The sequence below is a fragment of the Neltuma alba genome, unplaced genomic scaffold (assembly GCF_004799145.2).
Source record: "Neltuma alba isolate B1F8T4 unplaced genomic scaffold, ASM479914v2 tig00011052_pilon, whole genome shotgun sequence".
Classification (NCBI taxonomy): Eukaryota; Viridiplantae; Streptophyta; class Magnoliopsida; order Fabales; family Fabaceae; genus Neltuma; species Neltuma alba.
In genome coordinates, this window is record NW_021635799.1 from 1 (window position 1) to 106,238 (window position 106,238).

At 32.8% G+C, this 106,238-nt stretch overlaps 9 protein-coding genes and 1 pseudogene across 19 annotated transcripts; 6 read left to right on the plus strand and 4 right to left on the minus strand.

Moving 5' to 3' along the window:
* Positions 1 to 632: 632 nt before the first annotated feature.
* Positions 633 to 7,694, minus strand: LOC114760927 (BURP domain-containing protein 3-like; annotated as a pseudogene).
* A 4,363-nt stretch (positions 7,695 to 12,057) lies between these two features.
* On the plus strand, positions 12,058 to 12,750 carry LOC114760931 (isoflavone-7-O-methyltransferase 6-like). The gene has a single exon (XM_028950243.1). It carries the CDS (start codon positions 12,058 to 12,060, stop codon positions 12,748 to 12,750), a length of 693 nt encoding a protein of 230 aa, XP_028806076.1.
* A 2,169-nt stretch (positions 12,751 to 14,919) lies between these two features.
* LOC114760929 (BURP domain-containing protein 3-like) lies at positions 14,920 to 38,979 on the minus strand. 4 transcript variants are annotated; one of them, XM_028950240.1, is made up of 6 exons: positions 38,828 to 38,979; positions 38,655 to 38,727; positions 30,852 to 30,881; positions 30,368 to 30,627; positions 28,804 to 29,088; positions 14,920 to 15,551 (listed from the first exon to the last, which is right to left on the minus strand). In XM_028950240.1, exons 1-6 carry the CDS (start codon positions 38,864 to 38,866, stop codon positions 15,306 to 15,308), a joined length of 933 nt encoding a protein of 310 aa, XP_028806073.1. In that variant the 5' UTR covers positions 38,867 to 38,979; the 3' UTR covers positions 14,920 to 15,305. The 4 variants fall into 4 exon arrangements, with proteins under 4 accessions (XP_028806073.1, XP_028806072.1, XP_028806075.1 ...); XM_028950239.1 differs by having other exon boundaries at positions 14,920 to 15,545; positions 28,798 to 29,088; XM_028950242.1 differs by lacking the exons at positions 14,920 to 15,551; positions 28,804 to 29,088; positions 30,368 to 30,627; positions 30,852 to 30,881 and adding exons at positions 35,687 to 36,281; positions 36,998 to 37,257 and having other exon boundaries at positions 38,625 to 38,727; positions 38,828 to 38,944.
* Positions 38,980 to 42,004: 3,025 nt separating this feature from the next.
* Positions 42,005 to 43,701, plus strand: LOC114760932 (flavonoid 4'-O-methyltransferase-like). The gene is made up of 3 exons (XM_028950244.1): positions 42,005 to 42,332; positions 42,561 to 42,778; positions 43,399 to 43,701. Exons 1-3 carry the CDS (start codon positions 42,005 to 42,007, stop codon positions 43,699 to 43,701), a joined length of 849 nt encoding a protein of 282 aa, XP_028806077.1.
* Positions 43,702 to 46,780: 3,079 nt separating this feature from the next.
* On the plus strand, positions 46,781 to 48,173 carry LOC114760939 (isoflavone 7-O-methyltransferase-like). The gene is made up of 2 exons (XM_028950252.1): positions 46,781 to 47,598; positions 47,769 to 48,173. Exons 1-2 carry the CDS (start codon positions 46,828 to 46,830, stop codon positions 48,069 to 48,071), a joined length of 1,074 nt encoding a protein of 357 aa, XP_028806085.1. The 5' UTR covers positions 46,781 to 46,827; the 3' UTR covers positions 48,072 to 48,173.
* A 2,383-nt stretch (positions 48,174 to 50,556) lies between these two features.
* LOC114760933 (isoflavone 7-O-methyltransferase-like) lies at positions 50,557 to 52,570 on the plus strand. The gene is made up of 2 exons (XM_028950246.1): positions 50,557 to 51,324; positions 52,268 to 52,570. The coding sequence occupies exons 1-2, from the start codon at positions 50,557 to 50,559 to the stop codon at positions 52,568 to 52,570; spliced, it is 1,071 nt and encodes a 356-aa protein (XP_028806079.1).
* LOC114760941 (pentatricopeptide repeat-containing protein At3g22150, chloroplastic-like) lies at positions 51,131 to 56,519 on the minus strand. Of its 4 annotated transcripts, XM_028950255.1 has the most exons (4): positions 53,902 to 56,519; positions 53,484 to 53,707; positions 52,260 to 52,332; positions 51,131 to 51,247 (listed from the first exon to the last, which is right to left on the minus strand). In XM_028950255.1, the coding sequence occupies exon 1, from the start codon at positions 56,501 to 56,503 to the stop codon at positions 54,026 to 54,028; it is 2,478 nt and encodes an 825-aa protein (XP_028806088.1). In that variant the 5' UTR covers positions 56,504 to 56,519; the 3' UTR covers positions 51,131 to 51,247; positions 52,260 to 52,332; positions 53,484 to 53,707; positions 53,902 to 54,025. The 4 variants fall into 4 exon arrangements, with proteins under 4 accessions (XP_028806088.1, XP_028806089.1, XP_028806086.1 ...); XM_028950256.1 differs by lacking the exon at positions 52,260 to 52,332 and having other exon boundaries at positions 54,025 to 56,519; XM_028950253.1 differs by lacking the exon at positions 52,260 to 52,332.
* A 30,439-nt stretch (positions 56,520 to 86,958) lies between these two features.
* LOC114760946 (uncharacterized) lies at positions 86,959 to 103,835 on the plus strand. Of its 3 annotated transcripts, XM_028950264.1 has the most exons (3): positions 86,959 to 86,972; positions 87,789 to 87,793; positions 103,279 to 103,835. In XM_028950264.1, the coding sequence occupies exon 3, from the start codon at positions 103,287 to 103,289 to the stop codon at positions 103,704 to 103,706; it is 420 nt and encodes a 139-aa protein (XP_028806097.1). In that variant the 5' UTR covers positions 86,959 to 86,972; positions 87,789 to 87,793; positions 103,279 to 103,286; the 3' UTR covers positions 103,707 to 103,835. The 3 variants fall into 3 exon arrangements, with proteins under 3 accessions (XP_028806097.1, XP_028806095.1, XP_028806096.1); XM_028950262.1 differs by lacking the exons at positions 86,959 to 86,972; positions 87,789 to 87,793 and adding an exon at positions 101,091 to 101,165 and having other exon boundaries at positions 103,236 to 103,830; XM_028950263.1 differs by lacking the exons at positions 86,959 to 86,972; positions 87,789 to 87,793 and adding an exon at positions 101,097 to 101,161 and having other exon boundaries at positions 103,232 to 103,830.
* Positions 88,767 to 92,089, plus strand: LOC114760944 (uncharacterized). Of its 3 annotated transcripts, none has more exons than XM_028950259.1 (5): positions 88,767 to 89,202; positions 89,830 to 89,954; positions 90,921 to 91,012; positions 91,585 to 91,671; positions 91,756 to 92,089. In XM_028950259.1, exons 1-5 carry the CDS (start codon positions 88,832 to 88,834, stop codon positions 91,861 to 91,863), a joined length of 783 nt encoding a protein of 260 aa, XP_028806092.1. In that variant the 5' UTR covers positions 88,767 to 88,831; the 3' UTR covers positions 91,864 to 92,089. The 3 variants fall into 3 exon arrangements, with proteins under 3 accessions (XP_028806092.1, XP_028806093.1, XP_028806094.1); XM_028950260.1 differs by having other exon boundaries at positions 91,538 to 91,671; positions 91,756 to 91,893; XM_028950261.1 differs by lacking the exons at positions 90,921 to 91,012; positions 91,585 to 91,671; positions 91,756 to 92,089 and adding an exon at positions 90,042 to 90,908.
* On the minus strand, positions 93,404 to 100,894 carry LOC114760942 (uncharacterized). Its single transcript, XM_028950257.1, has 18 exons — positions 100,681 to 100,894; positions 100,317 to 100,434; positions 100,043 to 100,230; positions 99,855 to 99,962; positions 98,711 to 98,775; positions 97,938 to 98,043; positions 97,345 to 97,428; positions 97,040 to 97,186; positions 96,830 to 96,958; positions 96,319 to 96,386; positions 95,882 to 95,915; positions 95,716 to 95,800; positions 95,087 to 95,154; positions 94,896 to 95,009; positions 94,404 to 94,439; positions 94,209 to 94,295; positions 93,857 to 93,948; positions 93,404 to 93,772 (listed from the first exon to the last, which is right to left on the minus strand). Exons 1-18 carry the CDS (start codon positions 100,804 to 100,806, stop codon positions 93,676 to 93,678), a joined length of 1,752 nt encoding a protein of 583 aa, XP_028806090.1. The 5' UTR covers positions 100,807 to 100,894; the 3' UTR covers positions 93,404 to 93,675.
* Positions 103,836 to 106,238: the final 2,403 nt, after the last annotated feature.

Below are 106,238 nucleotides of genomic sequence, written 5' to 3' on the forward strand. Positions count from 1 at the left end.
TTATCCAAACACACGCTAAATGTGTCGTTCAGTTCTTATAAATTCATCTTTTACAAACATATGTACACTTGTAATGAATTTACGTGTGAACTTGACATAATGGATATATATAACAATTTGACATCTCTTTAATTGTTATACATCCTCTAACATGAATAAGTTCTTATCACAGGATGACTTCTTGATGCAACCTACTCACTTCTTAACTCTTTCTGGTAGTAAAGTGCCATTATGATGAAAGATGTATGTAGCAGTAGAAAATAATGCTGATCAGTTCACTGTTGAAGAAGAGGAGTCTATCACTCACATAGAGCCTAGCCTAGCCTCGCACACAAGAGGGGGAGTTCAGATAGGTTTTGCCTCAAATTCGCATGGCCCATTGTGATTGAGAGATTTAGTGGATATTATAGGTATAAAATCTATATCTAGATCACATTTATAATTGAGATTTAGGAGAGATGTTATTATCAGCTATGTTCATTTTTTTTTTTTAGAACTCTTGTGTATATCAATTCAGTGTCTCAGTCTTCATAAAAATGAGACGATTATTCTAAGCTTTATTTCTCATAGTGAAAATTTTGCTTCTCCTTGTTGTCCGTGGTTCTTAACTCCCTTATATTCACTCAGTCTTCATAAAAAATAGTAAACTTGGAGTGTCCACATCTAATCTGAGCAGTTCAGATCGGTAATAATACTCTCTGAAGTTATCAAATGTCTTATTAAAAAAAAACCAAAAAAAAAAAAAAAACAAACAAAAACAAAACGAAGAGCACCTCCCGAGAGATTCCTTGGATACGTAGAAGCGAAAGGAGCATCAGTGAGATGGATGCTAATTAGGGGTTTGTTTTGGGACCCACAGAACAGTTTCTTGAGCAGGAAGAGTGACCACACAGGAAACACTCCCTGGCTTCACTTTGAGCACTTGGAAGGCCAAATGTTTTGGGTTCCATTCTGATGTGTCTGTGTGACATACAGCCACTGCCTTCACTCTGCTCCCATCTTCGCCGTGCAACGGCACCGTATAGGCTCTTGTACTCTCCATTTTGTGACAGTAAAAGACGGCATACACATAACTGAGCTTGTGGCAACCACTAGATTCGCTTCTCCTACCCTCTTCACTCCATGCATATTCTGTATTCTTGCTTCTTTGTTTCTTTCTTCTTCATCACTTCTGTAAATAAAGCTTCCACGTGTCTCCCAAGCTTGGAAGTGATAAAATCAACATGGATTCCAAACGACGTCGCACAGTACTTCTCCTCTCCTTTAAGCCCTGACTCTTCACACTCTTTAATTATATTCTTCATCATCTCAGCTTCTGTTGACCCAGCTTTCACAGAAAACTTTCCCAATATTCATCCATCTGCTTATCGAATCATAAACACATAAGTTACATGAGATACTTACACATATACGTACTCCCTTTGGTCCAAATGTAAGAACTAGTGTAAGATAGTTTGCTTTAAATCCTAAATGCAACACATCAATCTACTTTGAATCTTAAATTATACTCTTTATGGTTTTTATTATAAACTTCTTATGGCTTTATCATAAACTTCAAGAACTAATTTGTGTATAAAGAAATTCAGTTTAAAATTAGTTCAAGTTATAAATAGGTAAGAATATTTTGGTCCCAAATATGCCCTTTAAATAAATGAGAAAAATGATAAAAGAAAATGTAATGAGGGAGAGGGGCAAATGAGAGAAAAAAGATAATTAAGGATAAAATTGAAAAAAATGCATTAAATACCTGCAAAAACCCAAATTTTAACTTATAAAATGGACCACATCTCTTCCCATATTTGATGAACTAATAATGTAACATCCTGAATTTTCTCAGGATGAATAGAAAAGAAAAAATTTATTAAATTATTTAATGACTAAATAAAATTGGAAAAATTATCAAATATTGATTTTCAGGGTTAGAAATATTTTAGAAAATGTATTTTCCCCAAAGTGGCTTAAATAATTTTAATAGATAATTTAAGAGAAAAATAGTTATTTTCTCAGAAAATTGTGGAAATACTTAGAGACTTATATTTAATCTGAAAATTTTAGGATAATATTTGAGATAGTAAAGAAGGTATTGGAGGGCATAAAATCCTAAAAGAATTAAGGATTAATTTTGAAATTAAGAACTATTTTTTTTTTGGAAAATTCAGGAAAAATAACTATGAGATGATTATTTGACCGGAATTTTTATGAAAATTATTTTAGGGTCAAGGAAGCTATTGGTATTGGATAGAAAAATCCACATAAAATGTATGGATTAATTTCTGAGTTTATTTACATTCCAGAATTATAGGGAAGGATGAAAATTAATTAGAAGGAAGAAGAAGTGAAGTGAAGCGCCATAATGGTCATTTCGCTCTCCCCTACCCTTAAATTTCTGCCCACGCTCTCCCTTTTCATTTTCATCGTGCTGAGCTTTTGAAAAAGAGAGAGAGAGGCCGAGAGTAAGAGTAGAGAGAGAATCAGAGATCGATGAAATTAGAGGAGTGACCACAGGTAGGGAAGCTTACATGCAAACCGATTAATTGATCAAGGTGCGTCTCCTAAGCACACTTCATCGTTATTTTCTGCTCTGGGTGGCTGGATGTGAATTTGATGATGATTTGAGTTTGGATTTAGTGAGAGAAAGTGAGGAAACATATGAAATGAACAAGGAGGGTTGTAGATTGAAGCTTGTTTGTTTAAAATGTGGTGCCGCATGTTGATAAATTTGGTCGCATATGGATTTTTCTTCCTCTGTTTTCGAAGGCTGAGACAGGGATTAATGGCTCAAGGAAATGGCTCTAACTTAATGAGAAAATGAAGAGCATATATGTTGTATATGACCGAAAGCTGGGTGAGCAGTGTTGGGTTTCTAAATTAATATGTATATATGTGTGATGGTAATGGCATGAGGTGTTGTAATTCTGGGATTTACAATTTTCGGATTTCAATGGTTGTTGTTTTGCATGTCCTTAGCTTCGAGTTCTTGGTTTATGTGGTTATAGGAATCGGTCTCTATAAAGGTAGAAGAGAATGAGGTAGTAATGTGGAATATATGTGTATATAAGTGCCCGATTGGTTCAGTGGTTGTTAAAAAGAGAAAGTTTGCTGCAGTAAATATTGATTAATATGGGAGAAAGGTGAAGCTAAGAGTCTAATATATATTACACGTGGGGAACGTATTTCGGTTAGTCGGAGTTTGGGGGAAATTAAAGTGGTTATTTCTTAAGAGCTTGTAAAGATGGTAGAAAATGGTTTTAAAATCTGGAAATATTTTCCAAATTTTGAGAGGATGTGCATGAGTTCTCTGTCTCTGTTTTATGACTATCAAAACAGAGAGCTTGCCATCGGATTAAGCGTGTTGAATTTGGGACATCAGAGGAAGGTCAAGGCATACACGGATATAGATGAGGTTACCCTTGGAGATTGGAGTTCTAATGCTTTCCTTGTATTGTTGTTCTGTGTTGGCCGAAAGCTAAGGGAGTTTATATTGGTGTGTGTGAAGTTGAAGTAATCAAATGGAATAAATGAGATATAATATATATATATATATATATATATTCATGTGTGTGTGTATATATATATGTGTGTGAGTGTAGGATTCGGGTATTTGAGGGAATAAACACACACACACATATATAGTCGCAGATTTGTCTTAACAAATTTATTATATATGTATATATGTATGTGTGTAGATACCGTAGGATGCTCAAGAAATTGAAAGAAATTGGGTACTTGGAAGCTTGATGGATACAAGCATATGCAGGGCAATGTGTTATGGAGAGAACATTCTTTAATATTCTAGATGTTGAGTGATGATTTTAGATCATTCAATTAAATTTGACTGCCTTAAGTCAATGATGGTGTTAAATTGCTTGGAATTAATAAGGCATTACAAGGTCTAAATTTTGGTAGTTAAATGTGAGAATTATAAAGGTAGCTAAGAACATGGGGAATTGGACTTTGAATTAGAACATGTAGTTATAGTAAATCTAGAAAATTTCCAAACGTGAAATAAAGGGGAACAAAAATTTGAAGCAATAGGATAATGATTTAAAGAATGTTTAAATGTGGTGTTAATAGATGAATGGCCATTAGGATATATAATTATAATTTGTGAATTTTAATAGTTTAATTGTGGCCGTTCGAAGTGAGAATTTTGGGGCATTATATTAGTGAATATATATATGAATTTGATTGTTGGGTGTGTGCTGACCGTGGAAGTTGGGGTTGGAAAATATTGAATCTGAAATTGTTTTTCAGGAGGAGGCTAAGCGGTGGGGTCTAATAGAAGGAGTGATTAAAACATAATGAATATATTTATATATGTTTGTTACATGTGTGTTGATTGAGAATGTTATTATTAAGGCCATGAGAAGCAGGAGCTATGACTGGAAATTAAAGAAAAGATTAAGAATGAATTTGGAATGAGAACCCAAAATGGTAATTAAACCTGGAAAAAAAATTTAGATTATAAAAGGTAGCAGGAATTGACTGAATTCATTGTTGAGATTTGTTTGAGGTTTCCAAATAGTGGAAGAAATGAAATTGATTGGCTTAGAAATGAGATAAAATCAATTGGTTTCTATTGTGTGTGTGTGTTGTATTATTTTTTTGACCAAGATAACTTGTTACTAAATAAAGTAACGGTATAGGTTAAGATAAGGGAGAAAACTCTCTAAAGAGAATAGTTTGTGTAAGAAATATTGTCCAAGATGACCAACTATTAAATAAAAAGAATAGAATTCATTAATGGGTCAAGAGAAGTTATATTTTGATAATAAAAGTCTAATGGACTAAGCATTGACCCATTTATCTGTGAAACTATATTATAGGATTTGATATTTATCCGAACCCATCAAGAAAGCCAATAAAAAAGAAATCTGGACAAGGTAAACCAAAAGAAGAGACTCTAGGTAGTGACTCCTTCCCTCTCATGTACTTAATGTACTACTTCTGCATGTTGTTTGTGCCATAGTGCCTATATTCTTTAATGAATATATGGTGGATATGTTCCGTGACAACGATTGTGAGCTCATAGAGCTATACCCAAGTATGATTATGTGGAAGTTGCTTTGCATTGACCTCGTAAAGCTGTACTCAGGTATGAGTATGTGGAATTTGCTTTGCACTCAAACTTATAGAGCTATACTCAATTATTAGTATAGATGTTGATTTAATTGCCATGGCCATGTGCATTGCAAAGTGTGGGATGCATGAGTAGTATTGATTATATCCGTTTGCAAAGTATGGGATGCATGAGCATCGTTGATTATATCTATTTGCAAAGCGTGAGATGCATGACCATTGATACATCTATCTGCAAAGCTTATGATGGTTTGATTTATCACTGTTTATGCTTGGATGCAAGTGCTATTAATATGGCTTGTTTGCATGCCTTTATGAGCTTTATCTAATTGTATGATAGACTACTATTACTACTGGGATTCCTAGAATCTTACCCTATTCATCTATGGCATACAGCAAATGCTAGCAGCCCAAAGGGCAAAAGTGTGATGTTTGCTGAGAATTAAGAAGGTTGGGAAGTTAGAGAAGTTAATTTATTGGTCATCAAGTTTATCTAGGATGTTCTAGTTATATTTTGTTAGACATGTAAGGCTATACTTCTGTATATAATTATATGTAAGTAGGTAAGTACTTATGGTATATCAAAAAAAAAACAAAAAAGTAAAGTATTATGGGCTCATATACCTCTATAAAAAGGAAAGTAATGGCTATGTAGCCGCAAGCAAGTGCCATCATCTCTGATGGCTGCATGAGGGTGTATAAATATTTAGTTATTACCATGAAGTCAAATATCAACGGATTAGTAGAAGTAACTCAATAATAGTTGAGCCAAGAAATTAATTGGATGTTTGAACCACTGAAACGGTAGCTTTGTAAGTTATTTCAAAAAGTTTAAAGTTTTTCAAAAAAATTGCATTCCTGATACAGGATCAATTCCCATGTTTGGAAGGAGTTTTAACAAGGAGTTTAAAAAAAAAATATTCTTCTGCCAAGGATCAAACCTGGCCTAGTGGTTCAACAGCTAATTAATTAACCTTTATGGTATAGTTAAAGTAGGTGTTGCAATAAATAGGATTGGAGTGAGGTTTTCTTTAAAAAAAAAAAAAAAACTTTTTCTATTGATGGCATTTATTAAGGAGTTTTTTTTATTAAAGCAGTAGTATCCAAAGCATATAATTAAAAGATCGGCTACTTCTGGAAATCAATACAACCTTTTTTTTTTTTTTTAACAAATCACCATCTAAATTAATTTACCTAATCTTTGCAAATTGACTATTTAGCTTCTACATTTAGGAACGAAGATAGTATGATTTAGAGTAACCCAACATCTCCCCTCATACTTGTTTTTTTTTCTTTCTCTCTTAACTCTGTATTCTCTTCTTCATGTGCATTTGGGGTGTGATATAATTAATGATAGTCCAGTGCGTGATTCAGATTCGTGTGGACATTTCAATCAGTCACTAGAATTCAAAGTACACCTAAATTAAAACCTTACAATTACCTTGCTAGAAGAGAAGGGAATGGATTTCACGACTTCACGAGGCAGGACGCAGGCTTGGTTAGAAGTGTTGGTGAAGAACAAGTTCATTTTGTGAGCAGGCTTCAAGTCTTTTTCCAGAAAGATGAGAGACGCGTAGGGGTTATGTTGGAGTTGGGTCTCAGGCTCGTCATAAATAATGAATACACCTCCAGCATACTGTTGAAATGCAGCTGACATATAATGATCATACTTGGCGTGCATTGTAGTGTGCCCACCTATAATTAGCACATCAAAGACACTTAGATATATAATGTGAACTTTGAGTTTGCCACACAAGTGCAAGATAGTATATCTTAATTAGAGAGGCAGTAATATACTAGGGTTACCAGCAGGATTAAACGCATTTACAGGGAGTGCTCAAGCCACTAACTCTACAATGCCAGTGGCAAAATAGTATTTCTACAGCAAGACAATTGTACTACTCAATACAAGACGTAATTAACTTGAGTAAATTAAGAATATTAGTTAAATTAGTTAATATGATATGTTTCTTCTAAAATACCCTGAGTTTCTCCTTTAATTTTTTCTCTTTCTATCCTACTTGATTATTGTTTAAAAAAAAATCAATGGGGTTAATTTTGAAAAAAAAAGTGATAAATATGTGAAATAGGTCTTACATATAGGATCAATATCAACTCTCCAATTAGATTCTATATTAAGGACAGGAAGAGTACCGACTATTGGGATGATGGTGTAAAAAGTGTGGCAGATAGCATTTTCATAAATAAGGTGTGAGACTTTTTATAAAACCGGTGCGGAGAATCTTTTTCAACTGCAGTAAAAGAAAGAGCCATGAGGCAGAGCTACAATACTAACCAGCTGATGAGTGGAGGACATCTGAGATAGATTTGGGCATGGGAGTATTGGGAAGCATGGACTTCCAGTAGAGTTCAGGAGGCATGGCAGCATGGGCAACCTGAGATTTCATAGATAATATACAATACACATCCAGAATATAGTTTCATTAGTCCAAGAAAAAGAAAGAAAGAAGAGAAGGATGCACTAACAGAAACACATGAAGTTTTGGGATCCATATTGTGAAAGTAAGTCGAAGCTCACCGTGAGAAGTGCAAGGATGGGGAGGAGTGAAAGCTTCATGATAAGAGAAACTTGATACTAAAACTGCAAATAATGAGTCTATGATAGTAATGAGAAGCTAAGATGAATTTAGATGGAGATATGGAGAATGGCAAAAATACTGTTATGCCTGTGAGGTATGGGACCCAGACTCGGATCTCAATATCCATATGATTTGGAAAGCTCACATCATTTTTTGTTTTGTTTTATAGCTTAAATCAATTATGAGTGCTCACTTTGATTAAAACAAAATATTACGAGTGTTCCCATTTTCTTCAACATCAAAGAATGGGAAAAACAAGTCAAAATCCCCTACTTAAAAATTTTTGTTAATGAGAATGATCTGAACTTGAGTATTGATGCTCGTGTATGAAATTTTACAGGATATCAATACTTTCTATATATAAAAACATACCAAGTTCTTCTAACTAACAAAATTTTTAAGCAGAAACTTTTCACTTATTTTCCTTAAAAAATATTAGAATAATACATTTTTTAAATAAAAAATTAGCACTTTCCACTTATTTTTAAATTAATAAACTTTTTTGGAAAAGTGTATATAAACTTTTCAAACATTTGTTGAAGCGTGTGAATACAATTTTGGAACATATGATCTACTAAGAAGAAAAGGAAAAAAATTATGACCGTGGACAAATTTTGCATTTTTTTTAATTCTCAAACACCTAAAATAGAAGAAATTATTATGAAGGCTCTTCATCCTTCTTTGCAAAAGAAAATAATGTTTGGAAATTGAATTGCCCTGGCGTTAACTACAGCACCGAAACTGACAGTTATAAATATATAAATAATTGTAATCTTAGTGTTAAATAATAAAACTGTCACTTAGCTTGCTTATAACGATTTACCACTTCCAGTTCTAATATCTAATACGAGCTATGTAGTCTTCATACATTTTTTTTCTCTAAGTATAAGTATCTTTCTATTGGAGGCAATCCTATTTGAACCAATATCAAGCACTAATATGGGTACTTCTCCCAATCCCGAATCTTAGTTTGTCATATTATAAAGGACTAATATTTTCTGTTAAATCCAATCCCCCTATTGGCTACCTTATTTATTTTTTGCATAAAAGGACCATGAACCTCAGTGATAATTTCACGTATTCAGTTCCTTGCGTATAAAATATTTATACATTTGGTAATATAATTTTTTTGACAAATAATCAACTCTCCATACAGCTTTTATGCCGTGTTTGGTTCGACAAAGGAAAAGAGAGGAGAAGGATTTCAATGGAGGAAAGGAGAGCAGGGGAAGGGATGAGAGATATAGAGGGGAGGGGAGGAAGGAGAGGAGAGGGGAGAAATTTTAATAATCCTTTGTTTAGATTGATTGGAGGGAAGGAAGCTGAGACATTTTAATGATATCTTATTTGATATAAGAGGGGAAGGACAGGAGCTATTCAAAAATTAACTACTTCACTCGTATAAAATTTAAATAAAATTTTTTATTTTTTTATTTTATCAATATGCGTGAGGTAATTTATCAACTTAAAAAAAAAACACTAGGTTGTGCTTTTGCTAGAAGCACAACTCATTGAGAAAAACAAAAAAAAATTAAAATCAAATTTCTTTCCGCAATGTTATTTGTTGATTCTATTGGGTTCAAAAGGAAAATTACATTTTTTATCTTTTATTTCCTTATTTTTAAATTTTTAACTAATTAAAAGATTAAAAATTGCTTAGTATCTAGCTTAAGTTAATACTACATTTGGTCATAATTATAAGACCTCGTTTGTACTATATATTGACTTTTTCAAAAATATTATAATTCTTCATTGATTCTTTTTTTGTCCCAATGATTTTTATCATTTCATTTTTTTAACAAATTTTTTTAAATAGTTTAATTTTTCTAGTTGAATTGTTGAATATAAGGGGAGAATGAAGTTGAGTTGATTAGAGCTATTAAAATTGTAAGATTGAGAGAAAACTGTAGAATGAAATTAAAGGGCCAAAGAGAGGATGAAAGAAAAATTATATTATTTTACTAAGGCTGGTTATGAAATTAAATATTTTCTCTTTCATCTCTCTTCTGAAAAAACCCCACTTTTGAAAAGGATACCAAGAGAGAGAAAGGAGAGAATGGAAGCTCCTCCCCTCCTTAAAAATTGTTCCAACCAAACGAGGGGATAGGAGCAGCTCCTTTCCCTCTATTAAAAATGTTCTTGCCAAACGAGGAAAGAGGAGCCACTTTCCTCCCCTCCCCTCTTTTCTAAAAATCCCATACCAAACACAGTGTTAAGCTACTATCTCTTATCCTCAATATAAAATCCAGTTAACTAATTTTAAAAAATTAAGAAAATTATCAAATTATTTTAAACTGCTTATATTTATCATTTTTCTCCAAATAATTTACCTCATTTATAAATTAATATATAATATAATGATACACTTAATTATTTTAGAGAGATTATGTAATATATACTCTAATTAAGTAATTTATTAATTTTTTTTATTTTTTCAGATTAGTCAACTGAGTTATATATTAAGAACCAAAATAATATTATTTATTATCATACTGTATCTTTTGATACGAAAAAGCTATCATCTTTAGAGAAACATGACTTTTTAACATTTTTAAATACGGCTGATTACATTTCTGCTCTTAATTCTTTTATCCATTTTCTCTCAAAATGTCCAAGCAGATTCTGGTAACATCTTTTGTTGATGACTCTCCTTAAATTTAATTCCTAACAAAAATTATATATATTCAACGATTTAATTCGTATAATCTTAATGCATAAAAATTTGCGTGAAATATCCAATTGACTTGTTAAATATAATTTCCTGCAGAACACTCAAGTTTAATAAAAACTAAAAAGTTTTTTCCAACAAAAAATGTTATTTCATGAATATTACATATTCTAACCATAATATAATGAAATGAAAAAAAGAAAAACAAAGGCAATCAAATCAATCGCTCATCCATAACACAGTTCAACTGTCAGAGAGCGTACAAAGGCAAAAGAAGGCTCAATAATTCATCATCCACCTGGCCACAATTGTCCAATCCTTCCACAGAAGTATTGCCTCTCTATTCTCCCATTGGAGAACAGGGCTTTGGATCATGATCCATCTTTTTCCTATTATGTTTTGTAGGATGAGGAGATAAAATTGGGACAAAAAGAAAATGAGATGACAAAGAAAAGAGAAAGAAAAAGTGTAGAGAATATGTTTAAATGAATAAAAAACATAGAAAGTTGACTTATTTTACAATCACAATAATACTTGCATAATAAAGAATAAAGATGTAAAAATACTTATATAAAATTTGAACAAAGCAAACACTACAAAAAAAAACTTATTACTGATGAAAAATTATTTTATTGCTAATTTCTAATTAATTATTCAGTTAGCATCGCAAACTTTAGTGATTGAAATTTTTTTTGTCACTAATTTGTCTCCATTGGTAATTCATTGCTAAATAAAAATTTTGTTGCTAACCTCCGTCGGTAATCACATGTTTTCTTTGTAGTGAGAAGCCTCTAGTCAAAGGAAAGTACAAAGGATATGAGGTGGAAGAATCCTATGTCAAGGAGACCGATCCTCCTCTCATCGTGTTGCGATGATGATGAGGCAGGATCAATGAAGATGAGAAAGAAGCCGAGATGTTGTACGTTGTGCTTGATTCAGATATGCAAAGAAGAGGTTGGCGACTTTGTCTTCATCAAGGCGGCAAGATTGAGGGCATGGTAAAGAGGGAGTGATATAAAGCATTTTTTAAAGCAATTTTTTATTTTAAATATAAGTCATCAACTAACTCATTAATTACTACTTTTCAATTTTGTCTTATTAATTAAGGTTTAGTGTTAATAAAATCCTCGAACTTCGTGTTTCATTATCTACATCATTTAAGTTGCGAGTAAACTAAAAAAAAAAAAACATTTTAGGAAAAATTTAACACTTTATCTGCTATCCCTTGATATATGAAAATTTGTTGAGAATGGCTTATAATAAGGATAACATGGAGTAGCAACAGCTTGTTTTCTCTTTCAAAGATACTTTATCGATGTTTTCATTAAAAGGATCCACATTTAGTGAATGAACATTTTTTTTTCAACTTGTAAAGAGACTAGAGGCTAATGTCTCATTGCAAGAACAAAAGCTTAGATTCATCTTTTATAATTGGCAAAAGCATAATTCCAAACAATAAAGTGAATCAAAAGACAACTCAGCACTAATTCATATCTAACAATTAATTACATGAATACTTTCTTTAATTTATAAAAAGATAAGACGAAAATGTTTAATTCCAAGAAAAGTTTAGATGCGTTTCACAATTGGCAAAAGGATGATTCCCTACAAATAAAGAACTTAAATTTATATCTATAAATAGTTCAGCACATTGGATACGAAGGAAGACACAACAATTCATTAGGCAATTCCAACGTTCTCTCCATCCATATGGATGAAACTGAAAACGAAATCACTGAGATGTTTCATGGCCAAGCCCAACTGTATAAGGTCATGTATCTTTGGATACCCTCTTTATGTCTAAAATGTGCCATTGAGCTTGAAATACCAAACATAATCTACAAACATGGCCAACCCATCCCTCTTTCTCAGTTGGTATCAACCCTCAAACTTCCACCCTCTAAAGCTACCTTTGTGAAAGGGCTCATGCAGTTGCTAGCTCACAATGGCCTCTTCACTATCATCAAAAGAACCAACAATGAAGAAGAAGAAGAAAGTGAAGTGGCATATGATCTCACTTCTGCATTAAAACTTCTTGTGAGTGGCACAGATCATTGTTTATCTCCAATGGTTCAATTGGTAGTAAACCCTACTATGATTTATTTGCATAATCACTTGGGGAAATGGGTTCATCAGAAGGAAAATTCAGTCAGAGAGACAATATCTGGTATGAGCCCTTGTGACTTTCTTAAGCAAAACCCAGCAGAATTGGCAGCCTTCCAAGAAGCAATGGCTAATGATTCTAGATTCTTGAAAATGGCACTGATCAAAGGCTTGGATTCTGTTTTGGACGGATTGGGTTCTATTGTTGATGTTGGTGGTGGAAATGGGACCACAGCTAAGAGAATATGCGAAGCATTCCCCAAATTGAAATACGCAGTGCTTGATCTTCTGAGACTGTAGCAAAATTATCTGGGAACACCAATTTGAGTTTTGTTGGTGGAGATATGCTCAAATCCATCTCTCAAGCTGATGCAGCTCCGATTAAGGTATATGTATAATTTTTCGAAACCCAATACACTTTCCTACTTAAATTATACACAAGAAATACGTTATATATCAATTTTATATCACACACACACAAAATTTCCCAAGTTTTTCCCCTTTAGATCAAATCATTTAGTTATGAATTTCAATTCACACGCATATGTGTTTCTATTTTTAATTAAATATTTTGCGATTAATGCTTTTATCATATTTTTAATTTTGTGAGGGAGGAATGGAGGTACGGAACAAGAGGAACAAATTATTATATCGTTAATTCAACGGATCCAGTCTACTCTCTGCCTTTCTTTCCCCAACTTTACGTAAATTCATTTGAAGAGGATCATTTTTTTTTTTTAAAGAAGGGCCAAGTTAAATTCTTTATACTATGTCAGAACTAGCTATTTCAACTATGTCCAGATCATGAGAGCTGTAGCTTTTATTATAATGTCCAACGTTGTCAAGTTAGCTGAACATCATACTACGTTTCTTATTTGAAAAACGTTGAACAACTTTTTCACAGATCAAGAAAAAAAGTTAAAATTATTTACTCTTTTTAATAAATATGTCCGTATCTGAATTATTTTTTAAAATTACCCTTCATCAATAAAGTTTATCAAATTGGTGTAGCCCTGTCTCTCACTATAATTAAGGATATTTAAAAAAAAGTCATTGGTGTTTCTAAAAGAAGTTTAATTTAAAGTTTCTTATAAAAAGGACAATAACACTTCCATATTTTTTTTTGTCTAAAAAGGACCAGAGGGAGTAAATTGCATATTATTATCATTAGGAAATGAAGAACTATGAATGTTAAATTGTTGCCTATTTTATTCACACTATTTTCACCTTTACAGTGGGTGTTACTTGATTGGGGTGGGGTGATGATGACTGCATAAAGATACTTAAAAATGCGAAGGAAGCTATCTCAGGCAAAGGCAATGAAGGAAAAGTGATAATCATAGATATGGTCTTGAATGAAGAACATGACCAGAATGAAATCCTAGAAACAAAGCTCTTAACCAACATTGTCTTGAACGCTGAGCTTAATTCAAAAGCAAGATCTGAGCAAGAATGGAAGCAACTGTTCTTGAAGGCGGGCTTCAAGGATTACAAGATATTTCATATATCCGGTTTTAGGTCTCTTATATTGTGCTTCATCCTTAGATTTGCTCTGAATGTATTGGTTGAATCTCCATCAGGAGAGATACCCACATTTCAAACAAAGTTACTTTCAATAGGAGGACACCCGTGTCTAGGGAAAAATAATGAGTAGTCTTATAAGACTAGTTATGAATTTATGCTAAATAAATTTGCGGTGGAATAAGAGCAGATACGATATATACCCATTAGCACTATGAAGAAATTGGCCCCCCTCCCCCGGCGGCTTTTTTTTTTCCCCCCAATCAAACTAAAAAAGCTTTCTTGTCTACGTAAATATTATTTCGAGTTGAGTAAAAAAGTATCTAAATCCTAAATATATGAGCTAATTGAGGCGTCTACATTTCTAAATCCATCACCAACCAACCAACCAACCAAGTCCTGCCACATATCATTCCACCAACATGACTTCTAAATTAGTGAAATTTACATCTGGAGTCTGCACATATATATGGACGAGTAATTGGTACATCTATACATTCAATGGCTAAAATTATCAGTTTTAGGATACTTCAAGGAGGCCATGCTACTTTTTTTAATAGTTAGCATGGACACGTGGCAACTGGTGGAGGAGTCACATGGTATTTTGGAATTATTAAAAATGATAAATTAGCGACTTAATGAAACAACCCATGAAGCTCCAGACTGAAGGTTGTGGAAAGCTGGGATATATATATCTCTGGTGAGATTTCTACTCCAAAGGGAACGAACAACAAATTAAGCATTGAAACCGTGGAAGTGAAAATTCCATATGGTTTCGTCATGGCTTGTGAATTTAATGCTACTTACTATAAACAAAGAGCTTCATGTTTGAATTCCTTGGGCTAAAACGCAAAGTCAATTGCAACAAAATCTATCGGTCTTACAATCATACAAGATTATAGAAATAGTTCAAAGAGTATTTTGGGAACGAACCATAAGGAGTTTCTATTTTTACCAGTCAAATTGATCAATATTTAGTCCACACAGAAGTTCAATTAAATAAAAAGAGAGAGATCAATTTAGAAGAGAAAATTCGCAAAACAAATAGTTCAATTAAGTGGATCAATCACTAGAAGCATCAAAGGGATTATTGTGGTTTACCTTATGGGATAACTAGAACTCAACTTTTTGAATTCATTCTCTAAAATTATCGTGACCGTTATTCCTAACGATCTTATTCACAGTATAAAATGACTGAGATTACTGGAATTCACCAGACGATATGTGATTTCAACCACTCTATTTCCCTTTAGCTAGTTCTTGCAAATACTGGATTAAGCCTTAGTTTTATTTAGTAGTTTTGCTTGTGATGAAGCACATCAATGAGAATGATGCTAATTAGGGGTTTGTCTGGGGACCCAGAGAACAGTTCCTTGAGCAAGGAAATGGCACACAGGAACACTCCCTGGCTTCACTTTGAGCACTTGGAAGGCCAAATGTTTTGGGCTCCATCCTGATGTGTCTGTATGACATATAGCCATTGCATTCACTTTACTTCCATCTTCCCCCTGCAACGGCACCGTATAGGCTCTTGTGGTCTCCATTTTATGACAGTAAAACACAGCGTACACATAACTGAGTGACAAACTCAATTATTTTTATATATTTTGGTATCTTTTATATGGGTTTTGTCAACTTAATTGGTCCCTTTTTGCCTTAATTGATTGTTCTTTGATTTATTTTGTTTTATTTTGAATTATTATTTTATAGGGGCAAAATTGTCATGTTTTGATTTAATTATGATTAATTGATTTTTAAGGACAATTAATGCTACCTTATCCTTGAATTTTGCTTGCAGGTTCTTGGAAGATTCAAAAATAAAAAAAATAAGAAAAAAAGAAAAAAAAAGAAAAGAAAATTAAATTAAAAAATAATAATAATAATAAGTTGGGGGCAAAACGTTGCGTTTTGCCCCAACCTAATAATCATCATCAGCTGGAAACGGAGACCCGGGGACGGAGACACACGAAGCAGGAGCGTGCTGGCGGTCGAATAAAACAGAGGAGAGCTGGTTGGCGGAAGACACACAAGTTGAACACGGAACAGAGAGACGGGAGCTGGCGGCAGGGAGAATAGAACGAAACAGAGCAAGCTGAACACGGGAGGGAGCTGGCGGCTGGAGAAGGAGATACACCAGCTGATACACGCACAGGCACGGACGGAGAGAGAGCAACACACGAGCAAGCTTTGGGCGGCGAACAGAGCACACACGAAGAGGAGGCGCGCCGAACACGAGCTCGTGACGGGGAGAAGCAGGAGCTGGGAGACGAACCAGTGAGACCAGCGACGGCGATCATCTTTTCCCTCTCCGTGTTGCGACAGAATCAGAGGACCAAAGGAAGCTCGACGGCGTCATCTCCTCCATGGAAGCTTGCAATAGAGAATTGCTGGTGGCAGCGAATTTGATGGCAAACCGTGGCTAATTCATGATTCTCCAATTCAACAATAATGGCAGGAGCTTGGATCTTCAAGGGGGAGTTCTAGTTGCTTTAATTTCTTACTCAATAATTGTTTAACAATTCCTAGGTCTTAGGATAGTTTTTCTGATTGTTGGGATACTTGTATTGCTTAATCTGAATATATTTGGAGATTATTGTGACTGAATTATTGCTTAGTATTTGACATTGGGCTGTTTATAGTTTTGATTTCAATTATAATGTTGTGGTTATGACATTTGTATTGATTTTGGAATTAATATATTGTGATTTTCTAAGGTGGCTTAGAATTTTGGATCAAATAGTCTCTTGCTAGCTTTAATTCTGTTATTTTTTGATTTAAGAGTTCTAATTAAGCATTGGTTTTTAGCATCCTTAATCCCATTTTACTATTCTGGTTGCAGTTAGTAAGTTGGGATTTTAGGAAAATATTTTGTGGCAACTCGAGGTGGCTCGGTTGCCGGGGAGCCAAGAAATTGGTTCCCTAGTAATTAAGTGTCAAGTAGCCTTGATTGGGGTTCATTTGTTGAGCCTTTTTAGTTTTCATTTTTGTTAGTTTTTGCATTTTCTTTAGTAGTTTGCATTTGTTTCTATTGATTTTTCATAGCATTTTTTTTTCTTCTTTCTTTGCATAAAAAAAAAAATTTAAAAATACAACTAAATATCTTGATTTTTCATTCATTGCATTTTTCATTCTCATACGCATACACTTGCATTGCATTGCATTCATCTGTTTTCTTTTGTTTTATTGCTTCTGGTTGATTGATTGTTTATGCCAAGAAAGGGTAGGTCTAAAACCCTAGTTCCTTCCAATCTTGAGCTTCAAAGTTCTTTAAGAGAAGTTAGACAAGACTCAAGGGTAGAAAGGACTAGTGAGGTTGAATTAGACAATTTAACTGATCTAGATTTGGTGGTTGACTTAGGTGACATAATGGAAACAGTTAATAATCCTAATGGTAACAACAATGGTGGTAATGAGAGAGGGGGCAATGGACATAATGGGGAGCATGACAGAATAGAAGAGAATAATGGAGATAACCCTAGAAGAAGAACTATTAGGGAAGCCACTACTTCTGATGCAAATTATGATCCTTTTAATGTTGCATGCCCTAATGTTGATGTTAATTTTGAGATTAAAGGTCCACTGCTTAATAATTTGCCTAAATTTTATGGTTTGACAGGTGAGGACCCGTACAAACATCTGAAATCTCTCTCTATGGTATGTGCTAGCATGAAGCCGGTTGGGGCTGATCTGGATGAGGTTCTTTGGAAGGTATTCCACTTATCTCTGGAGGGCAAAGCACGAGAATGGTACATGAGCTTGCCTAGTTATATGGCAGATGCTTACCATAACTGGAACAACCTTAGAAAAGCATTCTTGGAGAAGTATTTCCCTGCTTCCCGGACTTCTACATTGAGAAAAGAGATCTACTCTGCAAAGCAAGATTATGATGAGTCACTTTATGACTACTGGAACCGTTTTCAGGACTTGCTTTCTAGATGTCCACACCATCAGATTCCAGATGAGCAGTTAGTCCAATACTTTTATGATGGACTTAAGACCCAAGATAAGGGGATGTTGGATGCTGCTTCTGGGGGTTCTCTTATTGATTTAACTGCTGAGGAGGCATGGGAACTTATCAAGAAAATGGCATTGAACCATCAACAGTATAGCATCAGGGAGTCTAAAAATGTCAATGCAATGCATACTAATCCTTCTTCAGTCCACATTCCTCAATTGGACACATTCACTTCTCAAATTGCTGCTTTGACTACACAGTTGAATAAGCTTGCATCTCACACTCCCCCTGTTGACACTCGGACTCCTAATTCTATGGAGATGACTGCACCTAGTTGTGAGCATTGTAATTCTGTTATGCACATCTCTGCTGCTTGCCCTCATAGATATGAGGAAGTTTCTGCCATGTATCAAGGAAGGGCCAATCAATCCAAGCAATGGAACCCATACTCAAACACATATAATGAAGGATGGAAAGCTCATCCAAATTTCCGATGGGGAGGAGGTGACAATAGGCAGGTTCAAGAAGGGTTTCAAGGGAATATGGTTCCTCAAGGGCAAACTTACTATGGAGGGTTACAAGGAGAATCTTCTAGAGCCATGTCTACCCCACAGCAATCACAGTCTAAGGATGATGAGCGGTTCTCTCGAATACTCAAGGGCATTGAGGCAATGACTGAGCACATATCTAAGTCTGAAGCTAAATCTGAAGCTAGATTTGCAGCCCTAGAGAATAGGATGGAGCAATGGGAAACTAGAACCTCTAATTTGACTTCTTATGTCACTAAGTTGTCAAATGGTGTGAGTGAACAGCAAGCTAAGGCTAGTGGTTCAATGCCTTCCAACACGGTGATAAATCCTAAATCTTTGAATGCAATTACATTGAGAAGCGGTAAGGAAATTGGTGCTAAGACAGTGCAATTCAAAGATGATGAAGAGGGTGAAGAACCGGTTGATGAAGAGATAGAAGTTGAGTCTCCTCCTTCTAAAACCACTCAAGACATTCCCAAGGCCACTCAAGAGACCTCCATTCAATCCAAAGAGCCAATAGAGAAAGGATCATCTTCCAAAGGTGATGAGGTAAATATTTCTGACTTGCCTTTTCCTCATTCATATCTCATGAGTAAGAAAGTTGTTGAAAAGAAAGATAATGATGAGCTTTTTGAAATGTTTAGCAAACTTGAGGTTAATGTGCCATTACTTGATTTGATTAAGAAGATGCCTAAGTGTGCTAAGTTTCTGAAAGATCTATGTACAAACAAGAGGAAGTATAGGCATAGTGAGAGAATCCAACTGGGGTCTAGTGTTAGTGCTATCTTCAAGCCACAGCTGCCTATTAAGTGTAAAGACCCGGGTTCCTACACTATTCCCTGTACCATAGGCAAAACAAACATTTCACATGCCTTACTAGACTTAGGTGCAGCCATAAATGTTATGCCTACCTCTGTCTATGAGAGTTTGGGTATTCATGCCTTGAAAGACACCAGTGTTGTGCTAGGTCTAGCTGATAGGACTGTGAGACATCCTAAGGGCTTTCTTGAGGATGTTCTTGTGCAAGTGAAGGGTCTTGTGTTCCCAGCTGACTTTTATGTGCTAGATATGACTGATGAGATTAAAGCCGATAGCACTTTGATTCTAGGAAGACCTTTTCTTAGAACAGCCCAAACCATAATTAATGTGAAAGACGGGGTCATTACCATGGGTTTTGGGGACCAACAGATTACCTTCAACATTTCTGATGCTATGAGTCAAGGTTATGCAGATTGCTCTTACTTGGGTGTTAATTTGATTGATTGTGCTGTTAATGATGTTGATGATTTGCATGAATCTGAGATGCATGAACATGACTGGTATGGTGAGATTGTTGAGCATGATGATGCATTTACTTGTTTATCTACCCCTCATTCTTCTTCTTTTTGCTCATGTTATGGTGACGTGGTGTGTGTTAACTGTTTAGAAGTTGATCACCTCCTTTCCATCTCTCATGATTTTGATGCATCATCTTGTCTTAACTGTGATTCTGCCTTGAACATTACACTTGATGATAGCCTTGAGAAAGGCGAGTTTGTTGATTTTGCAGGAACTGATGATAAAGGAGCTGTTACACAAGCTACACCGATAGCTTCTCCTTTGAGTGGTGCTGGAACATTAGAAGAGGCTAGCAAAAAGATTGCTACTCACTTAGTCACTTCTAATCCCACTCTTCCTTGTGATTTACTTGATGTTTCTGTTGATAAAATTGATACCGATCCTTCTTTTTGTAGGTCATCCAAGAATGGCACTGAGTTGGGAAGTGGAGGAGGACATACATATCATGATGAGCTTATATCTCCTTCCCTAAGCCATATGGACATGCCACTTGCATTGAATGCACTTGACATAAAAGAATTAGTTCCTTCTGTTGTGCAACCTCCCGATTTAGAACTGAAACCCCTCCCCTCTAATTTGAAATATGTCTTTCTTGCTGCTGATTTTAAATTGCCTGTTATTATTTCCAGTTCTTTGAGTAGTTCTGAAGAAGAAAGATTGATTTCTGTATTGAAGAGTCATAAAGGGGCTATAGGATGGTCTTTAGGGGATATTCCGGGGATTAATCCCTCAGTTTGCACACACAGGATCCTTTTGAATGAAGGGTCCAAGCCAGTTAGGCAACCACAGAGGAGACTGAATCCTCTCATTCTGGATGTGGTTAAGAAGGAAGTCTCAAAGTTGTTGAGTGCTGGGATCATCTATCCCATATCAGACAGTGAGTGGGTAAGTCCGGTACAAGTAGTACCAAAGAAGAGCGGTATCACAGTAGTGAGAAATGAAAATGATGAACTGATTCCAACTAGGGTTCAAAATGCTTGGAGAGTGTGTATAGACTATAGGAAGTTGAATGATGCTACGAGAAAGGACCACTTTCCATTACCTTTTATAGATCAGATGTTGGAAAGAATTTCAGGAAAGTCTCACTATTGTTTTCTTGACGGTTTTTCTGGCTATTTTCAGGTACCTATCGCTCCTGAAGATCAGGACAAGACTACCTTCACATGCCCTTTTGGTACCTTTGCTTATCGAAGGATGCCATTTGGGTTGTGTAACGCTCCAGGCACCTTTCAAAGGTGTATGATGGCGATATTTAGTGATCTTCTAGAGCAAAACATGGAAGTTTTTATGGATGACTTCACTGTTTATGGTGAGAGTTTTGATGAGTGCTTGAATAGCCTAGAACAGGCTCTTGAGAGGTGTATTGATAAGAAATTGGTTTTAAACTTTGAAAAGTGTCATTTCATGGTTGATAGAGGGATAGTCCTAGGTCACCTCATCTCCCAAAAGGGGATTGAGGTTGATAGGGCCAAAATTGAAGTTATTTCATCCCTTCCTTATCCTACTTGTTTAAAGGATTTGAGGTCTTTCTTAGGACATGCAGGTTTCTATCGGCGCTTTATTAAGGATTTTAGTAAAGTTGCTCTGCCTCTTTCTACCTTATTGAAAAAAGATACTGAATTTAAATTTGATGATAAGTGTAGACATGCTTTTGACACTTTGAAATCTATGCTTGTTTCACCTCCTATTCTCACTGCACCTAACTGGAATTTACATTTTGAGTTGTCTTGTGATGCTTCTAACTTTGCAGTAGGTGCCATGCTTGGACAGAAGGAGGAGAAACAGTCTAGAGTCATCGCATATGCCTCCAAGACGCTTGATTCCGCTCAAGTGAATTATACCACTACGGAGAAGGAACTATTTGCTATTATTTTTGCTTTGGATAAGTTTAGACAGTATCTTATAAACTCTCGAGTGGTTGTTTTTACAGATCATGCAGCGGTTAGGTACCTATTTAAGAAGCCTCAGTCTAAACCTAGACTGCTGAGATGGGCTTTGCTGCTACAGGAGTTTGACATCGAGATTAGAGATCGAGCTGGAGCAGAGAATCATGTAGCTGACCACCTTAGTCGGTTACCTGAAGGCACACAGGGAGTTGACTCTTCTGATCTTGTTATTGACTCATTTCCTGATTCTGCACTTTTTGCCTTGGCTGTTCATGAGCCTTGGTACTCTAATATAGTTAATTATCTTGTCACTGACCTTATACCTCCTTCTATGTCTAAATTTCAGATTGATAAGCTGAAGAGGGAGGCAAGATACTATATCTGGGATGCTCCAATCCTGTGGAAGCAATGCAGTGACCAGATCATCAGACGCTGTGTTCCAAATAATGAGATCCACTCTATCCTTACCTTTGCACATTCTTTATCTTGTGGGGGGCATTTTAGTGCTAATAGGACTGCTAGGAGGGTTTTAGAGTGTGGTTTTTATTGGCCTTCTCTATTTAAGGATGCTTATTCTTTCTGCAAGTCTTGTGATAAGTGTCAGAGGTTTGGGAGTTTGGGTAGGAAGCATGAGATGCCTCTAAGACCTATGCATTTTTGTGAAATCTTTGATGTGTGGGGCATGGATTTTATGGGTCCCTTCCCTTCGTCTTTTGGATTTTCATACATATTACTTGCAGTAGATTATGTGTCTAGATGGGTAGAGGCAGTGCCAACTAGGAAAGATGATGCTTCTACTGTTGCCAAGTTCTTACGTTCTCATATCTTTTGCAGGTATGGCATTCCAAGAGCAATCATCAGTGACCAAGGAACACACTTCTGCAACAGGACCATCAAGTCTCTATTGGCTAAACATGGAGTCAATCACAAGCTGGCCACTCCTTATCACCCTCAGACGAATGGGTTAGCTGAAGTCTCTAACCGGGAAGTGAAACGAATACTTGAGAAGATCGTGAAACCATCCCGTAAGGACTGGAGTGAAAGGCTTGAGGAAGCTCTTTGGGCTTACAGGACTGCCTACAAGACCCCTATAGGCATGTCCCCCTTCCGGTTGCTCTATGGCAAGGCTTGCCATCTACCTATGGAGATCGAGCACAAATCTTATTGGGCAATCAAGGCATGTGATGCAGATCTCGAATCTTCACTTATCAATCGGAAGATGCAACTCCAGGAACTTGAAGAGATGAGACTTGAATCCTACGACAATGCCAGAATCTACAAAGACAAGCTGAAAATGATTCATGACAAACAGATTCTGAGGAAGCAGTTTCATGAAGGTGACAAGGTTCTAAAGTTTAAAGCCCGGTTGAAGCTGATGCCCGGGAAGTTTGTCACCAAGTGGGAAGGTCCGTTTAGAGTTACTAAAGTATATCCCTTTGGCACGGTAGAGCTCGTAGATGAGGAGACCGGTATAACTTCACAAGTCAACGGCCATCTACTGAAGCACTACCATGAGAATCACAGACCTCCCTGATCACCCGGTTGTTCCCTTCCACCCTACTCTTTTACTTTATGTTGTATTGCTGGTGATATCTGTTTGCTGAGATAGTTAGGAGTAAGTGTGGGGGAGGGAACTTTTCCAGTAGCTGTAGTTGTAGCTGTTTATTTCTGTTTAGTAGTTGTTTGTTTTGTTTCCTCTTGATTCTGCCATCTCTTCTGATCACTTGATTTATATTTGTCTATTTTCATTTCACATTATCTTAACATTGAGGACAATGTATTGATCAAGTGTGGGGGAGGGATTGTTGTTGAGTTGTTGAGCTTTCTTTTGAAAAAAAAAAAAAATTTGCCTTGGGATTTGCTCCTGTTTCCTAAGTATTGCTGCTATAATTGCTCTCTTCTCTGCCTATTGGTTGATTTCTGAATTGCATCGCATGATTTGAGAGTGATTCTTGCTTAGGAATTTTGCTGCTAGTTTCTGTGTCCTCCTATTTTCATTCGCCTCAGTGCTCTGCACTGCTGTATGGGCGAGTTGCTGTTTCTCTCTGTTGCTGACTCTTGACTTTTGTAATCCTTGGGCATCTCTTTTAAAATCTTTTTGCACAATGCTTGTGAATGTTGCACGGCTGAGTTTGATTGCATTTGATTTAAGTGATTTCTGTTCTTAGTTGATTAGCATAGTAGAATGCCTTTGGTGCAGTGTTATTAACCTTGTTTCATAGCTTGATATTTAAGGAGGAAACATCTTGGAGAATGCCTTGATGGAAGGATTGTTGAGCCATATATTTTCTCATCTTGTGTGATTTTCACCTAGTTTTGGTCAACCTCTAGAACTTGTCTAGATTCTTTTTTCAAAGCTGCATTAGTACCTAGATTTGTGAAGATGATAGGGGCATTCATTTCTAAACCTTTACCCAAACACAAACCACTTCATTTAACCTTTGTTCACCCCTTTGAGCCTTCACTTTCATTCCATTCAGTACTTTTAAGCAAGTGTTTTGCATGAGTTATCTGATTTTTCATTTTGAAAAGTACATCATTAAAGTCAATATCTTTGCCTTCTTGAGTTTGGATGCAAAAAAAAGAAAAAAAGAAAAAAAATAGAAATAGAAAAAAAAGGCAAGAAAGAGAAGAAAATGTTTAGAAAAGCCAAAGAAAGAAAGTTAAAAAAAAAAAGAGAAAATAAGTTGCAACAAAAGAATAATTTTGAAATAAAGCATTCCATGGTGGTTTGAAGAGCAAAGATTTTTGTCTTAAAAGGTTAAAATCTGCACTTTGGTGTTGTTTCATGATTGTACTTTAGCTCACTTTGAGTTGATACTTTATTACTCATGCATTTCAGTTGCTAGTTCATTTCATTCATTTGACCTTGCTTTCCAACATTACAACCCTTCAAGTCCCCTTGATCATGACTCTAAGGTATGTTAGTAGTGGAGATATTAGAATCTCTACAAGCTTATGGTAGGTGCTAATCTAGGTGAATTGAGTGAAATTTTTCCCATTTGAGAGATGAGTGAAACACTTGTACCCTATGTGAGCTCTATTATGTTTCTCTTCTTTTATCCTGCTATGTTTCTTGTGTTAATTTCTTTGCACTGAAGTATTCTATGATTGTTGATTAATCAAGAATAAAGGTTGCTTGAGTTAATTGCACATTCACGCTTAGTTAGTTTTATGTTTGCTTGCATTGAGTGTCTCTATTGGATTCTTCTTTAATCAAGTTTTGCCCAGGAGTGCAAAAGGCTAAGTGTGGGGGAGTTGACAAACTCAATTATTTTTATATATTTTGGTATCTTTTATATGGGTTTTGTCTAGGGGTGAGCATTCGGTTATTCGGTTCGGTTAATGCAACTAACCGAAATAACCGAATAACCGAATATTACATATAAACAACACCGAACCGAAACCGAATGCAATAAGATAACCGAACCGAAATAACCGAATGCAATAAGATAACCTTTTCCTCAATATAAATCCCAAAACAATCACGAGCAACAGTCCATCTTGATGGAATTTTAAATTTAGGTTGAGCAATAGACATAAATTGCCTAAACCCACTCCCATCAACAAACTTGAAAGGTAATTCATCAGTAATTATCATGCATGACAAGGCTTTTCTAATAGCATCTTGATCAAATTTCCAATTTGCAAGACCTATTTTGTCATCTTCTACATTAAAGTTCAAAAGAGATTGTGCAAGTTCTTCAGGAGGGGGCTTCAATTTACAAGAATTCATGTGGTTATTAAGTGCAGTTGTTCCATTAGCTTTTGGATCACATGCAAGATCATTTCCACAATAATTGCACTTACCTCTAATTTCACCTCTTTCATTCACAAATTTGGTGAAATGCTCCCATACTTTTGATCTTGGCTTCATGTTTTTTCTTTTTGTTCCACTTGTTACTGGCATTGAAGGCTTTGTTGTTTGAGTAGTACCATCATCCCCAACTTGAGCATCACCCATGGTTTCACCGTGAGAAGACATCTAATTAAATAAACAAAACCAATGACAAGATATTATATGAGAAACCAATGAAGACAATTTATAATGAATAGATAAGGCTATATATGTTACATAAGAATATAACTTAGTCCGGTTCAATGTGTACAACCACAAGCACCTGACTTCACAGAAAAACCAGGAAAGCTCTAATTTCCTAAAAACACAATCTCTACGAGGTGAAATGTGAAAGCCATGGAATTAGAAAAGGACATTTAATCAGTATTCATCCCCAAATTAAACCTGTAACACAGAAACGAGGTTGTATCTTTATCACCCATTAATATGACTTCTTAGTTCGGTTCAAACTTCAAATTATACAACTTGAGCAAGTCACCGTCACCGATTCTCACTCTATTATATAACTTGAAATTTGATACTAAGAGCCTGAACTCTGCGTATCTTCTCAATGTGAAAAATCACACTCCTATCCCTTTAAATTGTTCCAATCACATGCATTTAAGCCATAACATATGGATTCAGGTTTTCTATTTGTTCATTGATGAATATACCAGAACATACTCACACAGGGCCTATTATTCACAACGCAACATTGAAGCACTAGCTGATGGCAATATATTATATTAGAAACCAACTAAGAACAGAGCATTAACGACGGACTCACCACCCACGGATGCTATCTGAAAGTATGCTTCAGGAAGACGAAGTCTGTAACGGCGACTGGAGAGGAGAAGACGAGGCTGTCGGAGACTGGAGAGGAGAAGACGAAGCTGCCGGAGAAGATGAAGGTGTCGTCCTGTCGTCGACTAGAAAGGAGAAGACGAAGCTGTCGGTCGCCGAACGGTAGACTGGAGAGGAGAAGACGAGGCTGTCGGAGACTGGAGAGGAGAAGACGAAGCTGCCGAAGAAGATGAAGCTGTCGGCCTGTCGTCAACTAGAAAGGAGAAGACGAAGCTGTCGGTCGCCGAACGGTAGACTGAAGAAGACGAAGCTTTGCAGAATCGCAGGGGCAAGGCAATGTCCGAATACACTGAAGCCACAGACAAGAGGCGAGAAGCTGAGCCTGAGTGAGAAAGGATGAGTGGATCAGTGGATGACAGGAGGCTGCGGCGGTCGGTGGGCGTGCGGTTCAGGGCAAGACGATAAGGGTTTGCACTTTGCTGAGTGAGGCTGCGCGAGAGTTGAGACTAAGGAGGAGTGAGGTCTGCGCTGCGGTATTATTTGGACCGAAGCATTTTGATAAAAAAAAAACATAGGAATAAAAATAGTAGAAAAAACCGAAAAAGAGAAAAAAAAAATTAAAAAAAATAAAAAATAATTTATTATTCGGTTATTCGGTTATAACCGAAATTTTATCAAGAACACCGAACTGAAACCGAACACCGAAATAACCGAAAAAACTAACCGAAAAAAAAATAAAAACCGAAAAAACCGAATTAATTTCGGTTCGGTTAGGTTTTCGGTTTCGGTTCGGTTTTGCTCACCCCTAGTTTTGTCAACTTAATTGGTCCCTTTTTGCCTTAATTGATTGTTCTTTGATTTATTTTGTTTTATTTTGAATTATTATTTTATAGGGGCAAAATTGTCATGTTTTGATTTAATTATGATTAATTGATTTTTAAGGACAATTAATGCTACCTTATCCTTGAATTTTGCTTGCAGGTTCTTGGAAGATTCAAAAATAAAAAAAATAAGAAAAAAAGAAAAAAAAAGAAAAGAAAATTAAATTAAAAAATAATAATAATAATAAGTTGGGGGCAAAACGTTGCGTTTTGCCCCAACCTAATAATCATCATCAGCTGGAAACGGAGACCCGGGGACGGAGACACACGAAGCAGGAGCGTGCTGGCGGCCGAATAAACAGAGGAGAGCTGGTTGGCGGAAGACACACAAGTTGAACACGGAACAGAGAGACGGGAGCTGGCGGCAGGGAGAATAGAACGAAACAGAGCAAGCTGAACACGGGAGGGAGCTGGCGGCTGGAGAAGGAGATACACCAGTTGATACACGCACAGGCGCGGACGGAGAGAGAGCAACACACGAGCAAGCTTTGGGCGGCGAACAGAGCACACACGAAGAGGAGGCGCGCCGAACACGAGCTCGTGACGAGGAGAAGCAGGAGCTGGGAGACGAACCAGTGAGACCAGCGACGGCGATCATCTTTTCCCTCTCCGTGTTGCGACAGAATCAGAGGACCAAAGGAAGCTCGACGGCGTCATCTCCTCCATGGAAGCTTGCAATAGAGAATTGCTGGTGGCAGCGAATTTGATGGCAAACCGTGGCTAATTCATGATTCTCCAATTCAACAATAATGGCAGGAGCTTGGATCTTCAAGGGGGAGTTCTAGTTGCTTTAATTTCTTACTCAATAATTGTTTAACAATTCCTAGGTCTTAGGATAGTTTTTCTGATTGTTGGGATACTTGTATTGCTTAATCTGAATATATTTGGAGATTATTGTGACTGAATTATTGCTTAGTATTTGACATTGGGCTGTTTATAGTTTTGATTTCAATTATAATGTTGTGGTTATGACATTTGTATTGATTTTGAAATTAATATATTGTGATTTTCTAAGGTGGCTTAGAATTTTGGATCAAATAGTCTCTTGCTAGCTTTAATTCTGTTATTTTTGGATTTAAGAGTTCTAATTAAGCATTGGTTTTTAGCATCCTTAATCCCATTTTACTATTCTGGTTGCAGTTAGTAAGTTGGGATTTTAGGAAATATTTTGTGGCAACTCGAGGTGGCTCGGTTGTTGGATCAAAAGCTTAATTATAATTCTTAATTCATTGTTTTTAACTCCCACATCTTTTAGAGTGATGATTGCCTGCATTGTTGAATTGGAGGATTGATTTTTATCAGTGTTATTTGTGTGTCTCATTTTCATTTCTTTAATCTCCATTCATTTTAATCACTTTTATATAAAAACAAAAAAAAAGTATTTTAATTTCAATTTGATTCGTAGTATTTAATTAATAGCTTTTCAAAATCAAAAATCTCTTTTTATAGTTTAGGTTACTTGCATTCATTTACTAGGGTTTAATTTCGTTTTCGGCTCTTCAAAGTGAAACGACCCGAGTTGTGCACTATACTGCATTAATTCGGTTAATTTTTGGAGTAACCCCAAAGCGACAATTAAGGGCAGTTCAACTTCACTGAGCTTGTGGCAAACCACTAGATTCGCATCTCCCACCTTCTTCACTCCATGCATTATTCTGTATTCTTGCCTCTTTGTTTCATTCTTCAATATCACTTCTGTAGACAAAGCTTCCACGAGTCTCCCAAGCTTGGAGGTGATAAAATCAACCATGGATTCCAACGACAGCGCACAGTACTTTTCCTCTCCTTTAATCCCTGAGCCCTCACATGCTTTAATTGTTTTCTTCATCATCTCAGCTTCTGTCGAGCCAGGTTTCACTGAAAACGTTCTCAATATCTCATCCACCTGGTATAGATGAATCATGAACATAAATTAATCACTTACACACTTATTATATACTCTGCCTTCTATTCTAAATGTAAGTAGAAAAATTTTCTTTGATCTAAAATATAATATCTTAATCCATTATGTTATCTTTTGAACTAGAAATTTCTCCCACGGAGGAGAAATTTCATTAGATTTTAAATTCTAATAAATTGTATTATCTAAGTTAATTTAGTATTCACTTCTTATAAGAGTATGATTTTTTTTTTTTGGGTATTCATTCATATGGGATTTGTATTATAGATGGGGAATATATGAAAATTTAAAATTAATTAATTATTTTTTCATTTAAGCCCCTCAATTGACATACTATTTAATTATGATGCTCGCCATTTAATTCAATATGTTCAAATTTCAACTAAGATATTCAAATTCAAAATTAATTATTAATTTCTTTATCTGAGCCTCCAATTGAAATAACTATTTAATAATAATACTCCTCACTTAATGCAATATATAGCCAAATCCCAATTAAAATATTATTCAAATCTTATTTAATATTGATGCTTCTCATTTAATTCAATATACTTAAATCTCAATCAAAATATTATTCAAACTCAATAATTGAATATGTTCATATCACATAATGTCATACCTGACCTGTTGTTAAACGAATCGGGTATTACAAATTTTTAGGAATATAGTTGATGGATGATAGTTGATAGTTGATTCATATTTTTTCCTAAATTTTTCCTATTGATTGTACATATGTAGGAAGTTTTTCATTAAAGGAATAGTTTATAATGCAAATGATTAAAATAAGAATTTTAGAAAAAAAAAATGAATGCATACTACTCCCCCTCCTTATTGTCAATCACTTGTAACTCATTTTCACATTTAAAAAAATTAAATTGATAAAATTTTCTAAATTTACCCTTATTAATTTTTTTTCTCTTTCTGCATTGACAAATATTCTCATGTCTCTCTCCTCTTTTTTCCTTTCCAACAAGAATTAAATAAAACTAAAATTGAAAAGTGATCAGTAAATGCTCCACAAGTGACTTATAATAAGAACAGGAATGGTATTTTTCACCTACCAAATTTTCTTAATATTTACAAATTAGTTAACAATCTCCTACGTTTAGGATTGGAGGGACTATAAGACTACATTATTTCATGACTATAAGATATCACAATGTCTCTCGTTTTATCTCAAAGAGCTGATAATCAAAGGTAAATAAGGACAAAAAGTCAGAAGATCAATGAGGCATTCGAATGCCTAAGACTGAATCAACACTACCTTGGTAGAAGAAAAAGGAATGGATTTGACGACTTGACGAGGCAGAAAGGAGGCTTGGTTAGAGGTCTTGGTAAAGATCAAATTCTTCGTGTGACCAAATCCCAAGTCTTTTTCCAAGAAGAGGAGAGATGCGAAGGGATTGTGTTGGAGTTGCGTCTCAGGCTCATCGTAAATAATGAATACGCCACCTCCATACTTTAGAAATGACGCAGCTGAGTCATCACCATAATCATACTTCCTATGCACAGTGGTGTCACCACCTGATACATTAACATCAGATCCAAAGTACTTAGAAAAATCATGTCAATTTTGAACTTCATAGAAGAAATGTCTATAAGCTGATGGATATTATGAACACAAGTCCAAAAACAAAATATATGTCAAGAAATTTGTATTTCCGTAGGAGAGTTTTTAAACTTGTAGACTGTACACTTCACTTGGAGCCTCCCAATGTGGGACTCATAAAACACTCCGCAGTACTAACCAGCAGAGTGGAGGAGATCTGTAATAGATTCGGGCATGGCAGTGGTGGGATATTTATGACCGGAATATTTCCTTTAATTACTCATCACCAATTTATTTTATAATTAATGAGATGCATATTTCCTTTATTTTATTAAAAAAAAAAAGGCTAATGCATAGCTCTAAGGAAAAAAGTTTAGATGCAAAAGTAAGATTCCCAACAACATATAATGAAGGGACAAAATAGTGAAGTGGTTATTTTTTTCGATGATGATAAATATGTGAAAAAATATTTCAAATAATACTTAATTTACTGTTTTAGGAAATTAGAATCTGAATTAATGGTGAATGATATATATCTTATTTATTGAAATGATTGCGTTGGAATTGAGAAAGGAAAAGAGATAAATGCGCTCCAATACAAAAGAAAAAATTTTGTGAGTAATTTAGTGCGTGTGTTGCGAATGATCAGTGAATCTGATTGTATGGAAGGAAATTTAACAGTTCATTTAACAATTACTGATAAGAATACTTCCTTGCAAATAATTGAGCAGTTGGCAAAAGCACGATTCCCTACAAAGAACATAAATTTATATCTGTTCAATAATGACACTTGGCAAACAATAACTATACTTATATCCACAAACAACAGTTACACTTGGCAGAAGGCAGAAGCGCAATCTAATTGAATATTGAAATAAAAAGATAGCAATTACTCCCTCTAATTCTTACTCCCTATGGTCCTATTTATAAGCCTCAAATTTTGGGGATGGATGTCTTCAATTTGGTGTATTCTCTTTTCTTGTCATAGTTTCTCTTATAACATTTTTTCATACATGCTCTTTCATTTTTTTTCTTGTTTATTATAACGTCATATTTGGAAATAAAAGCATATTTCTGAGCTATTTATTGCTTTTAATTAATTTTAACTAGTTGTTCGTTGTCCGTGATTAGTTATTTAAAGCTTATAATAAGGACCAGAGGGAGTGATATAGAGCATTTTTTAAAGCAATTTTTTGTCTTAAATATAAGTCATCATCAACTAAGTCATTAATTACTACCTTTCAATTTTGTCTTATTAATTAATTAAGGTTTAGTGTAATAAAATCATCAAACTTCGTGTTTCACTATCTATATCATTTAAGTTGCGAGTAAACTATAAAAAAAATTAACAATTTAGGAAAAATTTAACACTTTATCTGTTATCCCTTGATATATGAAATTTTGTTGAGAATGGCTTATAATAAGGATAAGATGGAGTAGCAACAGTTTGTTTTCTCTTTCAATACTTTATCAATGTTTTCATTAAAATGATCCACATTTAGTGAATGGACACTTTTTTTTTTTTTTCAACTTGTAAAGAGACTAGAGGCTAATGTCTCATTGCAAGAACAAAAGCTTAGATTCATCTTTTTTAATTGGCAAAAGCATAATTCCAAACAATAAAGTGAATCAAAAGACAACTCATCACTAATTCATATCTAACAATTAATTACATGAATACTTTCTTTAATTTATAAAAAGATAAGACGAAAATGTTTAATTCCAAGAAAAGTTTAGATGGGTTTCACAATTGGCAAAAGGATGATTCCCTAAAAATAAAGAACTTAAATTTATATCTATAAATAGTTCACCACATTGGATACGAAGGAAGACACAACAATTCATTAGGCAATTCCAACGTTCTCTCCATCCATATGGATGAAACTGAAAACGAAATCACTGAGATGTTTCATGGCCAAGCCCAACTGTACAAATTCATGTATCTTTGGATACCTACTTTATGTCTAAAACGTGCCACTGAGCTTGAAATACCAAACATAATCCACAAACATGGCCAACCCATCCCTCTTTCTCAGTTGGTATCAACCCTCAAAATTCCACCCTCTAAAGCTACCTCTGTGAAAGGGCTCATGCAGTTGCTAGCTCACAATGGCCTCTTCACTATCATCAAAAGAAACAACAATGAAGAAGAAGAAGAAAGTGAAGTAGCATATGATCTCACTTCTGCTTCAAAACTTCTTGTGAGTGGCACAGATGATTGTTTATCTCCAATGGTTCAACTGGTAGTAAACCCTACTATGACTGATTTGTATCATCACTTGGGGAAATGGGTTCATCAGAAGGAAAATTCAGTGAGAGAGACAATATCTGGTATCAGCCCTTATGACTTTCTTAAGCAAAACCCGGCAGAATTGGCAGCCTTCCAAGAAGCAATGGCTAGTGATTCTAGATTCTTGAAAGTGGCACTGATCAAAGGCTTGGATTCTGTTTTGGACGGATTGGGTTCTATTGTTGATGTTGGTGGTGGAAATGGGACCACAGCTAAGATAATATGTGAAGCATTCCCCAAGTTGAAATACACAGTGCTTGATCTTCCTGAGACTGTAGCAAAATTATCTGGGAACACCAATTTGAGTTCTGTTGGAGGAGACATGCTCAAATCCATCCCTCGAGCTGACGCAGTACTGATTAAGGTATATGTATAATTTTTCGAAACATAAAACATTTTCGCACTTAAATTATACACAAGAAATACGTTATATATCAACTTTATATCACACACACACACACACACATACGCGCGCACACAAAATTTTCCAAGTTTTTCCTCTTTTAGATCAAATCATTTAATTATGAATTTCAATTGACATGCATATGGGTTTCTATTTTTAATTAAATGTTTTGCGATTAATGTTTTTATCATATTTTTAATTTTGTGAGGGAGGAAATGGAGGTACGGAACAAGAGAAACAAATTATTATATCGTTAATTCAACGGATCCAATCTACTCTCCGCCCTTTCTTTCCCCAAATTGACGTACATTTATTTGAAGAGGATCAATTTTTTTTTCCAAGAAAGGCCAAGTTAAATTCTTTATACTATGTCAGAACTAGCTATTTCAACTATGTCGAGATCATGAGGGCTGTAGCTTTTATTATAATGTCCAACGTTGTCAAGTTAGCTAAACATTATACTACGTCTCTTATTTGAAAAGCGCTTAACATCTGTTACACAGATTAAGAAAACAAGTTAAAATTATTTACTCTTTTTAATAAATATGTCCATATCTGAATTATTTTTTAAAATTACCCTTCATCAATAAAGTTTATCAAGTTGGTGTAGCCCTGTCTCTCACTATAATTAAGGCTATTTAAAAAGAAGTCATTGGTGCTTCTAGAAAAAGTTTAATTTGAAGTTTCGTATAAAAAGGACAATAATACTTCCATAATTTTTTTTGTATAAAAAGGACCAGAGGGAGTAAATTACATATATTATCATTAGGAAATGAAGAACTATGAATGTTAAATTGTTGCCTATTTTATTCATACTATTTTCACCTTTACAGTGGGTGTTACTTGATTGGGGTGATGATGATTGCATAAAGATACTTAAAAATGCGAAGGAAGCTATCTCAGGCAAAGGCAATGAAGGAAAAATGATAATCATAGATATAGTGTTGAATGAAGAACATGACCAGAATGAAATTCTAGAAACAAAGCTCTTAACCAACATTGTCTTGAACGCTGAGCTTAACTCAAAAGCAAGATCTGAGCAAGAATGGAAGCAACTGTTCTTGAAGGCGGGCTTCAAGGATTACAAGATATTTCATATATTTGGCTTTAGGTCTCTCTTATTGTGCTTCATCCTTAGATTTGCTCTGAATTTATTGGGAGAAGTACCCACATTTCAAACAAAGTTACCTCTCAATAGGAGGATACTTGTGCCTAGTGAGAAATAATGATTAGTTTTATAAGGCTAGTTACGTATTTATACTAAATAAATTTGCAGTGGAATAAGAGCAGATATGATATGTACCCATTAGCACTATGAAGAAATTGGTTCCCCTCCCCCCGGGGCTTTTTTTTTCATCAAACTAAAAAAGCTTTCTTGTCTACGTAAATACTATTTCGATTTGAGTAAAGAAGGATCTAAATCCTACATATATGAACTAACTGAGGCGTTTACATTTCTAATTTTATCACCAACCAAGTCCTGCCACATATCATTCCACCAACATACCTTCTAAATTAGTGAAATTTGAATCTGGAGTTTGCACATATATATGGACGAGTAATTGGTACATCTATACGATTCAACGGCTAAAATTATCAGTTTTAGGATACTTCAAGGCGGCCATACTACTTTTTTCAATAGTTAGCATGGACACGTGGCAACTGGTGGAGGAGTCACATGGTATTTTGAAATTATTAAAAATGATAAACTGGCGACTTAATGAAACAACCCATGAAGCTCCACATTGAAGGTTGTGGAAATTAAAGCTGGGATATATATAAATATATATATATATCTGGTGAGATTTCTACTCCAAAGGGAACGAACAACAAATTAAGCATTGAAACCGTGGAAGTGAAAATTCCATATGGTTTCCTCATGGCTTGTGAATTTAATGCTACTTACTATAAACAAAGAGCTTCATGTTTGAATTCCTTGGGCTAAAACGCAAAGTCAATTGCAACAAAATCTATCGGTCTTACAATCATACAAGATTATAGAAATAGTTCAAAGAGTATTTTGGGAACGAACCATAAGGAGTTTCTATTTTTACCAGTCAAATTGATCAATATTTAGTCCACACAGAAGTTCAATTAAATAAAAAGAGAGAGATCAATTTAGAAGAGAAAATTGGCAAAACAAATAGTCCAATTAAGTGGATCAATCACTAGAACCGTCAAAGGGATTATTGTGGTTTACCGTATGGAATAACTAGAACTCAACCTTTTGAATTCATTCTCTACAATTATCGTGACCGTTATCCCTAACGATCTTATTCGCAGTATAGAATGACCGTTATTTCAATCACTCTGTTTTCCTTTAGCTAGTTCTTGCAACTGCTGGATTAAGCCTTAGTTTTATTTAGTAGTTTTGCTTGTGATAAAGTATATCAATGAGATTGATGCTAATTAGGGGTTTGCCTGGGGACCCAGAGAACAGTTTCTTGAGCAAGGAAGTGGCACACAGGAACACTCCCTGGCTTCACTTTGAGCACTTGGAAGGCCAAATGTTTTGGGTTCCATTCTGATGTGTCTGTGTGACATATAGCCATTGCATTCACTTTACTTCCATCTTCCCCCTGCAACGGCACCGTATAGGCTCTTGTAGTCTCCATTTTGTGACAGTAAAACACAGCGTACACATAACTGAGCTTGTGGCACACCACTAGATTCGCCTCTCCAACCTTCTTCACTCTATGCATTATCCTGTATTCTTTCTTCTTTGCTTCCTTCTTCATTATTAGTTCTGTAGACAAAGCTTCCACGTGTCTCCCAAGCTTGGAAGTGATAAAATCAACCATGGATTCCAACGACAGCGCACAGTACTTTTCCTCTCCTTTGATCCCTGACTCCTCACATGCTTTAATTGTATTCTTCATCATCTCAGCTTCTGTCGAGCCAGGTTTCGCAGAAAACGTTCTCAATATTTCATCCACCTGGTATAGATGAATCATGAACACAAATTAATCACACACACATTCTTATTATATATTCTGCCTCCGATTCTAAATGTAACAACAAGTAGAAGGATTTGCTTTGATTTAAAATATAATATCTTAATCCATTATGTCATCTTCTGAATTCACAATTTTTCCCTAAATTTTTCTCATTGATTGCACATATTTAGGCAGTTTTTCATTAAAGAAAAGTTTCTAATGCAAATGAATGGGAAATTTGGGAAGAAAAAAAATGAATGCATACTAATCTCATTCCTTATTATCGGTCACTTGTGATTAATTTTTACATACAAAAGAAAACATTAAATTGATAAAATTTTCTAAATTTACCCTTATTAAAAATTTTCTCTTTCTGCATGTAAAAATTATTCTTGCTTCGCTCTCCTCCTTTTTTCCTTTCCAACAAGAATTAAATAAAATTAAAATTAAAAAACGATCATTAAATGCTCTACAAGTAACTTATATAAGGACTGGAGTGGTATTTTTCACCTACTAAATTTTTTAATCTTTACAAATTAGTTATAAATCTCTTATACTTAGGATTGGAGGGAGTACAAAACTACATTATTTCATGACTATAAGATGTCACAATGTCTCTCGTTTTATCTCAAAGAGCTGATAATCAAAGGTAAATAAGGACAAAAAGTCAGAAGATCAATGAGACATTAGAATGCCTAAGCCTGAATCAACATTACCTTGGTAGAAGAAAAAGGAATGGATTTCACGACTCGACGAGGCAGGAAGGAGGCTTGGTTAGAGGTCTTGGTAAAGATCAAGTTCTTTGTGTGACCAGGCTTCAAGTCTTTTTCCAAGAAGAGAAGAGATGCGAAGGGATTATGTTGGAGTTGGGTCTCGGCCTCATCATAGATAATGAATACGCCACCTCCATACTTTAGAAATGACGCAGCTGAGTCATCACCGTAATCATACTTCGTATGCACTGGGGTGCCCCCGCCTGATGGATTAACATCGTATCCAAAGTACTTAAGAAAACCATGTCAATTTTGAACTTCATGGAAGAAATGTCTATAAGATGATCAATATTAAGGGTGTGTTTGGGTGACACCCCAAACCATGGTTTGGGGTGTCAATCACCCAAACACCCCTTCTAAAAACCAAAACCATGGTTTTGACTCCAAAACCATGGTTTTGGAAAAAGCAAAAAATTTTTGCTTTTGGAGAAAAAAGGGAGAGTGTGAGAGCCTATATGATATGTATCTTGTTATTTTTTTTATAAACATATTTTTTGATAAACATATTTAATCTTATTATTTATAAATATATATACACATTAATTAATTATTAATTATATTATCTTATGTATTATTAATTATGTTGGTAAAAAATATATTATTAACAATTTTATTCCTTCAAATTAAAATATATCATAAAATCTATTTTTTCTGTAATTATCATATTAACTTATGTCTTTTTTTAGTAATTTGTATATATAAAAAGTGCTTCTGACAACAACTATCCAAACACTCTCACTTCTCAGAATCACTTTTTTACAAAATCTATTCTTCACAGAATCTATTCTCCCCAGAATCTATTCTCCAGAATCACTTTTTCAAACCACGGTTTGGTTTCATCCAAACACACCCTAAGTATGACTGCAAAAGCACTTTATGACTAATGCAAAAGTAGCTTTTTAGAATTCAAAGATATTTTTACCCTTACATTTATATTGTTCTTATGCTTTACTCTCTCTCTCTATATATATATATATTTACTTTCCAATCAGTTTTTAATTATTTGTTTTAATATTCGGAAACACTTTTTAACAGTTGTTATAATATTTTTTATTTTTAATATTATTTTTCACTGTATATTTGCATAAATTATACAGAGTATATCATTCAATTAATTATGTAATATTATTTGGTTCAAAAATTTTCACATTAATATGATTTTTAATTTAAACATATTTTATTAATTAAATATAACTTTTTCATATTATAATAATTTAAAATTATTATATTTTGTAAATCCATATTTTTAATCATTTCTTGTTCATTAATAAAAGTTATACCTATTTTGGTCATTTTACAGACAAAACTTATTCAATCGTAATCCACAATTTTTTTACTTTATAAACTAATTTTATAAAAGTCAATCCAAACACAAATCATACTCTTCAATCTAAAAAAGTAAGTTACTTTTCTACCCCTAATCCAAACGGACCCATTATGAAAACAAGTTCAAAAGCAAAATATGTCTCAAGAAATTTGTATTTCCGCGCGAGAGTTATAAACTTATAAACTGTACACTTTACTTTGAGCCTCCCAACGTGGGACTCATAGAACACTCTACAGTACTAACCGGCTGAGTGGAGGAGATCTGTGATAGATGTGGGCATGGCAGTGGTGGGAAGCCTGGATTTCCAGTAAAGTTCTGGTGGTGGCAAATTAGCAGCATGGGCAATCTGTAATTTCATTTATACAATATATATAAATACAAATACTTAATAGTTTCACGGGCCAAAAGGCAAAAGAAAATACACAAGAAAGGAAGAGGAAGCTCACTGTGAGAAATGCAACGAGGGGAAGGAGTGAAAGCTTCATTATTGGAGGAACTTCTTGGTACTGAGACTGCAAATAAAATGATCCTATGATAATAATATAAAAGAGGAGCTGAGAGGAACCATATAAAGATGGAGAATAATGGCAAAAGATAGTAGTACTGTTCTGCTTGTGATATATAGGACCAAGGCTTGGAAACCTTTCTTTTTGCGGGTCACGTTTTTTTATATTAAAAATAATAGTAGAATAATAAATTAATAAAGTTTCTGGAAGATGTATCCACTTTTCAAACAGTTGTTCAAACATGTGAAGAGAAGTTGAAACATTTGCTTTTATTGGGCCCTCATGGATATGTTATTTTCATTCTTTCAATGTTTTACTACCCATTTCTGTAGGGGGCTAAATTTATCTAAATAAATAAATATAATCTTCCAAATAATTCTAAGCAATTATCCATCATGTTTTATTTAGTTTGCTAGAGTTTTTTTTTTTTGGCATCATTTAGTTTGCTAGAGTTTTATGGGAGAAACTAGACATGTTATAATATACGTCATATGGAATTATTAGAAGTGAGTTCACTATAATTATAAAAAGTGTAGCGTGTGTCTGTATTATATTGATTCTAAATTTATCGCTAAACAAGATGGAAAAACTAAGAATGAATTTTGAAAGTGATTTTCCAGGTATAGCCCGTAGAAAGAAAAACTATCATCTTTTTAAAAATATGATTTGTTAACATTTTTAAAAACAGCTGGTCACAAATCTCCCTATGTAGATGCTTGCGAGTCTTTTGATCAATGCAATTTCCTCCAAAAAACTACGGGGTGTTTGGATAGATACAAAACTATAATTTTAAAAGCGTTTTTACAATATACGAAGTAAATATGTAGAGAAGTTTGTCTCGATTTGTGAAAAGAGTACTTTTCAAAAGCATTTTTGGAGTTAGGCGAACACGCCGGTGCCAACTTTAATAAAAGTTACTTTCACTGCTACTAAATACAATAAGATAGATAACTAATTAATCAAAATTAAAAAAAATTGAGTTAATTATTTGTAAAAAATGTGATATTTTTTTAAAATATCATTTAATCATTTGCGCTAGAAACTATTTATTTTAATTTAAATATATAATTAATAAAAATAATTCAAAATATTAAAAATTTAGAAGACGAAGAAGCAAGGCATATCACTAACAGATGCTAAAATCAAATAAACCAAAAGCAATCAAATCAATCACCCACCCAACCATAATGTAGTTCAATTATTCAAGAATATAAAAGGCAAAACGACAATAAAGACGGGCCACTATTGTTGTCCATTTTTTCGGCCATAAACATTGCCTCTTCATTCACCACTTGTTAGAGTAGTTTATTGGAGAACAGGTACTTGAGCGTGATTTAATTTTCTTTCCTCTATTATGCTTTCCTTCGCTTTGGAAGAGAAAATGGAAGGAGAGTTCATCACTCTCCATTTTTAGTATATTTAAAAAGAGATTAAGAATATATTTGGAGGGTTATCAATAAATTGCTAATTCCATCCGAATCTCTATTGTAATTCACATTCTTTGAGAAGAAAACTCTTCTATATTCACTTTCATTCCCGAATTGACATGTAGAACTCGTTCAGACTCTGCTTCAACCCCTCTCTGCTTGCTTCTATATGATTTTTTTTTTTTTGGGTAACTCAATGTTTTGAAAAAATTTGGAAAAAACTACAAGAAAAAAATAATAAAAGCACAATCTATTGATTAAGTAATGGCACAAGTCTCATGGCACAATGTATGGATAACAACTAGCAACAGTCTCTTTCCCTCTTTTAAAGAGATTTTATTAATACTAGTACTCTTTAGGTTATGGTCCAAATTGTCTTAAAAGCTTGTGCATAGGTACTGTAATTGTTTGGGAGTTATTATTGGACTAATATTACTCCAAAAGTGTTAAAAAAAAGGGGGTGAAATAATCTAACTATTAAAAAAAGTTCACTGTTACATTTTTAACAGTCAAGAACGATATTATATCTTTTTTAACACTTCTGGGGCAATATTGATAAAAAAAAATTCTGAATACCCACAATTCGCTCACAAAAATTTTGAAGGCAAAATTATACCTTAATCTGATTTTTTTATAAGTTACAATTCTTTTAATAGATTTAGTCTTTTTGATAAGTTAAATTTTGAAAATGACTTAAATTTTAATACACTTGCTTTTATTTTTACTCCTCTAGTCCTATTTATAAGGCACTTCCAACATATTTTACACAGATCAAGAAAAACCTTAAAAGGTATTAACTCTCCATTAAAATATAATAATTTTCCCATTTTGCCCATATTTAATATATACACATTTTAAAAAAGATAACCACCTATACCATAATAAATGAAGGACAAAATAGTACATTCATACTAAAAATTTAATGAAGTGACTTATAAATAGGACCAATAAAAACTTCTTTCTCTACCCTATAATAGGACCAGAGGAGTACCTCTGATTGATTATAGGTCTTTATACTAATTATAATAGTTTTTCACAATCTCTCGCTCGCTCTCTATACGAATAAGTGTATATCTGAAAAAATTATATTTCTTACATATTTATTATCTTTAACCAATTTTAATATTTTCTTGATTTATATATGTAATTTAGTTATTTGTAGTTTATAAAAAGAAATGGCATAATTAGTAGCACTCATTTAAAGACATGGATACCTTTCCAAATGTGTAAGATGACTAGAAGATAATCTCTTGTAAGAATAAAAGCTTGAATCCACCTTTTTACAACTACCAAAAGCACAATTTCCAACAAGAAAGAAAAGCATTGTGTGAAGTATAACTTAGTAGTTCATTTAGTAATAATTATTAATGACATGAATACTTCCTGTAATTTATAAAAAGAATGAAAAGAGGCCAATGCGTCGTTCTAGGAATTAAAGTTTACATGCCTGTTTTACACTTGGAAAAAGCACAATTTCCAACAACATTTAGTCAACAAATTGTGTGAAGAAAAACTGAAAACTTCATTTAACAATTAATTGATGACGTGAATAGTTATCGACAAATAATTACGCTCGGTAAAATCACAATTCCCAATAAAGAACTAAAAGTTCTATGTATAAAGAGTTCAACAGGTATGAACAGGGAAAAACTCAACAATTCAATTGACAATTCCAACATCCTCTCCATCCATGGATGAAATTGGAAACAAAATCAGCAACTTGTTTCATGGCCAAGCCCAACTGTATAAAGTCATGTATCTTTGGATGCCTCCTTTATGTCTAAAGTGTGCCATTGAGCTTGAAATACCAGACATAATCCACAAACATGGTCAGCCCATCCCTCTTTCTCAGTTGGTATCAGATCTCAAAGTTCCACCCTCTAAAACTACCTTTATAAGAGGGCTCATGCGCTTGCTGGCTCACAATGGCCTCTTCGCTATCATCAAAAGCAACAACAGTGAAAAGGAATGTGAAGTATCATATGATCTCACTTCGGCATCAAAACTTCTTGTGAGTGGCACAGACCATTGTTTATCTCCAGTGGTTCAATTGGTAGTAAACCCTACTATAATTGATTTGTATCATCACCTGGGGAAATGGATTCATCAGAAGGAAAATTCAGTGAGAGAGACAATATATGGTGCAAGGCCTTATGACTTTCTTAAGCAAAACCCAGAAGATTTGGCGATAGTGCAAGAAGCAATGGCTAGTGATACAAGATTCATGAAACTGGCACTGATTAGAGACTTGGAATCCGTTTTGGATGGATTAGGTTCCATAGTCGATGCTGGTGGTGGAAATGGTGCCACGGCTAAGATTATCAGGGAAGGATTCCCCAAGTTGAAATGCACAGTGCTTGATCTTCCTGAGGTTGTTGCAAACTTATCTGGAAATGCAAATTTGAGTTTTGTTGGTGGGGACATGCTCAAATCCATCCCTCATGCTGATGCAGTTTTGATTAAGGTACGTACGTATGTATGTCAGTAGCTCTGTAATCCATCACACTATCCTACTTAAGTTGCATTATCCATCCCTCGCACACATATCCTGTTTTAATTAAATATAGTTTGAAGAGTAATGTTTTTATCACGTGCGGAAATTTGTGAACCAAAACATCAATTAGGATATATTAGCGAGAAAGGGAACAAAAGAAGTAAAAGGTTATATTGTTTTAATTCAATGGAAGCTACCTACTCTATCTTTTATGGCTCCAAACTTCACATAAATTAATTTGAAGATTTTCGTGATTTTGTACAATTTAAACACAAGCATGCACATAAACATGTTAACTTTAGACTCAAGTTTGGGACTACATCCAAGTGTAGTGTTTGACATTATCACTAAGATAACTTGCCGTTGAAGAATTATTTTAAAAAACTGTTAAAAGACCAAGTTTTAATATCACATCAAAAAAAAAATATTTGAATTATCGAGCTCGTCAGAGTTGGCTTTCGATTATAATCTCCAAGATTATCAACTCGGTTGAACATTATCATTGCATATTGTTAGAATTGAAAAATAACTAGTAAGCACTAAGGATGTGAAATTATTGTCTATTTTTCTTACTATTTTCATTTTTGCAGTGGGTTTTACTTGATTGGGGTGATGATGATTGCATAAAGATACTTAAAAATGCCAAGAGAGCTATTTCAGGCAAAGGAAATGAAGGAAAAGTGATCATCATAGACATGGTGTTGGATGAAAAGCATGACCAGTATGAATGGCTAGAAACAAAGCTCCTAATCAACATAGCCTTGATAGCTGACCTTAATTCAAAAGCAAGATCTGAGGAAGAATGGAAGCAAGTCTTCTTGAAGGCAGGATTTAAGGATTACAAGATATTTCCTATATTTGGCCTTAGGTCTCTTATTGTGCTTCATCCCTAGATTTGCTTTGACTATAATCTATAATAACTAGTCTTATAAGACAAGCTACATGTTTGAACTAAATAAATGTGCAGTGGAATAAGATGGGCTATGATATTTCTGCAATTTTCATTATCTACCCATTAGTGCCAAAAAGAAACTGGACCCAGCTTAATTATATTAATTGCGACAGTGTCATTGAGCTATAACAAGCATTGATGTCTGCATCAAGTTATTGTGGAGTTAAGTAAAGAAATTAATTATTTAGTCCCCAAATTTTTTTTGTGGTGTCCTTAGTACCTAAAATTTTAACTCACAATTCAATTTCTTAAGTTTAACTTGTCTAATTTTTCCTCCTCCAGTCACGTAATCCGTAACTCCCCATACTTTCACAAAATTATTTAATCTTTTAGGAATTGAGTTCCAACTAAATCATTAAGTGTAGGAGTAAATGATTAATTTTCTCATTAAAATAATTTTCAGTGTACACCTGTTAGATAATTAAGTGGCATGGCAGGGTTAAGATTAAAAGAAGGAAATTAATGAAATTAGATGGCCAAGATTAGAACTTGTACGGAAATAATCCAATGGTTAAGATTAAAAAGATAATTTTAAAGTGCAATCTATCGGATCAAATTTCTAGTCTAGAAGGCCAAGCCGAAGGCACTTTTGGAAAGTCAACTACGGATTAAATCAAGTTTAATCTGAGATTGAATGATTGTAGTTAGAAAAGTCAAGAAAATTTTGGGGGACTTTGAGATAAATAGTCTATTTTTTATTTATCTTGATAAGCTAATTGAATTAGCTTACCACCAAATAAATTAAAGATAGCTTATTTCAAATACATCTCCATATTTATCTCAAACTTTTTCCTCCAATTCCCTCTTACTCCCCGAACTAAAATCGGTTTTATAATTTTAAACAAGCTCCCCCTAAACTGATATGCAAGGACTGAAAATGCATTTAGCCATGATACTTAACATTTATATATCTCCCATTTCAGGCATTCTTTTTCATCGTGATCAGTCACAAACATTTTAATAAATTTGAATAAATTAAAGAAAAGTGAGTTGACGTAAGCAGCTGTCTATCTTATTTGTAATTTCCTTATAACCCAATTTCTAAAAAAAAATGAAAAAGTTTGGGGAGTAAGAGACTAAAAAGATCGTTCTATCTTATGTGTAAGACGGGAGAAAGTAATAAAGACTAAAAAGACAGTTTTTTGGGGAACGAGAAAGGGTGTTACACGATAAAAAATCACACGTAATATATTTTTTACTTATTTTTATAATTTTTCTACTCGTAAATACTTTATTGATGGTGGAGTAATATAACATTAATGGCATTGCTAGTGGTTACCCATTCATGATCCCATAAAATCTGCTTCATTACTTACTACTCATATTTCATATAAACTAAGAAAAACTTTAAATTTTATTAACTCGTTTAAAATTCAACTACTCATCCTGTTCTTAATATAGGACTTAATTGTTGAGTTGATTTTGGTCCTAAATATAAGACATATTTCTCTTATTTATCAGTTTTGTTCTAAATTATCCCTATTGATACTCCATCAAGTATAATCAAGTAAAAGAGGGAGGGAGGATATTAAAGAAGATGATTATGGTGTTTTAAGAAAAAAAACATATCATATTTCTTATAATTAACTAATTTACCTAACTTTCTTAATCTAATCAAATTAGTTAAATAGGTCTTACATTAAGGACCAGAAGAATATTTTTCAACTTTATCCCTATTTAATATAAATTATACCTCATGTAAACAAAGTGAACATAATCATAAATGAGGGGTAAAATTATACACCCATACGAAAAAATTTTCTTGGTACCTTATAAATAGAACAAAAAAATATCTTCTCTCTGCCTTATAATAGCACCAGGGAAGTACGTTGTCCTTCCTGAGGTTGTTACATATTGACATGGGCAAGTGTCCATCTTATTTGTAATCTTACAAGTAGCCCAATTTTTTATCGTGTAAACTAATCAATTTTTTTTCCCATTTTTCCCTTATAAGATACAGATACACATTTTGGTGGTGTGGCTTGATCCTATTTACAAGATACATTTAACAGATGTTAAAAATTTTTCATTTTTCCCATTAATTACATGTTACTAAGCTTATATTTTCAACCGAAGAGAGTATATCACTACATTGATTGTCTTCCACGCATTTTTTTCCTATTCATCCTCTTTCTCATTCACTTTCTCTCTCCTTAATAAAGGCAGTATTATTTTAAAAAATAAAATAAAATATATATTTTTAACATTATCCCCTTTACTTAATTTTAACCATTTTTTATTTATATTATATATATATATATATAGGATTAGATAGAGTATCACTCTGGTCTCTTTTAATTGTCACTTGCAATAGTTTCTCACATACCAAGGAGATTATTAAATACATCAAAACTTCTACTTTTACCTTTATTAAATAGCTAATATATTTTTTCTCACCCATTCCCTCTCTCTTCATCTTTACATTTGTCTCCCTTAATTAGTAAAGGCAGAATTGGAAATGAATCATTAAAAAAGATACAAATGACAACTAAAAAGAATCAAAATCTTCTCTTACCAGTGACAATTAAAAAGTACTCTCTCCTTCCCTTATTATAAGATCCTTTTAACTAAATTGCGTGATTTACAAAAATAGTTAAAATTAATTAACAGCAATTAATATGCAGCAAATGCAATTTTTTTCCAAATATACCCTTATATATAAATGAGTCAATGTGAGAGAGTAATAGTGAGATAAATGAAAAAAGAGAATGTATTAAATGTATTAAATTAAGGGTAAAATAGCTAATAATGCATTAAATGCTTAGACAAACCCAAAGAGGATCTTATAAAAAAGAACAAATCCATTCAAAAAATTAGATTTTATAATAAGAGACGGAGTAGTATCATGATATTGTTTTGATAATAAAGAATCAAATTTAATGACATTAAGTATCCTTCTCATTTATAGCAAGACAATGAATGAGCTAATGTGTAGTCTTACATGCATGTTTTACACTCGGCAAAATCACAGTCCCCAACAACAAACCGAAACTCAATGCAGTGAATAAATTGCATGAAGGAAACGTATCTGCATCAATTCATTTGACAATTCCTGCTCTATCCAGCCATGGATGGAACAGGAGACAAAACAGCAGAATTGTTTCATGGCCAAGCCCAATTGTACAGACTCATGTATCTTTGGATGTCTTCTTTATGTCTTAAGTGTGCCATTGAGCTCGAAATACCAGACATAATCCACGAGCATGGCCAACCCATCTCTCTTTCTCAGTTGGTATCAGATCTCAAAGTTCCACCCTCTAAAACTACCTTTCTAAAAGGGCTCATGCGCTTGCTGGCTCACAATGGCCTCTTCACCATCATCAAAAGCAACAACAATGAAGAAGAAAGCGAAGTATCGTATGATCTCACTTCTGCATCCCGGCTTCTTGTGAATGGCACAGACCATTGTTTATCTTCAATGGTTCAGTTGACTGTAAGCCCAGCTTTACTTGATTTGTATCAAAACTTGGGGAAATGGGTTCGTGGGGAGGAAAATACACTGAGAGAGACATCGTTTGGCGTAGGTGTTTATGAATTCCTTGCTCAAAACCCAGAAGATTTGGCAGTCTTCCAAGAAGCAATGGCTAGTGATTCCAGATTCATGAAACTGGTAATGAAAGATTTGGAATCTGTTTTTGATGGATTGAATTCCATAGTTGATGTTGGTGGTGGAACTGGTACAACTGCTAAGATTATCTGTGAAGCATTCCCTAAGTTGAAATGCACGGTGCTCGATCTTCCTGAGGTCGTCTCAAACTTATCTGGAAACTCCAATGTGAGCTTTGTTGGTGGGGACATGCTTAAATCCATCCCTCATGCTGATGCAGTGCTGATTAAGGCAAGTATATTCCACATAAAAAATACAACCTTGCATAACAAATTTAAATCTTGCATCTTCGCAGTTCTACAAGTTTTTCACTTTGAGATTAATTCATGTGATTTTCAGATATTATTCAAACACATGAAATACCTGGAATGATAGATTGCTATCTATTTTCGTTTTTACAGTGGGTTTTACATGACTGGGGTGATGATGATTGCTTAAAGATACTTAAAAATGCCAAGGAAGCTATTTCAGGCAATGGAAAAGGAGGAAAAGTGATCATCATAGATACAGTGTTGAATGAAAAAGAAGAGCAGCATGAAGTGCTAGAAACAAAGCTCTTACTCAACATAATGCTGGCGGCTGAATTCAATTCAAAAGAGAGATCCGAGGAAGAATGGAAGAAACTCTTCCTGAAAGCAGGCTTCACAGATTACCAGATATTTCCCATATTTGGCTTTAGGTCTCTCATTGTGCTAAATCCTTAGATTTGGTGGGAATCTAATGACTAGTTTTACATGTTTTAAACAGAATAAATTTGCAGCGGAACAAGAGTTATGATTCTTCTGCAATTTCAATGAGCTATAACATAGCGCTATAAAAAAATTGTTCCCCATCTTATAACTGCGGCTGAATCATCTAGCAATTTATAAACATTCATGTCTACATAAAGTCATTACCCAGTTGAGTGAAAAAAAATAACAAAGTTATTATTGATGAATGAAAAAAACTAATTTGTAGAGTGCATCTTTTAAAACATGTTAGAAGACAAGAAAGAAATCAAAATAGCACTATATCATGCACAGTTATAACCATTAAAGGGAATGAAGTAAGCGACCTGAATTGTCGTATTTCTCCCTTGCTCAATTCTGAATCAATTGAGTTTCCAGCACCTAAGAGCATCGTATTATGCATAGAGATATATTGGCAGCTATTAGCGACGATCTGGGCCAATGAATCCACTTCACAGGCTCTGTTTCTATACTCAACTGTGCATCATATTATACCAATACACCACGCATGAATTGGTAGCAGTGGAGATCAGTATCAACCTGTTTGATGGGATGAACAGCTCTATAGAGTTAAAATCACCAGTCAAGTGATATCCATGTTTGATACAAACCAAATATTTGCATCAGATATGATAAAGCCATTCAAATAACACTTGGACAATTAAAAACTTGTTACCTTCCAGTGTTGGATGTCCATGTCATGTGCCAAGTCGATGTTAATATTTATGTTTCTTAGGCTGCAGCCAGGCGTCTCACTAGTTTAATGACAAGCTACCTTCATTTTCTTGCTTCATGTAACCTTGCCCAACCACAAATTTTGTTCATACTTACAAATCTATTCAAAAATTAATCTCATTCATTGTATTCCAAGATCCTATTCATTGGACTGTGGCTTGCTTTTTAACCTTCATGTTTCATCTCCATCGTTGAACAGTCAATAGGATATTGAATATCTCTTCACTTTCAGGGTGTCTCTTGTCTCTAAACACTAAGTAATTCACAAACCCAGCAATCTCAAGCCAACTACATCCTGTTTCCTTCTGCAAACCTTTTTTCTTCATCTGAATGATCACTTTTCAACATTTTCCCACTCTTCTTCTAAATGCATGTTTGAGACCCTAACATGGTAGCCTGCTATCCTTTTTTGTGACAACACAACGAGCAACTTCTTGGCAATAACTTCACTTAATTCAAAGTGTCCATGGTCTCTGCAAGCACCAATAAGCGATCCCCAAACTTCTAGGGCATTTCCATCTTCACCTAATCCATTGACAAAGTCAGGCTTCGAGCACCCTCCCTGACATGTCAGTAACACAGCAATAGTGTTCAGCTGAGGTTTTATCTGTTTTCTCGTAAAGTCGAGTTCGCCACAAAATAAACAAAAATTTTAGACATTCACATCAAGAAGCCTTTACAAAAATGTCTCTCTTAATCGTGATTTTTCTTGGCAACCCATATTTTAAAAATTAAAAAGAATATAGAAAGAAAAACTAGGGAATAATGACACAGATTTTATGGCACCATAAACGGGTAACAACTAGCAATCCCATTAGTCACCCATTAATCTTGACTAAGGGAGGTTTCTTTGGTGTGTCATCTTGCTCAATATTTCTAACCAAAACAGCATGTGACCTCTAGGCAGTTTTGAATTTGGATACTTTCAGTCAAACAAATGGTAGACTATTTTTTGAAATGTCTGTCACAAGTTGTTCCAGCAGCAACATTACGGTTGGATAAGGTTCCAAACTTAACATTGATATATTTTGATATATTTGTGAGTGCGTGTTTAAATTATATACTATTAGGAAAAAGGTTTTTTTTTTTGAAGTAAATAGAAATACAAGTTTTTTTAAAGTGAAAAGTTCGGGTGAATTAAATTTCAAAGCTCGCCAGAATTAAAATAGATCTCGTGGCTCACAAAGCAGTGACAAAAATTACTGTTAGCGACAGAAGTTTTATGGCACCGTGAATGGTTAAAAATTAACATGTCCATCATCCACCTTTAATCTTGCTAGTGTTTCTTTAACGTGTCACCTTTCTCAATTTTTTTGACGGCATTAGCATTAGCATGTGAGCTAGAGGCAATTAACAAATTAAAATCCTTTCAAATAAATAAATAATAAAATATCAATAGAATATTTTTAAAATCAATAAATTTTCAAAAATAACAAGGGAAAAAAATATATTACAGACAATTTTTATGTGTCACTTTCCCCATCAGTCTTTATTATTATTTTAATTGAGAAGAATCAACATTTAATGACAGAAGTATCTCTTTCATATACAGGAAGACAAGGGCGCTGATGTGTCGCTCCAAGAACAAAAGCTTACACGCATGTTTTGCACTTGGCAAAAGCACAATTACCAATAAGGAAAGGAAACTTAATATAGCTAACAAATTGCCTGAAAGAAATGTACCTACAACAATTCATTTGGGAAGCAATTCAGCCAGGCTCTATCAATGGATGGAATAGGAGGCAAAACCAGAGAGCTGTTTCATGGCCAAGCCCAGCTGTACAAACACATGTACTTTTGGATGTCTTCGGCATGTCTGAAGTGTGCTATTGAGCTTGAAATACCAGACATAATCCACAAGCATGGCCAACCCGTTTCTCTTTCTCAGTTGGTATCAGATCTCAATGTTCCACCCTCTAAAACTACCTTTATGAAAGGGCTCATGCGCTTGCTGGCTCATAATGGCCTATTCACTATCATCAAAAGCAACAATGAAGAAGAAAGTGAGCTATCATATGATCTCACTTCAGCATCACAGCTTCTTTTGAGTGGCACAGATCATTGCTTATCTCCAATGGTTCAGTGGGCCCTTAGGCCTACTAGGCTTGAGATGTATCAACATTTGGGAAAATGGGTTCGAGGGAAGGAAAATACACTGAGAGAGACAGCATTTGGGGTAGGCTTTTATGACTTCCTTAATCAAAATCCTGCAGATTTGGCGGCCTTCCAGGAAGCAATGGCTAGTGATTCCGCATTCATGAAAGTGGCACTGAGTGACTTGAAGTCCGTTTTGGAGGGCTTCAGTTCCGTCGTTGATGTTGGTGGTGGAACTGGCACCACTGCGAAGATTATCTGTGAAGCATTTCCCAAGTTGAAATGCACAGTGCTTGATCTTCCTGAAATTGTTGCAGGTTTATCTGGAGACACCAATTTGAGTTTTGTTAGTGGGGACATGCTCAAATCCATCCCTCATGCTGATGCAATTCTGATTAAGGTAAATAACTAACCATACCATCTTCAAAACGCCAAACATTATTCATGTATTGCAGATGCTAATTTCAAATGAAATGAGTTGAGTTAATTTTCATTACAATTTAAACTTTATGTAATATAATCATAATTAAACTATATTGTAAAGAGATGTGTAATCTCTCCTATTCTTTAACGCTCTGGGACCAGGGCCCTTTGAATAAACAATTATATTAATTTTTTTAGTTTTAGTATTATAAATTCCTGTATTTTTTTTCTTGTTATGATACAATAATTAACAAAAATTATTAAATATAACATGATATTTTCCTAACTAATAATTTTTCATAAAAAATTTAATCATTATTTTAAAAACTATTGATCATTCAATATATTAGTATTTTTAGACAAATAATTCTTGCATTATTACATGTTTAGCAACAATATGTCATAGTTAAATTCTCTCTGAGAACAAGAGAATATAGACACGATCAAATTGGTGTCTATATTACATAAAGTTTAAGAAAAGGAGAGGAGAGACCCACATAAGTGAGACTTGGTAAGCCCCACATCTATTTTAATCCCAAGCTTATATTATCATCACTTTAATTTTTCACCGCGAAGGCTTTTAAGATTGCATTATCTAAATTTTCTTTTAATAAATTTGTTATGAAGTTAGGGAGAAAATCATAAAATGAAAAGCTAAAGCCTATGGGGCTGACTCAGAGGATCGCACCCATAGTTTTTTCCTCTCTCCAGTTCTACCCAAAATTTAAATGACGATTTAGAAGAATTCAATCTCAACTTCGATTTAGCACAAGAATATTTTGACTATTAAGGCCATAGTCAATGCTTATTGTAATCAAGAAGATTTTCAACTTAGCTAGACATTAGAAATTGCACACTGTTAACTTTCAAACATGAAATACTTGGCATATTAAGCTAGTGTTTGTTTTTCACCTTTACAGTGGGTTTTGCACGATTGGGGGGATGATGATTGCATAAAGATACTGAAAAATGCCAAAGAGGCTATCTGTGGAAAAGACAAGGGAGGAAAAGTGATCATCATAGACACGGTGTTAAATGAAAAGCAAGACGAGCATTCACTGATGGAAACAAAACTCCTTTACAACATTATTTTGATGGCTGAGTTCAATGCAAAAGAGAGGACTGAGGGAGAATGGAAGCAACTATTCCAGAAAGCAGGCTTCACAGATTACCATATGTTTCCTATATTGGGCTTTAGGTCTCTCATTGTGCTTCATCCTTAGATTTGGCTGGAACCCAATAGCTAATAACTAGTTTTACATGTTTTAAACCGAATAAATTTGCAGTAGAACAAGAGGAACTATGATATCTCTGCACTTTAATTAGCTACAACATAATGCTATAGAAAAATTTGTCCCCATCTCACAAGAATAGCCGACTGAATCATCTACCAATTAAAAAGCATTCATGTTTCTACATAAAGTTATCAACGAGTCAAGAGACGCAACAACAAAGAATCAAACATTAAGTCGAGCAATCTGAAATTTCTCATCCAATAGCTATTCCAGATGCTAATGGTTCCTTGCAGTCAACAATCCATCATAGTATTCCAGTCACGCCTCTGTTAAATTAGACTTCTTTTTCGCTTTCATTTGATAAGTCACAAATTTTTTAAAATTCATTTTAGGATGATGATTCTACTCTTTTTTATTTAATTATTCTCCTCTGAACCCAATTATTTTTACTGGTTAGAATGTTCCGATATTTCGTGGAATACAGGCCCTACTTGATTATACCACACAGTCATTTCAAATATGAAGACTAAGGAGATATTCCAATTCATCACGGCCAGCTCCTATTTCATTTCCCATTTCAATTCCTTTAAAACTCTTTCTTGTACCCTAAATAGGCCCTTAGTGACAGGGATATGCCGAAGGCAATATAATAACTTCAAATTTTGCATCATAACACCCAAGTCACTCGGCACATGCAAAATCCAGAAACATAAAACCTAGTATAGACCGCCTGATGAATGAATCAGAATATAGTATGTTAAGTGTACAGCCTTAAATGTTAAAATTGGTTAATCGTGTCAATGGGTTTCGAGAAAGAAATCAAACTAGCACAATATCAAGCCTAGTTATAGTTAGATAGAAGAAGACAAGAATATTAGCTTAGGACACGGAAGTGACGTACCTGAGTTGTCATCTTTCTTTCCCTTGCTCAGTTCTGAATCAATTACAATATGGATGGTTATATAACCTCCCTTGGTTGACCTTCCGGCTCTTGAATGCGTCATATTACATATGGACACATTCAGGAAGCTATTAGTGACAACTGGACCGAAGAATACACTTCACAGTTTCTGTTCCCACGTTCAACGGTGCGTGAATTGGCAGCAGTGGAAAATCAACATCAATCTGTTTCAAGGAGAACAGCTTGATTAAGTCGAAGTTTCAGATAGAAAAACTCACGCCAACTAGGCCCGAAAAAAATTAACTATAAAGCATGGAGACATTAAAAAAGCTGTATCCATATTTAACACAAGCCAAACATTTGTATTAGATATACCACATCATTTTTAGTTACACCTCGACTCTACAAGGTTCATTACCTTGCAGTGTTTACACCTTGATTGTGCAACCAAGCCGGTGACAAGTATAATGACAGGATTCCTTCATTTTCTTGCTTTCTGCAATCTTGACCATGCATTTATTTATGTTGACAAAAAATTCACCTCATTCATCATATTCCAAAATCCATAATTTTGGGCTGCAACATGCCTTATAACCTTCATGCTTCATCTCCATAGTTAACCTGTCAAGAATACTATATATCTCATCACTTTCGGGGTGCCTCTCATCTTTAGATACAAAGCAGTTCACAGACCCGGCAATCTCAACCCAACTACATCCTGTTTCCTTCTGCAAACCTTTTTCCTTCATCCGAATTCTCAATTTATCAACATTTTCCCACTCTCCTTCTTCTGCAAACATATTTGAGAGCAAAACATGGTAACCAGCTATCCCTTTTTGTGTCTCCATATCAAGCAACTTATTAGCAATATCTTTTCCCAATTCAAAGTATCCATGATTTCTGCAAGCACCAAGAAGTGATCCCCAAATTTCTAGTGCATTACCATCTTCACCCAATCCCTTGACAAAATCATAGGCTTCAAGCACCCTCCCCTCCCTCCCTAACATGTCAGTAACACAGCAATAGTGTTCAACTGAGGGTTTAATTTTATGTACTTCATCCATAGAGTCAAATATTTCCATACCTTCATCAACCATACCAGCATAACCACAAGCAGACAAAATGGCAACGAAAGTAACTGCATCAGGTTTATGGCCAGAGCCCAGCATAGAATGAAACAGAGAAAGAGCTCTCTTGCCCATCCCATGCTGGCCACAACCCAACATCATTGTGGTATATGTGACGGAATTCTTCTCAGGTATACTAGTAAACACATTTTCCGCATAACTGATTGCACCTGATTTGGAATATGTGTCAACCAAAGCAGTTCCCACATAAACATTTAGGTCCAAGCTGTGACGAATGGAGAATCCATGAAGTTCCTTGGCGAATGCTACGCTTCCCATTGAACTACAGGCTGGAAGAATTGATGCTAAAGTCACAGCATTAGGTGTTACCCTCTGCTCAAGCATCTCTCTAAGAACCAGAAAGGCTTTTTCGTGCCGCCTATTTTGTGTGTAACCAGCAATCATCGCATTCCATGTAGAATGATCTTTATCAATAGGACAGTTTTGCTTAAATATCCATTCTGAAGTTCTAACCAAACCGCATTTTGCATACATATCTATAAGATAGCTCTCCATTCCCTCGAATTGTATCCCATGACGAATTGCATAAGCGTGAGTCTGCTTTCCAATATATTTGTTCCTAAGATTAGATGCTGTGGAAAGAAGAGACGTCACAGTCACAGAATCAATCATAAACCCTTGGTTCTGCATCTCATAGACAAGCAACAGTGCTTCTTCATCCAAACCATTTTGCACAAAAGAAGAAATCATGGTATTCCATGAAACTACATCCCTCTCAAGCATCTTATGGAAAACTTTGAATGATGTATCGATTGAATTGCACCTTGAGTACATAACAATAATTGCATTGAGAATAATAATTGATAAAGTTGCCATATTTTTTAAAATAAAAGCATGTAGCTGCTCAGCCATTTTTATCTGCTGCAACAGTGAAATAGCCGTTAGGGCGGATAGAAAAGTCACATCATCACATACAGCCTCTTCTGATTCTAAGGCTTGAATAAAAATGCCGACTGCTTCAATTGGGCAATTATTTTGAACATATCCACCAATCATAGTGTTCCATATCTCAGTATTCCTCTCTTTACATTGTTCAAAAATCAACTTAGCATGGCTAAGGCAGCCAAGCTCAGCATACATATTAATAGTTGAGCTCAAAACAAACACATCCTCCACATACTCGCTCCCAAATTTATGAAGCAAACCATAAATTATATCAGCAATCTTATAATCTCCCAAGCTCGACACAGCGGGGAAAACATTTACAAAACTGACAGAACTTGGCATTATTCTCATTCTCATCATCGTGCTGAATAATTTAACTGCTTCAGCGTGCGCCTCCATCTTCACATACCATGACATCAAGGTATTCCAAGCAACAACATTACGTTTACGCATCAAGTTGAACACTTTAAGCACATAATCATTCTTCGAACCACAATATTCCACACCACTCAAGCACGCAGAGTACATGTTCAAGAGCGAGTTATAAACAATCCTACTGGGATTTGGGTTAGATTGGCACCGAAGAAAATGGCAATGCACAGCGTTACCAGCTCGAAGATTTCGCGTTTCAGCACAGGCCTTGAGAGTGGAAGAGTAAGTATAAGAATCGAATCGAGTACCCGGGGTAGACTTCATTTGACTGTAGAACAGCAAGGCTTCCAAGGGCATATTGTTGCAGATGAACCCAATGATGATGGTGTTCCAGAGAACAGTGGAAGGGCGAGGAAGAGTGTCGAACAATTGGCGGGCAAGGTGAGGCTGACCTTCTTGACATAGTTTGCTCAGGCGAGAGCGAATTGAAGGGGTTTTGAGTGTCGGGTTCGGAATTGACAAGAGTGAGGAGGAATCAGTAGTGTCAGTGGAGAGAGAATGTGAATTGGGAGCAGATAGAGGAAGAGGAAGAAAAGGGGAAGCAGAGGAAGCCATGGAGGAGTTGGAGCCTTGGCTCTTGACTCTTGTGAATAAGCTGCGGATAGATAGTCATCAGAAACGAAGGGACCTACCCAAAATACAAAGGTGCTCCATATATAATTTCCAATGAAAAAGTATTTGGGGGGAACCAAAAATTTTACAGTACAAAAGTATATAAGAATAATTTTGTTCCCATTAACATAAGAATATTTTTTTAGAAGTGTTTTTTTTTATTTATCTAAATACCTCCTAAGTTAACTTAACTAATTCATGAAAATAAAAAAAATTACTTAAATTTCTTATTTCTGTTATCATATTGGAAAAAAAAAAGGACAATAGTTTGAAATCATCACCAACTAAGCCAACTGCCAATCTATACTTCTAAAAAAGTTTTTTATTAATATTACATCTGTTTCTAATTATAAGATCTTGTTTGTAAACTATAAATAAGATTTTATAATTAGGACTGAAGATAGTATTACAGAAATTTGCTTCCTTTGAACCTTGTTGATTCCTCTTAAGGCTTTGGGCCCTCCATTTGTATCTAAAACAAGAAATCCTACCGGAGAACGTTTTTGGCTTGGAATTTCTTTAAATACATGACAAACTCTTAAAGTACTCCTCCGGTCCTAATTATAAGACCCAATTGACTTATTTGAGGAGATTAAGAAAGTAAGTTAAGTTGGTTATTTATAATAAATAAGTGTTGTCATTCCTAAAATATCCTTGCTAATTAAGTATATTGGCTAAAACTATCATTATTAGAAGGATTATCTTGGAAAAAAATGTATAAATATAAGAGAGAAAATGGATTGGGTCTTATAATTAGGACCAAATAAAAAGTTAAATTGGGTCTTATAATAAGGACCGGAGGAGTATTGTTTAGTAGAATCGAGAATCATTGACATCCAAAGACTAGTCAGATAATTGTACTTTGCAATTCAAATTTGTGTACTAATAATCTTCAAAGTGGGCCTTTACTAGTTTTTCTATAATTAAATATATCTCCCATTTTCCTAAGAAGCTAAATTTCGAATCTCAATTAGAAAAGACATTCATATTTAGGGGGTGTTTGGCAAGATGGAAAAGTACTTTTTCTGTAAAATGAGAGAGACTCCTCCACATATTTACTTCGTATGCCGTAAAAACACTTTTAAATCATGGTATGTCTTCCATCCAAACACCTCTAGTGTTTAATAGTGTCTCAAATAGAATTGTCTTTAAAACTAGGGGTGTAGGAAAAAAAAATGTCTTCCCTTTTTACTGCTTTTTGTGATAGGAAAATTAAAAAAAATATGAAACCTAAAATAAAATAAATATTTAATGAGAAAAATCAATAGTTGAGGCCCGAATTTAACATTTGGCCCAAATTTTGGGGGGAAAAAAAGCCTATAACAATCAAATCAAATACAACCAAAAAGGCTACTTTTCGACAAAGCTATCTATTTCACATGAGGACAAAATTTAAAGTAGGCCACGCTTATGGCAAAAGTCTAGTTTTGTTTGGGGGGTTATTAGTAATTCGGCTTCATGATTTGCCCGAGTTTCCAACGTATATCAAACCTAGGAATAAAAAACACACCTAATTAGGGAAGTTAACATGTTGCTTAAAAGTTGGAAGAAAAATCAGTTCTTGAGAGAGTGTTTAGATTAGTTTTTTGAAAGTGATTTTACGGTAGAGAAAATGAAAATATAAAAGAAATTTTATCTTAACTTGCATAAAAATATTTTTTGATTTTTTTTTAAGTAAATTGGTTAGTTTGGCAGCTATGTGGACTTTTGGAACTTTTGTGAATCTAATCTAAACTTTTAAGGGATTGTCAATTGTTAGAGCAAATAAGGCGATGCTTAGCAAAGAACTAATTTAGTTAATTAGAAATTTTATATGCCAGGAACATTATGTATAAAGTTTTATGTTTGAGATTGATTAATTGGTTTGTCACTCTTTGATCTCAAAATTCTTACTCCTGAATTAAACAGCAGAGAATTACAATTAGATCTCAAGTAAAGAAAATAGCTACTCATAAATCTGGATGATAAGTGAGCAGTTGTTATTTTTTATACTAAAATTTGTCATTGCAAGCTGCTCTATTGTTATTAGGGCTTTTTAATATTATGTTCCTTTTTTAAAACTTTATAACAATTTTTCCATTAAACAAAAATTAAAAAAGCGTTTGTAAAAAGGGAATTGGGATAATTGAGAGTCTATGTGATATTGGGCTTCTTAGGCTTGTGGGCCTCCTAGACTGGTTATGATGTGTGATTTTGATTGTTCATACTCAATCTCCCCAAATCTATATTACTCTCTTCAGTTCTTAATTTCTTATTATAAAGTATCTTCTAGGAGTAGTTTTTAGTTCTAAGTATAAGTTATTAATAGCCTCATTAATTACCTTTTTCCCCTATCATTTTACCCTTGCTTTTTAATTGAGGTTCATAGTCAGAAAAATTAAACCATATTCTTTAAATAGGAGCAAATTTTTGAAAAATTTATTAACTTAACTGTAATATATTGGTATGCTAGAATTAGTTGGAAGTATCGTATAATAAAGATAAGAGGAATTACTTGTTTGTAAACGTTCTAACTGGAGGTAGCTAGAAAATTACTCCCTTTCTATTCTTTAACTAATTTTAATAACTAAACCTGAAGTCATTGCTGGATTATGGGCAAAATTGACATTTTACCCAAAAAAACTCATTTTTTAAGAAAAATTAATTTAACTAATTTTTTTAAGTTACAACAATTAGTTGTATACCTCCCCGTTTTTTTGTTTATTAAAAGGCTATTTTTCGTAGTTATATAGCTCCTATTACCGGAGGGAGTACTTATTTTTTGGCACCTAAAATAATTTTAAATTCATAACAAACAATAAAATCTTTAGTTGTATCTATAGATATGCTCCCTCCGTTTCTTATTATCAGAATTCAGAAATAACTACTAATATATACATATTTTTCAATCATACCCTTATTTTTAAAGAGTGCATGAAAAATAATGAGTTGAAATTTAATTGTAAAGAGATAATAAGTGGCATATATTTAATGAAGGAAAAAATAAAAAGACTAGTCTAAAATTTCAAATAAAAAGAATTTATTTTTTATGCTTAAGAATATTACTGTGGATTATTTTTTATTAAAAAAAAAGTCGGGAAAGTAAATTTTATAATGTGACATGAAGAGAAGCTAAAAGTAAATTGGAAAGGAAATTTGGTTCAAATGAGCACTCAAGTGAGTTTCCCCACAAAAGTCAAAAGATGCGTTTCAGGTCTAATGGACTTGATGCCACACCCAACCTTTACATCTCAACGTCAAACGCCATATCCTTCTTTTGTCCCTCATACCAAATCTTAGTCTACAATCCAATAAATCATTTATATATGTATATATAATATGTATATGTATATGTAGGCAGAAAGAGAGAGAGAGAGAGAGAGAGATATATATATATATATATAAGCACCGCTGAAACATAAGAATTCAGCGAGAAAATTCACTCAAATTAATTATTATTACCTTAGTTAATGTTGTTATTTAGTAAGTTAAAGTTGTCACTTGTTCCGGTTTTAAAAAAATAAAGTTGTTATATAATAAACTATTATTGTCATTTAGTTTTTTTTAATAAGGGTATTTAGCTAATTTCATAAAAAATTTAATCCTAATTAAACTAGTTCTTATAAACTTTACTATAGTTAGGCCATTATAGGATTCTGAATTGATATTTGTAAATTTAGAGGATAATTTTGTGTTTTTCTTTCATATATGGATGTATTCTTTCTTGTCACACTGTCCATCTCTTTCCCACATGTATACATTGCAATTCAAAAAGAAGAGTGAAATAATTAAATACATTAATCATTGAACCATTGACAAATTGCCCCTTCAAATCTCCAAAGATTAAGATTAATCTCTTAGATTTCGTATATTTCCAACTTAAATTATTATTCTTTCAATTAAATTGGTGGATGGACGAATTCATTATCCCTCACAATCTTAATTTAATCAAATAAATTGAACACCTGTTTCCTAAGCCGTCGGACCTTCAACAAGTGGATTAGGGCTAATAGCCACCTTTGTTCATGAAAAGGCTCCAAGGCACCAATATTCAAAAAGTAAACAAAAATTAACATTGGGTGTAGGTCACATGGAAGTTATATAATATTACCTCTAGTCTTAAATATAAGATTTAATATGTAGTATAATTTACATTACAAATTAGATCTTATATTAGGACAAGAGGTATTATCTCTTGTTTTCTAAACACTAATCTTTCCTTGAGATACAAAAGCTAAATAATAGACTCCTAATTAGATTTTGTTCTATACGCTGGACATGAAAATAAACTTTCAACCATTTGCTTACAACATGGGAATTTCTAAAGGTCATCTTGGTATGAGGAAAATGAAAGGGAAACGAGAAGAGAAAAAATTTTAATGAGTTTGATTTAAAAAATTAAAGAAATGATATTTAAAGCTTTTAATTAAGTTTTTTAATCTGTCTTTCATCTTTCTTTTTATCAAAATTTTATAACCTCATTTCTCTAATTTTTTTAATTGAGTTCATTAAAATTTTTATCACCTCCCCTCTTCTCGAATTTCTTCTTACCAAATATAGGATAAGTTATGGTAAGGGACATGATATCTTTTAAGTGAATTCAAGTACACAAACATTGGGATTCAAAAAACTGTGCTGGAAGAATAACCTTAATCGAAATTGATTAGCTATATATATATATATATATATATATATATATCGTTTTTTAACTATTTCATACGCATTGAGAAAAAGAGTTAAACGTTAATTAAATAACTAAAGTTGTCTTGATTTTCTAGCCAGCAATTAAAGTTCTGCTAATTAAATATAGCATGTAGGTTTCTCTTTTATTTGCACACAAAGGGCATATATATTGCGAAAAAGTATTTAACACCACCAAAAAACAGGGAATAATCCGTCACAAATTCTATCACTAAAATTAGTAACGGAATTTGGTAACAAAAAATTTTCGTCACTAAATTAGTGACAGATTAGCGATAAAATTTTATTTTTTCACTAAATTTCATCACAAATTTGTCGTTTGATTCTATTGTAAAGGATTAGTAACAGAAATTAGTGATGAAAAAGTTCCATCGCTAAACTAGTGACGGATTCGTAAAGAAATTTTAGTCCATCACTAAATTAGTTATAGATTAGTGATGAAATTTTATTTCATCGTTAAATTCTATCACAAGTCTGTTACTGGTTTTGTTGTAAAGGATTAGTGACGAAAAATTCTTTCATTAATCTGTCACTAACTCCTATCATGAGACATTCAGTAATGGAATTAGTGACGGAATTTTTTGGTCACTAATTTTCATTGCAATTCCATCACTAATCCGTCACAAAAAATATAATATAAATATATAATAATTATTTCTTAATACTTATTATTAAAATAAAAATATAATATATCATAATTTTAAATAATATATTATATAAAAATACAAATACAAATATTATAAAAGAAAATAAAAATAAAAATATATAATATGCTTATTATTTCATTAAATATTTGAATAAAAATATAAATTATTACAATTTTTTTTTACTAAAATACAAAAATTAAATTCAAATAAATAATATATATTAAATTATATATAATAGTTATTATATATATTCACATTTTTTATTAGAAATATTATATATTTATTTTCACATAAAAATTTTGTAGGTATTTTTCAACTTAACTAGCAAAGATTTCAGTACACGTGCAAGAGATCTTAGGCTCGAACCAGCACTCCTTCACAAATTAAGCCAATTTGTGACGTGGTGGCCCATAAGGATAGACATGTAGCAATGATGTGGATGATTGGATGATGTGGCTGTGTGGAAGAAAACGTGGCTACTCACAGTGATGGACACGTGACGATGATATGGACAAAGGAATGACATGACAACATGGAAGGAGAGGAGGTGGTGAGGTAGTAGCCATTGACGATGTGACGGCTCATAATGATGGACATGTGGTGATGATGTGGATGAGGGGATGACATGGCAGCGTGGGAGAGAGAGGAGAATGTGAGGTGACGGCCAATAATGAGGCGACAATCACCAACATGACATACACATGGCGGCAATCAATGGGTGCCATCTAGTATTTTAAATTTACAAAATAAAAAAAATAACAACGGTTTAATGATGAAAATTTTCATTGTCACTAATCCGTTAGTAAGCTCTCGTTAATTAGTGACTAAATTTTAAATTTTGTCACTAAATAATTAGTGACAGTGGATTAGTAAAGGAAAAAATTCCGTCACTAACTAAATTTCATTACTATTTTTTTTTTGGTAGTGTAAAATGCTTCTCTAATACAGTATTTACTAAGTTGGTTAATGATCAGAGATAAAATGGCAAAATAAAACAATAATTAGAACTAAATACAGTTCCTAGAAGGTGTCTTATATTCATAAAAGAAGTGATCAAGCAAAACCTAATAACAGGCAAAGTGATTAAGAAAATTAACAACGCACTCTAGCTTTTACCTGAATGGATGGAGGAAGGAAATCATATGATAAAAAAGCACGATGTAATTAAGACCTGGGAAAACTTGTAACATAATCTAAAAAAAGTTGGCAACTTAATTATTGAGTTCAAATTAATCCGTACCATTATGCATGTTTATGATAATTAATAATACCTTGACCAAATTAGGGTTCGGTGATGCCTAAATGATTCAATCCAGAAGAAGAAAGGACAGAGAGAATATACAATAATTAGTGGAAGAAAATTTGTAGGGACAAGTCATAATTAATTAAAGGAACAAAATTTGTTAGCATTGGGCATGGTGGGTTACATGATATTATTCATATAAATGTCCAAAAAATGATTCTGGGGGAAAATTAAAGAATATATATTTTTAAATTGAAAGATAAGATCCATGCCCTACTTGTATATTTTTTTATGACCACCCTGTGTTTGTGAAACACAAACATATTAATATATGTCCCTTAATTTACAATTAATCTAAACTGGAGTTTTTACTAAATCCAAATTAAACTAAGAAGTGTAATTATCCTGAAGACCCTCTTTTTTCTCTTTTTTTTTGATTTTTTGACATAATGAAATCAAATCCAAGCCATTTGTAGAGTGAAACCGAGTCCTTTATATATATATATTCCTCCGGTTTTAAATATAAGATCCATTTTGTATTACAATTTTGCACTATAAAATAGGTTTTATATTTAGAACTGGAGTAGTATAATGCTTACCATTTTTTTCTTCAATGCACGTACTATTTCATTATGATTTATCATATATTCTTTGAATGACGAATGGCACCAACTTCATCCATTAACTTGATTTCCTTCTTTCACTTCAACCCTTCTTTTTAATCAAAACAAATGCTAACACATAGGGTTTTAATTAATAGATTCGAAATTTCTTTAATTTTGAAGTGACGTGTCTAATAGATACAATTATGAAAGGAGTTAATTAGCTAGTGCAACAAACGCCCTCTTCATTGTTTAATCGGACAAAGAAGAAATAGATGTGTTATCTACCATCATGACTCATTTTTTCCCGCAGAATTTTCCTTTTTTTAGCATGTTCAGGATACTATATTTTTATTAGTTTTATTTATTTTGGAATTCTTAATGAAATTATAATTAATCTGAAAATACTCAAAAATTTACAAAAATAATTATTATCAAATTTAATTACTTAGAAAATTATGTATATTATAACTAAAATTTTTTAACAACTATATGCAAATTTACGGGCAAAAAATGGGATGCAATTTGAATTTAATTTCTCAAAAGAACTTATGCCCCCACAAATCAATCTTCCATTATAGTTCTAGGGTTTTACTTGCGTAAATCCAGTCACCTCTTCTACAATAAAGCTTTAAGTTAACACCCCAAAATCTTTAATATTAGGAGAGATGTTTGGACAAACTAATCGAGGTTGTGAGGCTTAATAGTATGCATCTTAAATACAAAATCCACTTCAGAAGGCTGAAGCACGCAAGGAGCACTAAATTATGAGTCTTTGTTTTTTGCCACGGCAAATTGTCTAGAATTTTAAATACCGGTTCCATGAATGATATAAAAAAATGAAGAAAGGAAGGGGCTTCGAGGCTGACCAAGAGCAATAATTTATGAGTGTTAGTGCTTGCGAAAATCATCAATAAATTAGGGGTTATTGTTGTTGTCGTTCTTGAATAGTCTAAGGAACATTAAGGCCATATATAATCAATGGGTTTAGATACTTAGTTTTAAAGCTTTCCTCGGATATAGGTGCCTATATGGTGGTAGTTTGAGCTACCTTTGTTTGGACATGTGGGTGTTTGAGTGAATCCTGGGAGGGTTAAAGAGGAATTTTGAAATTTCGGGTACACTTTGTGATCTTCTGCATTTTGGAGTGGTCTTAAGTACTTTTTCAATCAAGAAAAGAATGGATAGTAATGTAGGGATGGATGTGATTGAGATTATGTGCAAACGTTAGTTATTGAGATTTGGAATCTCGCTCCTCTTATTTACCATATCCCAAGTTAAAAGCCCTAGGGAGCATGTCACAAAGGAAGCAAAGCCTTGACTGGCTTTCCCATCCTGTTATCTTGTCTACTTGAGAAATTACATGTTTTTTTTAGTATTTTGATATACTTGGTTTACTAATTGTGTGATGTAACACTTAAGAATATTTGGGCAGATGAACTTCCCCCCTACAATGGTTGTGGTTGTAGGAATGTTGGGTGGAAGGTTGATGTGCTCATTCCTCTAGCTTTTGGATGGCTTGTCATATGTTCTGGTTGTCTTGAAACAAATATAAGTGTTCCTAGTTGTTGCATGTTACTTTTGGAAATATATGGGGACCAACAGAGAAGTAGGCTTGGTACTCTTTTTATGCTTATAGGATGAATGATTATGTTCATAACAATCAATGCAGTGTGGTTGGCTGCGCTAAGCTAGTTGTTTTGGTCAAAAGGTCAAGATCGGGATTATTTAAGTGATTTGGCTTGTATAGGTTCTCAAGTTCCAAATTTTTTGTTTGTGATTGACTAATTATAATTATAAACTAGTTGTCATTGGAAAGGTCTTATTTCTAGTTGTAAATGACACTGTTCACCGCAGCAAATAACGCAGAAAGCATATATTTTTCCTCTTTACATCTTTTGCTATGATGAAAATGGCGTGTGCTGCGATGAAATTATCCCTCTCCTTTCCCTTTTGTCTTCTTCACTTTCCTTCTGTTGTTGGACTTGGGATCAATGTTTTGGGTCCCTATGTCTCTTATTCATCTTTCTTGGGCAATAAACTCATCAATCGTGAAGAACTCATTCAGCAAACCCGAATCTTACTCATTTTCATTAGTTACTTACTTGAAGTAATCCTGTATTTATACTCTTTCTTCTTTTTTGATTTATAAGGGTGCTATCCCCTTTATAAGTTTATATTAATGTTTTATCCAAAGCATGTTTTTGAGTGAATAAATTATTATAAATAGTATATTAATTAATGAATATCTTCGGCAATGAGAGGGCAGTATTTCCACAAAATCCAAATTTACAAATCATTGATATTCAATAATATCGGAAAGCATTTATATATTAATATCATACCAATTGATTTTGACATTGAGACCAAAGAGGAGACACAATTCAATAATAAACCATAATTAGTCAACAACCCATTTGATGGTCATTAAGATCTTAATTGTATAGTTTAAGCTTTTCAGTGGGACATCTTTGTGGGCAAGTAATCATATTTTTGAATACGTAAGGACCAGCCATTTCAATCAAATTAAATCTGTGTGGGAGCGATTCTCGCTCACAAATTGTGTGTTTTTAATTCATTACTTTCCTCTATCCCTTATCATACTAGGTCTTAATTTTTAGACTTGTTTTGTTTTTAAATCATGCTTCCAAAAATATATTCACAGAGAAGATCAAAATCATCCATCTTATTCTCCCATATTTAAAACATCGTGGCATTTAAATTGAGGTTATAAAATCCTGGAGAGTATTGTCGGTGCTTTATGTATATAAAAACACGTCAAGTTTTTTTAAAGAATAAAATTTTTATATACATACTTTTCACCGATTTTTTCAAGATAAAAAACTATCAAATATAAAAAGGCAAAAAAAAATTCTTAATTTGTATAATTTGTACATACAAGTGGGTGGAAATAAGTAAATGCTCATAAAAACATGTTTGAAGCTGAGTTTACATTGTGAGTGGAACACGGAATTTCTTCTTTCTCCCAACTAATTCCATTTTAATTGTTTTCAAACTGAAAGTGATATCCTTCAAACTGTATCCTTCAAAGCTTACCTACCCAATGTACCTATATTGACCGTTTTTATTTCTCTTTTGAATTCCCATACACAGATAGATACACACACATTGTAAGAGAATTTTTTTTAAAATGGTATGTTTCTATATTTACAAGAGATACTAATAATCTATCTAAAATATTTAGTACCACCTCCGGTCATTAATATAATAACTAATTGAGAGATTGAATTTGATCCTAAATATATATATATATAAGACCTCAATCCACATTGTCACCTAAATTTATAATTCATCTTCCAAAATATTCATATTGCTTACATATGTTAAGAGAATTTTCATCTGAGGATCATTAGGGAGATCAATTCACATTTTGTTATGAATAACTAACTAAACTAAAATTTTTAATCTACTTGCATTAATTAAATAGCTTTTATATTTAAGACCGAAAATAATATCATATTTCATTTATGTCTTCGTTTGGTTAGTTTCACTGCATTAATTAACTACTTGCTCATTCTTTTTCTCTCACAAAGTCACACTCACTTTCTTTTCAAAAATATTTTTTTAAAATAGGTTACATTATTTAAATATTTACTTTTTAACAAATTTTTACCAGCTTTTGATCTGCATAATTTAGTTGTTTATATTTTGTGTAAAAAGGATAAAGAGAGTGTGTATATTACTGGGGACTCAAATCTCAACCATTATAGGAGTTTCCACTTTGCCTTCAGTAGTTTGAAGAAGATTAGATTTTATTATTCACAGAGTAAAGTGATGTGATAAAAGGCTTAAGTGCACAACATACTTATAAGTTCAATAGAATAATTTACACCTAAATTAAAATTTAAGGAGATATCCTAAAATACTAAGCTTATGGTTAGGAAACTAATGGGGTTAATTATTGGCATGGGCTAAAGTGCACAAATTTGAAAATTTTGAAGAGTTTTGTCATAGTTTAAAGATAAAGAAAATTACCTTGACTTAAGGTGTATGAGAATTTTATGCAATTTACCCTATGTTAGTTTAGTACCCTTTCTTTTGCCGGAGTTAGTTTAGTACCCTTTTAATTTTACAACATTGATAAATCTAGGTTTAGTGAATTCTTTTTTTGTTTTTGTTTCTTCTTGTTCTTCACAAAATTAAGCTCCTAATTGATTTAAAATTATTATTAAATTATTTATCAGAATTGCATTATATCTTTTGCCATTATCAAGGCTATGTGCAGAGCTTAGAAAACTTTAAAATGTCAAAAATTGATTTTAAAGAAGAGCAAATATGTTGTGTGATTTCCTCTAAATATTATACTCCTCTGGTTTTTAATATAAAATTCATTTTATAGTGTAATTTGTATTATAAAATGGGTCTTATATTTAAGATTGGAAGAGTATATATTGTTGATCTGATTTTCTTTTCGATTGAATAGCATTTTGAATATTATGAAACGACATAACTAGTTGGTATGGTAAAGTTTGTAAGCGTAATAAATAAGATTGAGCCTTTTTGCTTGGTGGGTGTTAGATAATGAAAATTAATTAACTTTCCGTCAAAATCATCCTTAATTTTCAAATCAAATCACTTTCTCTGTTGAATATACCTTCATAATTCTATTTGTCTCACTTGATTTTTCTTTTAGAATGATCTTGACCACTGACTTTTCCTTCCAACTGGACTTAACGTGAACCAACCAACTTTCAATAATTATTTTTTAATTACTTTTTTCTTTATCAATCAATAATATTTTATCGATGGCACCCAACTTGTTTTTTTTTTTTTGGTTATCTTATTATATTGATATCCATGAGCATGTGTAGTTTATGCATGCTGAACATTTTATTTTATAATCTAAATGTAGTACTCCTTCCCACATTTTTTATGATATAGAAATAACCGAACTACAAAGATAAACAATAGTTAAAATTGATTAATGATAATAAATATATAAAAATCATAATTTATTATTAAAAATATTCTTATTTAGAGAGTACGGGAATGTGTGTGAATGAGAATGAGAAAATATTACTGCAATGAAATTAACTAATGATTAATGGGGTATAAAAACGAAAAATGATACCAAAAATTTCTGACACCCTATTAATAATTTTATTGAGTAAAATACTACAGATGATTTCATATGCATTCTATTGAAAACCGGACCGGTAGGGTTCAACTGAAAATTGGGGAACCGATTACTTGCCGATTCGATCAACCCCTATGAACTGGGAAAAGTTGACCCAAGGGTGACCCGGTATAACTTAATCCAAACCGATTAACCTACCCGGTTTAGTGGGTTAGCTCAGTTTCTTTTTCTTTTTCTTTTTTTTAATAAAAAGTATTTTGATGCAAAAACTTTTTCTTCTTTCTTAATAACTGTTAGCTTAGTGATTAATAGATTGTAGGTAGGAATATTTTGTTATCATACATCTATTTTGATATCTTGCTAGGATTAATACATAGTGATTTTTTTAATATGATACTATGGTGTTAATTTGCCAAAGAAATTACAAAAAAGGTTGGAAAGATACTGTAAGTGTATAATTATTTTGGTTCTAAATATAAGACCCCAATCCACTTTGTCTCTCATATTTATACATTTTTTTCAAATTAGCCCTTCTAGCAATGATAGTTCTAGTTAATACACTTGATTAGTAAGAATATTTTAGGAAAGACAACACATATGTAGGACAAATAACTAACTCAACTTATTTCCTTAATCTCCTCAAATTAGTCAACTGGCTCTTATAATTAGGACCGGAGGTAGTATATTATATCTCATAAAAACAAAGTCAACACAATAATAAATAAAGGGTAAAATCATACATTTATGTTAAAAGTTTCTCTCTTTACCTTATAAATAGAATCAAAAAATATCTTCTTTTTCTGCCCTATGACAAGAGGAGTAATCTATATAGAGTAGAATAGGATAAAAGTTTAAACAAAATGAATTACCATAAATATATGAAAAGAATAAAATGGATCTAATATATTGAATTATATAAATTTGGTTGGGTAGTTTTACACACCTTTTAATGTACATCTTACAACAAATTCATGAGCATGTGTAGTGATTCTTTTTCTACCCTACCTTGAGATTTTGCTAAAATTAATTTACAAATATTAGCAACAAAAATATTATACAACATCCGATTTTTTTTAATTATCATACTGAAAATAAAATGGAAGTCTAGGGGGAAATTAATATTGTTCCCTTCTGGATATATATATATATATATATATATATATTTAATTTGTCCAACTTGACAGCATGAAAATAGATGAAACCCACTAATGTTTCATCAAGACAAATTAAAGTTGTGAGTGTTGTGACCCCGTTATTAATTATTGTGATTTTTGAGTCCTTCTTTCATGTCTTAATTATGTGGTACTAATTTATTATGTGTGTGACACATAACATGATCATTTAACACAAGAATATTAACACTACAAAAAGAATCTATGACCCACTCTTCTTTTTCTTACCCTCTTACACACATGACACACCCCACAATGGCATCAGAGAGAGTGCTTCCCTTTTGTATAAATAATTATTTTTTAATATATTAATTAATTCTATTAAGTTACAGTCAGTGTATCAATTTGTTTATACATTATCTAATAAAACAATGTTGTTTTTAGGCTTTGTGATCTAATAACACCAAATACTTTTCTTAAATTTTTCTTATTTGTGAAGTCGTTAGTTTGAACCCTTTATAAAAAAATAATAATAATAATAATAAATGTGTGAATTATGAGAAAAAATTAATAAAATAATGTTATTATGCCTCATAGTGATTCAACCAGTGAATCCATAACAAAATCATTCTCTTGAAGTTTTTTTTGTTGATTTTTGTTGCAATTTTTGTGTTGTAAATTTCATTTTTTGTTGCAGTAAAATTTGCAATATAGTCTTCTATTAGTATGATTAAATCATTAAAATAGATCTCTCAATTGAACAATTAAGAAATACTCATATTTTACTAATAGGGCTGAGTCTAGTAGAAGAGATTCGTCTCTCATAACATGATAAACAAAGATTTGGATCTCTTTGGAAGAACCTGTAATAAAATTGCTTCCAATTTTCACCTAGGAGTAATTTTCATTGCAAATAATTAAAGGAAGTAATTTAGAGAAACCGACCCACATATTTTTTTATGAATAATTAATTTTCTTAATTTTTATAATTTAGTTATCAAACTCTTACCTTTAAGACCGGGGACATTGCGCTTTTTTACTATACAACAAAAGTACTTTCTCCAGCCTCTACAAGTTTGCATATAGTAATTTGGTAATTGAAGATGTTATAAAAATATTTTATCCTTTTGCTAAGTTATATGTGTACTATACAAATAGGGCCTCTAGTATTGGATGAAAGTGTTACCTATCACAAATTCACAATATGTTTTTTAAGTTATTATCTCTATTTTACTTCATCCTTATTGCTTGAGTTATCTGAAAATGGCAGAATATATAGCTAAATTTTAGTCTCAAATTCAAAGTAATTTGGGGAGGTCCTGACTTTACACAACAACAAAAAATTTTGTTTAAGATTGAATTCCACGTACTCTCATTTGGGTCCACCAAAATTGGAACTATTAGACCACATAGGTGGGTGAATATAAATGTTAATATTATATTAGAAACCCTAGTATTATTATATGTGATCATCATATTAATTTATGTAATTAGATAACATATAGGACCATTAATTATGATCACATGCCTTTTATTATAAAAAAAAATCCCCATAATGCTTGATTGTGGTATGACCAAACTGCCCCTCAACATGCTTTGGTTTTGTCTGGAGCTAAAGGGGGATGTAATATTATAGACGTTCTATTGATTAATTCAGTATTAAAATCCTTTTTAACATTTTAATTCACTAATAAGACTTAAATTCAAAATGCTACCTCATAGGCCCATTTGACATCGATTAGTATATATTTTGTAGAATTTTCATATAACATTTAAAAAAAAAAAACTATTATCCTGCTTCTTCCATGAATATAACAAATTTCTGCACACAACTCTGCCCACCGAATTAAAAAAAAAAGGAAAACTAATAGTAATTTAGTTATATATTTCGAATCAAAAGGTTATTAACACATTTTTAAATTTAATTTTTTAACTAATTAATTTTCATGGAAAATATTTCTTTCTTTTTTTAAAAGAAAAATAGATCATTTTATTGATTAACAAAAGAAATGTGTAGAAAGTAAAGAGAAAATCGAACCAAAAAGTACAGAACAGTGTACAAAAGAATGGAAAAAAACTATATATATTAGATAAATATATATTTCACTAAAAACGTAAAATTAAATAAAATTTTACGAAGTTCTTAATTTTAGAAAAGGCATATATTTTCAAATAAAAAATTTGTATAATCTCAAAAAAAAAACTCATAAAAAACTTATTAATCAATTTCAAATAAACAATAATACGGTAAGTTCATCTGCTCATGTCCTCATATTTTTAGGGTGACCTTTATTCGAGTAGAGATTACATGCCATTGATGGGCAATTATATTTAGTAATAATAAGATATCGTTTAAAACAAATTTCTAAATAAAAAAAATTAAAGATTTAGGGATTAAAAAAACTATATTATCCCAAAGATCACACGAGAAACAGAGAAAATATTATTTTGGGGGTATTTTGGTAATTTTGACAAGAAGTCAAAAACGCGAAGCAAAAGCCATCCAAACAAACACTCTTGCCTTGCAAGCTTCCAAATGCAAAGACACTATGACCCTCCCAAACGTATTATTATTATTTATTACAATCTCCCTCCTATCCATACTTATCACCTGCTTTACCCTATTCTACTCGTATTTTACTCCAACCCTATCACTCACCGTCCTATTCCAATCTCGTGGCTACGACGCAATAATGTCCCCATGAAATAAATCCTCTAGCTATCACAAGCATGCATGTGGACAAAAAAATATGATTTAAGTCCAATAATAATAAAATTCAGACAATTCAAAGAGTTTGAATTTGAAGATGAAGCATATTCTTTCTTGCTTGGTGGCATGTATTTTATATCTTATACTACCAATCATTTCATATGTGATCATTATTATTAAGTCTAAATAGGGATAGTTCCAATATGATTCTTTTCATTGGCAAAAAAAAAAATGATTCTTTTCAATTTATAATATTTGCATATCATATTACCTCATGTTCTTAATGTACTACTCCATCCCTAATTATAAGAACCTTTTGGTCAAATTGTGCTTTTTAAGAAAACAGTTAAAATTAGTTAAAAGCAATTAATATGTAACAAATGTAATTTTTACCCCTAATAAATATAAGAGAGTAATAATGAGATAAATAGAGAGCAAATGTAATATATGAAATTTATTAGAGGTAAAATAGGTAACAATGCATTAAATGTTTAGACAAACTCTAAGGGGACCTTATAAAAAGAGACAAATCCATTCAAAAAAGGGGATCTTATAATTAGCGACGGAGGGAGTAAGAGCTAATTTAATTTTTAATTTGATTTTAAATATAATACCACAATCCATTTTGTCTCTTATATGTTTGTCTATTTTTTAAAAAGTAATTCTCGTAGTACTAGTAGTTGCACATGTTAAATATTCTATTAAATAGTAATTCTAGCTAATAATACACACGATTGATAAGAGTATTTTAAAAAAGACAACACATATTTATTAGAAATGATTAACTAAACAAACTTTCTTAATTTATTCAAATTAGTCAACTAGTTCTTATATTAAGAATTGGAGGTAGTATATTGTTTAAAAGAAACCAAGTCTCTTTTTTGTGATCCGATTTTCGTTGGTTAAATTTAATACATTTTGCTCTTTGCACCTCATAAGATGAATTAGTCTTTACTTTTGACACAGAACGCTTCTATTTGTCACAACCAATTTAGTGAGACATTTTAGAAATGTCTCATTATCAAACTCATCAAATGAACTCTAATTGTATTTTTTAAAAAATATTTTTGTTTGACTTGTACTGAAAAAGAGACCATCCGAATTAAATCTTAATAATTCAAATAAATCATATACAAGTCTAATTAAAGTCATTTTTTTAATACATAAGTGAGTTGCATCCTATTAAAACTTTGGCAGGCTTCATCATACTTCGTACCAATAACAAAATTTGAACACAAGTTCATAAAAATATGAATATTTTATACATTACTAATTAGTAAGTTACTAGAAATCAAATTAGTCATGAAATCTGTCGAGACAATAATTAAAATGTTCGGATTGAGATCAACTCAATCAGAATTAAAATATATAAAAATATTTATATATAACCCTAAAGAGAATCGTATTTAAATGAAAATATTTTAATTCACAAATAAATAAAACATACATGTATAAACCAACATAATCTAACAAAACCGCGTTACTAAGCATAAATTTAATAGACTATTGTTTTTTAAGTTAAAAAACTAAAAAAAAATGTTGTTTAGGTTTAATAAGAGGGGGGAAAAAAACTCAACCTAATCAACCACTCAAAACTTTTTATTAAGTTAGTCAGGAGACTGACTTACTAATTCATTGGTCTAATTATTATATGTGAGTCAGGTTTTAATAACATGATGTTTACCTATCACCATATCATAAAAAGTTAAAAAAAGATCTTCTAGCTAATTTACAATAACTAAAGAATACAAAAGCTATTTTTTTCCTCTACCCTAATAAAAAACGAAAAAAAAGGAAGACGAGAGTTTCATAAATATCACCACATATAGTAGTATCTACAAATCAATATGACCCTAACCTCTCCCATCCCCACAAATATTTATATATATAAAGGAACAACGCTTGCCTGCATCAAGTTTGCATTATTCCCATCATTTTGTCTCTCTCATGCTTAATTTTCTGCTCCTACAAACCAGCCATGAACGCCTACACCAAGCACTTCCATTTCTTCTTCTTCTTCATCACTCTTCTCTTTCTTTCCCAAGGAATTTCCGCCATTAGAGCCCACAAGCTTTCTCTATCATCGGCCCCTTCCACTGCTTCTTCGTCTTCAACCTCAATCCACTATCATCCGTGGGCTAAAAATTCTCCAGTCCGAGCCAGAGCTGGTGAATTTGACTCTCAGAAGCGAAGGGTTCCCACAGGATCCAACCCTTTACACAACAGGAGATAGCTCTGCTTCTTCTTCTTCCTCTTCTTCTCCAGATATAGTATAATTATCATATGGTTTCTCTCTCTTTCTCTGTCTCTCTCTTTCATATATACATTGAATAGATTCTTATCTACAGCTAGTAGAATTGAGGGTGATGTTCCATTAATTTGTATGTAAGATTGGAATCTGCCTAGAGAGTTAGTGTTTGGTTAGGTAGAATCTGTATGTAGAGTTTGTTGTACAGAAGGTAAAGAAGATTTGTGATTTTGATTCTCTCTGATGATTTTGATGGAAAGTCTCTGATAAATAAGCTATTATATTATATCTGTTCTTGTTTATCTGGGTTCCATCAGTTTCCTTCATTTTCTTTGCCTTTTTTAGTTCTCCTGTTTCATTGTAATTCACAAGATTGGAACTTTAATAGAATATGCCATGGATTTCTGTGCTCTGACTGATTTAAACAGGAAAGGGTTTGTGATTCCCATATGGGTTCTTGTCGAATGTCAAATCTGTGTGTTTTCTTGGGTATGTTTCTCTGTTTCTGGTTGTTTGGTTGCTGAGAAAGTTGGGAGGAGAATTTTGAAAAGAGGAAAGCTTTTTTGTTAATTACCACTGATTGAATCTGCATTATTTGTTGTGGTCACTGAACTCTGAAATTCTGAATTTTGATCAGCTGGGAAAGGGAAATTTTCTGGCCCTTAGTTATTTCCCCTCTGCATAATTGTCTTCTGCCGCTGAAAATTACTGCTTGAAGAAGAACAATCATCAAACACCTTGAGGGTTGTGAAATAGATTTTTTTTAAAAAAAGAAAATTCTGGGCATTGGACTCAAAATTACAAAGATCCTTTTTGAGCCTGGAGGCATACCCTAGTCCTGGTGAGTCCCGATACCCAACTCACCTTAGCTTTACGGAAAAAAAAAATTGCAGAAATCCCAGCTGAGTCAAAAAAGCAGCCATGGATGCAAAAAGAGGTTTTTTTTTTTTCACCTTAAGAAAATGCTATTAAAATTTAGGCAAAAGTACATTTTTGCTCTTCTAATTTTATAGTATAGGATTTGTCTATGCCTAGTACTAAGCAATTCTCTTAAATCTTTTTTTTTTTTTTGCCATCAATTCTCTTAAAACGTAAGATTAATTAGAAGTTGAACTTTCTTTGGGTATGATATTTTTGTGCCATTTATTGTTATTTTAAGAAATTAAACTTAGTATGTTAACATATGTGAATATTTTATTAATATTTAAAATTTTAATATCACTTTTTGTTAATAAAATTAACCAGCTGACTAAAAAAGCCCCCTTTTTTTGCCCAGGACTAAAAAAGCAATATATATATATATATATATATATATTGCCAACAGCTCACACACACATATGTGCATGGATGTATAATGGATTGGTGTGAAATCAACAGCATATGTCAGGAAATCCCACTATTTAGAGCATTCACTATAATTACAATGAGATTTCACTAACAGTACAGTTTGGTATTATACAAACTTAATTTTTACGGCTATATTCACTTTATAAGTGCACATAAAAATCACATCAAATTGGCTTTATTTTGAAATATGAGCAGAATTTCAATTCTCTTTGTGCTTATAACATAATATAATTAGATTGGCCAAAAAACATATAATTAGAAATACAGAGCTGCCTGGTTTACTAAGCGAGTTTCTAAAAAATTAGGGGAAAAAAAGTCCAATCCAAATTAGAAGACGCACATTTTTTAATAATAAAATGTTTAGATAAGTTGAGTCTTATAAGTAAAACTTAAATTCAACAAAGATAATATATATGTATATTTTGCCAGCGATAATAAATATATCGTATAAATTATTCAATTATAAGAAGCCTCAGATTAACCATAACATTCAAAACCAAGTCCATTTGAGTTACTTGAACCAACATGCTTTGGAAAAAACATGGATGATCAGATAATCATATATTGAAAACAGTAACATAAAAAAAAAAACCGTATGGAGTTCTTCTTCTTTTTTATTCATACATGTTTATTTTTTTTCGATTGGATTATGTTATATATATGAATAATTAACTAATTGGATGCTTATATATTATTTTTGGGAGTTAAAAATAATAGGGAAAATGACATGAATAAGCATAGTAGTGAGTAATAATGAGGGAGGAAACAGCTAAATGTGTGTGGCCCATAGTGTGGGGACGAGAGGTCCCAAATCATGAATGCAAAGAGTTAAATGAGCAATAAATTCACTCACCCACCAATATGCAATTAATAATCAAAACTGTTTCTATTTGCAGATATCTTCTCTCTGCTAAACCGTTTCCCTTAAATTTGATGGTTTAATTTAATACTTTCTCCCATCTTAAATACTCCATAAAAGTTGAATAAATAGTCTATTGATATTAAAAAAAGATAGTTAAATCCATTATCTTTTTGGGTCCATAATATAAGTCGCTTCTAGAAGAATGATTTGGTCCAAACATAAGTTATTTGAAGAATAATTAATATTTATTTGTCAATTTTGTTTCTGCAATTAATGCTTAATTATAATTTTCTATATTTTTCTCTCTATTTCGGAACCGATATGGGTGAAGTTGGAAAATAAAATTTACAATTTATAACAGATTTAATAAGTTGACTATCATTTTTTGATATTGATAAATTACTTATGTTGTGAATTAGAGGGAATATTTATAAAAAAATTGTTGCTGTTGTTTTTTCTAAAGCACTTTTTATTAATTTGCATTGAAATTATCTTTTCTTTTTTGTGTAGACAAAATTACATAAGGATAATTTAGAAAAACTATATAAACATCGTAAGTAATCATCACACATAAAATTATTAAAGCACAAATTCAACTATTGCTATTTTTTTAAACCTCAAAATGACATTATTTTAGGCTCGAGATGAAGAAGATATAAAATTCAACCGGGTCGACTCATCTAAAAATGTTTCAGTAGACTGATCAAAATACCAATTAACTAGTTTATTGGTATGATCCGGGTCATTGTTAAAACTATGATACTGAGTCCTCTGGTTATAACTAGGCAGATAAAAAAAAATATTGAGCTGCTTAAATAAAATAGTGATGGAAACTTTGCACATTATATCCCTATAGAACGAAGGGGTAAGGGAATATTTGTTGGCAGCTAAGGTGATAGAGCTCACATGCAGTTTACCCTACCTATTCATATAGATCCTTCCCCTCTCTATTTCAACTTCATTCTCATATTGTACTTCTCTCTTCTCTTTGCTTTTCACTTTCTTCATTTTAGTAGTAGTAAGCTTGTTGCCATGTATCTTCACTTTACACTCTCTCCTGTGTTCACAACTCTCATTTTCTTCATATTCATCTTTTGTCTACTTCCCTGTCTCTCACATCTTCCCCATCAAATTCTTGCCCAAGTATTTTCACCACGTTTTTTTTTTTGTCTCTTTAAAAATAGTATCTTCACATTTAGTATATTTCGTTGTTATTTTCACTTAATTTAGTTAATATGTTATATGGACTTAGCTTATACCTAATATGAGTGTGGGTTTAAATCTCATTATTAACATATAGGTTATTGTCCGTAACTAGATAAGAGTCTACTATTCATGACTAAAAATATGTCTTTTAATTATCTCAAAGATCAGCAGAAGTGGTTATCTTGAATTTGAATTGTTTAAATTAAAATTAGATACTATCTCCGATCCTAATTATAAAATCTCATTATAATTAGGACCGGAGGTAGTAGTGTAGATGTTATTCTATTTTATTTATAGAATACCGTCGGATTTAATACACGGTTACTTTTTTAAATTCAATTACTATGCGTGTTTCAAAAAATTAAAATGAATTTTTTTATTAAACTAAATCATTCATGTGAGTAGTATTTCCCATAACTCAATCATACACACGTCTTTTTATAAATAATTAATTTAATTAAATTTTATGAATCAAGTAATTTAACTCTTATATTTAAAATCAGAGTGAGCACTACTTACACGATAAATAGATTAGACAAGTATATAAGAACAGAAAACTAGAGTTCAAGAGAGTAGGTGCAATGGCTACAAAGAATTTATGCTAATGGTTGTCCAGTTTATGAAGAGGGAAGAGGTCCCAAGGGGGGGACATGGGAATGTATGGGAATGTTTGGCATATTGGTTTACAAAGAAAAATGGGGTTGGTGGTCCTCTTGTGGGGGTGACTCTTAAATGTCGAGAAAGGAAATATACCCTTCGCTAATTAAGTGAGGTGGTCCGATACTAATGAATGAAAATCAGAATAAACATTCAAATGTCAATTTGTAGTTTAGTAGCTGAGTAGTTTGAAAAAAAAAAAAGGTTTAGTATTTGAGTCCTAATTGGCTTAATATTTTTTTTTAAAAAAAATAAGGCTTTCGGCTTGAGTTTTATATATTAACATTAAAAGGAAAAGAACTCAGTTGAATAAGTTTCCTTTAAATGAGCCTAACTCAGCTCAAACTTGAACTTGCTGATGTTCTTTAAAAAAATGCCCAGTAATTTTTTTTAATAAATTAGCCAAAGTTTAGATAAGTGGAGTTTCAGAAAGCTAATAGAGTTATATCTCATTCGATCCACCATTATAGGTAGGCTATTAGGGCCTCTAGCTCCCTATCGACACTGGAGCTCTGGCAATGACTACCAGCAGGAAAACTTTTTTCCTTTTAAAATCACATTTGACACTAGTGCAAAAAGGGTTCATTTACACTAAGCTTTTCACAATAGTTATATAGAGACTACTTCCACGTTAATTTTAAAATCATCGAATAAAACCTTTCTCAGTTGTTGTAAAACAGCCAAAATGTCATGATATATTGTAAAATCTAGACCATCCAAATCATCGTTTGGGCCTTAGAAGGTTTAGATCTAGTAACAAATAACAGCACTTTTAAAAAGGTTTTTTATTAATTGGACCGACTTTTGTTATGAATATTTATTTAGTTGTATATTTTTGTTAGGGGTAGAATTGGGATGTGACCTCAGGGATTATATGGATGGCTACAAGACAGCCACGATGGGAAAGACAGAAAAGGCTTTTACGTGCGGCTGGGTCTTGTGGCATGTATTTCAGCAACCTAATTATTGTGTGCTTGGAAAAATATTGCAAAAAAGGCGTACCCTTTAGTCTTTACTGTCTTTGGATTTATATATACATATTGCATAGCTATGTTCCTTAGCCTTTTCACGGTCCCCACGCTTTTAACTTTTTGCTCAAATCAGTTTTCATTTTTAAAGCAAAAACTAATAATTAATAAGAAAAAATTATATAAAAAGAAATTAGAAATTATAATATTCTAATTCAGGACTTCAAAGTCCCAATGATAGAAACGATGCCTAATCAGGTATTTTATAAATGTAGTTAAATAACAAATATGCCCTTGTATTAAAAAAATATATTAACAAATTGTAAACTGACAATAACAAGTATTAAATAGTAAATAATAAGAAATGTATTGACAATGAAAAATTATTTATTAATAAATTATAAACTGGTAATGACAAGTGTTAAACAGTTAATAATAAAAAATGCATTGGTAATAACAAATTTGATAACTTTTTTTTCCAAAATCTGATATAAGGACACTTTAGTTATTTGACTGTATTTGTAAAATATCAGGTTAGGAATCAATTCCTAAGATTTTGAACTCTTAAGTGCCTGAATTGATATGTAATTTTCAACTCCTTTTTATGTCATTTTCCCTAATAATAAAACAAATTGTCTTTAAAGTGAAAAATAATGAAAAATATAAAAAATACAATGAGTGATAAGTGAAAATAGAGGAAAATTTTTCATACGTACTTAAATACATGAGAAGCATGGAGTAAAGGAAAAATGACAAAAAAAATACTTGTTGAATTTCAAAAGATAAATAGATCATATTAACTATTTTTGTAATAACTGTGTCTATTCTTTTTGTAATTGTTGACATATTAAAATATGTCAAAATTACTTATTTATTATTTTAAAATTCAACAAGCATTTTTTGTTATTTTCTCTCCTATTAATTACACATGTTTTTCATGTATTATATATAGTTGGAGATGAGGTAATTTATTTACGATTTATTATAAATTTTGTAACGCCTCACTTAATTATATCTATATACACAATAAAAATACTTCATTTAAGAGTCTATATATATATATATATATATATATATTTATAACATTTCAAACACATCATAATTTCAAAATATTTTTCTGACATAACTTAATAAAATAAACTATTGAAATCTTATAGTCATAACAAATAAAAATATAATATAACATGTGCTTGAGAAACACAAAAGCCTTCACGGCTCACTCCATCAGTGCCTTCTCTTAATTTCTACTAAATCCTTCACTTGAAAATGTTAATATAAGGGATAAGATCTAACGTCTCAGTAACTACTGAAATTATAATCTATACAAGCAAACTATATATGACAAACAAAAATTCGATTATATGTTGTGTGTGTATATATATTTGTGTATGGAAATCACAGATGTATATATTCAACTTAATTTCATTTTCAATTCAACAATATACCAACATCATTTTCCAATATACAAAATAATGCAATATGCATCCTCCTTTATATCATCGTCCACCCTTATACCGCTAACTGGAGCTATAGGCTAACACATAGTTCAATAGGAATTAATTCATTTTACTGAATTATTCCAAGTTCACCAAAACCGAAGATATATCTAGCCAAAGATATAGAGTTTAAGTTCAGACTATGGCTCTCTTCCTTTGCAAATAAAATAAGGAGGTGTCACATGTCCTATAACTCTAATAAATTCCCGGCCAAAAAAAAAACACAGAAGAAGAGACCCTAACAAGTGTTATCCACTATGTGTGGTAATTTTGTATCCATGCAAATATCCTTCTATCCTTAGTCCAACAATACACATGTCACATGCAAATAATATTACGTTAGAAGTATATTCTCAAATATATTATTAAAAATAAGATAACAATAAAATTTTTGTATCAATAACTATCAATATGTTTAAATATTGATCATAATTAATAGCAATAAATCTTAACAAATTAAAGTAACATATTAAAACATTTATTTGAAAAAGTCATAATACATACATATATTTCAATATGATATAATAAAAATTAGTAAATCCACGATATAATCATACATAAGTTACATCGAAAAAATTTTCAAAGTTACTTATTACTCTTGAATTTACAAATATTCACACAATGATTACTCTAAAATTCTCAAGAGTCTAAGAAATTACACACAAATATTTGTTAATATAGAACTCAAAACTTTTTCAAAACTACTCTAAAATTCTAAGACTACTCTCTAAACTAAAATTACAAAAATATATTAATTCTTACACATCTAACTATTTATAATGGATACACTATTATTTGGGAATCAACTTTATTTTTTTTTACATAAGAACATGTTAAAAATTAATACTTAAATAAATATATATTTATTACCCAAAATCTAAATATTTCATATTAAAATCTCAATTATTTATTATAGTCTCATTTAAATTTTTTTTTCCTCAAACCAAGCAACTCTTTTGAATTATAAATAAATTATGATTTTATCTATTTTCATAAAATTCTCAATTTACAATTCTTCAAGCTTTCAAAAATTATTTTAACAATATTTCTCTAGTTTTATTTATAAGGCATTTCTAGCATGTTTCATACAGACTAAGAAAAACTTTAAATTGTATTAACTTTTCATTAAAATATAGCAACTTTTCAACTTTATCCCTATTTAATATATATATACATTTTTTAAAAAATTAACTATTTACACTATAATAAATGAAGGACAATATAATATATTCATAATAAAAATTTAATGAAGTGACTTATAAATAGGACAAAAAAAAGCCCTTCTCTCTCTGCCGTATAAATAGGACTAGATGAGTATATCTTTGGCCTATGCGATATTTGAACAGATTAAGGGGGTGTTTGGAAGCACTCAAAAGTATTTCTTAGAAGTACTTTTCCATAAAACGAGATAAACTCCTCTACATATTTACTTTGTATACTATAAAAACACTTTTAAAATCAATGTTTAGTTTTTACCCAAACATCCCCTAAAATCTCAGTAATATATTAAATAATCCAAATAAATTATTTAACTTAAATTTAATCAGTAAAAACATTCTATATGTCTTAAGAAATAAATATTCAACTAAGATATTAATTTAAAATTCTTAAAATAATGATAGAACAAATATAAACTGATTAAAATTCCTTAATAATGTGTCTTTAAATTTTATAGTCATATATTATCAAAACTTATTACTTACCCCATACCCAAACTATGAAATTTTCTTTAAACATTATAATGATATTAATAATATAAAGCTATAAATATATAAGAAACATTTGTAAAAAAATTTGACCAAAAACTATTTTGTATACTTAAATGATCTCCAAATCTTTTCTTATTCTTCTCTCTGGCTCTCTCTCTCTCTCCCCTCACTCTCGTTTTTCTGCTTCCCACTTTCTTTTATTCCGCCACTCCTCCATCTTCCAACTACCTTTTCTCCCGTTTTTCCTTCCTGAAATAAATACTCCTCCCCCAAATTTCCGCCTTCATTTAATACACCCCCAAATCTTTCGGTGGAAAAGATGGCTCTTTTTATTTATTTATTTAAATATTAATAAAATATTATTTTATACTTATATTTTTAATTTTTTTAGTATGTTACAAATTTTATTAAACATTAGATGTTATTTTTGATATGGTATCTGATACTAAATTAAGATATATCTAATTCAAATTTTAATTGTATGTTACAAGTTGTGAGTATCTAGCTCTTTCTACGGAGGAGTGCGTACATGTGTTTAAATTGTCTTGTTCCAAAAAATATCTTGGCCCAGTTTTTTTTTTGGCAAACATATTGGCCCAAGTTTTAATGCCACGTATATAAGAAAGAAAATATTATGTTATTGGGAGAGGTATTTACATTTAGTATATCGAATAAAATTGTCTCCAACAAAGGATACTTTTACGTAGCAAAAAAAAAAAAAGTTATGTTGGTGGGAGATTTATAAGTATTTTTGTAGATGTTTTTGAATCCTAGAAATACGTCCTAACTTTGACAAGTTGGGGATCCAACTCACTTAAGATTTTTTTTCTATCAAAAATTCTTTATGCCTTTTTTGGACCAAGAAGAAAATGTTTATATTACTATATGGATTTGACAATGTTGAACTCTATATTATATGGTAGTTTTAATTTTTCCAGGGTATCTAATGCTCCGTAAGAATTTTTTTTCATATAAATGTATGTACTATGTTTTTTTTGAAAAAAGGATCAAAATGCATTAATCATCAGAAGCAACATTAGTACATACAATCATACGCAGTAGTACTCTTTCTAGTGATATAAATTTATGTACTAATTCTATCATCAAACATCAAGTTATATTTATAAAAAACGTAGATATATCCTCAACTTTGGTTTACGATGTTATACGAAAAAAAGACAAATGGTTATTTTGCTAAATTTGTATTTATTTTTCTCTCGTTTTAATATATATTTCTTCTAAATTAATTTTATTTTACTAAGATATCGTCATAACAAATGGAAAATGTTTTAATGAAAAAATTCAATCAAATAAAAGTGTAATAATGTAAGGTTTTCTAATGAAACAAATTCCAAATAAAATAATCAAAAGGAAGTTCCACTTTTAAAGCATGCTAACAATATAATTTACTAATTTATACTGAATCTTTTCTTCCAAGGTATTGGTAGGAAATGTTTATTTCCATTTTCCACCTTCTTGGTTCCCAAGTAAGTGGATCGATCTTCTCTTGGGCAGCATGCCAAAGAGAAATTATTTTATATTATCATCTTCTGATTTGTATCCAGTAAAATAATATGCATCAAGCCTATTTAGCCCGCTAGAAAGATAAAATAAATTGACCTTTAAAAATGGTATCCTAATCCTAAATATTAGATGCCAAAAACCGAATTGGTGATTAAATCAGTTGAGAGGCAGTAATTAAGGAGAACAACGAGGTTATTTTAGGCTTAATAAAAAAAAATATATAAAATTTAATTTGATCAACTCATCCAAAATTTTTGATCCCATCAATTAGAAAGTTGATCGCCATTGAGTTAACTCGGATTGAATTTTAATATTGTGATCCTAAATAACAAAATGGGCAAATTTAACCCAGTCATTCAAAATATCCTCAACCACTTTTTATTACAAAAAATTACCTTTAAATTTCCCCAGTTACATTTTTTGAATTAAAGATTACTAAATTTTGTAATTAACAGGGTTTGTTTATTAAGATATTCAAAAGTCGAATACTTGAGAGGAGCGTTGAATAATGCAACTTGCTATGCGTATTTATTTGTTGAAGGTGTTTGGTGTGGGCCCAAGCGTGCGTCTCGCACAGTGCAAACAAAACCGACAAAGTGCATTGGTGTTCCCTCCAAGTTTTGTTTTAAAGTATCTTTTATTTCATATATGTGACCATAGAAAGTAGAATATTTTAGGCATCTTTCATTGCTTGACATCCAAGGAATCATTCTTTCTACTTTTTTTTTTTCCAATTTGGAAAAAGGTATCGTTGAATTGAAATGGGGATGGTAATTTAGATTTTACTTTGCGGCATGTGATTTGCGTTGTTCTTCTTCCGTTTGGTTGAGATTATTATTTAATGTTAATTAGGTCAATGCCTGATCATATCAACTTTAATAATTTTCTTATGTTAACACAATAAGCATTCCCTCTTGCAAGAAAATTAATTATGTGTAACAAATACACGTTGATTTCCTTATAATATGTTGCCTAATCATGTGTATTATAATTATTTCTTGATAAAAACCTCTTAACTTTAATATATGTGATCTGTAGAGATGTTTTAAGAAAAAAATTATAAATTAAAAAATGAAATAGATTGAGATTTTATATTTGGATAAATTGCAAAATTTCAACCGTCATGTATAAGTTTATAAATCTTAATTTACATTATAAGAGTTTATACAAAAATTTACAAATATTTATAGGTAAATTTACAAGCATACATATGCATTTTAACAATTAATAATATTAAAATAAGAATAAATTTATATGTGTGATTAGAGAATTTGAAATAATAGATATAATTACTTGACTTAAGTTTTGTCTTTTCGTTTTTAATTCAACATATTCATATTATCTTGCTTCCTTAATTCCTTGACTTTCTTTCTTTCTAGTCTTTTTCATGGAATAAAACAATAACAGAATTAATAGTATGCTTAGTTTCAAGTCGAGAAATACTAAAATTATAGTATTATGTTATTTTAAATAATACGTACGAAACTATGAATGGAAACTTATTTGTCTAGTTTTTGCATGTTTAGAGTTTATCTATAGTTCATTTCTTGTCTGTTTGTGCATGTGGGTTTTTTTCCCCTAAGCATATGCATTTTTTTATTGAAAATAATCATATTCGAAGTACTATTAGATACTAAATGTCAACATCTCTTCTAGTGAAAATTTAAATCATTTTATTAGGCCTAGCCTTATTGGTATGTGAATGTTGTTTTAATTATTTATAATGATGAAACTTCAATAATTTTCTACTGATTTTTATTTTTTTAGAGAACAGATTATTTATATTTGTGTGTACATCTTTATAAAATTAGATAGAGTTATGATTTAGAGTCAAATTTAAATTTGTTGGCAAAAAAAAAAAGAATCAAGTTTAAATTTAAATGTGAAATGTGAGCCTCCCTTTAGTTTGATTTGGAGATCATCTACAAAAGTTAACTACTTGGACCAAGCCCAAGAGGCTTTGAAGCCCTCTTTTTTTTGTTTTTTAAATAAAATATAAAATAGGAGAGGATGGTTCTCCACGCAATGGAATTTTTATATCTCACACACTTAGATTTTGCCATCTTCCTTCCACTAACACTGCCAATAAAATTCTTATGATTCTGGACCATCTGAAAATATGCTGAAATTTGTAATATTCAACTCCTTATGATGGAAAATTGAGATTTTCTTTAATATGGTATCTAAGCTTTTTGTTCTAACAATTCATGTTAATATAAGTTGAGGGATTTTTATCTCTCAAGTTATTGAGTTCAATTCTTAATTTTACTAATAGTGCAAGTCTAATTGGGCCTGTTCTTCAAGTAACTAATTTCTAGTTTTTAACTAGGGGTGTTTATAGAATCTAATTATCCAGTGTGCTCACACAAACCCACAAAAAAAAAAATGCATAGCCCATCCTAAGAAAATGGCTCAAAAAAATACTAGGCATGCTTGGGGCAGGCAAATTATATAAAAAGGGCCAGGCATCAGGCACGATGACATTTGGCCCTGCCTACAAAAATATATATAATTTTATTTATATATATTTTATTCGTCTCCCATTTACCTTATAAGTCAAACGCACTGCTGTATCACTGTTCAATGTTCACTATACTTATTTATTTTAAATGATTTTGATAATGAGATATCTTATCATTTACTGGGATTTGTGTGGCCGTTCTCTTTTTTAATGCAAGTATTATGACCATTGGCGATTTGTATATTGGTATATAAATAATTATATATCGTTTATTTTGAACATGGCTTCACCATAATGCCCATGGAAGCATAATTGAGTTATTTTGAAATTTAAAGTTTCTTTTGCTTCTTATTTTTCTAAAATTGCTGTCTCTATTTGGTTAAAACTAAAAGTTAATTAGGATAATTTAAAAATTTATTAAACCAAAACACAAAGATTTTTTTTTTTTAATGTAACTGATTCCATCCTCTTATGAACATTTGAGACTTATGAAAAAAATGACATTCATATTTTATTAAGAAATTTTAGAAACTAGTAAAATAACTAAGTTTAATAAAATATATAAATAACATTTTTTTTGTCATAGTCCACTCCTTTTAGCTACTACAAAATATAATTTAATAGCAAAGTAATTAGAAATAACTAAATTAAGGCCAAGTTGCTATTTTAATACTACCTCTGGTTCTTAACATAAGACTTCGTTTGACTTTTATTTTGATCTTAAATATAAGACCCCAATCCACTTTGTCTCTAATATTTATGCATTTTTCTTAGGATAGTACTTCTAATAATGATAGTTTTAGCTAATATACTTGATTAGCAAGAATATTTTAGAAAAGACAACACCTATTTATTACAAATAACTAGTTTAATTTGTTTTCTTAATCTTCTTGAATTAGTCAACTAGCTCTTCTAATTAGAACTAGAGATAGTATAAAGTTATATTAGATTACTTAGAGGGATATAAATAATTAGTTGATAGTTAATTAATATAATATATTGATTTGTTGGGTGTAGACACCTATTCTGCTCAGCCTACATTTTCATGGACAAGAGCAGGCAACATGCTACAATTCATTCTTTGGGCTAGGCATTAGGCAAGAATCTTACCCTACCCAATTCTGTCTATGTGCAATCCTATTCTCTACTATCGATAGAGGATGATTTTGGTCCACATAAAAGTGGAGAGAACTTTTATTTCATGGATATGATTAACTTTTTGCTTATAGATTGGTTGGCTGCAGTGATTAGAGTTTTACATTTAAAATTAAATTGAATTTGTATTATATTATTATATTGAGAATTAGAGGGTAGTATTTAGGATTGGTTAATATATATATATATATATATATATATATATTTGCCAACAGACCATCTAAGAAATATTAATTAGACTTTACTCCTTATGCCTCAAATGTTTTTGGTCAAATTTTGACTTTAAAAAATTGCAAATTTCTGATAAACATACGCGCACATATATTATTTGCGGACCCACATCCGGTGTCTGCAAGCAAGGATTGACCATACATATACGTATACGTATACATACATATACATCTCCCACACGCGCGCGTATTTTGCCAGAGTCTGGACCATATATATAGATATGTCTATATCGACCGACGTCGCTTGTAACGAACCGTTGAAAGAACTCGAGCGATCGGTGGTGTTTTGTTGGTGCGAAACCGGGAATTGTGGATAATGAGTTTTCTTGCGGGAAGGTTAGCAGGGAAGGAGGCAGCTTATTTTTTCCAGGAATCCAAACAAGCGGTGGGAAAATTAGTCCAGAAAAATCCTAACGCCAGCAAGAGTCTCGAGGCGGTCCCTTCTTCGTCTGCTGCGGAGCACGAAGGTCAACATCACGCCGACGTGCTTCCTGAGGTCCTCAGGCACTCCTTGCCCTCAAAGGTGTTCAGAGATGACACCGTTTTAAATTCCTCCTCCTCCTCCTTCAATCCCGCCAAATGGGTCCTTCCTTCCCAATCCAAAGCTGTCTCGTCTGTGTCTCCCGATGCTCTCAATCCTCTCAGAGCTTATCTCTCTCTCCCTCAAGTCACGTTTGGCCCCAGAAGGTTTTCTCTTTCTCTCATCTAGTGTGGTATGGGAATTGGGAATGATTTTGTAGTTCGTAATTAGAAATTCAGTTGCTTATTATTCAAGACTTTGATATAGATTCTGGATTTGTTTAGTGCTAAAAGCGAAATGCTGGTCAGTGATCCATTTTTTCTGGATTTCTTCTAAATTTGACTATTTGAAGTATGAACTTCCGATATAAATATACACAGCATGCATGGAGTCATTTAAATGGTGAATTCTCCAATTGGTGAGTTGATTTGCACACATTGTAACCTGATAGACACTATCAATTTCTCAAGAAATTGGGAGGATACATGTCCGTGCTCATTTACCTGCATAGCAATATCTTTGCTGTGATTTTGTTTTGCCCTGTTGGAGAAGGAATTTTGATAGCTGTTCATAGTTTGTCAGCATTTATGGTCATTTCTGTTCAACATGGGTAGACCAAAACTTGAAGTCTCTAACATTCTGTTTTCATAGCTTCGCTGACATATTGAATTTGTTGCCTTTAGTGCTTAACTCATTTTCTAGGCTCTTTGTTCTTCAAGTGGTGAGTGCTCCTTTTTGTTTTTGTTTTCCAATGAGAGCTGTTAATAATGTTTTTTGTAACCTAATGGTTGCAGATGGGAACTGCCTGAAATGTCGCACTCAGTCTCAGCCTCAACTGCTAATGAATTGCATCGAGATAGGCATACTACGCCTATTAATCCGGAGAAGATAAAAGCTGCAGCTGAAGGGCTTGCAAATGGTACATTTTGTTGTTCTCTGTGTCTTGTTATGTGGCAAAAGCTGTTATGGTTTTACCTATAGATGCTTTGTCCTTCTTGGCATTTAGATACAGGGAGGGACAATTCTTCACAATTGAGGCAGAAAAAGATGGAATCTTGGAATTCTATCTCTGAAGCCACAAGAAGGAAATGTTTACTCTTTTCAAACATAGGTTGCCTGATTCATTGCATCAAATAAACAGTGACATAATTTATGTATTGCTGGTGCTTTTATAGGGGTTTTGTAAGTTGTGATTGGGCTTAAGGTTTTTTATTTGCGTAGAGAAATTATGAATTAATACAAGTGTGTCTGTATGTGAATGGAATAAGTTGTAAGAGTCTCTGCCTCTGTGTTTCTTTTGTGAGCATGCATTTAGCTTGAAGTTTAGACTCTGGAATGCAATAACAGGATTAACAATAAAGTTAAAACAAGTAAACTGTTTTGCTTTAATCTTTTCAAAAGAAATAGGATGGAATGATTTCTGAGTGTGTAATAGGTATCAAAGATTCATGCTTGAAAGAATTGAATTTGATAAAACTTTCTTAAACAGAAAGTTCTATACTCCTGACTTGTGGCTTTGAAAACTGGTGCCAAAGAAAGCTCCACATTCTTGCTGGGAACCTTCTATAAAGTTCAATACCAATAAAGCGTTATAACCAAATAGTTGCTTTTCTGAAAAAGAACAATACCTCATATATTCTAAGTTTTCGTACATGAAGACAAACATATCTTGCAATTTTTATTTTTGTGAGAATGCATTGAAAAATTGCTTTATTTCAATGCCTTTTGGATTATTCTTTATTTTACTGTCTTAATTTTTCATCAACACTTATTTCAACTATGTTGTGCTTGCTGCACCATGCCAGTGGTGTTGAGTTTTCATTGGGGATATCCCTTGGAGGCCAATTTTTATAATGCTGCTTATGTTTCATTTTGGCTTTTCTAGTTGGAAAGGCATTTGCTGTTGCCACTGCAGTAGTATTTGGTGGAGCTACATTGGTATTTGGAATGGTAGCCTCCAAGTTAGATCTGAAAAACGTAAGTACAACTAAGTTATTTTTGTTATCAAAACTGGATTGATTGGCAACTTAGTGAAAAAGATGGTTTTGTTGGTCTAACATTTTGGGTGTATAGAAATGTCATTGGATTTCTTTCTTTCCTTTCCACTTCCAACTCCCAGAGGCATATAGCCTTAGGATTGTGCTTCTGAGCATCTGTATCTTTTCATTTTTTTGTTCTCCTTTCTCTTTTCCTTTGGGTATGGGAATTGATTATATTAAATACCCCTTCTTGTCCTACGCATAAGAGTTAGTCAAGGAATTTTTCATGGCTCTAAGTGTAAGACTTCAATCCTCTTTGTCAAATTTATAGTTTTCCTTTTTTCTAAACTCTCCCTATTGATTGCACATATTAAGGGGGTTTTCTAGAAGGAGGTATAGTTTTTAATGCCAATGATTAAAATGAGTACTTCGAAGAAACCAACACATTTTTTTTTTTTATATAAAACTAACTTAAGTAATTTTTTTTATTTCTGCGAATTAGTTATTTAGTTCCTGTATTTAGGATCGGAGGGAATACTTATTTACACAAAGCCTTAATCATTATGACAGCTTGATGACGTCAAAACTAAAGGAAAAGATGCAGTTGAGCCAACATTTGAGAATATCAGAGAGCAATTAACTCCCTTGAAAATTTGGGTAAGCTCAAAACCATATTTCTCTCAACCTATGTATGTTCGTTAATGGCATGAGCATGAGCATGGGTATTACTTGGGTATGCAGGCTGAGAATACGAGTAAGAAATGGCATTTGGAAAGAGAAGGAGATCTTAAACAGAAGCCAATCATAAAGGAACTGTCTAGAATGTTAGGTGCCAAAACTTCTGATTGACACCGTCTCTTTTTTCTTTCTTATATTTTTTGTTCTCTTGAAGATGTTGAAAATAGGAGATAGTAAAATGTATAGGTATCCTGGTTGGAGTGTGCCTCTGACTATTTTGTGTTGCAGTAAAATTTGAAGAATAAAGGTGAAAGTACAAACTAGAATATGTTGTAAAACTATGTCATTGCATGTGAGATAGTGTTGTTCGAATGATCAAATAATTCCTTTATACTTTCAGGCAGTGAAAATCCCCCCCCCCCCCAAAAAAAAAAGATGGCACTTTGAGAGGTACTCCCTCTGTTTCAAAATATTATTTTCTTGGCAAAAAGGTTTTGTTTCATTTTAAATGTCCTCTTTAGAAATTTAAAGCAATAGTTATTACTAGTTTTTACTGAAACTTTAGGGCTTGTTTGGTATAAGAGGAGGGGAGCGGGGTGGAAGAGGTAGGACGAATTTTGCTCCCCTCCCCATGTCTGGGTTGTTAAAGTTTTTAGGAAGGGGAACTTTCTAAGATTTTCCCTCTTCTCTCCTTATAACCCTCCCCTCCCAAATTGGGAGATTCGGAGGAAAAAAGATAATATTTTAGCTTACTTTGAGTCTTTGACTAATTTGCGTATAATTCTGATCTTATATCACGCGAGGAGGGGATGGTAATTGTTATATACTTATGAGATCATATATCAGATCACAAAAAATTTTCTCCCCTTTCTTGTCCTTTTATCAATCCAAATAAGATAATATTAAAATTCCTTTTCTTTCTTCTCTTTCCTTCCTTTTCATCAAAATCTCTTTCCTTTTCTCCGCTCTTTTGAGCCAAAAATACCCCTTATTTACTCAAGCAGATTTAATTTTTTTGACGCGAGTAAATTTGATTATGTAATTATTCAAATTTTAATGTATTAATTAATTGTGTTATTGATGATATCCAAGATAAGATATATTCCTGGGCAGATTTAGAAAAAGCATTTTAAAAGTCTTTCTTTTTCCCTAAACACAACTATTATTTTATTGGAGATAATTTTGTTTGAGACATTATTGAGTACTAAATGTAAATACCTTTCCTTGCAAAAATTCCAACCTTTCAACGTCTTTTGAATCATAGTAATTGACACTTTATTATACAAGAGATGCTTGATTTTTTATCTATATATCAATATATATATGTATATGTAAAATAAAATTTAGAGCAACTTGTATTATTTGTAAACTATAATTAATTTAACTCATTTATTAAACTTCATGTATATGTAGTGCATGACAAAACGTCTAGCTATAATTTTAATTATTATTATGTATAAACGAATTCCCCTTAAAATTTGACGAGAATAATGTCAAGAATAACATTGATTTCTTTTATTAATGACTTATATTATGTTGAAAATAAGTTTTAAAGCTTTTCTTTCAAATTTTGTATATTTATATATTTATAAAAAAAATTAAATTAGAATAAACTATTTTTATAATGGTTAAATATGTATTAACTATTTTCATTAAAGAAAACGACAATGTAGATTTTCTAAATAAAGAAGAGATTAGTGTACTATGATAGTATCTCAAGGACCAGAGCAGAGTAAAATTTATTTACTCTAAAAATTAAGAATGGCATGTAAAATTACAAACAAAAATTATCACTCTAATACAAAGCAACGTATCCTTGTCAAGAAAATTGAGAAACATCTCTGAAAGACTGAAGTTTTTCAATGATTTTCAGTTCTGTCACTTCCAATGAATGAAAATAAAATAAAATTTAAAACAAAGAAGTGCCAAACTGCATCATCCCTATCTTCTGTTGAAATATGAATCATCCTTAAAAGAAGCCAGCTAGAGCTTGTAGTCAAGTCCAGCTCCATATTTCCAAGACTCAAGATTCCTCTTCCACTTGAATCTCATCTTGGAAGGTAGTGATTTTAAGAATGGCCTTGCAATACATACAACATATAAGAGTGATGGAGATTATACAGTAAGTAGAAAGATTAACTTGTTGAATGCCTAAAACAATTACCTCACAATAGGGCTGGCATAAGTAGAGAGAAAAGTGTAATAGCCAAGCATAAAAAAATGTCTGGACCAGTCAAGAAGCACAGGAATACCAACCTGAAACAAGACATCAAATTTAACTTGCATGCAAATGAGAATTATTTTCCTTATGCAACTTTCACTATATTATTAGCAGCTTTTGTTGTTGCTAACTCAAGTGTAGTTTCTAGTTGTCTGACGCTAGGTTTTCTCATAAAAGGACTAAAAGGAGGCTTTTCACTGTTCACTTTTGCAGAAGCTGCCCACTTAAGACGTGTTCCCAAACAAATCCCGAGAAAAGAAAGAGAAAATAACTAACAAGTAAACTCATGAATTACCTGCTTGAATATTGATGGGAGTATTTGAGGCCTAGTTAACATGACCAGGCCTAAGGTCTTTGAAAGAGGACCAAACTGTACAACATCCTGTAATAGTGTCAATGAGTTTAATCATTCAGGAAGAATATATTACCAACCCAATGATATGATAGAACACATCCACAAAAAACAGCAATTCAAAAAAGAATCATCAACCTGTAGAAACGGTCGTAGCACTGGATCTCCAAGCCTCTGAAAAGGTTGTCAAAAAGATGAGCTTTAATCATGGGGAAGAAAATACAAGTCTGTAAATCACTGTTTTAATCCTTCTATGGTTTAGCTTTGCTCCCCTTTGAAAGAGTAATGTTACATAAAAGCCCAAAATGAGATAGCCTTAAAAAAGAAAACATTTTGTGGTATTTTTCACATGAACAATTTCATTGATGAATATCTCTATTTCACTTTGTTACATAGATTATGTGGACAATTACAATTCAAAATTTTAACTCCATTCAAGTTGTAGCCTTCAAAAACTATGAAAATGTTTGAGGTACGCATATCACATTCTAGCATTGGAAACGAACTATGTCTCTCAAAGACAAAAAATCTCACACGACAGTTAAAGAGTAATGGAACTAACCATAGGAGAATCATGAGACACTTCAAACCATATGAACTAAACTATAATATTTAAAGGGGCAAGCCCACCTGCATACAGTCGAAATTGGCGTAAAGTAGTTCATTAATAAAATCTGGGGAAACATTGGACGGCTGCTTTGCTGACATTGCTCTTTGAAACAGCCATGAAGCACTCAAGTTTGGCTGAATTACCCAAAAGCTAGTCAGGTTTCATATATAGTTGCTGAATGATTATGACCATTCATAGAGCAGCAAAGTACCATGTATGGGTTCAGCAGAGACAAGTTGTGTGAGTCAAGATAGTCACCACCGATTGCTTCATATATTCCTTCATTATAGCAAAGTAAAGAGGTAATTAGATAATCTCAATGGTTAAGGCTCAACCAACCATTTGGTCCTTACATTTTTAGAACTATTTAGCTTTTATCACTTAAAATTAGTGACTTCATGAGTTAGTTTCTGAAAATGGCAAAATCATATTTTAGTCTTCTTGGGATTTTTGGTACTCTTCATTGAAAAATTAAAATGCAATGAGTTTGTTTTATAGATATATTTTTTGGAAATTAAGGTGGTTTGGACGGGCCAATAAAGATGCTAGTGAGAAGCGTTGAGTAGATGGTTTTTAGCCTTATGGAGAGATATAGAGGAGACCAAAAACGATATTCAAGGAAGTTATTGAATAGGATCTCTTGGTGCAATCCATGTGGTTGATATTAGTGGGATGACACTCATGAATTTTTTCACACTAAAACTGAATACTATTTTATTGTAAGAGTTTATAGGCACTAGTTTAAATAATGTAGAGAAAAGGAGAGGCAGACAGTTCCATCAAGCATAAAAAAATTAACAAGTGAAAAGTTTCACTTTCAAGATGCAGCAAAGTTCGTACCTTCTGACAATCTACCAAGGTGCCTCGTCAGGCTACCAAAACCACCAAATGATACAGGTGACTGTATGCCACTAGCGTCACCAAACTACATAAATGAAGTTTCATTGCTTATATTAACTGGTGGCTCTCGATGATTGGATTTTGAAGTTAAAAAAATATTATTTACCTGTAGAACCCTATCAAAAGCAGCTGGTAACGGACTGTCAAGTTGCTCCACATCACCAAAGAGGATTAGGTTTCATGAAAAAGATGTACCAAAATGGAGAATGGTATCAGGTATATTAATGGAAAAGATATCAATGTGAAAGAGTATTACTTCATAAGAGTAACAAAGAAAAAAAGAAAAGTATGGATGAGAAAATTGATGCATATTAATGAAAAAATATCAATGTATAAGAGTGTTACTTTATAAGCAACAAATAACAAAAAATGTTGGCACGAAAGGGGGGGGGGGACATTAATACAAACAACAGTTGGCTGCATTGTTTTACCATGTGTTCGAAATTAACCAAAAAACTTTAAGCAGAACGGAAACAAATAACATCTATAATGATGACAACTTATGGATACTTGTACAATAATTGATCTGGTACATTTCACTACCTGTTGCGGTATGTTGGAAAGATGCCATAAATGACTCTCAGTATCTCCAAATTGTCAAGAGAAACACCCTATCACGTAAAAATTGCATATTACGATCTATTGTTTTTTTATAAGTATTGTGGTGTGCAAGACTGAAAAGAAATCTTGAAGGCTATAAGGTAAAGGGCTAAATAATGGTTTTATGACTGACATTACCCATATTCTAGTTCGGTTGCTTAGAATAGGAATTGCAGATTTATATGTTGATTGAGAAAAAAATATTGTTACTTCTTTCATTTAATAGCTAGCTTTATACACAAGCTTGTGATGGTGCAGATTAATGACCAAAATATGGTTCTTTCTATTCCACTGTAAGGGATTCTATGAATTAAACGAGTTGGACGACTTCAAATATTGCTCTAGTTGTCAACCACACAAAACATACTACTAGAGACGATATTACGGTTCCCTTGAAATAGATAGGCAACTGCCCCAAAAGACAAAAGCAATGATGGCATATCAGAAAGGTAACCTGATATTCTGGCATTAAATCCCAGTACTCTTCTAGCAATTCTTCAATTTTGGGGGCTTTATGCTGGGGTTCCACATAAGTGAACATGTAAGTAGTACGATCCATGGGACCTGAGCCAGCTGGAAATGCCTGTGAACTTTTCAGAGGAAGATCATTCTAAATAATCACATAATGATAATATAATTTTAATATAACGTTATAAAAAATTACCTCCCAGAAAAATTGTGCTTTGGAATTTCCTACTGATTTTACTGATGAACTGCTGTATATGACATCACTAGTTGAATTATTCTTAAAGCCACGTGCACAGGTTCCAACGACAAGGCAAACACCATCAGGCTTCCTCCCACCTCTTATCTGTAAAATTATTGTACAGGACACTGGAGAGGATATTCAGGCCAAATTTTTAACATGTAACAGTAATTTCATTTTTCCTTGAATTATGTTTGTGCACAAATTAAACTTATGGGTTTACATTAATTCCATATTTTCAGTGCATCAACTAAGATCATCACCTGTTTTACAACAGGGGAAAAGTTCCCCATTGCATCAATTATAAGACGAGATGACAATGTTCTGCCCCCAGAAAGTTTTAGGACCTGAAAGGAAAATTATACAACCATTCAATTCACATTTGGATATTGTTGTGCAATAGTAATACTGGTTTTTATCCCTCTCAGCATTTCTGTCACAGCAAAGAATTAGAGCTCAATTGGCTAATCCAGGACAAACTTATCTCTTCCAATGATGAAAACCCTAATAATAAAATTGTGAGATAGATAATGCAGGCCATGCAGGTCTTGATGTGTTTTAACAGAGTTTATAAACAAATGACGAAGGAAAGCCCATATGTCCAAAACATTTATCTGCCATTTATTTTTCAAAGGATATAACTGTGTTTTATGGATACTCTTTGGTGCTCTAAACATGGTCTTTGTAAGGGAATAACTATTTCTTGACATGCAAAGAGATTGTGCAGCTCTTCAACATTTTTTCCCCTTCTTAGTACAATTTTTTACTGTAAGCTAAAATCATTGGAAGGATCTATAGAGCATTGAAGTTTATATTGCATTAGAATAAGTAGACATAGAAGTTAAAGTAAACTCACCGCAGCATCTTCATATACATTAATGGTGGATACACCAACACCTTCATAGATGACTCCACCAAGTGAGACAAATCGTTTTTTTACAATTTCTATGAGTTTTACAGGTCTGCAATGGCATGAAAGAAAAGCACTAAGATAAAATAGCAAAGGGAAATCTAGATCGTCACCACAACAAAATGAATTTTCTAATAGAATTATTCTTATTGTCAATTGTAGGCAGTAGGTGAAAGTAAAATGCTTGCATGGAAGAAGCCTAGATAGAATTTTGGATTCTTGTTTCATGTCTTGTAATGAGATATGATATATGTGCTATCATGGTAAGGACTTCGGCTCCAACAATAATAAACCCTTTTTATATAGTAAAGCAAAACACTCAAGATACCAATCTCACATGACATCATTAATACGGGGGCTTATAGAAGTATCATGGAAGAAACAGGGCACAACGTCTACATCATATTCATTTAAAATGCGTTTGGATAGATGGATTTGGATTTAAATTTTAAATATAGAAGTCTAATAATGGATTTGGCCCAAATCCAAATCCAAGTACCCCCAATCCAAACACAACATTAGGGGATTTTTTTAATAAATTTTTCGGCTTTTTTTTTTCCCTTGGAGAAATTTTTGAATGTGCCGAACGGGAAACTACTAAAGCATAAACTTGGACCCTTTCAGGCATCAAAGTATTTATTCATAACTGAAATCCATGATGACACTTTTTCTTTCTTTGTTGGGATATAAAATGGTAGTACGTGGGAAGAGAGACTCACGAGACACCAAGATTAAGAATGTCCTCAACCCAGATATCACCTTTTCCTTGAAATCCACACCTATTCTGCAGAATCCATGAAATTCCAGATAATAAGTGAAAAAAGAAAGCAGAAAGAAAAACTTTGAAGAGTAAGTCGCATAAATCCTGATGTAGTCACAAAGAAGAGATATATGGAGGGAAATGTCAGTTTAGTTATGCTTCTGGAGAGTTAGATTTTTGGGAGGAAAATCTTGGTGATTTTATGCTCTTTAAGACAAATGACAGTGAAGCAAGACTTTCAGAAAAACTTTCAAGCAACAACTTTAATTGATAACGTTTGCAGCATTGTCTTTTTCAACATGAAGTTGGGGTGATTCTAACATCAGAAATATAAGAAATAAATTTTAAACAGAAAAATATTCTTAGTCCTCGGTATCACAAACACTAATCTCATGCTTATGCTCCACAATCAGTTGGTCCAATCATTCATTACAAATAAAATGCTATAAGAACATAATTTCAATGGATATAAAGGTCTCATAATGAAGCCATGGCGGAATCTCTTCCATAAATGCCCGGAGAATAAAAACTGAAAAAGTTACTTATTTCATAAGTTTTCCTTTTATTTCAATTACACACGTACAACCTACCTTCCCCAAAGGGAAGAGAACTCACACACCCTCCAACAACGACTGGTACGCGCAATCTCACCCATTCGAAGGTGCATCTAGTACCACTAAGCCATCAAGCCTTTGGTAATAGAGGAAAAGTCACAACATATAACAATCATAGAAATATAATAATCGTGTCTAGCTCATTGTTCTTGTTACTGATTTCATAAGTAATAACAGATGAAAAGAGAGTGCATAACAATCATAGAAATATCATAAGCATGGCTAACTCATTCTTCTTTACTCTTTTAAGCAAAAACAAATTTCATCTTTTGACTATTTTGCACAAAAAATAGACCAAGTTGGAATTCTATTGTTGAAGTTCGTGACCTACCATTTATGATGTCAAGAGAATTTCAATCTGTGTTATGTGAGACTATGGAAATACATGTCTAAGTGATTTCAAGACATTTGCTACTGGATAAAATTTATCCAAGGTGATTCTTCCTAAATTTATAAATACCACAAAAGAGAAAAAGTGCAGGAATTTACAGGGTTGAATTTAACCGCCGTGGCTCTTTCAATGTCATCTTGTTCCAGGACTCCAACTTCGACAAGTTCTGAAAGCTCCTTTCTTGATATGTTCCATTCTTGTTCTCTCTAATAATCAAACAATGGAGAGACAACTAGAAATCAATTGATCAACGAATTTCTCAGCAATAGGATAAATTTCGGCATACCCCTTTTAGCACATTCCTTTCAACAATGGCAACTCGAAGACCTCGGGCACTCAAGGCTGTGGCAATGAAGATTCCCAGAGTACCTCCACACACTAACACATCGTATGAGCCTTCTTCTTTGCCAGCCAGATCAGATGACTGAAACATACTCGGAATTGTAGATACAACTTTCTGTGGTTCTTGCACAACTATAATACAGATTTGAAGATTACGAAACATCCAAAGAATCCTTTAATCATAAGAATAATTGAAATTTAAGTGAAACTCTGAGAACCTGATTGAGCCGAACATATGCCAGACCATAGCTGGTCTAATCTTTTCAAGGCTTCATAAGAGTAAGCTCCTCCAGCACCACCAACTTCCCCACTCACTGCAACACTCTCCATTATCCTCTGAAATTAACCCAAAAAAAAAAAATGATTGAAAAAACACATTGTCTTCTCATCATTTTTACATTGTACATGCACCATAAAATGCAATTTGAAATTCTAAAGCACCCTTCTTGCACAGTCAAATAAAACAGAGCTAATAAAAATTCACTTTAAGTGTATGCATCCTTACAACCTGCAGTCGCAACATTTTGAGCAAACTGTATTAAGATATTGGGAAAAAAAAGAAAAAAGAAAAAAAGAAAAAACCTGAGTTCTGGAGGGAACTGCCTGTGCTCTCCAACGCTGAGACCTTCTGCCATTTTTCTGTACCAAAGAACTCGCGGCGGCAAACTGTGATACGCCATCGATAGGGTGAAGATGAAGCAATATCATATCCCAAATCTCTCTGTTTTTCTTATTAATATAGAAAGTGAGAGTAATCGAAGTAAAGCGATTTGCTCTCAATTTCTTTCTCTTGGTTTTTATCTACCACAGCTATATATCTTTTCAGGCAAGAAAATTGCGCACCTGAAGCGGACACGTTTAACGGCTAAAAACTGTCTAAAAATTTCCTCCTTTAAAGATAAAAAAGAAAAGTGACCGGTAGTTCCAGTTTCCAGTGGACTATTATATAACGGGGATGTGTTTTCTTTCCAACCGGATAAACCTCGCACTCACTCTCTTCACTGTTGAGGGTTCAGCACTTGCTCGTCATTCTCGAGTTTTCTTCATTCTCTGAGCATTTCACCGACGTAAAGACGCAAACTTTGTATCGTTTTTCTGCGTTATTTTTCTCCTTATTATGTTTTTCATTGCTCTTCCCATGCGTTTTGTTTGTTTGTTTGTTTTGGGGTATTAATTTTCTTGGGTGCTTCATGGTGAATAAGGCATCAATGGAAGCATTGAATTATTCTGCTACTTATTTCTGGGCTACCAATTACTTTGTCAGAATATGCTTTTAGACGTTTCATCATCGTTTCGTCTTGGTGCTCTTACTCAAGTTTGGTGCTTTATTGGGTCCTCTCAAGTTATTAAACTTTAAAATAATCTTCCATCTTGTTTTCCGTTGGCTGAAAATTTAGATGCAATGTGCTATAGGACCTTCTCAAGTGTCTTCTTTCTTTAATTATTTTCTGAAATAATCTTTGCTGACATAAATCTGAATAAGCTCCGGGTGAAGATGAAGTTGGGAAAATTTCACTGCTCAAAAGCAGTGAACAAGTGGTTAGTTCATGTTGTTTGATTAAGAATGGCGTTTAGATAAGAGTCTCTCTATGGGCTATCCCTTGGTAGTATTAAGAAAACTAGGTAGCCAATAATGGTGACGAGAGTCCTAGCATAGCAATTTTCCCCTCAGAGTTAACTCAATGTTATGGTATAGTCATTTATGTAATCTTTTCGGCAATTAAAATTGAAGGATTTATTCATGTGATTTAGTGAAACAGATTATGATAAATTGACATGATGTCAGAGTTTCTATCATTAGACCAAGCAGTTGAAGATTTGATTTTCGCTGCTTCACAATACTGTTATAAAGTATCAACACAAGGTGTGTGGAGCTAGTATTTTGTTCAAGTCCAAAACGTTTTTGCTTGGAGGGGCATGCATGCTCTCTCTCTCTCTCTCTCTCTGTGTCAATTCATTGCAAATTGAATTTGGTTAGGGTACGTATTAGCCTTGCCCATACCACTTGTAGAACCTTTCAGTGGGTGTCCTTTATGGTGGTTGCAACTGAGGGGTTTTGCCTTTCAAAGATCTGTCCAAAACAACTCTATCTTATGCTCGCACTTACTTTTGACCTGTCAATTAACGAAATATTTGTATCAAAACAAACTCCAAGACAGGTCATTTGTGCCCTGTGTTTTCCTCTTGGCCTCAGAACATGCTAGATTTTAGCCTCTTTTATGTTATGGTTGAATCTGTTTATACCCATTTTAGACTTGCCAAAGCTGCAGGAGCTCTCTCTTTGAAAAATAAATGGTTCCTTTCTTACCAGATTGATAAGAGATTTTAGAAAAAGAAGCATGTTTTACTTCCATACTCAGCAGTGTTCCTTCTCATGTGTATTATTTAACTGGAATAGAAATTCATTCTACCTGCCATAGCAAGTTGAATAAGATTTTAATATCTGATATTTTCAATTCCTTTGAACCTGCCAATCAAATATTACCCTCGTCAAAACAAACAGTCGAGGATAGAAGGTGTTCCGTGCCTTCCCCCCCCCCCCCCTACCATTGGTGAGTATAGATTCTCTTCATTTAATGTCGAGAATGACTCATTTCAAGGGAAATCTTTGTTATTTGCAATTGAGTTAGATGATCAAGATTTCTTTTTTCATTAAAGAATACAAGTTATTCTTAATAGATGTAGGCTGTCTAGATGTCAACTCTCATTCTCCTGTCCAAAATCGAGAGGACGCTTAGGCAGTCTCTTATGATGTATTAGCTTCAATTTTCTTTCATGTTATTGTTGAATCTGTTTACACTGGCTAGTACCAACAGCTATTTCTTGGAGCATTACATGGTTCCTGTCATGTCTGATAGACCAAAGCATATAGAAAAAAGAAGCTTAATAACTCATATTCAATAGTGTTCCCTCTTGTGTGTATAATTAACTGTAACAGTAATTCATGATTTTATACTCTGACCGAATGCTTCTGTTTTTGTTGTCATTGAGGATCCGAAGTCCAAATTGTACTTTCTTACATTAAATTTCATGAAAAGTTTCGCTAGAAGCTTTTAAATGAAAATGTTCCCTGGTATCAAATCAAAAGTTTGGCAATTTAGTATGGCTAAATTCATTCTCTGTTGATCTTATTCCAGATTTGAGCTGTTTAGCAAGTGAAGAACAGGCCTCTATACTCTAAAACAGACATGGCAAGTGTGTTCACAAATCCAACCTCAACTTATTTTCCCGTGAATAGAAAGACAGGTAACTGTGGCATCAAAAGATGTCACATAAAAGCCACCTTGAGAGTGGAGAAGCCATTGGAGGAACTGTACAAAGTGAGGGTGGAAAGGAACGTGTCTGCTGAGAGACTTGCAGAGCTTGGAGTATCCAGATGGTCAGTGTGGAAGACAGGCAAGTGTCGGTTGCCATGGGACTGGCAGGTGGACCAATTGGTGTACATAGAAGAAGGGGAAGTTAGGGTTGTGCCTGAAGGGAGCAAGAAGTTTATGCAGTTTAAGGCAGGTGACCTTGTTAGGTACCCCAAATGGTTTGAGGCCGACCTCTGGTTCAATGGTCCATACCAAGAACGCTATAGTTTTCGAGCTTATGGTGATGATTTTTGAATTTTTTTTAATGAAACCTGAAAAATGGAAAGGCCCTCAAATATTTGTAGTCTATTATAACATTGACTGTGCAATATGAAATTTTCTATTCATAAACCTAGTGGAACTTTGATTGCGGCAAGAATCCAATCAATGTCTACTAATTAGGCTGATATATTTAATTAGTAAGTAGGGTTTTGGTTTTTCTTATAAACAAAATTTTTCAGTCCATACGGATTACATTTCAAGCTCCTGCTTTCCTTTTGTTGCAGAGTATATGTTAGGAGGTATTTGGTTTTTTCTGAAAGTGTTTTTTAAAAATATTTTCACATAAGTAGAGGTAAAATTCTTCTCATATATCGTAAAACTATTTTTAAAAATTATAGTTTTGTTTTCATCCAAAATGATTAAAATCCTTACCATTTTCATTTTTGTCGCAGTTAATTTTTGTTGATCATTGGCCTTTCTTATTTTTTTTCCCATCTCATAACGCCTTTTTTCCCTTGATAAAAAGATTAGTTATACAAAACAAGAGAATTATACAACTAAAATTCATATTAAAGGGATTGGGAAAAGGGGAATGAGTAAAACATCATAACTCCTTTCAATCAAAATACAATATGTATGACATTATTCCAAGTGTCCTCATCTTTCAAGTTGAGTGCTTTCTTTGCTACTTTTTTTTATAAAATCTCATTCTCCTAAACTTGTATGACTTTGATGGTTAGAATTTATACTATATGTGCATATACTTCTCTAGTTCTAAATATAAGAATGATTTTACAAAAAAAAGTTTTATATTTAAAACCGAAAGAGTACTCCTTAAAACCAAGATAATTTAAAAGTAATAGGAATTAGCCCTGAAACTTATTTAAAAGTCAAACTAAAATATATCCAGAACTTTAGTTTTCAATTTTTATTAATTAGTTTTACTTCCTTTTTTTAATCAAAAATCATACCAGAGATAGAATTAAATAATAGCAAAATATATAAATCTGGCAGGAGGTTCTGAACACTCATGCATTAAAGTCTAACAACAAACAGTGGGTATCCTTCTCCTCCCTAATAAACTTTGAAGCCACTTTTCCTGGTCATTATGTCATGGCTGGTAGGTTTGGTGGTTAGCCATTGGTTGATTACAAATTGGATTGCTTGTCGAACATTTATCAGTAGGAAAGCCTTTCTATCCCATTCCCTCTTGCATCTCTTTGAGAATGTTCTAAATATTTCATCTTGCTAGGAAAAACACAAATCAGCACAGTTAAAACACTGATATTTGTATCATTCCTAAACTTGCCAATCTTGATAACCCAATTATTTTTTTGTGATCTCTCAAAATTTGAAGTAGGCTTAGGAATTACAGTTGGGATTCTAACTTCCTTCACATTCCATCTCTGCACAAAATGATAAAAGCCCACTTCTCTACTGATTTGGTTTTTAACAACCTCTGGCTATGAGCGCTTATTATTAACAAATTTCCGACAAATTTGTTGACTCAGTTCCACATTCAAGCTTCCCAATATTTGCATTACCCACTGAGTAATCTGATTATCATTTAGCAAGAATTTAGATCTAAATTCAAAAGACATTCCAAACCAGATAGTTTTGGGCTATTGACAATGGAAAAAAAAATAGATGGTTCCTTGTTTCTTCTTCATGACAAAATATGCAGTCGACATCAATATTGAGATGGTGCTTCTAAAGACAATCTTTGAACGGTAGAGCATTTGTAGCAAATTTCCCCATAAACAATTGAACTCCTAGAAAAGCCCCAGTGCATGTAGAGCCCCTCCTCCACTTCAATTGATATTTTTTCACAAAAAACAAACATGAGGTAATAAATCCAATCTTTCACTAAGATTTCAAATAACTGTCCCGAATTCAAGTTGATTATGTTTCGCCTCTTCCTCGAAGAAAAACGATCAAACAATTCCCAAGTATGGTTCTTGCCAATCGAATTATCCATATAATATACAAAAAGAGATCCCACAACCTCTTTTATTAGAGGGTTTGTTACTAGCTTTTGCATTTAATTCTTCTCAACATCTTCGACTACAATCAACGAACAAAAGTGATAATATTTGTATTTTAGATGTCTCGTACGTCTAAACTACATTGCACTAATAATCAGTCAGTTATTAAGACCAAAACCTAATGAGAGATCCACATATTAGGAGGATTACGGTTTATATTAACCATACAACTTGAGGCTTGCTGGCCTTTGGTAATATATTAATGATTATTTGTGCCTCAATCAGAAAACAAAACGTATAGTAAATCAATAAATATAGATGAACATGTGCAAGAAAGCTGAATTTGGTCATTTCATGATATGATCTCCACTTGGTTTGACTCAACTTGAATCCGTGTTAATTGGTGCTGAGTGCAAAAAAGAAGGCCAAAAAGAAAGCATCCTTTTACCAAAGCACCCAATGCAAAATTGCCATAGACACCCCCCCCCCCAACAAAAAAACAGACTCAACAAAAAACCTTGTTCTATTAACTGAAGCAAACTACATGAATCGCACAAGTTCTATCAACAACTAATTCTTT

Excerpts from the sequence above, each read along its gene's own strand:
- LOC114760931 (XM_028950243.1), top strand. The coding sequence starts at position 12,058 with ATGGATGAAACTGAAAACGAAATCACTGAGATGTTTCATGGCCAAGCC.
- LOC114760929 (XM_028950240.1), bottom strand. The coding sequence starts at position 38,866 with ATGAAGCTTTCACTCCTTCCCCTCGTTGCATTTCTCACA. Across the intron at positions 30,882-38,654 it reads TCCCACCACTGCCATGCCCA|AATCTATTACAGATCTCCTC; the intron begins CATCTATCACAG and ends CTGCCATGCCCG. Across the intron at positions 15,552-28,803 it reads ATCTAGTGGTTTGCCACAAG|CTCAGTTATGTGTACGCTGT; the intron begins CTCAGTGAAGTT and ends TTGAGTTTGTCA.
- LOC114760932 (XM_028950244.1), top strand. The coding sequence starts at position 42,005 with ATGGATGAAATTGGAAACAAAATCAGCAACTTGTTTCATGGCCAAGCC. Across the intron at positions 42,333-42,560 it reads ATCAAAACTTCTTGTGAGTG|ACTTGGAATCCGTTTTGGAT; the intron begins GCACAGACCATT and ends CACTGATTAGAG. Across the intron at positions 42,779-43,398 it reads CTGATGCAGTTTTGATTAAG|TGGGTTTTACTTGATTGGGG; the intron begins GTACGTACGTAT and ends TCATTTTTGCAG.
- LOC114760939 (XM_028950252.1), top strand. The coding sequence starts at position 46,828 with ATGGATGGAACAGGAGACAAAACAGCAGAATTGTTTCATGGCCAAGCC. Across the intron at positions 47,599-47,768 it reads CTGATGCAGTGCTGATTAAG|TGGGTTTTACATGACTGGGG; the intron begins GCAAGTATATTC and ends TCGTTTTTACAG.
- LOC114760933 (XM_028950246.1), top strand. The coding sequence starts at position 50,557 with ATGGATGGAATAGGAGGCAAAACCAGAGAGCTGTTTCATGGCCAAGCC. Across the intron at positions 51,325-52,267 it reads CTGATGCAATTCTGATTAAG|TGGGTTTTGCACGATTGGGG; the intron begins GTAAATAACTAA and ends TCACCTTTACAG.
- LOC114760941 (XM_028950256.1), bottom strand. The coding sequence starts at position 56,503 with ATGGCTTCCTCTGCTTCCCCTTTTCTTCCTCTTCCTCTATCTGCTCCC.
- LOC114760944 (XM_028950259.1), top strand. The coding sequence starts at position 88,832 with ATGAGTTTTCTTGCGGGAAGGTTAGCAGGGAAGGAGGCAGCTTATTTT. Across the intron at positions 89,955-90,920 it reads AGCTGAAGGGCTTGCAAATG|TTGGAAAGGCATTTGCTGTT; the intron begins GTACATTTTGTT and ends TGGCTTTTCTAG. Across the intron at positions 91,013-91,584 it reads CCAAGTTAGATCTGAAAAAC|CTTGATGACGTCAAAACTAA; the intron begins GTAAGTACAACT and ends TCATTATGACAG.
- LOC114760942 (XM_028950257.1), bottom strand. The coding sequence starts at position 100,806 with ATGATATTGCTTCATCTTCACCCTATCGATGGCGTATCACAGTTTGCC. Across the intron at positions 95,801-95,881 it reads CTTTTGATAGGGTTCTACAG|TTTGGTGACGCTAGTGGCAT; the intron begins GTAAATAATATT and ends TCATTTATGTAG. Across the intron at positions 94,296-94,403 it reads TGCTACGACCGTTTCTACAG|GATGTTGTACAGTTTGGTCC; the intron begins GTTGATGATTCT and ends ACACTATTACAG.
- LOC114760946 (XM_028950264.1), top strand. The coding sequence starts at position 103,287 with ATGGCAAGTGTGTTCACAAATCCAACCTCAACTTATTTTCCCGTGAAT.